Below are 125,502 nucleotides of genomic sequence, written 5' to 3'. Positions count from 1 at the left end.
AGGCAGTAATGCTATGTAGTAATTACTGTATTTACGAATTTAGCACCAAAATATCATGATGTATTGAAAACATTGACTAAAAAAATGCGTTGGATAATCCAGAACATTGGATAAGCGGATGTTGGATAAGTGAGACTCTACTGTATTAAGAAGACTATGTATTTAATCAAACTATGCTGAATACCATTGCTATTTATGAATCGGATTGAATCAAATTAAATCAGGCCCCTTGTGTCCCTTCAGTAGCATGCACACAGGAGATTCGTGGATACCAAGGGGGACCCAACGACTGTGGAGACCCTGGGCACCCACGGGGGAAGTTTGAACATACACTGAAAAGGGGGAAAATAAAGGTTCCGTGGATATCGGTGTTCCCACCAAGGGAACCGGGGCATCCAGGGAGGCTTAGTTTGGGGAAGGGGAGAGAAAGAGATCTGTTCCGGAGGCCATCGAGAGCCGGCTGCAGAGGGCCAAAGCAGGAGGAAAGGACTCACAGAGGCAAAAGGAGATGATACAAAAGAGCAAAGGTTAAGGATAACCATGTTTATTTAAGGGTTAGAAACAATATAATTATGAAAAGGGGCCCCTTGTGCCTCCTTTAGATTAAGGGGATTGGGGGGAGGGGGCAAAGCATCCCATAGAAGCGATACCTTCTGAACTTGGCTGCGATTGTACAAGGCCCATTCACCGCGATAGAGTTATCAGTAACTTCTTCCTCTACTATCTAATTTCCAAAGAAGCCTCTCTTATCTGGTGCATTGTTCTGCTGTGGCCAAGATGACCCACTCATGGCATTTTTCACACATGACTAAGCTGTTATAGGATAATACCCAAAGAAATCACACTCTTCTCCTTTCATGGCCTGCAACCAGACTACCTTGTACAATCTTATGAGTACATGGCTGGCAATTGCTTTCCAAGGCTGCTGTTAGCTATTTCATGTCTTCCCAACCAGGCGCCAAACTGCTTTCAGATCCGTTCATCTGGAAAACCAAGTCCAGCCCAAGAAAATTGGGCTGACTTCTGTTCTGGCTTGGCAGCTAACATTTCAACATTTGGTAGGTAAAGGTAAAGGAAAGGTTTTTCCCTGACATTAAGTCTAGACGTGTCCGACTCTGGGGGATTGGTGTTCATCTCCATTTCCAAGCCGAAGAGCCAGCCTTGTCTGTAGATGCCTCCAAGGTCATGTGGCCGGCATGACTGCATGGAGCACCGTTACCTTCCCGCCAGACCAGTACCTATTGATCTACTCACATTTGCTTGTTTTGGAACTGCTAGGTTGGCTAACAGCGGGAGCTCGTTCCGCTCACCGGATTCAAACCGCCGACCTTTTGGCCAGCAAGTTCAGCAATTCAGCACGGTTTAACCCTCTGTGCCACCGGGAGCTCCTCACATCTGGTACTGGGATATATTATTATTATTATTATTATTATTATTATTATTATTATTATTATTAATAATAATAATATTGATAATAATAATCACCCTCGCAGTGATGTTGACTGGCTATATATACCTAGACGATCAGGGGGCAGAGGACTCTTACAAGTAAAACAAGCAGTCAAAGAAGAAGAACATGCCCTGGCAGAATATGGAAAGCAAAGTGAAGAACCTGCTTTGATTGAAGTCAAAAATCAGAAACTCCTCAAAGCACAGCAGACAAAAAAACAGTACAAGAAAACCGCACTACAAACTAGTGCATGGAAACATTGCATGGAAAGTTCCTTGACAAAACTGAAGGAAAAGCTGATAAGGAGAAGACCTGGCTCTGGCTCACAAATGGGACCCTGAAGAAGGAGACAGAAGGCCTGATCCTTGCAGCCCAGGAGCAAGACATCAGGACAAAGGCAATCAAGGCTGAGATCGAAAAATCAGCTGATGACCCAAAAGGCAGACTGTGCAAGGAAACCGATGAAACCATTGATCATATCCTCAGCTGCTGTAAGAAAATCGCACAGACTGACTACAAACAGAGGCACAACTATGTGGCCCAAATGATTCATTGGAACTTATGCCTCAAGTACCACCTCCCAGCAGCAAAGAACTGGTGGGATCACAAACCTGCAAAAGTATTGGAAAATGAGCACGCAAAGATACTGTGGGACTTCCGAATCCAGACTGACAACGTTCTGGAACACAACACACCAGACATCACAGTTGTGGAAAAGAAAAAGGGTTGGATCATTGATGTTGCCATCCCAGGTGACAGTCCATTGATGAAAAACAACAGGAAAAACTCAACCGCTATCAGGAGCTCAAGACTGAACTTCAAAGACTCTGGCAGAAACCAGTGCAGGTGGTCCCGGTGGTGATGGGCACACGGGGCGCTGTGCCAAAAGATCTCAGCCGGCATTTGGAAACAATAGGCATTGACAAAATTACGATCTGCCAACTGCAAAAGGCCACCCTGCTGGGATCTGCGCGCATCATCTGAAAATACATCACACAGTCCTAGACACTTGGGAAGTGTTCGACTTGTGATTTTTTGAAACGAAATCCAGCATATCTATCTTGTTTGCTGTATCATACAATAATAATACGAGGGCTGTCCAGAAAGTAGGTTACGTTTTGGATTTTAAAAAGGACAAAGTATAGGAGAAATCATTTACCATATGCAGCTGAAAGACACATCCCAAAACTACAATCTCATGTAATCCCCATTGAAATTTAGCCACGTTTCATATAGATAAATGAGTTTGAAAAGTACTGCCCCAGTAAATTTGCCGGCTCTCTCCTCTGTTTCCAACAATGGGGGCGTGGCTGGCAGTGCAGCGTTTTGGCTACACTGCAGGAAGGGAGAAGGGGGAAGAGCTGAGGACACAAGCGGGGAATTTACTGGTGCAGTACTTTTCAAACTCATTTATCTATATGAAATGTGGCTAAATTTCAATCGGGATTACATGAGATTGTAGTTTTGGGATGTGTATTTCAGCTGCATATGGTAAATGATTTATCCTATACTTTGTCCTTTTTAAAATCCAAAATGTAACCTACTTTCTGGATAGCCCTCGTAGTAATAATAATAATAATAATAATAATAATAATAATAATAATAATAATAATAATGCCATTTCTATTCTGCCTCCCTCTCCCGGATTGGGACTTAAAGCAGTTTACCACAATTAAAAAGGTACTGTTAAAAATAAACAATATAGGAAAGTTAAAACCTGATGGAATGATCAACCAAATTAAATCAGTCATTAAGACGCACAGAGGTGCACACATGAGCACAATGGGCAATAACTAGTGCATTGGAAGTGGGCCTTAGATCGTCCGTTCCCTGTCAGAATAGAAACGTGTTTACTTGTCTGCAACAAGTACATCTGGAGGGTGGAAGACCTCCAACCATTTCTCCGATTTTTTTGTAACGTCTATTTTTGTTGGGAAAGATTTGATAGCCATGCTTTATAGAATAGATGTTGCAACCAAAGCTGATATGGTGGAGTCAGGGGCAGGAAGGAGAGGGTGCTGGAAAATGAGGAATTCTCTCCCCTATCCCTTTCTCTTTATCATGGCAAACAACAGACCATTCTTTGGGTTTCCACCTCATGCTTCAAGAAGGTGCTTGATTGTGAGCTGGCTCATAAAAAAGCACATTATCAGGCAGAAGCAAGTCTAGGGCATAATAGAAAATAGAGGAAATGAAACTAATCAGCTGAAAAACCCTTTATCAGTATGACTGATGGAGACTTGAGCTGAGATACAGAGAGATGGATGTAGAAAGTTTACACTCAAGCCATGCAATTGGTGGCTCTTCCTCTGGTTTGTCACCCATGTCATGCCATTCTTTGTCCCCTGCAGGGCCGTAGCCAGAAAAAAAATTCGGGAGGGGTTTTGAAAATTTCGGGGGGGTTGAACCCCTAGCACGCACCCCTCCTCGCTACAAACCTGACAATATCTGCTTGAGATAGTGCCTGGAGGGACTCTTAATGTTTTGCATCTCATAGACTTAGCATGGGGATTTGGTTAACCAGTTAAAATTCATGAGTAAACCAGATTTTTTTTATAACCTGAAAAATTTCGGGGGGGGGGGGGGTTGAACCCCTAAAACCACCCCCTCGCTCCAGGCCTGGTCCCCTGCATTTATCACTGCCTATGTAGACTCTGGTCATCATGGCATTGAGATACCTTTTCTCCAAATATATCTAGCCGTACTTTAAAATGGTATGAACGAATGGCTACATTATGTCGAGAAACCAAGATTCCTGACCCACTCCCTACCAAAAGAAGCAGAGGAAGAGATGGGTTACTTCTGAATCGGATATTGCATAGACCAGCGTTTCTCATCCTGGGGGTTGGGACCTCTGGGGGTTGCAGGGGGGTGTCAGAGGGGTTACCAAAGATAATCAGAAAACACATTTTTCTGGTGGTCTTAGGAACCCCTTTGGCAGAGAAGGCTGAAAATCTCTTCACCTGTCCTTCTCTTCCTCCCACCAAAAGCCCAATTTGCCCAATTCAGTCGTTGGTGGGATTCAAGGGGCTCTTTGATTGTAGGTGAACTATAAATCCCAGTAATTACAACTCCCAAATGTCAAGGTCTATTTCCCCCAAAACCCCACAGTGTTGACATTTGGGCATATTGAGTACTGGTGCCAAGTTTGGTCCAGATCTGTCGGGATGTGATCGCCCAGCATTCACACTAGCTGAATTATTCCCATCCTGCCAAAAGCAATTGGGGTGGAGATAGCCTAAAGCAAGGGTCCCCAAACTTTTTAAACAGGGGGCCAATTCACGATCCTTCGGACCCTTGGAGGGCCGGACTATAGTTGGCCACCGAGCAATAATAATAATAATAATAATAATAATAATAATAATAATAATAATAATAATAATAATAATAATAATAATAATTCCAGCATATCTATCTTGTTTGCTGTGTCATACAATAAAATAATAATAATAACAACAACAACAATAAAAAAGAGGGTTGGAAGAGACCCTTTGGGCCATTGAGTCCAATCCCCTTCTGCCTTTGTGCACCGAAAGCACAAGCAAAGCACCACTGACAGATGGCCACTCAGCCTCAATTATTATTATTATTATTATTATTATTATTATTATTATTATTATTATTATTATTAATAATAAAGAGGGTTGGAAGAGACCCCTTGGGCCATTAGGTCCAATCCCCTTCTGCCTTTGTGCACCGAAAGCACAAGCAAAGCACCACTGACAGATGGCCACCCAGCCTCAATTTTATTATTATTATTACATCACACAGTCCTAGACACTTGGGAAGTGTTCGACTTGTGATTTTGTGATATGAAATCCAGCATATCTATCTTGTTTGCTGTGTCATAATAATAATAATAATAATAATAATAATAATAATAATAATAATAATAATAAAGAGGGTTGGAAGAGACCCCTTGGGCCATTAAGTCCAACCCCCTTTTGCCTTTGTGCACCAAAAGCACAAGCAAGGCACCCCTGACAGATGGCCACCCAGCCTCAATGTTAATAATAATAATGATAATAATAATAATGTGATTTTGTGATACGAAATCCAGCATATCTATCTTGTTTGCTGTGTCATAAAATATAATAATAATAATAATAATAATAATAATAATAATAATAATAATAATGGTTGTAAGAAGAAGAGACCCCTTGGGTCATTTAGTCTAACCCCCTTCTGCTCTTGTGCCATGGGGGCCGGATAAATGGTTTCGATGGGCCGCATCCGGCCCCCAGGCCTTAGTTTGGGGACCCCTGGCCTAAAGGATAAGGAGCCATCTGGCTAGGATGATTGATTTATGGCCATGATCTGGTTTTCAAGCCTGGGAAAGGACTATTGACAGACAAGTGTGAATGTGGAAGGGGAGCTGGGGGAAGTAGTAGTTTGATATGCTAGTGTCCGGGCAGAAGTTGATTAGTAGCAGCTTTGTGCTTGTCTTGGCAAGAAGGATTTCAATAAAGCGTTTCCACGGAACTACCTGTGTGACCATTCATTGTGTCCTATAGCTTCCAAGGACTGACAAGATTGATCATTTTTTGAGTCCACAGTGCTCTCTGGATGTAGATGAACTACAACTCCAAAACTCAAGATCAATGCCCACCAAACTCTTCCAGTATTTTCTATTGGTCATGGGAGTTCTGTGTGCCAAGTTTGGTTCAATTTCATCATTGCTGGAGTTCATAATGCTCTTTAATTGTAAGTGAACTATAAATCCCAGCAAAATGACAGTGATGAAGTCGCAACAAAAATAATTTTATGGTTGGGGATCACAACAACATGAGGAACTGTATTAAGGTGTCATGGCATTAGGAAGGTTGAGAACCACTAGGCTAGATGCTGTCTGTTACCACTGCTGACAGTGTTGTGGTAATCTCTGAGCGGTTAGACTCAATTTAACCCTCTCTGGGGGAGATTCCACCAAAATCAGCAGAGTAGCAAAAGCAAAGCTTTCAAATGCAACAGTTACTTACACTGGTGAGCAAGAGAAGCCTTTAGGATTGCAATGGACTGCAGAGTCTCAATAAAAGTTCAAAAAATATTTATTCAGGTAAAAAGAACTCCATTGTAGATAGAAAGGCTTGAGAGCTGTCTAGACTACTCTAGACTGGTTTCTAAGGAAAAATAAGAAAGGAAAAATAACAAACTTCTACATAGTTACATCTTGCCAGGAGAGATGGCAGGATGCTTCTTGTTAGCTTGAAAAACAAAGGGAGAAGAGGGAACCAAAATGGTTCCAACCACATGGTCCAGTTTATTGGGGCCATAAAAGACATTCTGACCAATGGGAAGTTAGTGTCCCTAAAGATTCACATTTCTACTAACTTCAAAGTAAGGGATGTGACGTAAACAGGATAGAGTGAAACACAGTAAAGGCATGCTTTGGAAACAGGGAAAGGATTCCCTCAATCTAACTCTATCATCTATCTAACTACATTTGGACTTGAGTAGTCCAGGATGATTTCCCAACAGACAGTACTGTGGTGGTACAAGGGTGGCAAAAAAAGCCACTAGTTAACTTCAAGGTTAGGGTTAGGAGCCTCCAGATGGCGTAGTGGACTAAGTGACTTGAAGGTTGGGTTGCTGACCTGAAGGCTGCCAGGTTCGAATCCAACCTGGGGAGAGTGTGGATGAGCTCCCTCTATCAGCTCCAGCTCCATGCGGGGACATGAGAGAAGCCTCCCACAAGGATGGTAAAAACATCAAAACATCCGGGCGTCCCCTGGGCAACGTCCTTGCAGACGGCCAATTCTCTCACTCCAGAAGCAACTCCGGTTGCTCCTGACACGAAAAAAAACAAAAAACTTCAAGGTAAGCTAAAAGCATACATGTTGGCACCCCTCTGACATTTCACAGATGAAAACTAGAACATAGAATCATACAACTGAAAGGAATCCCATGGCCATCCATTCTATTCGCTACCAAGCAGGAATACATAACCAAAGTGTTCTCAACAGATGGCCATCTAGTCTCTGTTTAAAAATCTCCAACACACTCCAAGGCAGTATAGCCCATTGTCAACCAGCTCTTGCGATCAGGACCTTCCTCCCAATCGTTGGGGGAGGAAATCAGGTTAGAAGTACCTGCCAACCTCTGGAAAAGTCCCTAGCTGTGCGATGTTTGCAGTGCATTCAGGAATTTCCCTGATTTTTATTGTTCTTGCTGCCCTTTGCTCATTTATGTAGATAGAATGTCTTTTCCTATCGTTTGAATCCACTGCCTTGAGTCCTAGTCTCCGAAGCAGAACAGTTATTTATTTATTGACCTCATTTCTACCCCGCCTTTCTCTACCGTGAAGGGGACTCAAGGAAGCTTACATATGGCAATTATTCAATGCCTTAAAAACTCACATAAAACATAAGCTTAAAATATTTGCAAAACCAAAGATCTTCAGTATGGCAAGTTTTTAGACACGTGAACATGGCTGTCGTGTCATTTATTTATTTATTTGCAGTATTTATATTCCGCCCTTCTTTCTCACCCCGAAGGGGACTCAGGGCAGATCACATTATATACATATAGGGCAAACATTCAATGCCCATATACACATAGAACCGAGACAGAGACAGACGCAGAGGCAATTTAACTTTCTCCTGAGGGGATGTTCGATTCTGGCCACAGGGGGGAGCAACTATTTCATCATCCACTCTGACGGCACTTCCTCATTCCAACATCCTAAATTACAGTAGAGTCTCACTTATCCAACATAAACGGGCCGGCAGAACGTTGGATAAGCGAATATGTTGGATAATAAGGAGAGATTAAGGAGAAGCCTATTAAACATCAAATTAGGTTATGATTTTACAAATTAAGCACCAAAACATCATGTTATGCAACAAATCTGGCAGAAAAAGTAGTTCAATACGCAGTAATGCTACATAGTAATTACTGTATTTATGAATTTCGCACCAAAATATCATGATATATTGAAAACATTGACTACAAAAATGCGTTGGATAATCCAGAACGTTGGATAAGCGAGTGTTGGATAAGTGAGACTCTACTGTAGTTAAATTTGCCTCCCCACTTTATAAGTGGCACCTTATTTCCTATTTGATAGATGCAACTATCTTTCGGGTTGCTAGGTCAGCAACGAGCAGGGGCTATTTTTTTTTTTAATTGACGGGTGCTCACCCCGCCACGGGCTGGCCTCAAACTCATGATCTCATGGTCAGAGTGATTTATTGCAGCAGGCTGCTCACCAGCCTGCCCCACAGCCCGGCCCCTCTTTTCTTCACCTTCTCCAGACTGAACATACCAGATCTCTAAGCTGCTCTTCTCAGGACATGGTTTCCAGTGCCTTGATCCTTTTGCTTGCCCTTCCTTGGGCATATTCCAGGATGCACAGGACAAATGTGCGCGTAGTATATGCACATAGGCATGTGTAGCCCTGACCCTCAGACCAGGAGCATCTGAAACCCTTGATGTGAAGGTTTGGTAATTGATATCAGGTCCAGGCTACAGGTGATAAGAAGGATCTTTGATAAGATCTCTTCTATTGTATGAATGTTTTTTCCCCCTAAACAGTTCATGTTTACTAAGTTGATTATGACAACATTGTTCTGCTAGTGCTATTGAACCGTGTCCTTCAAGGGCTTGCCTTGCTCACTTGGGATCTCTAATGGCTTTTGAAAGTGATTCATTCCTACTTTCTCTTGAGTAGATGCAGTGATCATGTTAACGTCAAAACCAGTGGTTCTCAACCTTCCTAATTCCGAGAACCCTTAATACAGTTCCTCATGTTGTGGTGACACCGCCCCCCGACATAAAATTATTTTCGTTGCTACTTCATCACTGTCTTTTTGCTCCTGCTATGAATTGCAATGTAAATACAGTAGTCTCACTTATCCAACATTCTGGATTATCCAACGCATTTTTGTAGTCAATGTTTTCAATACATCGTGATATTTTGGTGCTAAATTCGTAAATACAGTAATTACAACATAACTACTGCGTATTGAACTACTATACTACAAATTTGTTGTATAACATGATGTTTTGGTGCTTAATTTGTATAATGATTACCTAATTTGATGTTTAATAGGCTTTTTCTTAATGCCTCCTTATTATCCAACATATTCGCTTATCCAACATTCTGCCAGCCTGTTTATGTTGGATAAGTGAGACTCTACTGTATTGATATTGTTATGGTTGAGCCTTCTGGCTCCGATATTAGGAGACGAGGTCGTAAGACTCCTCGAGAGTCAGGCTCTTTTGAGGAGCGTGAAAGGAAGCGGCTCCGGGACTTATTTGCAGAACCAACAGACGAAGACTCCTTTGAGGGTTTTACCGAGGGAATGGAGGAAGAGATTGTTAGCTCAGAGGAGGATGACATGGAGTGGACTCGTGTGAGGGAGGATTTGGGTGTTCCTGGTAATGATAGCATGGGAGGCGACTGGCGGGTTGCAGGATCGGACCCGTGGACGGGTTGGAGGGATGGAACGGGGTCCACAGCTGGGGATGCTGTGGGGCGTAGTCAAAGGTGTGTTAGTTCTGATGAGGATGATGATGAGGAGGCACCTGGAATTAGGATAGCAGCTGACAGCGATGAGGAGTTATGAACTGGCATAAAATGGGGTCTAGAATCAATGGTTAATTGCGTTGGGCAAGGTAATCTGGACGAACGCTTGGGATCTTGTTGGGGAACTTCCTGAAGACGGGTGTGATTCGTTTGCTGGATACGTAAGTTACCAAGGACACTGGGCATAGACGGCGGGAGGAACTGTGTGGGCTTTTTCTGTGCAACTTGTGTTTAATCTTAATAGCTTGGACCTCCGTCGTCTTTTTGACGGACATTATTGCCAACTCTGGATTGACGCTGGACTGACTGACTGACTACGACTCTGGACTAACCCTTCTGTGGCTATCGGTGGAACTTGAGGAACCTAGACGTCTGCATTTGGCTTTTCGACCTCGGACCGGATTGGGACCTTGCTGACCGTCGTTATCCTGATTGAAGTGCCTGGACCTGGTTTTCGCCCGTTGCACGGAGGAGCAACAGCCCGAGTTACTTCCGTAGCTCTTGAGTAGCAGAGGGGAATCTGCTGCGGGGTTTTGTGTTCATTTTGACCCTTTGTTAATCAGTTTTTGTTTGTTTAATTGCCAGGCTGAAGTAAGCACCTTTGTTTTAATCCGGATTAAACTTCTGTTTAATCCGGTTTATTCTTTTGAACTATCTAGACTCAAACGAAGTTATTTTTGTTACTTTTCACACTGAAGACAAGTGTTTGCCTCGTCTTTTGTTTCCTACGGGCAATTTTTAGTTCTGTAACCTCAATAAACTGTGTTGTATTCTACTTGGAGCGTTCTGTCTTTGACAGATATGCAGGATGTGTTTTCATTCTGGGGTGGGGTGGGGGGCTGATTTTGCCATTTGGGAGTTGTAGTTGCTGGGATTTACTAATACATCTACAATCAAAGAGCCCCTTGAACCCTACCAACGATATAATTGAACCACTCTTTTCCACTGACATTGCAGTTACAGCGAGCACCATGAACATGCAGCCCAACCCCTGCTAATGTCCTTCCCAAACACTACGGCTCACCACCCAAGGAATGTTTTCATTTGGGGACCATTTCATCCTAGATTTTGCATTGTCCTCCACCACAGGAAGGCATCCCAGAGTTCTCCATTGCTGTGGAATTTGCATGACCCCGCCCACTGCCCTTCCCTTTCAAATCTGTCTGCAGAACAAACACAACAGAACTACACTTCCTGGAGGAGTTTGGGGGATTGACTCCACATGGTGGAAGTTGTAGTTCACCCTGCATCAAGTCAGAGCACTGTGACTCCTACTTGGGAATGTAGAGGAGTTGTAGTTCACCTACACCCAGAATGCTATGAACCCAAACAATGATGGCTCTGGGCCAAACTCGCCATGTATACCCGATATGCCCAGATTTGAATACCGGTGGGTTTTGAGGGGGATTGGCCTGGACATTTGGGAGGAGTAGGTACTGGGATTTATAGTTCACCTGCAATAAATGAGCACTCCAACCCCCTCCTATGATGGACCAGGACCAAGCTTGGCACACAGTCCCCATAACCAAAAGAGCATATTGGACAAGTTTGGCGGAAAGGGAGTTATAGTTCAGCATCCAGAGAAACAGTGACCCCCACCGACAATGGACTGGGATCAAACTTTGCACAGAGAAGCCTCATGACCAACTGAACATACTGGGGTTTGTGGGAATGGGCCTTGATTTTGGGAGTTATAGTTCACCTGCATCCAAAGAGCACTGAACCCAGCCAACGAAGGATCTGGATCAAACTTGGCATACAGACTCAACATTGCCTGCTGTGGATACTGACAGATGTTTCGGGACAATTGCCACAGGAATCTGGGAGTTGTAGTACTTCACCTCCATCCAGAGAGCACTGCAGCCGGGCGATGACCAGCCAACAACAAATCTGGACCACACTTGGTACACAGACCCACAATGACCAACTTTTCATACTGGCAGGGTTTGGGGAGGATTGACCCACGATTCTGGGAATTGTAGCTCGCCCACTCCAAACTGAGAATACCTAGCAATCAAAGACAAATAATGCCTTTATTAAATAACCCAGGCATCGCAGGGTCCCCACGCTAGTTCCTAATAAAACAATCAAATAAGATACAGAATGGGGGACGATGCCTGGCTCGACAGCAGTACGAACGAAAAAGATATTGGAGTCCTCGTGGACAACAAATTAGACATAAGTCAACAATGTGATGCGGCTGCTAAAAAAGCCAACGGGATTTTGGCCTGCATCAATAGGGGAATAGCGTCTAGATCCAGGGAAGTCCTGCTCCCCTCTATTCTGCCTTGGGCAGACCACACCTGGAATCAGACTATGTCCAATTGTGGGCACCGCAGTTGAAGGGAGATATTGACAAGCTGGAAAGCCTCCAGAGGAGGGCGACTAAAATGATCAAAGGTCTGGAGAACAAGCCCTATGAGGAGCGGCTTAAAGAACTGGGCATGTTTAGCCTGGAGAAGAGGAGGCTGAGAGGAGACATGATAGTCATGTATACATATGTGAGGGAAAGTAATAGGGAGGAGGGAGCAAGCTTGGCAGCAAGGGCTGGGCTGTGGCGCAGCTGGCTAGTAACCAGCTGCAATAAATCACTACTGACGGAGAGGTCATGAGTTCGAAGCCTGGGTCGGGTTAAGCCCCCGACCATTAAATAGCCCGGCTTGCTGTTGACCTATGCAGCCCCGAAAGACAGTTGCATCTGTCAATTAGGGAAATTTAGGTACACTTTATGCGGGAGGCTAATTTAACTAATTTACAACATCACTAGCTGTGCCCGGCCACGCGTTGCTGTGGCAAAGTGGTGGTGGTATTGGTTAAAAATTGTTGTGTAATTTTTATTTGACTTTATTTGCATTTTTTATTAATTTTATTGTAAGTTATATTTTTATTTATTATATTTTATTATTTTCTTGTATTATTTTTAGTTATTTTCTGTTATTATAGTATTTTATTGTATTAATTTTTTAGTATTTTTAATTATTTTTTATTGGGTTGCTAGGAGACCAAGTTGGAAGAGCTTAGCCTTCTAACTGGCAGCAATTGGATAAAAGCAATTATTCCTCTCTCTCTAATTAGGACTTTATTTTTCTTTTCTTTTTGTTGTATCAACCTAGAGGCGTGGATGATGGGTTGTGTTGTCAAATTTCGAGGTTGGGGGGCCTGTAGTTTTGTTGTTTTGTGGGTCGCCGTGATGCCATCACTCTTTTATATATATAGATAAAACTGCCAGCAAAACATGAGGAATGGAATGAGGAAGTACAGCCACTACTGGACAGTGAAGCAACAGCTCCCCCTGTGGCCGGAATTGTGAAGCTGGAAAAAAATGTTAAATGCCTCTGTGTCTGTCTATATATGTTGTTTGTCTGTTGGCACTGAATGTTTGCCATATATGTGTTCATTGTAATCCGCCCTGAGTCCCCTTCGGGGTGAGAAAGAAGGGCGGAATATAAATACTGTAAATAAATAAATAAATAAATAAATTGGTTTCTGCTGCCTTGCAGACTAGGACACGGAACAATGGCTTCAAACTACAGGAAAGGAGATTCCACCTGAACATCAGGAAGAACTTCCTCACTGTGAGAAGGGCTGTTGGGCAGTGGAACTCTCTCCCTCGGACTGCGGTGGAGGCTCCTTCTTTGGAGGCTTTTAAGCAGAGGCTGGATGGCCATCTGTCGCGGGTGGTTTGAATGAGATTTTCCTGCTTCTTGGCAGAATGGGGTTGGACTGGATGGCCCATGAGGTCTCTTCCAACTCTGCGATTCTAGGGTTGTTGTATGTCTTTCGGGCTGTGTGGCCATGTTCCAGAAGCATTCTCTCCTGACGTTTCGCCCACATCTATGGCAGGCATCCTCAGAGGTTGCGAGGTATGGAGAAAACTAAGCAAAGAGGTTAATATATATCTGTGGAAAGTCTAGGGTGAGAGAGGTCAGTGTGAATGTTGTGTAGTTAATCACTTTAATTAGCATTGAAAAGCTTGTCTGCTGTCTTCTTCCTGCCTCTGGGGCATCCTTTGTTTAGAGTCGTTAACTGCCCTTGGTTGATTCATGTCTGGAAATCCTCTGTTTTCAGAGTATTGCTTTTTATTTACTGTTCTGATTTTTGAGTTTTTTAATACTGGTAGCCAGATTTTGTTCATTTTCATTGTTTCTTCCTTTCTGTTGAAGTTGTCCACATGCTTGTGGATTTCAATGGCTTCTCTGTGTAGTCTGACATGATAGTTGTTAGAATGGTCCAGCATTTTTGTGTTCTCAAATAGTATTCTGTGTCCAGGCTGGTTCATCAAATGCTCTGCTATGGCTGATTTCTCTGGTTGAATTAGTCTGCAGTGCCTTTCATGTTCTTTGACTCTTGTTTGGGCGCTGCGTTTGGTGGTCCCTATGTAGACTTGTCCACAGCTGCATGGTATCCGGTAGACTCCTGCAGAAGAGAGAGGATCCCTCTTGTCCTTCGCTGACCGTAGCATTTGTTGGATTTTCTTCGTGGGTCTGTAGATAGTTTGTAGGTTGTGATTCTGATTCTATGAAAACCTTGCCCACAACATGAGGAACTGTATTCAGGGGCATTGGGAAGTTTGAGAACAACTGGTGTAGGGCGTAGGCATTCTGCGAGAATGAGGCCTGTCTCACTAAGAGCCACATCCACTGTGAGATATATTCCAGGGTGGGCATGCATGTGTACCCTGCAGCAGAGTAGCCAAAAGCAAGCGCAGGTGCCTTCTTCCTCCCTGCGGTTTTGTGCCTGAAGCCAGGCTTGCGGGTGCCACTCCCCCAGGGATGCTGCACTCGGGGGCGGGAGAGGCGCTTGTGCGGGGCCTTGGCTCCCTTCGCTGGGGCTCTGCTCGCCATTGGCCGCCGCCTTGGGACTTATCTGTGGGAAGAGGGGCAGGCCACGGCAGGCGGAGCTGGCGGCGGAGGAGGCGGAGGCTGGGACTGAGTCATTGCGCTCCTGCTGCTAATCCGGGCGGAGAGCAAAACACCGCCGCCGCCGCCGAGGAAGCCTCCGGAGGCGAGTCGAGGCCCCATGCAGACGCCCAAGCCCTCCCAGCTCCTCCTGGGGCTCGCCTTCCTCGCCTCTCTCCTGCCCGGCGCCAAGAGTAAGTAGCACTCCCTTCCGAAAACTCAGGTCAATCCGGCGAAGCTTTGTCAAAGCCTCTCCAACGCTGCTGCATCCCATCGCCGGCTCCACCAAGGCGGACCACAAACTCTACGGCGCACACCTTTACTAACTGGAGGGGGGGGGGGGGAGAGAAACATGAGCAAGGGTCCTCAAACTTTTGAAGTGGAGGGCCGATTCACAATCCCTCAGACTGTTGGGGGGCCGGACTATGATATAGTCCAAAATTAGGATTGTTGTTGTTGTGTGCCTTCAAGTCATTTCAGAGTTAGGTCAACCCTAAGTCTAAAGTTTAGGCCATGGGCCTTAGTTTGGGGACCCCTGATCTAGACAAACTCATAAGGCCATAGGCAAACAAAGAGACCTTCAAAGACCATCTAGATCATGGGTCCCCAAACTAAGGCCCTCCAAAGATCATTTACCTGGCTCCCGACCTCAGTTTTATAATATATTTTATAGCATTTTTGATAATACAGTAGAGTCTCACATATCCAACGTTCTGGATTATCAAACGCATTTTTGTAGTCAATGTTTTCAATACATCATGATATTTTGGTGCTAAATTCATAAATAAAGTAATTACTACACAGCATTACTGCTTATTGAACTACTTTTTCTGTCAAATTTGTTGTATAACATGATGTTTTGGTGCATAATTTGTAAAATCATAACCTAATTTGATGTTTAATAGGCTTTTCCTTAATCTCTCCTTATTATCCAACATATTCGCTTATCCAACATTCTGCCGGCCCGTTTATGTTGGATAAGTGAGACTCTACTGTATAATATATTGTATATACAGTAGAGCCTCGCTTATCCAAGCTTCTGGATAATCCAAGCCGTTTTTGTAGTCAATGTTTTCAATATATCGTGATATTTTGGTGTTAAATTCGTAAATACAGTAATTGCAACATAACATTACTGTGTATTGAACTACCTTTTCTGTCAAATTTGTTGTATAACATGAAGTTTTGGTGCTTAATTTGTAAAATCATAACCTAATTTGATGTTTAATAGGCTTTTCCTTAATCACTCCTTATTATTCAAGATATTCATTTATCCAAGTTTCTGCTGTCCCATTTAGCTTGGATAAGTGAGACTCTACTGTACATATAATATTGATAATAATATTATAATGTTATACAATATAATACTAATAATAATACCATATAATAATATTAATTATACATTATATATTACATATAATATATTATATGTATGTACAGCTTCTCTGAGTCCCCTTTGGGGTGAGAAGGGTGGGATATAAATGTAATAAATAAATGTAGTAAATGAATAAATAAATAATTTTAGACTTAGGCTCACCCAAAGTCTGAAATGACTTGAAGGCACACAACAACAACAACCCTAATTAACTTGACTATTTCGTTGGCCAGAAGCAGGCCCACACTTCCCCTTGAAATCCTGATAGGTTTATGTTGGTTACAATTGTTTTCATTTTTAAACATTGTATTGTTCTTTTATTGTTGTTTTGCACTACAAATAAGACATGTGCAGTGTGCACAGGAATTTGTTCATTTTTTTTCCAAATGATAATTCAGCCCCTCCACAGTCTGAAGGATTGTGGACCGGCTCTCTGCTTTAAAAGTTTGAGGACCCCTGGTTTAGGCCATGGGCCTTAATTTGGGGACCCCTGATCTAGACAAACTCATAAGACCATAGGTAAACAAAGAGACCTTCAAAGACCATCTAGATGGTCTCATAAGACCATTGGTAAGGAAAGGGACACTCAAAGGCCACCTAGATGATCTCATCAGGCCATCAGAAGACCATAGATAAGGAAGGGGTCCCTCAAAGACCATCTAGATGCTTTCATAAGACCATAGGTAAGGAAAGGGGCCACCAAAGGACATTTAGACAATCTCATAAAACCATAGGTAAGGAAAGGGACCCTCAAAGGCTATCTAGACAGTCTTATAGGACCACAGGTAAGAAAAGTAACCTCCAAAAGCCATTTAGATGGTCTCATAAGGCTGTAGCTAAGCAAAGAGACCTTCAAAGACCATCTAGACTAGGGGTCCCCAAACTAAGGCCCAGGGGCCACATGCGGCCCATCAAAGCCATTTATCTGGCCCCCACAGTGGCGGCTCCCTCCTCTTCTGTTGAGGAAGGCGCGTGTGTACCTTCCAAAGCTTTGCTTGTTTATAATGGTACTTTAATTATTATTATTATTTATTTAATAATTAATTATTAAGGGCTGCTTTGCTAGTGCTTTTGGTGCACAAAGGCAGAAGGGGGCTGGACTAAATGGGCCAAGGGGTTGCTTCCAACCCTCTTTATTCTTATTCTTCTTCTTATTATTATTATTATTGACACAAAGACACAGTATAACACAGCAAACAAGATAGATATGCGGGATTTCATATCACAAAATCACAAGTCGAACACTTCCCAAGTGTTTAGGACTGTGTAATTTTATTATTATTATTAACAATATTGAAGCTGGGAGGCGATCTGTCAAGGGTGCTTTGCTTGTGCTTTTGGAGCACAAAGGCAGAAAGGGGTTGGATTAAATGGCCCAAGGGGTCTCTTCCAACCTTCTTTATTATTTTTATTATGATAATGGTGATGATATGATGATGATTATTATTATTAACATTGAGGCTGTATTTGTTCCCGTTTTGTTTGTTTACTTCAAAATAAGGTATGTGCAATGTGCATAGGAATGTGTTCACAGTTTTTGTAAAACTATTGTCTGGCCCTCCAACGGCCTGCGGGGCCGTGAACTGGCCCCTTATATAAAAAGTTTGGGGACCCCTGATCTAGACTACCTCATAGGACCATAGATAAGCAAAGAGACCGCCAAAGACCAGGTAGACTTAGATCAACCCTAAATCTAAAGTTTAGGATAGGGGCCAGGTAAATGACCTTGGAGGGCTGCATCCAGCCCACGGGCCTTAGTTTGGGGATCTCTGCTCCGGACGTTTGCAAGGGACGTCCCTTCCACTGGATGCCAGCCGACTTTTTGTTTTGTGTATTTTTTTAAATATGTATATATGCTTGGTGGAATGTTTTAAAACGACTGCGTGCTTGTTTATGTTTGAGTAATGCTCGAACCCGCCTCCAGTCTTGAGGAGAGGCAAGCAGGGCATAACATGATGATGATGATGATGATGATGATTGTGTTGTCGAAGGCTTTCATGGCTGGGATCACAGGGTTGTTGTGTGTTTTGCGGGCTGTCTATTCCAGAAGTATTCTCTCCTGACGTTTTGCCCACATCTATGGCAGGCATCCTCAGAGGTTGTGAGGTGCATTGGTTGTGAGGTGAGCTTCCAACAGACCTCACAACCTCTGAGGGTGCCTGCCATAGATGTGGGCGAAATGTCAGGAGAGAATGCTTCTGGAACATGGTCAGATAGTTTGGATAATGCACAGCAACCCAGTCATATAAAGTGCTTTCAGTGTGAAAACCAATGAGTCTACAATTTGATCCTTTTGGGCTCTATATCTATTGGAAAGCTTGGTTAAAGAGCCACGTTTTTAGGTTTTTAGGTTGGACGCAAAACATTGGAGGGTGGGGTCCAGCCTAATTTCCCTGTTGGTGATGAACTCAGAATACTTGGATGAATGTAGAAGCTCTTGGTTTTTTCCCAGTCCTTCTGGCTGTGGTTCTTTAGGGCTAAAAGCATTCTGCACATGCTCTGTTGACCTTCTAACCATTTCTTTGTGCTGCCAGTAATTCCTGCTCAAATGAAACTTGTAAGTTGGCTTATGGGTATAGCGGCCACATATTTACTACTTCAGTTATTCTGGATTTGTAGTTTCATGATCAGGAGAGTTCACGAGATAATACTACATCCCTCCCAAACCACATCCCAGCATCTTTTATTTAATGCAAGTGGAATTGGCATTTAGAATAAGCTTATGTCTGGTGTTTAGAATCAGCCTACGTCTCTGGGTTTTATTAGTGGGTGTGTTTTGGGCTGTGGAGGGGTTCTGTGTCGCTGAGATCTTCATCCACGGAAACGAAGTTTTAAAAGGAGAGAGACCTCCAAGTCGGATAAGGATGATCCTGGAACATCTGGGGAAGAGATTTTAGGGTTACAGAAAGCCTAGGCTTTCACTACAGTTCCCTAAGGGAGCCTTACAAGGAAATGGTAAAAAGTTGCTAACCAGCATGTTGAATAAAGCTAACCACATTTACGTTAGTCCTTTTTGTTTTGTGACTCTATAATGAGAACCACCTTTTGATTCCCAATGTGCAGCAGTGAATATAAGGCTGAAGTTTTTAAGCCTCATTTAACAAAAATGTTAGTTGTTGAATGACTTTTTATTCTGAATGGTGAGACAAACTATACAACCAGCCACCCCATTCCTTCGTAACCACATCTACTTCAGACCGGGGAGTGTGTAATTGTGCCTTCCCTCCGTTTGCTTATAAATGCATCTTCTATTTCACATCTGTTTATAGAGTATTTAGCTAGACTCTAAATATGGCAGTTTTAACATTTTATTTATGGCTGGTATAGGTAAAGGTAAAGGTTTCCCCTGACGTTAAGTCCAGTCATGTCTGACTCTGGTTTGGTGCTCATCTCCATTTCTAAGCCGAAGAGCCGGCATTGTCCATAGACACCTCCAAGGTCATGTGGCCGGCATGACTGCATGGAGCGCCATTACCTTCCCGCCGGAGTGGTACCTATTGATCTACTCACATTGGCATGTTTTCGAACTGCTAGGTTGGCAGAAGCTGGAGTTAACAGCGGGCGCTCACTCCACTCCTGGGGTTTGAACCTGGGACCTTTTGGTGTGCAAGTTCAGCAGCTCAGCGCTTTAACACACTTCGCCACCGGGGTGAATGGTATATATTTCCACATTCAGGCCAAAATGAAGTACTTGACCCAAAACTGCTCGTGGCACAATGGGGACTTGCCTTTTCTTCTGTACCCAATGCTGTAACAACTGTATCATAACTGAAGGTTTTGACCACCAGTAGCAGGTCTTTACATCTGGTTTTGTAGCAAAAAGGTTGAGCAATCCTTATCGGACTATGCAGCCCCGTTCTTTAACAGAGGGTTGCGAACTAAATCCAAGTGTTAATCCCAAATGGAGTAATAATCAGTGAGGACTTGGAAAGTCAATACTTTCATAAACATCCAGGACATAGTATTTCCAATTTCTGTGTGATTAAGCGAAGCTGATACTTTGGATGTCTTATGAGAAACCTTGACTTGGGAAAGATGATAGCTTGGTAAAGTGGATCTCATTGAGTGAAAAATGGGATATAGATTCAATAAGACTGGTTTAAGATCGGGAAAGGAGTACGGCAGGGCTGCATACTCTCACCCTCCCTATTCAACGTGTATGTAGAACACATCATGTGACATACGTGCGGGGCTTGAGTTAACATTGCTGGAAGAAACATTAACAACCTCATATATGGAGATGATACCACTTTGATGGCTGAAAGCGAGGAGGAGCTGAGAAGCCTTATCACCAAGGTGAACGAAGAAAGTGCAAAAGTTGGGTTGCAGTTCAGCATCAAGAAAACCAAGATGATGGCAGCCCACAGGAAGCTCTGGCCTGAGATGGTCTGGGAGGTCACCAAGAGTTGGAAGTGACTGAACGACTAAACAACAAACATATTCAATAAATCAGTAAACACAAATAAAAGGCACTCGACAAAGAAGTTAACCCATTTGTTAGAGATTTTATTCAATCATGGAAGCCATGCTTTTGAGTTTGCACAACTTGTGCAGGACAGTTGATGATTGATGGGGGTCTTGGTGGCCTCCCACTCGTTGGCTCATATAGGATGAAGTCAACTTGATAGCAAATAACACAGTGTGTTAAAGCACTGAGCTGCTGAACTTGCGGACCAAAAGGTCCCAGGTTCAAATCCTGGGAGCGGAATGAGCGCCCGCTGTTAGCCCCAGCTCCTGCCAACCTAGCAGTTCGAAAACATGCAAATGTGAGTAGATCAATAGGTACTGCTCCGGCGGGAAGATAACAGTGCTCCATGCAGTCATGCCGGCCACATGACCTTGGAGGTGTCTACGGACAACGCTGGCTCTTTGTCTTAGAAATGGAGATGAGCACCAACCCCAAGAGTCGGCCACAGCTGGACTTAACGTCAGGGGAAAACCTTTACCTTTACCTATATATTCAGTTTGGGCCACTGAAGTGAGGACTAACAGTTGGATTTAGATTTGAAGCAGTCCCCGTCCTCATCATTTCGCCAAATATTCAGCTGCCCTTATTTGTGCTTTGGGCAGCTGCTGAAGGAGAGCAGAGCAGGCATTTTCTTGTAACTGGGGAACGCAGAAAAGAAAGTTCTGGTTCTTTGTGATGTGCCCAGGCCTGAGCTCACGGATGAAACATTTATCTGCCTGCGTTCTTGGAACAACCCTGAGCAGAGTCAGCAGTATGGAGTTCGTCTTTAAGAGAAGCAAAGCTGGTTTACTTTGGGAGTCAAGAGAGGTAGCTGGCAGGGATTAGGCTGAATTTTGCATGAATGGAAATCCCATCAGATCTTACTGCCCACAAACCACTCTGGCAAACGAGAAGGGAAGAGAGAGAAAAACAGGGAAGGCAATCCATTCTAATTGACATTCAGCAACTGGCAGCAGGCGTTTAAAGCAGAGTTTTGCAAGAATGGGCTGGGGGAGTGCTGTATTGTTTCCAACTGAACTGTATACAATATCAATCAATCACATTTTATTGATTAGTCCATCGGCCGTATCAAAACATAGACATACATACAACATACAACCTGCGGTATAAAAGAAGTTAAAATAAACAAGCTGTTAACAAGATCCCGTTCAAGATTCTGGCCGGCCTTTTTTTTTTTTTTTTTGGCATAAAGATATAACGAAGTTTATTTGCCAAAAAAGAAGAAGAAAAGAAACCCAGAATTGAAGTAAAATACATGATTGATGAAAGAAAGAGGGGAGATCTAGCTAAACCTGATTTAAAACTATACTTTGAGGCGGCAGCACTATTGTGGGCCAAAGATTGGGCAAAACTTGAAAATAGCAAAATTTTGAATCTGAAGGGAATAGACCTGAGATTAGGGTAGCACTCTTATCTCTGGTATGAAAAAAAAGATAGAAAATAATTTCATTTTATAAGATCCTCAATTCTTAAGATATGGGAGAAATATATATATATATATATATATATATATATATATATATATATATATATATATATAAGTTATACGTAAAAACACCATTATGGATATCACCATTAGAGGCCTCCCAAAGAAGAATAACAGGGTGGGAAAATTGGCTTAAATATAAAGATCTATTAATAATAAAAAAGGGAATTGGGCACTAAAACACAACAGGAAATGAATAAATTAGATAAAAATATTTCCTGGTTTCAATATTATCGCATAAGGAGGGGAAGATCATAATCAGGCTCGGGAGGGAGAGTCTTATGGTGTCTATAAAGCAAAATTTGGGCCCATCTTAGCGTTAAAGTCTCCCAAAATGACAGAAGCATTTGAGTTCTGCATTATGATGTATACAATAGCTTTTCATCTTTTCAGTTGCCTTTTCTTCTTTTAATTGGAGATTTTTTTTAATACTGTTAATAGTTTAAAAAATTTTTTTGGTATGTTTTAATGGCGTTTTTCATTTAAATGGTAAGATGCTTTAAGTACCAGTTTTGGGAGAAAGGCAGGGGGAGGAGAGGAAGGAAATGTTGAATGCCAGAGCCATTCTGTTGCAGTGGTTTAAGCATTGGAATAGGGCTCTGGAGACCTGGGTTTGAATCGTTGCGCAGCCACGGAAATCCCACAGGGTGCTCTTGGGCAAGTCACACTCTCTCAGCCTCGGAGGAAGAAAAAGGCAATTCTCAAGATTTGAAAATGCGATAGGGATGCAAATGTAACCGTTGTTTCTTCTAACAAATTAGCAGGAGGCAGGAAGTGTTACTCAAAGGTCCTGCTGTTTCCAACAAATAGCAGAAATCACTTATGTGTTTTCTGAATGCTCAGAAACATTTGAAAATCTAGTCCTCATGATTTTTTTCCGGCCACTTCCTGATGTTGCAAATGGAATGGGTGTTCTCTGGGAGCGTAATGGTGTGGTTCATCCAGTTCCTTTGCTCTCCTGACTGTGATATAATTGACGGCTTGCTACTGACCCAGCAGTCCTGACACAGATACGCATTTTTGTTTTAATCCTCCATTCACTCGCTGAACAACAGTTTATATCCCTTGCTGTTTCGATCTGGCTCTTTTCTATTGTTTACTGCAGGGGTCCTCAAACTTTTAAAGCAGAGGGCCAGTCGACAATCCTTCAGACAGTTGAGGGGCCGAATTATCATTTGAAAAAACCCAAACAAATTCCTATGCACACTGCACATATCTTATTTGTAGTGCAAAACAACAACAATAGCAATGAAAAAACAATACAATATTTAAAAATGAAAACAATTGTAACCAACATAAACCTATCAGGCTTTCAATAGGAAGTGTGGGCCTGCTTCTGGCCAATGAGATAGTCAGGTTAATTAGGATTGTTGTTGTTGTCTGTCTTCAAGTCATTTCAGACTCTGGGTGAGCCTAAGTCTAAAATTATTTATTTATTCATTTACTACATTTATTTACTACATTTATATCCCACCCTTCTCACACCAAAGGGAACTCAGAGAAGCTGTACATACATACAATATATTATATTATTAGCATAGCACAATAGCATTATATATTACTATATTGAACTATACCGCTATACTGTAATATTATATGTAATATATAACATATAATTAATATTATTATATGGTATTATAATTAGTATTCTATTGTATAAAATGATAAAATTATTATCAATATCATAAGTATATACAATATATTATATTATTAAATCTGATATAAAATTTATATTATAAATGAGAGCAGGGGCCAGGTAAATGACCTTGGAGGGCCACATTTGGCCCCCGGGCCTTAGTTTGGGGACCCCTGGTTTACTGGTTGTTGATCTCAGAGAGGGGGAATGAGCATATGTTTTACATCTCTAAGGTGCTGCTGACTTTCATGGCCTGTTAAAAGAGTATGTTCCATGTATGGAACAAGTGGCACATTTTTTGTTCTAGACAAGAGCCATGTTAGACTTTTAAACCCATTAAGAACCCTGTGACACCTTGCAGATGAAATAATGTGTTGTAGTAGAAGAAGCTGCTCTACACAAGCTCCTTGTCAGGATGTGATCGCCCAGCATTCACACTAGCTGAACTGTTCACATCCTGCCAAAAGCAATTGGGGTAGAGATAGCCTAAATAAGGGGTCCCCAAACTAAGGCCCGGGGGCCGGATGCGGCCCTCCAAGGTCATTTACCTGGCCCCCGCCCTCAGTTGTATAATATAATATTTTACATCAGTTTTAATAATATAATATATTGTATATACATATAATATTGATAATAATCTTATGTTGTACAATATAATACTAATAGTAATACCATATAATAATATTAATTATATGTTATATATATTACATCTAAATATATAAAAGAGTGATGGCATCAGGGCAGCGGACAAAACAACAAAACTACAGGCCCCCCAAACTCGAAATTTGACAACACAACCCATCATTCACGGCTCTAGGTTGATATAACAAAAAGAAAAGAAAAATAAAGTCCTAATTACAGGGAGAGGAATAATAGTTTTTATCCAATTGCTGCCAGTTTGAAGGCTAAGCTCCGCCCACTTGGTCTCCTAGCAACCTCCTCAGCCCAGGGGACAGGCACAGTTCGGCCTCACTTAGGCCTCTTCCACAGATTATCAGATTTTAACTGGATTATATGGAAGTGTAGACTCAAGGCCCTTCCACACAGCTATATCACCCATTTTATATTATCTGCTTTGAACTGGATTATCTTGACTCCACACTGACATATAATCCACTTCAGTGTGCATACTAAACATAAAGACAACCATACAACAGACATTCAATACCACCACTACCTCAACAATTTCTCACCAACACCACCAGACAACACCACAGCAACGCGTGGCCGGGCACAGCTAGGATTATATAATAGTATAGTGGTATAGTTCAATATAGTAATATATAATGCTAATATTGTGTTATGCTAATAATATAATATATTGTATGTACATACAGCTGCTCTGAGTCCCCTTCGGGGTGAGAAGGGTGTGATATAAATGTAGTAAATAAATGCAGTAAATAATTAATTAATTTTAGACTTAGGCTCGGCCAAAGTCTGACATGACAATAACAATCCTAATTAACTTGGCTATCTCATTGGCCATTAGCAGGCCTACACTTTCTATTGAAATCCTAATAGGTTTATGTTGGTTAAAATTGTTTTCATTTTTAAATATTGTATTGTTCTTTCATTGTTGTTGTTGTTGCACTACAAATAAGACATGTGCAGTATGCATAGGAATTTGTTTGTATTTTTTTTCAAATGATAATTCAGCCCCTCAACAGTCTGAAGGATTGTGAACTGGCCCTCTGCTGAAAAAGTTTGGGGACCCCTGGCCTAAAGGATAAGGGCCATCTGGCTAGGAGGATTGATTTATGGTCTGCTCTTGTTTTCAAGCCTGGGAAAGGATTATCGACAGAGAGGTGTGAATGTGGAAGGGGGGCTGGGGGGAAGTAGTAGTTTGTTATGCTGGGGTCTTGGCGGGAACGGGTTAGTAGTAGCTTTGTGTTCATCTTGGCAAGAAGGATTTCAGTAAAGTGTTTCCACAGAACTGCCTGTGTGAGCTTGCATTGTGTCCTATAGCTTCCAAGGACTGACACTCTGGCTGCTTGCTCATTTGAACAAATGTCAGACGCCTCTTCGGGTCTTTGCCAAAAGTCCCCCACCAGCATTTGTTTCCTCATCTCATCTGAATGGCTGTGGATTGAATCGGGAACTTTAAAAAGTAGGAAAAGTTCAGTGTCCTCAATATGGTCTAGCATGCTCGCTGGGATTTTGGATAGAAGTTTTTCTCAGTCTACTTGGAGATGTTAGGGATTGAACTGAGGACCCTTTCCAACCAGGGTTGGATTCAGACCATGTTACAGGTTAGAATGCAGCCCATTTGGCTTCCTAATCTACTTCTCTGGGTATATCAGAGGCCTGTGCCTTTTATTTATTTATTATTTATTTATTTACAGCATTTATATTCCACCCTTCTCACCCCAAAGGGGACTCAGGGCGGATCACATTACACATATAGGCAAACATTCAATGCCTTCTAACATAGAACAAAGACAAGACAAACATAGGCTCCGAGCGGGCCTCGAACTCATGACCTCCTAGTCAGAGTGATTCATTGCAGCTGGTTGCAGCTGGCTTGCTCTCCAGCCTGCGCCACAGCCCGGGCGCATTTTAAATTGTTTCTACAAGCCTTGAAGATGCAAGACTTCCTCAAAATTGTGCCCAAAACAGAGTCACAAAGAAGTGATCCCCATTATTTTAAAATGCATTAACATTGCAACATAAAAATGCAAAAGCTGTAGTGCACAAAATAACACAGCATGGTTGCAAGACATAGTTGCACAACCCTTGCTCATTACATTTGTAGAACAAGGATGCAAATGTAGAAAAGGTGACCTTATTTCAATGCCTTTTAACATAGAACAAAGACAAGACAAACATAGGCTCCGAGCGGGCCTCGAACTCATGACCTCCTAGTCAGAGTGATTCATTGCAGCTGGTTGCAGCTGGCTTGCTCTCCCGCCTGCGCCACAGCCCGGGCCCTTTTTCCTACCAATAGAAGCATTCCCATTTATTTGGTACTAGCTGTGCCCGGCCAGGCGTTGCTGTGGGATCGTCCTAAGTGGGCTTTTCTTTGTGGCATTCAAGGTGGCTTAGAAAGGATTCCTCTAGGTATGAAGCAGCCAGGCCTTGAAGCTGCAAGGCTATTTAATGGTATTCAAGTTGGGTAACAATGGAATCCCTAGGTATGAAGTAGCCAGGCTTTGAAGCTGCAAGGTCACTCCTTGTAAAGTGAGGAGTATTGTGGCCAAATTTGGTGTGATTTGGCCTGATGGTTTTGTTATTAACTCGGTCCTAATTATGCACATTACATTTTTATATATATAGATGGGTTCAACCAAGGTTTTTCTTCAGGCTTAGTTACCTGCAGTAACTAAGGAGCCGTGGTAGTGCAATAGGTCAAACCCTTGTGCTGACCTGAAGGTTCGAACTGGTTGAAGGTTGCTGGTTTGAATCCATGAGACAGGGTGAGCTTCCATCTGTCAGTTCTAGCTTATGGGGACATGAGAGAAGCTTCTCAGTAACACATCTGGGCATGCTCGGGCAATGTCTCTATAGATGGCCAATTCTCTCACACCAGAAGCGACTTGTAGTATGTTCCCAAGTCGCTTCTGACATGGTAAAAAAAGTATGTTTGGAGCCACCCTTTTGCCTTTGGCTCCATCCAGCACTAGACTGTAATCTGGAAGAATCTGTCCAAAATTGCCTTTGACCATTGCATTGAAAGAGGCTCTTTGTCTGCCCTTGTGTCACAAGCAGAATTCACGAGTCTGCCAATGAACCCTCATTATCTTTAAACCCAAACACTGAAATTCGCCACAGATTTGGCTGATAGGATATCAGCACAGAGAGTATCAACAAATGAGCCTTTTCCTATCTTTTTTTTTTTAAAAAAATTATTAAAGAAAATATAGATTTTTTTTTACATAAAAGTGGGGGAGCAATCCAAGTAGAAAGGAAAGTAGGAAATATAGAAAAATATTGAAAAAAGAAGAGACAAAAAATGTAAAAAAGAAAATATCTATATATATATATATAAAGGGTAATGAAATTTCGGCCTAGGACAAAACAACAAAACTACACATCCCAGAAACACTAAACTTGGCAGCACAACCACTCATCCATGCCTCTATGTTCAGACAACAAAAAGAAAAGAAAAATAAAGTCCTAATTAGAGGGAGAGGAATAATTGTTTTTATCCAATTGCTGCCAGTTCAAAGGCTAAGCTCCGCCCACTTGGTCTCCTAGCAACCCACTCAGCCCAGGGGACAGGCAGAGTTAGGCCTCACTTAGGCCTCTTCCCCACTGCCTATAAAATACAGATTAGCAGATTTGAACTGGATTATATGGCAGTGTAGACTCAAGGTCCTTCCACACAGCTATATAACCCATTTATAATCTTATATTATCTGCTTTGAACTGCATTATCTTGAGTCCACACTGCCATATAATCCACTTCGGTGTGCAGTTGGACACAACTGGACCTAATGTCAGGGGAAAACCTTTACCCTTTACCTTAACTACCACCAATTTCTCAATACTTTATTTCCCATACCACCAGACTTCGCCACAGCAACGCGTGGCCGAGCACAGCTAGTATATATATGTATTTAAAAAGAGTAAAAGAATATATAAAAGGGGTGATAAGTCCTTCCAATCGTCTTTGTGGTGTAAAAATTATTTCTTTCTTCTTCTATTTATTCTTTAATAATCTAATTGTTTATGTCCAAAAGCGGTGATAATCTATTTGCATTGTCCATTTTAATTATTCAGTCCTCTTCTGTTTCTATATTGCCCATTTTACTTTGTTGATTTTTAGCCACTCGATGAAGGGGGACCAATCCGTTTCCTTTATAATCTTCCCTTGTGATCTTGAGAGAATCCCTGCCAATTTGTCCATATTCATGATATCTACTACTTTCCCTATCCATTCTTCTTTCTCCAGAATAGAACTTGTCCTCCATGACCTGGCATATACAATTCTTGCCGCAGTGGTAAGATATGCAAAAAGTTTATCTATGTTTAATGTCCATTCGAAATTAATCATTCCAAGCAGGAAATGGTCCGGGTTTAAGGGTATTTTGTGCTGCAATTTTTTTTTGATTTTTCGTGTATTTTTTTCCAAAATATTTTGGCTTTCTCGCAATTCCACCATAAATGGTAGAAGGTTCCTTCATTCTTCTCACATTTCCAGCATTTATAATTTGTATTTTTTTTGAAATTTTGGCTATTTTCCGTGGAGACATATACATGTCATCATGTGCATCATTTTAAACAATTTTATTTTAGCTCATAAGCGTATGTGTAGTTAATTTTCTTGGTCCACATTGTTTCCCATTCATTTACTCCTACTGTTCTTCCAATATTTTTTGACCATTTAATCATACATTCTTTTACCGTTTCTTCCTCTGAACTCCATTCTAGAAGTACTTTATAGGTTTTTGCTATGATCCGTTTCTTGCTATGAATTATTTTGTCCCATATTGAGTCTTTTTCCATGAAACCATTTTTTTTGTCTTCTTTAAAATAGTCTTGTATTTGTTTGTGTTGGAACCAAGAAATTATGTCAAATTTGGTTTTTAATTTCTCTATACTTTTTAATTCCCAGTTTGAATTATTTCTTTCTAGTAAGTCCTCGTATGTTGGCCATATATTCCACCTTAATTCTCTTCTTTGACATGCCTCAAACGGTGATATCCATAGTGGTGTTTTATTGTAGAAATTTGTTTTCCTATCTTAAGGAGAGAGGAGCCCCGGTGGCTCAGTGTGTTAAAGCACTGAGCTGCTGAACTTGCAGACCGAAAGGTCCCAGGTTCAAATCCCGGGAGAGGAGTGAGCACCCGCTGTTAGCTCCAGCTTCTGCCAACCTAGCAGTTCGAAAACATGCCAATGTAAGTAGATCAATAGGTAGATAAGATAATGGTGCTCCATGCAGTCATGCCAGTGGCCACATGACCTTGGAGGTGTCTATGGACAACGCCGGCTCTTCAGCTTAGAAATGGAGATGAGCACCAACCCCCAGAGTCGGTCACGGCTGGACTTAACGTCAGGGGAAACCTTTACCTTTACCTATCTTAAGGAGGGGAATTTTCTTTTCAAAAAAGGATTCTGTGGCCATCCAATATGACATTTATTTCGTTTGGTTTGTTTGTAATTGTGTGGAACTGTGTCGCACGCAGGCCTGCTGGCTTCCAGAGCACATTTATTGAAACGGACACTTCTGTGCCTTTCCTGGTTGGCCCAGCAAGGTGTTCCCACAACCTGGGTTGAAAGCAATCCCGATGCCTGAGCCTTTTTGCTCCTTCCCAGCCTTGGCTGCAGGCCCTGCAGAGGCACTTTGAACTCCCTCCCGCCTTGGGGCCTGATTTCAGCTTGGCTTGTTGCTCTGGAGTGGCAGCAAGAGAGAGAGGGAAGGAGGGAGATTAACCTTCTATAAAAAGACGCATGAGCAATCATGCTCAGAGGAGTAGGCTTAAGCTAATGGAAGTTACACAGCCCGGTCCAATGCCTTAATTCCTACTCAACCCTTCCCCAGACAATTGAGGTCAGGTGGGTAGTCATGGTGGGCGGGTACTGTATTCTTTGTTATTCTGCTACCAGATCAAAAGAGAAAAAGAAAAAAAAAGGTTTTCCCCTTGACATTAAGTCTAGTTGTGTCCGACTCTTACAGGTGGTGCTCATCTCCATTTCTAAGCTGAAGAGCCGGTGTTGTCCGTAGACACCTCCAAGGTCATGTGGCCACTGGCATGACTGCATGGAGCACCATTATCTTATCTACCTATTGATCTACTTACATTGGCATGTTTTCGAACTGCTAGGTTGGCAGAAGCTGGAGCTAACAGCGGGTGCTCACTCCTCTCCCGGGATTTGAACCTGGGACCTTTCGGTCTGCAAGTTCAGCAGCTCAGTGCTTTAACACACTGAGCCACCGGGGCTCCTCTCTCCTTAAGATAGGAAAACAAATTTCTACAATAAAACACCACTATGGATATCACCGTTTGAGGCATGTCAAAGAAGAGAATTAAGGTGGAATATATGGCCAACATACGAGGACTTACTAGAAAGAAATAATTCAAACTGGGAATTAAAAAGTATAGAGAAATTAAAAACCAAATTTGACATAATTTCTTGGTTCCAACACAAACAAATACAAGACTATTTTAAAGAAGACAAAAAAAATGGTTTCATGGAAAAAGACTCAATATGGGACAAAATAATTCATAGCAAGAAACGGATCATAGCAAAAACCTATAAAGTACTTCTAGAGTGGAGTTCAGAGGAAGAAACGGTAAAAGAATGTATGATTAAATGGTCAAAAAATATTGGAAGAACAGTAGGAGTAAATGAATGGGAAACAATGTGGACCAAGAAAATTAACTACACATACGCTTATGAGCTAAAATAAAATTGTTTAAAATGATGCACATGATGACATGTATATGTCTCCACGGAAAATGGCCAAAATTTCAAAAAAATACAAATTATAAATGCTGGAAATGTGAGAAGAATGAAGGAACCTTCTACCATTTATGGTGGAATTGCGATAAAGCCATAATATTTTGGAAAAAAATACACGAATCAATCCAAAAAAAATTTGCAGCACAAAATACCCTTAAACCCGGACCATTTCCTGCTTGGAATGATTAATTTCGAGTGGACATTAAACATAGATAAACTTTTTGCATATCTTACCACTGCGGCAAGAATTTGTATATGCCAGGTCATGGAGCACGGGTTCTATTCTGGAGAAAAAAGAATGGATAGGGAAAGTAGTAGTTATCATGAATATGGACAAATTGGCAGGGATTCTCTCAAGATCACAAGGGAAGATTATAAAGGAGACGGATTGGTCCCCCTTCATCGAGTGGCTAAAAATCAACAAAGTAAAATGGGCAATATAGAAACAGAAGAGGACTGAATAATTAAAATGGACAATGCAAATAGATTATCACCGCTTTTGGACATAAACAATTAGATTATTAAAGAATAAATAGAAGAAGAAAGAAATAATTTTTACACCACAAAGACGATTGGAAGGACTTATCACCCCTTTTATATATTCTTTTACTCTTTTTAAATACATATATATACTAGCTGTGCTCGGCCACGCGTTGCTGTGGCGAAGTATGGTGGTATGGGAAATAAAGTATTGAGAAATTGGTGGTAGTTAAGGTAAAGGGTAAAGGTTTTCCCCTGACATTAGGTCCAGTTGTGTCCAACTGCACACCGAAGTGGATTATATGGCAGTGTGGACTCAAGATAATGCAGTTCAAAGCAGATAATATAAGATTATAAATGGGTTATATAGCTGTGTAGAAGGACCTTGAGTCTACACTGCCATATAATCCAGTTCAAATCTGCTAATCTGTATTTTATAGGCAGTGGGGAAGAGGCCTAAGTGAGGCCTAACTCTGCCTGTCCCCTGGGCTGAGTGGGTTGCTAGGAGACCAAGTGGGCGGAGCTTAGCCTTTGAACTGGCAGCAATTGGATAAAAACAATTATGACTGCATAGAGCGCCATTACCTTCCCGCCGGAGCGGTACCTATTGATCTACTCACATTGGCATGTTTTCGAACTGCTATGTTGGCAGAAGCTGGGGCTAACAGCAGGAGCTCACCCCACTCCTCAAATTCGAACTGCTGACCTTTTGATCAGCAAATTCAGCAGCTCAGCAGTTTAGGGGCATTGCTAAATAGTGCATTGCTAAACTGTGGAATTCACTGCCACAGGATTTTTACTATTACAGTAGAGTCTCACTTATCCAAGCCTCGCTTATCCAAGCTTCTGGATTATCCAAGCCATTTTTGTCATCAATGTTTTCTATATATCGTGATATTTTGGTGCTAAATTTGTAAATACAGTACAGTAGAGTCTCACTTATCCAAGCCCCGCTTATCCAAGCCTCTGGATAATCCAAGCCATTTTTGTCATCAATGTTTTCAATATATTGTGATATTTTGGTGTGAAATTCATAAATATAGTAATTACAACATAACATTACTGCGTATCGAACTACTTTTTCTGTCAAATTTGATGTATAACATGATGTTTTGGTGCTTAATTTGTAAAATCATAACCTAATTTGATGTTTAATAGGCTTTTCCTTAATCCCTCCTTATTATCCAAGATATTAGCTTATCCAAGCTTCTGCCAGCCCGTTTAGCTTGGATAAGTGAGACTCTACTGTAATTACAACATAGCATTACTGCGTATTGAACTACTTTTTCTGTCAAATTTGTTGTATAACATGATGTTTTAGTGCTTAATTTGTAAAAGTATAACCTAATTTGATGTTTAATAGGCTTTTCCTTAATCCCTCCTTATTATCCAAGATATTCGCTTATCCAAGCTTCTGCTGGCCTGTTTAACTTGGATAAGTGAAACTCGACTGTATTATTATTACAAATTTTATTGTTAACACAAGAAGAGTAATGCAAATCTCAATAATGAAATTCCTCTTACATTTTCACTCAGTGTAATGTGTCTCCTTAACTTAACCTTACCACTTCCAATTCCACCCTTATCAACCTAGCAGTTTTTCTTCCTTCCCCATTGCCCCCCACCCACTGGGAAAAGTAAGATTGAAAGGTTGGCAGTTCAATCCCGGTTCGTGGTGAGCACCTGCCATCAGCCCCAGCTCACCTGCCCACCTAGCAGGTCAAAAGCACAAATGCGAGTAGATAAATAGGTACAGCTTTTAGCAGAGAGGTAATAAAAGGTGCCCTTAAGGGCATTGATTGGAGGAAAGCTCCTCGGCATGGAAGATGGAGTGACAGCAACCCCCTTGGCTGGAGTTGAGCACAGCCTCCAAGATGCCGGAAATAAGATGGGAAAAACTGCCTTTCCCTGTTTGTGTTGTCTGTCCTTGTTAATGGAATAATCAGCATATAATGTTTGCCATATGTGTGTGAGACGCTCTGAGTCCCTTTCGGGTGAGACGGGCGAGGTATAAATACTGTAAATAGATAAAATAAAGAGTAGTATCTTCAATTTGAGTATTATTTGACCTAATCGATCATGAAGGGAGTTTGATTCAGTCTTTTTCCTTTTCCTCTAGCTATCAGAGTTCCTCATTTCGAGATGCAGTATTTCACCCCCTTTCAAAAATATGCTGGAGCATACAGTCTGCTAAATACAGTAGAGTCTCACTTATCCAACACTCGCTTATCCAACATTCTGGATTATCCAACACATTTTTGTAGTCAATCTATATATATAAAAGGGTAATGGAATCATGGCACCGGACAAAACAACTAAACTAAATGCCCCACAACCTCGAAAATGGACAGCACAACCTCTCATCCACGCCTCTACGTTCATACAACAAAAAGAAAAGAAAAATTAAGTCCTAGCCAAAGCAACGCGTGGCCGGGCACAGCTAGTGTTTTCAATATATCGTGATATTTTGGTGCTAAATTCATAAATACAGTAATTACTTCATAGCATTACTGCGTATTGAACTACTTTTTCTGCCAAATTTGTTGTCTAACATGATGTTTTGGTGCTTCATTTGTAAAATCATAACCTAATTTGATGTTTAATAGGCTTTTCCTTAATGCCTCCTTATTATCCAACATATTTGCTTATCCAATGTTCTGCCGGCCCGTTTATAAGTGAGACTCTACTGTATTCAAAGTTGCTTGAGCTCCTTCAATCGTATATTTTATGATATTATCTACCCATTTGTTGGTGTTTCCCTTGCCGTCGATTTTCTGAATCAAATATTCCCTTTTATTCCGCTCTGCTTTTTGCCCTGTTCGTTCTTCCATCTCTTTCCTTACGTTATTATAACATTTTTGCATCTTATTCCAGTCCCACCACATGTGCATAAAAGAGCCAATTTCGCCACATTTGTGCCAACATAGTTTTGATGATGATTTAGTTCTACGGGCTCATCTAAGGATGTGGTGACAGCTACCAGCTTAGCTAGCTTTGGAAGGGGATTAGACTGGAGGATCAGGTTGTCCATGACTGTTCATCCTGATGGTTGTGTGCAAACTCTCCGATCAGAGATATCTTATGAGTACCGGCTGCTGGGGAAGAATGAGATAAGGATATGGTTCTTCCTGTGCTTTGGCTCTGGGCTCCTGAGATGCGTCTGATTGGCCGCCATGGCAAACATGACACCGGATAGAGAGGGGGGATTTTGTTCTTTCAAAGTCTTCACCAGTTTTGGTATCTTCTAGCTGTGTTGCACTATACATCCCATTATTTCTACCAAACATGTCAATTGAATGGAGAAATAGTGTAGTTAGCAGGGTGGACTGAGATTTCACAGCTATTGGACTGGGAATCCCATCAGGTGGACTACCCTTATCGGAAGGAATCTAAATCACCTAGTGCTCCTTGGTATAAAGCTGGAACACACACACACACACACACATACACACACACACACACACGAAAGTTGAATGAAAAGTAATGCCTCCACCTTCGTAACTCCTCAACAGATGGCAGTCCTGGTCTGCGGCAGGTCCTGGCTTGTTCAGTAGACTCTCCTCTACAGTTCCGTTTGGCGGGAAGCCTTTGCATTGAACGGTTGTGTTGTTAAAGTGCAAAGTATGGAACCCTGCGCAGACGGTCGGTCAATGCGACTTAAGCAACGAGCAGTCATTGAATTCTTGACTGCAGAAGGTGTCACCCCAAAGGAGATTAAAGAGAGAATGCAAGCTGTTCATGCTGATTGTGTTGATGTGAATACTGTGTGTCATTGAGCGAGTAAGTTTAAAGATGTTGAGGTGGGAACATCTGACTTGCATGACAAACAAAGAGTTTATTTATTTATTATTTATTTATTTACAGTATTTTATTCCGCCCTTCTCACCCTGAAGGGGACTCAGGGCGGATTACAATGAACACTTATATGGCAAACATTCAATGCCAACAGACAAACAACATATATAGACAGACACAGAGGCATTTACCTTTTTTTTCCAGCTTCACCATTCCGGCCACAGGGGGAGCTGTTGTTTCACTGTCCAGTGGTGGCTGTACTTCCTCATTCAATTCCTCGTGTTTTGCTGGCAGTTTTAATATGTTGTAAATTAGTTAAATTAGCCTCCCGCATAAAGCGTACCTAAATTTCCCTAATTGACAGATGCAACTGTCTTTCGGGGCTGCATAGGTCAACAGCAAGCCGGGCTATTTAATGGTTGGGGGCTTAACCCGACCCGGGCTTTGAACTCATGACCTTTCGGTCAGTAGTGATTTATTGCAGCTGGTTACTAGCCAGCTGCGCCACAGCCCAGCCTCCTGCTGTCACAGGAGTTGGACGTCCTGTGACAGCAACCATCGAGTTTCACAAGCAAAAGATTGATAGATTGATTCAGGATGATTGTCGTATCACTCAGAGAGAAATTTCAAGCATAATCGGCATTTCACAAGGACATGTGGGTTGCTTGGCTATCGGAAGATCTGTGCCCGATGGGTCCTGTGAGACGTTAGTTGCAAAAACAGAGTGTCGACTTCTTCTGTGACGGCTTCAGAAAACTTGTTCATCGTTGGCAGAAATGTATCCAATTGTCTGGTAATGGTGTGGAAAAGTGAATAGTGGTAATTAAAGAGCACATTCTAAGAATTATTTCGGCGTTTGATTTATTAAAATATTCCCATCCAGACCCAAGTAACGAAAGTGGAGGCATTACTTTTCATTCAACTCTCGTATATGGAATAGAGAATAGATCAGGTGGTGCAAGTTATGGTTTAACATGTCTGGAAGGTACTGGGTAGGAAAGGCTGTTCAGAACTCATAAGTGAAATGGAAAGCGGTGGATTCTCCTCCTTTGGAGATCATTCCACAGAGATTGGCTGGGCATCTTTTATTGTGTGCTTGGACTAAATGGCCTTGGTGGCCTCCTCTAGTTGTAGGATTCTGTGACTTGGTGATTCATGCATTCGACCAATCTTCCCTGATCCCGCAAGTGAGTTTTTATTGCAACTTTGCCTGTACGGGGTATGCATATACCCAGATGCTGGGCTAGATAACATTATTCTGAGTTACTCCTTTCTTCTATCTAAGAAAGAGAGGAGACAGGACGATTCCCTCTTTTGTGTAAGTGTTGGCCATGTTGACCTGTGCCCTTGGTTTTCCAGGTGATTCCTGTGAAGTGAATCAATGTCTGAATGGAGGGACCTGCCTCACCGGTATCGACGACTCTCCTTTCTTCTGCATTTGTGCCGAGGGATTCAGTGGGATCAATTGCAACGAGACCGAGAAAGGTTTGTTTCTATTACCCTCCTGTTTATTGCATTCTTCCCTTATCTTTCTCTCAGGGCAGGAGGGCCTGAGTTGGAGTGGTGGGATCGGAGTCAGTAGCATTTTTGGGTGGAGTCAGACGAACATGATTGCTTTATATTAGTCTAGTCTGGTTTTGTTTCAGTAGCAACGGCAGAAGCAGGAGCCTGGAAGAGGTGGCCAGGCTCCTGCTTCTACCACTGCTGCATATTTGTCGTTTGCCCTCCCTCTCTCACTCACTCACCTGCCCTCCCTCGCTCTCTCACTCACTCACCGTGCCGGATGTTAGGGATTCCTCTTCTTCAGAAGAGGAAAGGGAGCAGGAAAGTGTTCATGAATCTGAGGATGAGTTGGAATCTGAAGAGGAGATTTTGCAAGTACCCACATTTCAGGAGAGGCGAAAGAAAACAGAGCAGAGACATCGTTCAGCTAGGATAGCTGCCAGAAATGCAACTGAATAATTAGGAACTGCCCTAGCAGCTGTGAGGGGACTCAGGGCTATAAAGCAGAAGCAGGTGCAGCCAGATCTTGCTGGTAAGAAACTGACTAATGCTTTCGCTCCCCGTGTGCCTGCTCCGAGTCTGCATCTGGATTCATTGCTGTTTCTTTGTCTGAAGTAAGACTGCTATTTGATTTGTATCAGAGACTAAGAACTGCATTTGCCCTAAGACTTCCTTGCTTCCTTTTGCATTATTCCCCTGAGTGTTCTGTACTTTATGTTTTTGCTGCAGTAAAGCAGTTTTCATTTACTTACCACAGTGTCTTAAGGCTGTTCTTGAAAGACAAAACAGGACACTGGGTCCTGGTTCTGCCGCCGCTGCATCTTTGTCCCTCGCTTGCCCTCTCTCTCTCTCACTCACCTGCCCTCCCTCACTCTCACACTCACTCACCGGGGCCGGGTCTTAGCGGCAAAGGCAGCAATGGCAAAACCAGAACCCGTCTGGTGAGTGAACGGGTAAGTGAGGAAGGATGGCAAAGACGGTGCCATCAATTGGTAAAGTCTTTATTAACGCTGCCACCAATTGTAAAGGAGCTATTAACGATTGACACCACTGTGGAAAGATGCAGCCACTAAATACTCAGAGAGGAGACCTTTTAAATTTAGTTTTTCTTTCTTCTTCTTATTTACTTTAGATGGTAACACAACTCAGTTTATGCAACAGAGGCTTAGATGTTTGAGGAACAATAACAAGTTTATTCAGGCACAGAGCTTAGTGGCTACAAAATTATTTCTCACTCAGAGGCACTTTAGTTAACAGTTGCAATATTAGAATGAGGTGATTCAAACTTCCTAAAATGTCACTTCTTTCTCTACTGCTTTTAAACCGCAGTCACCCTGTGATATACAATCACAGATTCTCTGTTCCTTATCAGGACACAGACTACATTAAATAAGTCACCAAACTTATTTTAAACTGACTCAAAAATAAGCAATTGAGCTTCCCTGATCCCTTCAACCTAGGATCAGTCTTCCCTGTGCCTCATCAGAGCACAGACTAACTGCTTTTTAAAAAAAACTCTGCACTTGTTCAACAAACCAGCAGTTGGCTCCGTCTACTTCTCCATGGCAACCAGCCTCTGAGTGCAGAGATGCAGTAACTGAAATACTGACCCTTTTAAAAACACAAACACACAATTAAACATAACATCTGTAAACTAAAAATTCACACTTCATTACAGATACCAATACCATGAGCAACAGCTGCCAGTTGGCAGATTAATGTTGGATCAAGTTACATGCTTGAATGGGAACTCACATAATGTATGTATGTGTATGCCTTTATGTCTTCATGTTGGTGAATTTAATGTTGCCTTTTATACATTTTATATGGTGATAAATGTCTAATGTTCCTGCCTGACCTCTCCCCAGGGCCCTGCCACCCCAATCCTTGCCAGAACGGCGGGGTGTGTGAACTGGTTCCCAACCGAGGAGATGTCTTCACGGAATACATCTGCAGGTGCCCCGAAGGCTATGACGGCAAACTTTGCCAGAAGAGTGAGTGTTGGATGTTGCTGAGGGCAATGGCTGTGGGTATGGAAGAACAGCTCTTCCTGTTCTTGGACTGCCAAAGTATGGCAACCATTGGTCATGCCAACTGGGCATTCTGGGAGATGAACAGGATCCCATTTCTAACAGGCGGCAACTGGGAACCTTTAGGAAGCTTGCAAGACAAGGGCCCATTCACACGACTCACTTGTAGTGCAGTTATTCCATTTTAACTGCCATGGTTTCATCCTGTGGCATCCTGGGATTTGTAGTTTAGTGAGGCCCCTTATACACTGCCATATAAAATCCAGATTATTTAAAAGGGGCCGGGCTGTGGCGCAGGCTGGTTAGGAGCCAGCTGCAATAAATCACTCTGACCAAGAAGTCATGAGTTCAAAGCCAGCCCGTTTGGGTGAGCACATGACAATAAAAAAAATATATATATAGCCCCACCTCATTGTTGACCTAAGCAACCCGAAAGATATTTGCATCTATCAAGTAGGAAATTTATGAATAAATTCCCTTATTTTTTCTGTATGTGGGATTCAGCATTTTTAAGACTCAAATGTCAGTGCTGGTTTGTCTTGCTTTTGGCTGCAGATATGAATGAATGTGCATCGCAGCCCTGTAAGAATGGAGGCATCTGCTTGGATCTTAATGGCGACTATGCCTGCAAATGTAGTTCACCCTACATTGGGAAGACCTGCCATATCCGTAAGTTCCTGGTTGACCACAGCGATTGTTTCAGAGGAAGTCTTAAACAATACAATACAACAACATAAGATACAAATCAATTTCAACGAATTAATACATCAAGACTATAAAAACAACATCACACAATAAAGGTGTAGACAGTAGCCAAGGATAACATAATGGTCTTCAATCTTTGGGCAAAAGAATAAAATTATAGTTGTGCAATATACAGTAGAGTCTCACTTATCCAGCATTATCCAACGTTCTGGATTATCCAACACATTTTTGTAGTCAATGTTTTCAATACATCGTGAAATTTTGGTGCTAAATTCGTAAATACAGTAATTACTACATAGCATTACTGCGTATTGAACTACAGTAGTCTTACTTATCCAACACCCGCTTATCCAACATTCTGGATTATCCAACCCATTTTTGTAGTCAATGTTTTCAATACATCGTGATATTTTGGTGCTAAATTCGTAAATACAGTAATTACTACATAGCATTACTGCGTATTGAACTACAGTACTTATCCAACACTCGCTTATCCAACATTCTGGATTATCCAACCCATTTTTGTAGTCAATGTTTTCAATACATTGTGATATTTTGGTGCTAAATTCGTAAATACAGTAATTACTACATAGCATTACTGCGTATTGAACTACAGTAGAGTCTTACTTATCCAACACTCGCTTATCCAACGTTCTGGATTATCCAACGCATTTTTGTAGTCAATATTTTTTAATACATCGTGATATTTTGGTGCTAAATTCGTAAATATGGTAATTACTACATAGCATTACTGCGTATTGAACTACAGTAGAGTCTTACTTATCCAACACTCGCTTATCCAACATTCTGGATTATCCAACACATTTTTGTAGTCAATGTTTTCAATACATCGTGATATTTTGGTGCTAAATTTGTCAATACAGTAATTACTACATAGCATTACTGCGTATTGAACTACTGTTTCTGTCAAATTTGTTGTATAACATGATGTTTTGGTGCTTAATTTGTAAAATCATAACCTAATTTGATGTTTAATAGGTTTTTCCTTAATCCCTCCTTATTATCCAATATATTCGCTTATCCAACATTCTGCTGGCCCATTTATGTTGGATAAGTGAGACTCTACTGTACTTTTTCTGTCAAATTTGTTGTCTAACATGATGTTTTGGTGCTTCATTTGTAAAATCATATTTAACTTGATGTTTAATATGTCAGAGTAATTGCAGCGCAGCAGCAGTTGGATGGAGTCAGAGGAACGCAGAACGAAGAGACATCAGAGACGATGGCAAAACTATATACAAAGTTTTACTGACTTCAGTAATAATCAAGACAAACAGACTTGCAGACAATAGACACAGGACTCACTCTAGGCAGACAGAACAGAACTGAACTGATGTATAATCAGTAATGCATACACACTTGTGTCTGGACACTCCCCAGTTCCAGCCACACATCAAGGTCAACACAGCTTCTCAGCAATTAACTCTTTACAGACTATAGTACACTCTGGATGATGCAATCAGTATGCAATACTGGCAAGACACAAATTTCATTTAAACATTATCTATACACAAATCCCACATTAACGTAATAGGCTTTTCCTTAATCCCTCCTTATTATCCAACACATTCGCTTATCCAACATTCTGCGGGCCCATTTATGTTGGATAAGTGAGACTCTACTGTATTAGGAGTACTGATGACATAGGTCAGTGATAAAAATGCAGAAGCTAGGATAAAGGTAGGGGTAGGGACTTGGACAATTGCCCATCTTAATCGAAGGTGGCTTGAAAAAAACAGGTTTTCAAATATTTTCGGAATGAGGCAAGGGTGGGAGCTAATCTGATTTACAAGGATGCACGTGGTGGGTCTCGCTTCTCTAAGGATCCTGTCCGCATCCTCAGAGTGCACCAATTGAAAATAATCCATTAAAACTCGACAAACAGGCGCCTGAGTTACATCCGCAGGAAGGGATCAATAGAGATGTCTCAAGCGTCATCCAGCTCACGTCCATTCTGCTATGCAGGAATACACCATCAAAGCACTCTTGGCAGATGGCCACCCAACCTCTTTTTAAAAACCTCCAGAGACGGAATCTCCACTCCATATTGAATAGCTTTTACCATCAGGAAGTTCTTCTTTGTATTCAGGTGGAATGTCTTTTTGTGTGATTTGAATCCATTGATCCATATCCTAGTCCAGGCGTCCCCAAACTAAGGCCCGAGGGCCGGATGCGGCCCTCCAAGGTCCTTTACCTGGCCCCCACCTTCAGTTTTATAATATAATATTTTTATATCAGTTTTAATAATATAATATATAGTATATACATATAATATTGATAAAATATTATAATGTTATACAATATAATGCTAATAATAACAGTAAAGTAAAGGTTTTCCCCTGACGTTAAGTCCAGTCGTGACCGACTCTGTGGGTTGGTGCTCATCCCCATTTCTAAGCTGAAGAGCCGGCGTTGTCCGTAGACACCTCCAAGGTCATGTGGCTGGCATGACTGCATGGAGCGCCCTTACCTTCCTGTCGGAGTGGTACCTATTGATCTACTCACATTTGCATGTTTTCGAACTGCTAGGTTGGCAGGAGCTGGGGCTAACAGTGGGCGCTCATTCCGCTCCCAGGATTTGAACCTGGGACCTTTTGGTCCACAAGTTCAGCAGCTCAGCGCTTTAACACACTTCGCCACCAGGGACCCCTCAACTAATAATAATACCATATAATAATATTAATTATATGTTATATATTACATATAATATTACAGTATAGTGGTATAGTTCAATATAGTAATATATAATGCTAATATTGTGCTATGCTAATATAATATATTGTATGTACATACAGCTGCTCTGAGTCCCCTTCGGGGTGAGAAGGGTGGGATATAAATGTAGTAAATAAATGTAGTAAATAAATAAATAAATAATTTTAGACTTAGGCTTGCCCAAAGTCTGAAATGACTTGAAGGCACACAACAACAACAACAATCCTAATTAACTAGACTATATCATTGGCCAGAAGCAGGCCCACACTTTCCATTGAAATCCTGATAGGTTTATGCTGGTTACAATTGTTTTCATTTTTAAAGATTGTATTGTGCTTTCATTGCTGTTGTTGTTTTGCACTACAAATAAGACATGTGCAGTGTGCACAGGAATTTGTTCGTATTTTTTTCCAAATGATAATTCAGCCCCTCAACAGTCTAAAGGATTGTGGGACGGCCCTCTGCTTTAAAAGTTTGAGGACCCCTGTCCTAGTCTCTGGAACAGCAGAAAAATAGCTTGCCTTCTCCTCAATGGGACATCCTTCCAAATATTTAAACAGCAACCATGTCCCCTCTCAGCCTTCTTTTCTGCCATCCAAACATATCCCTAGGCTGCCTTTCATAGGGTTGGAATTCCAGACCTTTGATCATTTTGCTCTCTCTCCGCTGGACAAGTTCTAGCGATTCAGCATTTTTCACGGTTTGCCATGCAGGAATGGCAAAAGGCAGGCTTGTGGGATATCCGTGTTCCAGGCACTGAGTCCCTGTCGAGCAGTTTTGGTCCCGCATCCCAATGAGTGGGGCAAATCCAGCCCTGTAGCAAGAGAAGGCGTTTGTGTGTGCTTCTGTTTATTATTTGTAAACATGAAAGAGATCTCTTTCCTCAGATGACTGTTTAATGCAGAGAGGAACATACAAACAAGCAAAAACACAGAAGAGTGTTGTATTGTTTTGTGTATTTTGCACAACACTTTTTAGAATACAAAGCCCTTTATCGTTTCACCTCATTTGTCCCCAAATTGGAATGTTGTTATAGAACCTTCTCACGTTGGTGAGAGATGGATAGATAACAGCCCTCATAGCAGGGATGACAAGTCACAATACGAGCAGCTAAATTTTGCTACCAACCTGCCACATCTCTTTCTCTTTCTGCTGAAACAGCCTGCATATTGGTCATTTGCCCGGATGGTCTAAGTCAGGGGTCCCCAAACTAAGGCCCAGGGGCCAGATGCGGCCCATCGAAGCTATTTATCCGGCCCCCACGGCACAAGGGCAGAAGGGGGTTGGGCTAAATGACCCAAGGGGTCTCTTCTTCTCTTACAACCATTATTATTATTATTATTATTATTATTGACACAACGACGTTGTATGACACAGCAAACAAGATAGATATGCTGGATTTCGTTTCACAAAATCACAAGTCGAACACTTCCCAAGTGTCTAGGACTGTGTGATGTATTTTCGGATGATGCGTGCAGATCCCAGTAAGGTGGCCTTTTGCAGTTGGCAGATCGTAATTTTGTCAATGTCTATTGTTTCCAAATGCCGGCTGAGATCTTTTGGCATGGCACCCAGTGTGCCCATCACCACCGGGACCACCTGCACTGGTTTCTGCCAGAGTCTTTGAAGTTCAATCTTGAGGTCCTGATAGCGGCTGAGTTTTTCCTGTTGTTTTTCTTCAATGCGACTGTCACCTGGGATGGCAACATCAATGATCCAAACCTTGTTCTTTTCCACAACTGTGATGTCTGGTGTGTTGTGTTCCAGAACTTTGTCAGTCTGGATTCGGAAGTCCCACAGTATCTTTGCGTGTTCATTTTCCACAACCTTTGCAGGTTTGTGATCCCACCAGTTCTTAACTGCAGGGAGGTGATACTTGAGGCATAGGTTCCAATGAATCATTTGGGCCACATAGTTGTGCCTCTGTTTGTAGTCTGTCTGTGCAATTTTCTTACAGCAGCTGAGGATATGATCAATGGTTTCATCGGTTTCCTTGCACAGTCTGCACTTTGGGTCATCAGCTGATTTTTCAATCTTGGCCTGAATTGCCTTTGTTCTGATGTCTTGCTCCTGGGCTGCAAGGATCAGGCCTTCTGTCTCCTTCTTCAGGGTCCCATTCGTGAGCCAGAGCCAGGTCTTCTCTTTATCAGCTTTTCCTTCAATTTTGTCAAGGAACTTTCCATGCAATGTTTTGTTGTGCCAGCTGTCAGCTCTAGTTTGTAGTGCGGTTTTCTTGTACTGGTTTTTTGTCTGCTGTGCTTTGAGGAGTTTCTGATTTTTGACTTCAATCAAAGCAGGTTCTTCACTTTGCTTGACATATTCTGCCAGGGCATGTTCTTCTTCTTTGACTGCTTGTTTTACTTGTAAGAGTCCTCTGCCCCCTGATCTTCGAGGCAGATACAGCCGGTCAACATCACTACGAGGGTGCAGTGAATGATGAATGGTCATGAGTTTTCTTGTTTTTCTGTCCAAATTGTCCAGTTCCGCCTGTGTCCAATTTATAATGCCAGCAGTATATCTTATGACAGGTATGGCCCAGGTGTTTATGGCCTTGATGGTGTTGCCTCCATTGAGCTTGCTTTTGAGAATTTTTCTGACCCTTTGTGTGTATTCTTTACTGACCACAATCTTCACATGTTCATGCTTGATGTTGTCCAGCTGTAATATGCCCAGATATTTATAGGCCTCTGGCTGGTGACACTTTATTGTTTGGCCATTGGGCATATTGATGCCCTCACTTTCAATTATTTTTCCCTTTTTCAATGCCACTGTCGAACATTTGTCCAAACCAAACTCCATGTTTATATCAGTGCTAAAAATTCGGACAGTGTTGGTCAGAGATTGGATTTCAGTTTCCGTTTTCCCATATAGCTTCAGGTCATCCATGTACATCAAATGTGAAATTTTGTGAGAATTCTTAGATGTTTGGTAGCCGAGATTTGTTTTTTGTAAGATTGTTGACAGAGGGATCATGGCAATAATGAAAAGCAGAGGGGACAATGAGTCTCCCTGGAAAATTCCTCTCCTGATGTTGACAAGTCCATAGCTTTCATTTCCAACAAACAGTTCAGTTTTCCAGTGCTCCATCATGTTTTCAATGAAGGTGCCAACTGTTTTACAAATCCCGATGGCGTCCAGGCACTTGATGATCCAGCTGTGTGGGAGTGAGTCAAAGGCCTTTTTGTAGTCAATCCACGTCATGTGAAGATTAGCTTTTCGGCTCTTACAGTTCTCCAGAATCATTTTGTCAATCAATAACTGGTCTTTTGTGCCCCTGCTTTTCCGTTTGTTGCCTTTCTGTTCATCTGGCAAGATGTTTTTTTCTTCAAGATAGTCTTGAATTCTGTCAGCTATGATGCCAGTCAGTAGTTTAAACATAGTGGGCAGACACATTATTGGCCTGTAGTTTCCTGGTGCTGCTCCTTTTGCTGGGTCCTTTTGTATCAGGTATGTTCTTCCAGTTGTTAGCCATTCACTGATACTTCCTTTCTGCAGCATCTCATTGAATTGTTGGGCCATTTTTCCATGTAAACTAATCAGATGTTTGAGCCAAAATCCATGGAGTTGATCACTACCAGGCGATGTCCAGTTCTTGACTTTTTGCACTCGTTTGCTGATCATTTCAGTTGTTATTTCCATCAGTTCCATTTTGTTCTGTGAGAATTTTCCTTCAAACTCCTTTATCCACCCAGCGTTTTTGTTGTAGTTCTTATTGTTTTCCCAAAGCTCTTTCCAGAACTTTGTTGTTGCAGTTTTCTCTGGCTTTATGGTTACTGTGTCTGTTTTTTGGTTCAGGCTCTGATAGAACTGTCTTTGGTCTGATTGAAACAGTTGATTTTGTCTGTACTGGATGATTCTGGCTTCATACCTTTCAATTTTTCTGGCTGTTGCTGTAATTTGTTCTTTCACAATTTCCAAAGCTTCTTCAATTTTTCTGGTGTTCAGCCAGTACTTTCGGATCAGGTATTGCTTGATTTTGTCATTCTTCAGTTTCTTCTCTTTCATATTTTTCAGGTTACTTGCATCTGATCTAAGCTTTTTGATTTTCAACTCTAGCCTGACCTTCCACTTTGGTTTTCCAGTCGATTTTCTTTGGGGCTGCCTTGGTTGTAGGAGCCCAAGTTCTTCTGTTACTATCACTGCTGCACTGTAGGCATACTGATTTGTTTGTTCAATTGATGTTATTTGGACAGTGGAGAGTGCTGCATTCACATCTTTCATGAGAGGCGCCAGGTGTCTCTTGGGCACTGTTTTTAGAGTTGGGAGCCGCTTTCTTATTGCATTTGCTGCAGCATGAGCCATGATCTTATCCTTGAGCTCTTGTTGTCTTGCTGTCAAGGTTCCTGGTGGTTCAGCAGATGTTTCAAGTGCTGGTTCATGAAATTCTTGCAAAAGCTCCACACTTTCTTCTGGTTCAATCTGTTCCACCATTTCAAATGTTGCTGGAGTCTCTGCTGCTGTCTGTGCTGTGGTCTGATGGTAATTTACTTTGCAAATTTTCTGGATTTCTTCGAGTTCAACTTCACTGAACACTTTGTTTCTGATTATGAATCTTTGTTGGTCAGCCAGTCGGGGTTCTGTTATCTGTGAGTCAGCGTACTCTTGTTTCCATAGCTGATGCATCCTTTTTTGGTAGCCACGCCTTTGAGGTTCAGATTTGTAGTAGCATTTCATAATTGTGCGGTTTTCTGGCATTGTATATTTTTGCCGCTTCTGTGACTGTTCATTTGGGGTTTGATGATTCCGTAGCCCACTTGTCAATGGATGTACAGAATCAGCAGCATCCACCGCGGTCCTTTTTATCCTGGGCGACGACCGAGCCAGTATAGACTTCGTTTGGGTTTGATTCTCCATAATGCTAATGGGTTAGGTGCACTTGGTTGTGCTCCTCAGCTGAGGCCTCTCTGGCTTGGTTGGACCTACCGGTAGTTACACTACCGCCAGCACAGCCCTCAGTCATCATTGGAGCAGGTAAGCCCCCCCACCACGTCAAAGTGGCACCTGCGGAGGGGATTATTATTATTATTATTATTATTATTATTATTATTATTATTATTATTATAATACATTGAGGCTAGGTGGCCATCTGTCAGGGATGCTTTCCTTGTGCTGTTGGTGCACAAAGGCAGAAGGGGGTTGGACTGAATGGCCCAAGGGGTCTCTTCCAACCCTCTTTATTATTATTGTTATTATTATTATTATTATTATTAATATTATTAACATTGAGGCTGGGTGGCCATCTGTCAGAGATGCTTTGCTTGTGCTGTTGGTGGACAAAGGCAGAAGGAGTTGTATTAAATGGCCCAAAGGGTCTCTTCCAACCCTCTTTAATATTATTATTATTATTATTATTATTATTATTATTATTATTATTATTATTAACATTGAGGCTGGGTGGCCATCTGTCAGGGGTGCTTTGCTTGTGCTGTTGGTGCACAAAGGCAGAAGGAGTTGTATTAAATGGCCCAAGGGGTCTCTTCCAACCCTCTTTATTATTATTATTATTATTATTATTATTATTATTATTATTATTATTAACATTGAGGCTGGGTGGCCATCTGTCAGGGGTGCTTTGCTTGTGCTGTTGGTGGACAAAGGCAGAAGGAGTTGTATTAAATGGCCCAAGGGGTCTCTTCCAACCCTCTTTAATATTATTATCATCATCATCATTATTATTATTATTATTATTATTATTATTATTATTATTATTATATTATGACACAGCAAACAAGATAGATATGCTGGATTTCTTATCACAAAATCACAAGTTGAACACTTCCCAAGTGTCTAGGACTGTGTGATGTATTTTCGGATGATGCGCGCAGATCCCAGCAGGGTGGCCTTTTGCAGGTGGCAGATCGTAATTTTGTCAATGTCTATTGTTTCCAAATTCCAGCTGAGATCTTTTATTATTATTATTAACATTGAGGCTGGGTGGCCATCTGTCAGGGGTGCTGTGCTTGTGCTTTCGGTGCACAAGGGCAGAAGGGGATTGGACTCTATGGCCCAAAGGGTCTCTTCCAACCCTCTTAATTATTATTGTTGTTGTTGTTGTTGTTATTAATTATTATTACTCGGTGGCCAACTATAGTCTGGCCTTCCAACGGTCCGAAGGATCGTGAACCGGCCTCCTGTTTAAAAAGTTTGGGGACCCCAGGTCTAAGTCTTACTCCTGTCCCGATATTTCTTTCCCTCCCACTGTGGCCTTTTGCCTCCCTTCATCTTGACCAGGCATTCTTTTCTCTCCCTTTGCTCCTCATGACCCATTACAGGCTGCGGAGACGTACTGGGAATGGAGACGGGAGCCATCGCCAACTCCCAGCTCACGTCCTCGTCGGTGCATTTTGGCTTCCTTGGCCTGCAGCGCTGGGGTCCGGAGTTGGCTCGCCTCAACAACAAAGGGATCGTGAATGCCTGGACCTCCAGCAACTACGACCGCAGCCCTTGGATTCAGGTATCCATTCACTGAGGAGGAACAGTCCAAGACGGGTCTAAGAACTGTAATAAATCCAGCAAGGAGATGGTACGCTGGCCGCTTTCTCCATTTCGCTTTTAGAGAAGGTGCACAGTGGCAGCTCACCATCTCTCTGTGTTGTCCCTTGTCATGCAGAGAATGTGATGGGTCCTCCTGATCTTCATTACTTGCCCAAAAGACCTGGCCTTGATCAAAGGCAGCACGAGACACTTGTTCTGGTGGCAATAAATAATAATAATAATAATAATAATCATCATCATCATCATCATCATCATCAATATATATAAAAGAGTGATGGCATCACGGCGACCCACAAAACAACAAAACTACAGGCCCCCCAACCCCGAAATTTGACAACACAACCCATCATTCACGCCTCTAGGTTGATACAACAAAAAGAAAAGAAAAATAAAGTCCTAATTAGAGAGAGAGGAATAAATGCTTTTATCCAATTGCTGCCAGTTAGAAGGCTAAGCTCCTCCAATTTGGTCCCCTAGCAACCCAATAAAAAATAATAAAAAACACTAAAAAATTAATACAATAAAATACTATAATAACAGAAAATAACTAAAAATAATACAAGAAAATAATAAAATATAATAAATAAAAATATAACTTACAATAAAAAAATAAAAAAAATGCAAATCACGTCAAATAAAAATTACACAACAATTTTTAACCAATACCACCACCACTTTGCCACAGCAACGCGTGGCCGGGCACAGCTAGTAATAATAATCATCATCATCATCCGAAAATACATCACACAGTCCTAGACACTTGGGAAGTGTTCGACTTGTGGTTTTGTGAAACGAAATCCAGCATGTCTATCTTGTTTGCTTTGTCATACAACGTCGTTGTGTCAATAATAATAATAATAATAATAATAATAATGCATTTATTTCTCGCCTCTCCCTGTGGCTCAAAGTGGGAGACAACGCAATTGAAACGAGATAAAACACTATTAAAAGACGTACAACAAGATAGATAAAGGTAAAGGTTTCCCCTGATGTTGTCCAGTTGTGTCCGACTCTGGGAGTTGGTGCTCATCTCCATTTCTAAGCCGAAGAGCTGGCGTTGTCCCTAGACACCTCCAAGGTTATGTGGCTGGCATGACTGCATGGAGTGCCATTACCTTCCCCCTGGAATGGTACCTATTGATCTACTCACCTTGGCATGTTTTCGAACTGCTAGGTTGGCAAAAGCTGGAGTGGGCACTCACTCTGCTCCCCAGATTCGAACCTGCGACCTTTCGGTCCACAAGTTCAGCAGCTCAGCGCTTTAACATGCTGTGCCATTGGGGGCTCCATACAACGATAGTAAAGGTAAAGGTTTCACCTGACGTTAAGTCCAGTTGTGTCCGACTCTGGGGTTTGGTGCTCATCTCCATTTCTAAGCTGAAGAGCAGGCGTTGTTCCTAGACACCTCCAAGGTTATGTGGCCGGCATGACTGCATGGAGCGCCGTTACCCTCCCGCCGGATACACAGAGTTAAAAGGCAGTCCTCTACAATGAAGACTTTGTCCAATGCATAATGCAACATGGCACGGACACGTTACTTCACTTTGCAGCAAAGAAGACTGTGCTCACAAATCCTGAATTGAGATCAAAACAATTCAACAAATCCGACATTCAGGGTTATTTATTTATTTTTAACGAATTAAGATTCACAACAAGAGGTGTATGATGTATGGTCGATGGTAAATGGTGGCCAAGTGTTCAAGGCAGGGGTCCCCAAACTAAGGCCCGGGGGCCAGATGCGGCCCTCCAAGGCCATTGACCTGGCCCCCTCCCTCAGTTTTAGACTTAGGCTCGCTCAAAGTCTGAAATGACTTGAAGGCACAACAACAACAATCCTACTTGATTGGCCAGAAGCAGGCCTACACTTCCCACTGAAATCCTGATAAGTTTACAGTATGTTGGTTAAAATTATTTTTATTTTTAAATATTGTATTGTTCTTTCATTTACCAATATTCTAAATGAAATATTGTAAATGAATGATATGGTAATAATATAATATATTGTGTATACATATAATATTGATAATAATATTATAATGTAATGCAATATAATATTTATTTATTTATTTATTTATTACAGTATTTCGACTGCACCCTTCTCACCCAATAGGGGACTCAGGGTGGCTAATAATAATAATACAATATAGTAATATTGTATAATATAATAATATTAATTATATATTAAATGTAATATTACTAATAATATTACAGTATAATGGTATAGTACAATATCTATATATATAAAAGGGTAATGAAATTTCGGCCTAGGACAAAACAACAAAACTACACATTCCAGAAACACTAAACTTGGCAGCACAACCCCTCATCCATGCCTCTACGTTCATACAACAAAAAGAAAAGACAAATAAAGTTCTAATTAGAGGGAGAAGAATAATTGTCTTTATCCAATTGCTGCCAGTTAGGCTAAGCTCCGCCCACTTGGTGTCCTAGGAACCCACTCAGCCCAGGGGACAGGCAGAGTTAGGCCTCACTTAGGCTTCTTCCACACTGCCTATAAAATACAGATTATCTGATTTTAACTGGATTATATGGCAGTGCAGACTCAAGGCCCTTCCACACAGCTATATAATCCATTTATAATGGACTTAATGTCAGGGGAAAACCTTTACCCTTTACCTTAACTACCACCAATTCCTCAATACTTTATTTCCCAGACCACCAGACTTCGCCACAGCAACGCGTGGCCTGGCACAGCTAGTAGTAATATATAATGCTAATATTGTGCTCTGCTAATAATATAATGTATTGTATGTACATACAACTTGTAAGCCGCTCTGAGTCCCCTTCGGGGTGAGAGAGGGTGGGGGATAAATGTAGTAAATAAATAAATAAATAATTGTTGCTTGGGGGGGGGGGGTTGCACTACAAATAAGACATGTGCAGTGAGCATAGGAATTTGTTGGGGGTTTTTTTCAAATGATAATTCGGCCCCTCAACAATCTGAGGGACCATGAATCGGCCCTCCACTAAAAAAATTTGAGGACCCCTGGTTTAAGGATTCCCCTCACTTGTGCCGGAGGATTCTGTCCAGCCACCAAGAGTGAAATCAGATTTATTAGATCCCCCATTTGTGGTTTAGGAGTGATGGTGGTGACGGAATTGGGTGATAGAAAGGGAGGGGGAACTGATGGGAAAACCGCCTCTCCCATGATCCATCTTCTTTCCATGGATCCCGGTTATGCTGCGAGGAAGGCAGGCATCTTAATGTTGAATCCAAGGAGAGGGGAAAGTTGTTGGCCCTCTCGCCAGTTCGGCTGATTGTGTTTCTTCCTACCAGGCAAACCTGCTGAGAAAAATGAGGCTGTCTGGGGTTGCCACACAAGGGGCACGTCGTGCAGGCCGAGCAGAATATGTCCGGGCTTATAAAGTGGCCTACAGCCAGGATGGGCGCGAGTTCGTCTTCTGCAAGGATGAGGAGCTGGACCAGGAGAAGGTGAGTGGCGGTGCTTTGTAGGACAGCTGCAGGTGAGACGGACAGAAAGGTGACCTGTATACGAGGGGGAGAGAGGGAGGAAAGGGCCACAAAGAGAGCCTGCCCAATGTTTTCAGACAGTGGCCACGGAGGTAGGTCTTCTCAGAGCTGGAGAAGGGAGAAAGCAGGCAGGCAACAGTCCCAACGATACCACAGAATCATAGTTAGAAGGGAAAACATACCGTGTTTCCCCGAAAATAAGACAGTGTCTTATATTAATTTTTGCTTCCAAAGATGCGCTAGGTCTTATTTTCAAGACATGTCTTATTTTTCCATGAAGAAGAATTCACATTTATTGTTGAACAAAAAAATGAACATTTATTATATACTGTACAGTAGTTGTCATCACAAACCAGCATAACCAGACAAACTGTGAATCCTATCAGTAATTTCTTGTTACTACCACTATTTCCATGTACAACAATGTATGGTACATACATTTACCGATCCTGCATGCCCTAGTGTTCTGTTCGGCGGGCATGCTTCCAAACAAAAACTTTGCTAGGTCTTACTTTCAGGGGAGGTCTTATATTTAGCAATTCAGCAAAATCTCTACTAGGTCTTATTTTCTGGGGATGTCTTATTTTAGGGGAAACAGGGTAGTTGTGGGAAAAGCATGGGCCATCTAGTCCTACCCCCTGCCATGCAGGAAAAGCACCATCAAAGTACCCCTAACAGATGACCACCCAGCCTATTTTTAAAAGCCACCAAAGAAGGAGCTTCCACACAGGCAACATAGAATTATAGAATCATAGAATAGTAGAGTTGGAAGAGACCTCATGGGCCAACCCCCTGCCAAGAAGCAGGAAATCGCATTCAAAGCATCCCCAACAGATGGCCATCCAGCCTCTGTTTAAAAGCCTCCAAAGAAGGAGCCTCCACCACAGTCCGGGGGAGAGAGTTCCACTTCCGAATAGCCCTCACAGTCAGAAAGTTCTTCCTGATGTTCAGGCGGAATCTCCTTTCCTGTAGTTTGAAGCCATTGTTCTATTGCGTCCTAGTCTCCAGGGCAGCAGAAAACAAGCTTGCTCCCTCCTCCCTATGACTTCCCTTCATGTATTTGTACATGGCTATCATGTCTCCTCTTAGCCTTCTCTTTTGCAGGCTAAACATGCCCAGTTCTTTAAGCCACTCCTCATAGGGCTTGTTCTCCAGACCCTTAATCATTTTAGTTGCCCTCCTCTGGACGCTTTCCAGCTTGTCAACATCTCCCTTCAACTGTGGTGCCCAGAATTGGACACAGTGTGATTCCAGGTGTGGTCTGACCAAGGCAGAATAGAGGGGAGCAGGACTTCCCTGGATCTAGACGCTATTCCCCTATTGATGCAGGCCAGAATCCCATTGGCTTTTTTAGCAGCCGCATCACATTGTTGGCTCATGTTTAACTTGTTGTCCACGAAGACTCCAAGGTCTTTTTCGCACACACTGCTGTCAAGCCAGGCATCGTCCCCCATTCTGTATCTTTGATTTCCATTTTTTCTGCCGAAGTGAAGTCCCTTGCATTTGTCCCTGTTGAACTTCATTTTGTTAGTTTTGGCCCATCTCTCTAGTCTGTCAAGATCGTTTTGAATTCTGCTCCTTTCTTCTGGAGTGTTAGCTAGATATCCCTCCCAGTTTGGTGTCATCTACAAACTTGATGATCGTGCCTTCTAACCCTTCGTCTAAGTCGTTAATAAAGATGTTGAACAGAACCGGGCCCAGGACGGAGCCCTGCTTGTGGCACTCCACTCGTGACTTATTTCCAAGATGAAGAAGACACATTGGTGAGCACCCTTTGGGTTCGTTTGCTTAGCCAATTACAGATCCATCTAACCGTAGTTTTGTCTAGCCCACATTTTACTAGTTTGTTTGCCAGAAGGTCGTGGGGGACTTTGTCGAAGGCCTTACTGAAATCCAGGTACGCTACATCCACGGTATTCCCTGTATCGACCCAACTCGTAACTCAATCCAAAAAAAGAGATCAGATTAGTCTGGCATGACTTGTTTTTGGTAAATCCGTGTTGACTATTAGCAATGACCGCATTTGTTTCTAAGTGTTTGCAGACCACTTCCTTAATGATCTTTTCCAGAATTTTGCCTGGTATCGATGTGAGGCTGACCGGATGGTAATTGTTTGGGTCGTTCTTTTTTCCCTTCTTGAAGATAGGGACCACATTCGCCCTCCTCCAATCTGCTAGGACTGCTCCTGTTCTCCAAGAACTCTCAAATATTATTGTCAGTGGTTCCGAAATAACTTCAGCTAGTTCCTTCAGTACTCTTGGATGTAGTTGAGCTAGCGTACAGCAGGCGTATAGGCTAGTTTCACAACCATTTCTAGCCCTTTCTGAATGAAAATGCAGTCTCCTGAATGCTGATCTTGTTTTTCATCCACTTTGCTCTGGTAGGTAGGCCCCTACTTGTTGTTTTCCAGGTGTTCACGAGGCAACACTGACATATTTGGGAATCCAGGCATTCTTTGGCGTTTCCTTCCCCACTACAAGCCCTGACTAGTTGCATCGTAGGGCTATAACTGTGTTTTGGTGATAAGAAACACATTGCTCCCGGTGGCATAGTTGCCATTCTTTCCTCTCCCTTCTTCTCTTAACAAGCCTTCCTTCCAAATTACAATTGAGTTGAATTGGTTGCCACACAAAAGGTGAAGCATTCGGGGTCAGGTCACAAAACGCTGGACAGGCCGGCAGTAAATAGTTGGCCAAACGTACTTGGTTATTTAGTGAAAGTCCATTTATGATTAATCAAACGTGGAGAGGGATTTGCCTGAAAAAAAAAACCATTTGAAGTAATGTTCTGTATGTATAAAATTAATGTATATTGTAATCAGTGAATAGCGTGGGAAGCCTTTATGGACAAGCTGTGAAATGCTTTTGTTATGTTGATAGGTGTTTAAGGCTTTTGGTGTTTTTATGGTTACAATAGTTTCAATGTTCAATTCTGTTTTATTGTTTGCATATTGTATCATTTTTAGTGTTAGCCACTTTGTGGCTCTTTTTAGAGAGAGAAAGCAGGATACAAATAAATGCAACAAATATAGCAACAACAATGACAGTAACATGTGAAATGGAACAACTTGGTCCAGGTCGGTCAACAGTCATCTCCTGGATCTTCTGGAGCAGGGGTCCCCAAACTTTTTAAACAGGGGGCCAGTTCACGATCCTTCGGACCGTTGGAGGGCTGGACTATAGTTGGCCACCAAGCAATATAATAATAATAATAATAATAATAATAATAATAATAATAATACATCACACGGTCCTAGACACTTGGGAAGTGTTCGACTTGTGATTTTGTGATACGAAATCCAGCATATCTATCTTGTTTGCTGTGTCATATAATAAACTAATAATAATAATAATAATAATAATAATAATAATAATAATAAATAACAACAATAATAATAAAAAAGAGGGTTGGAAGAGAGCCTTTGGGCCATTTAGTCCAACCCCCTTCTGCTTTTGTGCACTGAAAGCACAAGCAAAGCACCCCTGACAGATGGCCACCCAGCCTCAATGTTAATAATAATCATAATAATAAATACATCACACAGTCCTAGACACTTGGGAAGTGTTCGACTTGTGATTTTGTTATACGAAATCCAGCATATCTATCTTGTTTGCTGTTTCATACAATAAAATAAAATTTTATAATGATGATAATAATAATAATAATGAATAATAAAAACAACAACAACAACAATAATAATAAAGAGGGTTGGAAGAGACCCCTTGGGCCATTGAGTCCAATCCCCTTCTGCCTTTGTGCACCAAAAGCACAAGCCAAGCACCCCTGACAGATGGCCACCCAGCCTCAATGTCAATAGTAATAATAATAATAATAATAATAATAATAATAATAATAATAATAATAATAATAATAAAGAGGATTGGAAGAGACCCTTTGGGCCATTGAGTCCAATCCCCTTCTGCCTTTGTGCACCAAAAGCACAAGCAAAGCACCCCCGACAGACGGCCACCCAGCCTCAATGTTAATAATAATAATAATAATAATAATAATAATAATAATAATGTGATTTTGTGATACGAAATCCAGCATATCTATCTTGTTTGCTGTGTCATACAATATAATAATAATAATAATAATAATAATAATAATAATAATAATAATAAGGGTTGTAAGAGAAGAAGAGACCCCTTGGGTCATTTAGCCCAACCCCCTTCTGCCTTTGTGCCGTGGGGGCCGGATAAATAGCTTCGATGGGCCGCATCCGGCCCTTGGGCCTTAGTTTGGGGACCCCTGTTCTGGAGACTCCTTGAAGGCTTCTTCCCAAATGCATCCAGTAATGATTTCCTCCCTTTCATCCACCTCTGCTCGTCTTATATTTTCAATTTTGGTGGCCAGATTTACACATATGTCCTTTTATAATGTGCAGGGAGACCCATGCATGTTCCATAAAGCTTAGGCTGGCTAGACTGCCTCCCAACAGTCTGAGGGACCGTGAACTGGCCCTTGGCTTAAAAAGCTTGAGGATCCCTGATCAAACCACGATGCCATGACGCTCTTGGAGATGCCATGAGGAGAAGACATCCCGCATTCGCACCTGTTTCCAAGCAGCCTTCCACCTCTCCTTTCCCCTTTCTTTCTCTTGTAGGTTTTCTCAGGCAATATAGACAACGACGGTACTGTGACCAATATGTTTAATCCTCCCATCACCGCTCAGTATATCCGCATCTACCCTGTGGTCTGTCGGAGAGCCTGCACCGTGCGCTTGGAGCTCATTGGCTGTGAAATGAATGGTAAATGCTTCTCAGCTGGGCTGGGTGAAGGGTCTCTGTTGGGTTGGTTTATTTGTCCTGCTTCTGTATAAAACAAAACTGTTAGCAAATGCCACTGCAGATTCAAGAAAACACCATAGTCAAAATGGTCCGATCCAGTAGTCAAACACCGAGAGGTCAATGATAAAAATCCAAGGATCAAGAGTCTATACTGTAGTCAAGGGCCAGTCCAGAGATTCAAGGTTCCAAGTGTTTGGGAGACAGGTCAGGATACCAAAAATCCACAAACCTGGGGAAAAACCAGCAGCATCCACAACCAGATAGGACAAATACTTTCCACCTGAAGATCAGTCTCCAGGCTAGTTCCTTATATCCAGTAAAACTGAGCTACATCTTATCTCTTGCATGCCTCCACCCTTAAATGCTTTCACCTGGAACTCTTACTTACAGATTACTCAGCCCTTTAGAACTAATATTTACCTTAACCCCTTCCCTCATCAACTGCTAGACCTGAAACCACCAACCACCAACTGTAGAACATGATACATGACACATATGAACCCATACTTTTAATGTGTTGTCGAAGGCTCCCACCCTGAGCTTCCACATTGCTTAGTTTTCCAATATACTTCACAACCTTTGAGGATGCCTGCTGCGGTGATGTTGTTTTATTTAATTAAATATATTATATTATATTATTATATAACCACTGCCACCAGTGTAAAGATGTTTTTATTTAAACGCTGCCACCAAATGTAAAGATGTTTATAATGCTGCCACCAGATGTAAAGGAGATTATTAATGTTTGGTACCGCTATGGGAAGATGTTGGTGGCTACCAACTGTCTCAGAGAGGAGATCCTTTAAAGTTTGTTTTTCTTCCTTCTTTTTGTTTACTCTTGATGGTAATATATGTGACAGAAGCTGAGATGTTTGAAAAACAATAACACGTTTATTCAGGCACAAAGCTTAATGGTTACAATAACTTTCTATTTAGAGGCACTTTGATTAACCGTTGCAAAGCTAGAATGAGGTGTTTCAAATTCCTTAAAATGTCACTTCCTTCTCTACTGCTTCAAACTGCAGTCACCCTGTGAATTACAACCACAAATTATCTGTTCCTTATCAGGAGACTACCTTAAAATAAGTCACCAAACTTATTTTAAACTGACTCAAAAATAAGCAATTGAATCTCCCTGATCCCTTCAACTTTGGGCCAGTCTTCACTGTACCTCATCAGGGCACAGACTAACTGCTTCTTTTTCAAACCTGCACTTCTCCACCAAAATGGCAGTTGGCTCTGCCTACTTCTCCGTGGCAACTAACTCATGAGTGCAGAGTAACTGAAATATTGACCCTTTTAAAACACAATACATAATTAAACATGACATCTGTAAACAAAAAAAAAATCACACTTCATTACACCTGCCTGCCATAGATGAGGGTGAAAGGTTAGGAGAGATGCTTTTGGAACATGGCCATACAGTTCAGAAAATGCACAACAACCCATATTTTTTACATGCAGTACTGAATATAATTAAGGCATCGTGTGGCATCACCCACTGCATATCTTTTCTCTCTCTCCTCCTTTTTATGCTGCAAGAGATTCACATGGCCAATTCTCTGAAAACTGCCTGGTCTGAAATGATTGCTTCTTTTATGCTAACTGCTGTTTTCCAAAAACCTATTGGTGTTTCCTGCAAAAATTCAAACTCTTGACCTGATGCGTTGGGACTTGGGCCTTGGGCTCTCACAATTACATAAGGACAATCTGAATTCTTCCCCAAGAAAACTTAATTTCCCTGAACAGGATAATCAAAGTTGACTGGCATAATCTGAATACTTCTGACATGTTTTTGATTTGGTTTAATTGGGCCAGGGAGAGGGGGACATGGCCTTGCTCCACATCACTGGGAAGCTAAGACAAAGCGGGAATAATGCTTTTGTTTGCGTAGATAAAGGTGGCTGCTTCACCTTCCTTTCTCTGGATGGGAAAAGCCTGGCCAGTTAAAATGCACATGTTCCGTTTTATCACGGGTAGGTTACCAGGATTGTATCTTGGGATCCTGTGATGGATCCTGGTGTGACCAGTCTGTGTCCATTCACTTTCCCAATGGCGTCGGAGCCTTCTTTGGTGTCTATGGCTGATGGGGCATTTTATAAGCCATACTTGCCTTACTCTTTGCTCCCAAATTACTCTTCTTTTTCTGCATCAGCCATTGCAATAGGAGCCCCCAGTGGCGCAGTGGGTTAAACTCTTGGGCAGACAGGATTGATGTCTTCAAGGTTGGGTTGCTGACCTGAAGGTTGCCATTTCGAAACCACCCCCATGAGCTCCCTCTGTCAGCTCCAGCTCCCCTGTAGGGACATGAGAGATGCCTCACAAGGATGGTAAACATCATAACATCTGGGCAATGTCTTTGCAGACGGCCAATTCTCTCACACCAGAAGCAACTTGCAGTTTCTCAAGTTGCTCCTGACACAAAAAAATAAAAGCCATTGCAATGACACCTGCTGGTGTTACCAGGAGTTGCAAAGCTGGATACTATTCCCTTCCACCCGTACTTTTCAACTCCTCTGTCATCACCACCACCATCATCATCACTATGTACAACATTTTGTGGAGCAGTATCAAAAAACCAGATTCATTGTCCCAAGGAGCCTGCAATTATAGTTTGGACAGAACACCACAGAGACATATTTCTAGGCACCTTCGCTGCTTTCCGAGCCCCCAGTGGCACTGCAGGTTAAACTGCTGAGATGCTGAACTTGCTGACAGAAAGGTTGGACATTCGAATCCGGGGAGTGGGGTGAGCTCCCGCTGTTAGCCCCAGCTTCTGACAACCTAGCACTTTGAAAACATGCAAATGTGAGTAGATCAATAGGTACCGCTCTAGCGGGAAGGTCATGCTGGCCACATAACCTTGGAGGTGTCTACGGACAACACTGGCTCTTCAGCTTAGAAACTGAGATGAGCACCAACCCCCAGAGTTGGACACAACTGGACTTAATGTCAGCAGAAAACCTTTACCACCTACCTCGCTGCTTCCCTGACTCACCTCAAGAGTACGAGACGTTGTTTTCTAAACCAAATATTAGCATGACTTTTGCAAGATGCCATTCATTCTCTTTACTAGGTAAAGTATAGTGTCTTGTCTCACCTGCTGGGAGTATGTTCATTTTAAATTGTTTCTACAAGCCTTGAAGATGCAAGACTTCCTCAAAATTGTGCCCAAAACAGAGTCACAAAGAAGTGATCCCCATTATTTTAAAACCCATTAACATTGCAACATAAAAATGCAAAAGCTGCAATGCACAAAATAACACAGCATAGTTGCAAGACATAGTTGCACAACTCTTGCTCATTACATTTGTAGAACAAGGATGCAAATGTAGAAAAGGCGACCACATTTCCAGATGAGTTATAGACCCAGAAATGCATCTAGTAGGTGAACTTTCTGCCTCCATGTTTGACCATGACATATAAAGATGAAGAAAACCTTTTACTAACCAGCCAATCGTAGTCTGGTTTCAGACCTGGCTACAGTACCGAGACGGCTTTGGTCGCCTTGGTGGATGACCTCCGCAGGGAGCTGGACAGGTGGAGTGTGACCCTGCTGGTTCTCTTGGACATCTCAGCGGCTTTCGATACCATCGACCATGGTATCCTTCTGGGACGGCTCTCTGGGATGGGCCTTGGGGGCACTGCATTGCAGTGGCTCCAGTCCTTCCTGGAGGGCCGTTCCCAGTTGGTGAAGCTGGGGGACACCTGCTCGGACCCCTGGCCATTGACCTGTGGGGTCCCGCAAGGTTCCATTTTGTCCCCCATGCTTTTTAATATCTACATGAAACCGCTGGGAGAGGTCATCCGGAGTTTTGGAGTGCGGTGCCATCTCTACGCGGATGACACCCAACTCTACTACTCCTTTCCACCTAATTCCAAGGAAGCCCCTCGGATACTGGACCAGTGTCTGGCCACTGTGTTGGCCTGGATGAGGGTGAACAAGCTGAGACTTAATCCTGATAAGACAGAGGTCCTCCAGGTCAGTCGTACGTCTGATCGGGGTATTGGGTGGCAACCTGTGCTCGACGGGGTCGCACTCCCCCTGAAATCACAGGTCCGCAGCTTGGGGGTCCTCCTGGACTCTGTGCTGACACTTGAGGCCCAAGTGTCGGCCGTGGCCGGGAGGGCCTTTGCACAACTAAAACTTGTGCGCCAGCTGCGACCATACCTCGAGAAGTCAGATCTGACCATGGTGGTCCATGCCTTAGTTACCTCTAGACTGGATTACTGCAATGCGCTCTACGTGGGGCTGCCTTTGAAGACGGCTCGGAAACTACAACTAGTACAATGATCGGCAGCCAGGTTTCTAACTGGGGCAGATTACAGGGCGCGCTCAACGCCGCTGTTTAAAGAGCTCCACTGGCTGCCATTTATTTTCCGAGCCCAATTCAAGGTGCAGGTTATCACCTACAAAGCCCTAAACGCTTTGGGACCCACCTACCTTCGAGACCGCATTTCCCCCTATGAACCCGCACGACCTCTTCGCTCGTCGGGGGAGGCCCTCCTCTCGCTTCCATCAACTTCGCAGTTGCGGTTGGTGGGGACGAGGGAGAGGGCCTTCTCCGCCGTGGCCCCCCGGCTGTGGAACTCACTCCCCAGGGAGATTAGACAGACCCCTACCCTACTTTCTTTCAGGAAGAGCCTGAAAACTTGGCTATTCCAGAAGGCCTTCGTTGACTGATCCTTGTGGGATCATGTTATTTACCTATTAAGCAGTAGACCCTCTGGATTGTTTTTAGGATTCATTCAGCACTTTAAGTATTACACCTGCTGTATAATTATCCCTCCCTGATAACTTGATATTGCTTTGCACCTTGGCCTGGATCTTTTGACCCAAATCGGGATTTTAATATTATTGTGTATATTGACTTTTATGACTGTTTTTAATCATGTTGAAGTTTTACTGCTCGGTTTAATGTTTTATCTGATTTGTGCTGTCGTGTCTGGGCATGGCCCCATGTAAGCTGCCCCGAGTCCCTCGGGGGAGATGGGGCGGGATATAAGAATAAAATTATTATTATAATTATTATTACTATTTTGTCTGCAGCTAAAGTAAGTTTTCCTTAGTTGAAAATAGTTTTGGAAGTTCAGTGGTAGCTGAAGAAATTCCCAACTCATAGAAAACACTATTTAGTGGCAGAAGCCACATCCAACCGCGATGAGCATCCACTTCAGCAGAGCCTTAGAACTTTTCACATAATCCTATGAGATTTGGAAGGGTCGCAGGCCCGTGGCACAGCAGGTCCGGACTCCAGACATTGCTGAAAAGAAACGCTGAAGTTTGGGTTGCCAGCAGGCATCAGGAGCTGCGTGGGGCCATTTTTGTGACTGGTGCCACTTACGTTTGCTGGCCATAAAGTTGAAAGAAGCATATTGCTACCATTTCCTGCCATGACCAGAAGGAAGTAAAAAGGTTTCCCTTGACGTTAAGTCCAGTTGTGACCGACTCTGGGGGTTGGTGCTCATCTCCATTTCTAAGCCGAAGAGCCGGCGTTGTCCGTAGACATCTCCAAGGTCATGTGGCCGGCATGACTGCATGGAGCGCCCTTACCTTCCTGCCGAAGCGGTACCTATTGATCTACTCACATTTGCATGTTTCTGAACTGCTAGGTTGGCAGGAGCTGGGGCTAACAGCGGGTGCTCATTCCGCTCCTGGGATTTGAACCTGGGACCTTTTGGTCTGCAAGTTCAGCAGCTCAGCGTTTTAACACACTGAGCCATCAGGGGCCCAGAAGTGCCTGGATGTAAAATGGGTCCTTCTCTTTGGAAAGGTTTTGTGAGAGAGCACTCTGGTCCCCTGTGTTGGGAATCTAGGAGCTGTTAAGCTCAAATCACCCTCTTTATGAGGTAAATTCCCAGGAAAAACAGCAGAGTGTGTGTAAGAATTCCAATGCAGCAAAGAAACTTATGTGTTGTGAGTTTAGGAAAGCCTTTGTCTCTTCAGGATGGCAAAGGATCGCAAAGCCAGCTTAAAAGTTTAAAAGCATTTATTGAGGTAAAAAGAAATCCATTGATAGATAGAAAAGATTTGGAGCTAACTACCCTGTTTCCCCAAAAATAAGACATCCCCAGAAAATAAGACCTACCGTGTTTCCCCGAAAATAAGACAGTGTCTTATATTATTTTTTGCTCCCAAAGATGTGCTAGGTCTTATTTTCAGGGGATGTCTTATTTTTCCATGAAGAAGAATTCACATTTATTGTCGAACAAAAAAAAAAAAAGAACATTTATTATATACTGTACAGTAGTTGTCATTACAAACCAGCATAACCAGACAAACTGTGAATCCTATCAAGAATTTCTTGTTACTACCATTATTTCCATGTACAACTGGTATGTACATTTACCAATCCTGCATGCTCTGGTGTTCTGTTTGGCAGGCACTGGGCATGCTTCCAAACAAAAACTTTGCTAGGTCTTACTTTCGGGGGAGGCCTTATATTTAGCAATTCAGCAAAATCTCTACTAGGTCTTATTTTCTGGGGATGTCTTATTTTAGGGGAAACAGGGTAGTAGAGGTTTTGCTGAATTGCTAAATATAAGGCCTCCCCTGAAAGTAAGACCTAGCAAAGTTTTTGTTTGGAAGCATGCCCACCAAACAACACCAGAGCTTAAAGGATCAGTAAATGTACGTACCATAGATTGTTGTACATGGAAATAATGGTAGTAACAAGAAATTCTTGATAAGATTATGCTGATTATGCTGGTTTGTGATGACAACTACTGTACAGTATATAATAAATGTTCATTTTTTTGTTCAACAATAAATGTGAATTCTTCTTCATGGAAAAATAAGACAACCCGTGAAAAAAAGACCTAGCACATCTTTGGGAGCAAAAATTAATATAAGACACTGTCTTATTTTCGGAGAAACACGGTAGCTTATCTAATCTGATCTAATACACATAGACGGATCAAAATAACAAAGAATCTAGATAGCTACATCTTGACTACAAGAGGGGACAAATGCGTCCTCTCTGTGAAACAAAGCAGGAAAAATGAATGGCGATCACCTCGTGGTGAGTCCCTTTCTTCTCTAGGGCCATAAAAATTCCAAAAGGCCAAATTGAGGAAGTTACTTCAACCCCTAGGAGAGATCACATTTCTAAAATCAACAAAAGGATGGGGTGGATCTAAACAGGACAGGAAGAAGGAAACAAGAGTAAAGCCTATCAAGCATGCATAGGACTGTGGGAAGGTGTCCCTAACTCTGCTCTAGGCTTGCTATCTAATGATAGAGACAGGCAGTGCAGGATGACATTTTCTAACACCCGGCACCCTAACAAATCCTGTGGCTGCAATCCTGCCAAATTTAGCACCAGATACAACAGCACAACCATCCTTGGCATGCACTTGCTTCCATTGCAGTCACTCTGTGTTGCCCATGCTATAGACTTGATATCGTACTGCCTCCCATGATTATGTCTGGATTTTTCTTGCTTCTTGATAGATGAATCAACACAGAGTTCTCTGAATCTGGAAGATTTAAAAGTCACTGCTTTGGGGACGTTTGGGACGTGTCTTTTTGTTGTTTTGTGTCGCTGAAGTTCTGTTTCTTTCGGGCTCTTCCCTTTCACTGTGCCTATCAACTGTTGTGTTACAGTGTATTTCAACATGGCAGGTTGCTCGGAGCCACTGGGCATGAAATCCCGCCTCATCTCTGACCAGCAGATCTCCGCTTCCAGTGTGTACAAGACGTGGGGCATTGATGCGTTCACTTGGTATCCGCACTATGCACGCCTCGACAAGACGGGAAAGAGCAACGCCTGGGCGGCCCTCCACAACAAGCAGGGCGAATGGCTACAGGTGTGTCCTCGCCGGAGCTGCTTACAGGAGACGGGGACATGGGAAGGCAATGTGGGAAGGGGAACTTCACTTCACTTCACTTCACTTTATTTCTTAATTAGTCGCTCTCCACCAGAGTGCTCCGAGCGACTTACAATTTAAAACATCATTCCACAATATAAAAACATTCAACATAAAAACATTCAACAGTGACTATTTGGCAAATTAGATCTGATTTACTTAAATGCACAACCAAACAGCCAAGTCTTGAGTGCTTTTCCAAAAGGTCACAATTCTGACATTGCTCTCATATATGGAGGCAATGAGTTCCACAGAATTGGAGCATCGGTCGAAAAGGCTCTGTGCCTTGTAGCTTCCAGGCCTACCTCCCTAGGGCCCGGTACATATAGGAGATTTTCCTGAGAGGATCGAGGTGACCACTAATGGAAGAAAGGAATGAGGCGGTCCCTAAGATATAATGGTCCTTGGCCATTTCGAGCTCTAAATGTCAGGACCAGTATCTTTTAAGAGATCCGATGTTCTATTGGTAGCTAATGCAGTTGTTTCAGAATCAGTGTAATATGGGATCTTATAGATGATCCCGCTAGCAGCTTGGCTGAACTTGTGGTTACATGGTACTGTTATTGTGGAATTTGGCCTTGTCTGGTTGAGGTTGATAGGTGAGGATGATGAAAGCACCTCCAGCCTTCCTTCAGGCTTCCCTGTTCCCTCTGATGTCCTGTCCGGACAGTCCTTTTATCCCAGGAGCGCCTGCAGCAACCAGGAGGGTGGCCAGACGCCGTTCTCTATAAACCCCGAAGCAATTGCTACAAAAGGCAAAAAATACGAGATTTCCCGGTGCAGAAATATCACAGTTTTTAGCCGAATATCTGGATCTTTGCATGTCTGTGTGCCCCTGTAATCGGACATACAGGGAAGTCATGCTCCCCCTCTATTCTGCCTTGGTCAGACCACACCTGGAATCACACTGTGTCCAATTCTGGGCACCACAGTTGAAGGGAGATGTTGACTCTAAGCTGGAAAGCGTCCAGAGGAGGGCGACTAAAATAATCAAAGGTCTGGAGAACAAGCCCTATGAGGAGAGGCTTAAAGAACTGGGCATGTTTAGCCGGCAGAAGAGAAGGCTGAGAGGAGACATGATAGCCATGTACAAATGCGTGAGGGGAAGTCATAGGGAGGAGGGAGCAAGATTGTTTTCTGCTGCCCTGCAGACTAGGACATGGAACAATGGCTTCAAACTACAGGAAAGGAGATTCCACCTGAACATCAGGAAGAACTTCCTCACTGTGAGAAGGGCTGTTCAGCAGTGGAACTCTCTGCCCCGGACTGTGGTGGAGGCTCCTTCTTTGGAGGCTTCTAAGCAGAGGCTGGATGGCCATCTGTCGGGGGTGCTTTGAATGCGATTTCCTGCTTCTTGGCAGGGGGTTGGACTGGATGGCCCATGAGGTCTCTTCCAACTCTACTATTCTATGATTCTATGAAATCACAGAATTTTGTGTCTCAATATGTTCCCAGGTTTTAGATGCTTGTTCCTGATTGGTCGGTTCCTAAAAAGAAGGTGACACTTGAGTAGAAAGGCTCTTTCAAAAGGCCTTTGATACTTAATTTGGTGTCGGACTGATCTATCTGCCCATTTTAGAATAGCCCCATTCTCGAGGTGTTGCCAATGCTATATTGCACTTTGTCCATTTCAACTGTGAAATTACCTTCCCCATTTCAGCCCATTTCGGCACATGTTGCACTTTGCCTGGTTTCTATGAATTAGTCTCCAGTGTTAATATTGTATGTTTTATGTTGATTTTAACAATTGTTTTTGCTATAATTGATGTTTTTATTGGATAACTGTTTTATTGCTGTGTTTTGATATTTGATTGTTTTATCGGGCATGGCCCCATGTAAGCCGCCCTGAGTCCCTTCGGGGAGATGGGGCGGGGTATAAAAATAAAGTTGTTATTATTATTATTATTATTATTATTATTATTATTATTATTATTATTATTATTATAGAAGGCAAAAACCTTGTCCTGGGAAGAGGCACTTTGTCCTTCGCATGTTTCATGAAGTTTATGGCAGAAAAATGAAGTTCCTGGGGTGCCACAAGTACTTTCACATTAAGTAGTAAACAACGGAACAGAAACAGACATTTTCAAGCCAGGAACAGAATGCCATCATTACTGTAATTAGTCAGACCTTGTTGTATGGTCATCTGTGCAGACCTGTTTTGTGGTGTGCTTCTGCCAAGGAACAACAGGATGATGATGCTGGGTTATACATGTTAGTTCCTCGTTGGTGTATGCTGACAACATGGGTAAGTTTAGTAAATGGCAAAGACTTACTACTGGCTGTTGGGATATGGATGTGCTGGTGAGGAATGTAAATACTGAGAGCCAAGGACATGCAGGTGGCTAATAGGAACAGACATGTATAACCCAGGAACAGCACCCTGTTATTCGAAGCCACAAGTACACAACCAAATCTGCCTGGATAGATGGCCAGGCGGCCAGGCTCTAAAAAGTATCAATAATGAGAAAGTTCTGTTCCTGTCTTGAAAGTATGTGTTCCTGTTTCACTGTGTAGTGCTGATTTGGGCAGAAGTGGTCCTATCCCATGAGGTGTGTTTGTGTGGCAGATACTTCATGAAACGTCTGGAGGGAGGGCACAGGTTTTCTAGCCAGGACAAAGAATAGAACTTTTGTGTGTTGTCGAAGGCTTTCATGGCCGGGATCACAGGGTTGTTGTATGTCTTTCGGGCTGTGTGGCCATGTTCCAGAAGTATTCTCTCCTGACGTTTCGCCCACATCTATGGCAGGCATCCTCAGAGGTTGTGAGGTATGGATAAACTAGGTAAAGAAAGGAAAGAATATATATCTGTGGAGGGACCACCAAACGCCAAAGAGCCGGCGTTGTCCGTAGACATCTCTAAGGTCATGTGGCCAGCATGACTGCATAGAGCACCCTTACCTTCCCGCCGGAGCGGTACCTATTGATCTACTCACATTGGCATGTTTTCGAACTGCTAGGTTGGCAGTTCGAAAATAGACAAATGTGAGTGAATGAATAGGTACTGCTTCAGTGGAAAGGTAACAGCACTCCATGCCAGGGGTCCTCAAACTTTTTAAGTGGAGGACCGGTTCACAGTCTTTCAGACTGTTGGGGGGCCAGACTATGAAATGGTCCAAAATGAGGATTGTTGTTGTGTGCCTTCAAGTCATTTCAGAGTTAGGTCAACCTTGATGAGTCTAAAGTTTAGGACAGAGGCCAGGTCAATCACCTTGGAGGGCCTTAGTTTGGGGACCTCTGATCTAGACGATCTCATAAGACCATAGGAAAGCAAAGAGACCTCCAAAAACCATCTAGATGGTCTCATAAGACCATAGGTAAGGAAAGGGACCCTCAAAGGTCATCTAGACAGTCTCATAGGACCATAGGTAAGGAAAGGGACCTCCAAAAGCCGTCTAGATGGTCTCATAAGGCCGTAGCTAAGCAAAGAGACCTTCAAAAACCATCTAGATGGTCTCATAAGACCATAGTTAAGGAAAGGGACCCTCAATGGCCATCTAGATGATCTCATACAGCCATCAGAAGACCATAGGTAAGGAAAGAGACCCTCAAAGGTCATCTAGACGGTCTCATAGGACCATAGGTAAGGAAAGTGACCTCCAAAAGCCATCTAGATGGTCGCATAAGGCTGTAGCTAAGCAAAGAGACCTTCAAAGACCATCTAGACGATCTTATAAGACTATAGGTAAGCACAAAGACCTCCAAAGACCAGGTAGACTTAGGTCAACCCTAAGTCTAAAGTTTAGGACAGGGGCCAGGTCAATGACCGTGGAGGCTCCTTCCTTGGAGGCTTTTAAGCAGAGGCTGGATGGCCATCTGTTGGGGGTGCTTTGAATGCGATTTCCTGCTTCTTAGCAGGGGGTTGGACTGGATGGCCCATGTGGTCTCTTCCAACTCTACTATTCTATGATTCTATGATTCTAGGGCCGCATCCGGCCCCTGGGCCTTAGTTTGGGGACCCCTGCTCCATGCAGTCATGCCAGTGGCCACATGACCTTGGAGGTGTCTGCGGACAAAGCCGGCTCTTTGGCTTAGAAATGGAGATGAGCACCAACCCCCAGAGTTGGACTCGACTGGACTTTATGTCAAGGGGAAACCTTTACCTTTATGAGTCCAACAGCATTGAATGAATTAACCCACCTGTTGAACTATCATCACCATCAGCCCCAGCAGCATGGACATGTTGTTTGGGGCTGATGGGATTTGGAGGCAGACGGGGGTGCCGGACTAGGAAAGGTTTCGCTAACCATACCAAATATGGAATCTTGCCATTTTTTTACTCTTAGCGTGAATTTCCCTGTCTTTGCTTTCTGCAGATTGATCTTGAGACTCAGAAAAAGGTGGCTGGGATTGTCACGCAAGGGGCTCGTGATTTTGGCCACATTCAGTATGTCGCTGCCTACAAAGTCGCTTACAGCGATGACGGGAAGTACTGGATGCTTTACAAGGACAGCAAGACAAACGGCACCAAGGTATGTAGATTGGAGGAAAATCTCTGCGGCATGGCAACAAGTGGGCTTCATTTCTATTCTTGTGCTATGTTGGGTTTTCTACATCCATTTAGAAATTCTGTGCATTTTTTGTGCCTTGGATGCATTATTTTGTTAGTTAAAACAAATAGCTTCTTCTTGTACGGCTTGACACAATTATGTAGTTACATTACTGTGAATTTAAACATACTATATACAGTCTCACTTATCCAACACTCGCTTATCCAACGTTCTGGATTATCCAACGCATTTTTGTAGTCAATATTTTCAATATATCATGATATTTTGGTGCTAAATTCGTAAATACAGTAATTACTACATAGCATTACTGCGTATTGAACTACTTTTTCTGCCAAATTTGTTGTCTAACATGATGTTTTGGTGCTTCATTTGTAAAATCATAACTTAATTTGATGTTCAATAGGCTTTTCCTTAATGCCTCCTTATTATCCAACATATTCGCTTATCCAACATTCTGCTGGCCCGTTTATGTTGGATAAGTGAGACTCTACTGTATTCGAATAATATAGTTTTTCAGCCCTTTTTTAGGACTAAAAAAAAACTTTATCGGCTTATACTCGGGTGAGGGTCCTGGTGGGCTTATATTCAGGTTGGCTTATACTCAAGTATATATGGTATATTTATTGTTTTTCTCTATTATTATTAGTATTGTTACATTTATTATTGTACTCTATTAATTATTATTACAGTAGAGTCTCACTTATCCAACATAAACGGGCCGGCAGGACGTTGGATAAGCAAATATGTTGAATAATAAGGAGAGATTAAGGAAAAGCCTATTAAACATCAAATTAGGTTATGATTTTACAAATTAAGCACCAAAACATCATGTTATACAACAAATTTGACAGAAAAAGTAGTTCAATATGAAGTAATGTTATGTTGTAATTACTGTATTTACGAATTTAGCACCAAAATATCATGATGTATTGAAAACATTGACTACAAAAATGCGTTGGATAATCCAGAATGTTGGATAAGCGAGTGTTGGATAAGTGAGACTCTACTGTATTACATGTATTATTTTACTCTATTGTTACTTTTACATTTATTTTACTCTATTTTTATTATTAATACATTTATTATTATTACATTTATTTTACTACATTTATTATTATGATTACATTTATAATTTCACTCTATTATTATTAAAAGGATACATAAGCACATTTACATTGAAGAAGATGAAAATAATGATTTAATCAGAGTTGAACAGTCATATTTTAAATTACAGTTTGATGTAAAGATTCAAAAATATTTAAACGACTGATGCCTCAATTAATGTAATTTTACTGGTATCTCGGCTTATACTGGAGTCAACGTTTCCCCAGTTTTTTTGTGGTAAAATTAGGCTTGTAGTCGAGTATATACAGTATGTACAGTGTGCTCAGTTGCACCAACTCACATAATGTCCTTTCATGAGAGATCTAAAATACCGTATATACTCGACTACAAGCCGACCCGAATATAAGCCGAGGCACCTAATTTTACCACAAAAAAACTGAGAAAACGTATTGACTCGGGTATAAGCCGAGGGTGGGAAATGCAGCAGCTACTGGTAAATTTCAAAAATAAAAATAGACAACAATAAAATTACATTAATTCAGGCATCAGTAGGTTAAATTTTTTTGAATATTTACATGAAACTGTAATTTAAAATGAGACTGTCCAACTCTGATTAAATCATTATTTTAACTTTCTTCAGTGTAAATGTGCTTACGTATCCATCCAATAATAATTAATACACTAAAATAATAAATGTAATAATAGCAATAATAGAATAAAATAATAAATGTAATAATAATAATAGAGTAAAATAATGGTGGCTCAGTGTGTTAAAGCACTGAGCTTCTGAATTTGCAGACCAAAAGGTCCCAAGTTCAAATCCCGGGAGCGGAATGAGCACGCGCTGTTAGCTCCAGCTCCTGCCAACCTAGCAGTTTGAAAACATGCAAATGTGAGTAGATCAATAGGTACCGCTCCGGCGGGAAGGTAACGGCACTCCATGCAGTCATGCTGGCCACATGACCTTGGAGGTGTCTATGGACAACGCCGGCTCTTTGGCTTAGAAATGGAGATGAGCACCAACCCCCAGAGTCAGATATGACTGGACTTAATGTCAGGGGAAACCTTTACCTTACTATATATATTCATATCTTTCTAGACATGTCTATATATATTTGTGTGTTCATTCCCCCCTGTAATATTTCCAAGCCCTATATATAGGTAGGTAAGAATATATTCATATCTTTCCAGACATCTCTCTTTATATAGATATTTGCAGAGACTTGCAAACATATGAGGGTAAATTCATATATAAAAATAATGTATATGTATGGCTACAGATACACAGGTACATAGATCTATAAGTATAAAAGATTTGCAAAGACCTGCAAACATATGAGGGTAAATTCATATATAAAAATAATGTATATGTATGGCTACAGATACACAGGTACATAGATCTATAAGTATAAAGGATTTGCAAAGACCTGCAAACATATGAGGGTAAATTCATATATAAAAATAATGTATATGTATGGCTACAGATACACAGGTACATAGATCTATAAGTATAAAAGATTTGCAAAGACCTGCAAACATATGAGGGTAAATTCATATATAAAAATAATGTATATGTATGGCTACAGATACACAGGTACATAGATCTATAAGTATAAAGGATTTGCAAAGACCTGCAAACATATGAGGGTAAATTCATATATAAAAATAATGTATATGTATGGCTACAGATACACAGGTACATAGATCTATAAGTATAAAAGATTTGCAAAGACCTGCAAACATATGAGGGGAAATTCATATATAAAATTAATGTTTATAGATAGATACACATATAAAGATACATAGAGATTGCAAAAGTTTGCAAGGGGTTAATGCCTATATATCTGTAGGAGAGTTTAACAAATATTTCAGGGAAAAATGCTTTCATAAGATTAATGAATATATATATTTCTTCTTCCTGACTTGCAAGGGTGTCTTTTCAAAACATTCCCTTGATTAAGAGCATGGGAGGCTTTGCAAAAGAAAACACACTGATAAGGGAGGAGAAGAGAGAAATAGATCACATATTGCAAATAATAGCCTGCAGGCTCTGTTGCCAGCCTTGACCTTGACCCGATTATAAGCCGGGGAGGCTTTTTATGACTTGCTTTTATTGTCTGATTATTGGTTTTATTGGTTTTCTTGTCTTGTTTTTATTGTTCTGTTCGGGCTTGGCCCCATGTAAGCCGCCCCGAGTCCCTTCAGGGAGATGGGACGGGGTATAAGAATAAAATAATAATAATAATAATAATAATAATAATAATAATAATAATAATAATTATTATTATTATTATTATTATTATTATTCAGCTCATAAATAAGGGCTGAAAAACTCGGCTTATCTTCGAGTATATACGGTAAACTATTTTTTTTAATGGTCAGCAAAAATGTCAGAAAGGAGAGTAAAGCGTGCAGTTCCTCAGGTTGGCCTCCCTTTGACGTGCCTTTTACTAACCGGGCTGTTTCTCTTCTCCTCCCTTCTTTCCCGACACAGATATTCGAAGGGAATTCCGACAATTATTCTCACAAGAAGAATGTTTTTGACGTGCCCTTCTATGCCCGGTTTGTGCGCATCTTGCCCGAGTCCTGGCACAACCGCATCACCTTGCGCGTGGAGCTTCTGGGCTGCGACGAGTAGCAGTCCCCTTGCCAAAGGGACTCGAGAGGTGGACTAGTTGTTCCCTTGCCCGTTTTGACCATTTTCCTGCCCCGGAGTCACGGCGCTTGCAGCCCCAACATCCCTCCTCCCTGTTTTAGCCCAAGAATCGTGATCGTAAGGATCGGGAGGGGAGGCAACGTCGTAGATGGAGCCGGCCTCTATGTGAACGGGGTGCTTCTTTCCTCGTCTCCCTCCTTCTCTCCCTTGTTGTTATCTCTCCCCTTTGCTTTCAGAGAACTGCATGACCACACACCCTTGCATTTCTCATGGGTCCTTAGCACTGCACTTTAAGAGCCTATGACCGTGACAGAGCCCTTGCTTTTGCAGGCCCCATTCCATCTACCAAGATACAGTCTCCCTTAATGCAATAACACACTGCAAACTTGAGCTAGCTTCACCATCATTCTTTTTCTCCGGGGTCCAGAGGGACCTCGGGTTGGGAATAGGAGGGTCTCAAACTCCTTTCAGGATTTCCTGGAGGAAGCCATGGCAGTTGAACTGGCCCAAGACCCGGTTCTGCAATCCAGACACAATATTAGTCATCGACAGAACTGTGCCTGTTCTAAAAAAAAATCCAGACTTTTTATACCAAGAAAGGCTGGACTTCACAATCTATATATATATATAACGGTAATGAAATTTCGGCCTAGGACAAAACAACAAAACTACGCATCCCAGAAACACTAAACTTGGCAGCACAACCCCTCATCCATGCCTCTACGTTCATACAACAAAAAGAAAAGAAAAATAAAGTCCTAATTAGAGGGAAATGAATAATTGTTTTCATCCAATTGCTGCCAGTTAAAAGGCTAAGCTCTGTCCACTTGGTCTCCTAGCAACCCACTCAGCCCAGAGGACAGGCAGAGTTAGGCCTCACTTAGGCCTATTCCCCACTGCCTAAAAAATACAGATTATCAGATTTAAACTGGATCATAACCCATTTATAATCTTATATTATCTGCTTTGAACTGGATTATCTTGACTCCACACTGCCATATAATCCACTTCAGTGTGCAGTCGGACACAAAGGTGGAGGCATTACTTTTCATTCAACCTGCATACATACATACATGCTAACAAGTTTGCTTTCCCAGCCACAAGAGCCAGGAAACTGGGCCTTCTCCAAGCAGTGAATGCTAGACTTGTTTTGCCTCCATTCTACCATCGTTTGCACTCTGATCCTGTCGTCTCCAAATTCGTTCCCCAATAGCATTTCTCAGGATGCCAAACATTGGAGAAAGAGTCCCTTAAAGGGTGAGCTCTCAGATCTGCAAAACCATACCCAGACTGTGGGGAGGGGGTGGGAGAAGCCCACCTCTCTCCCTTTTGCAAATGGATTTTGCCCATCTTGATTTTTGCCACCAATTTCCTCAAGTGCTCTACATTCTCAGGTTGGCACAGAGTTTGTGCGTAAAAGAGGCCATATGAAAAAAATAGGGTTTTGTGAAGCCACAGAGGGACGGAAAAGGACAGATTTTGACATTACAACCAGAGTTTGGAAACAATATGTTTTTGGACTGCAACTCCCAGAAATCCCCAGCTGGTCCACAAATATACACAAAAAGGGTTCCCAAGCTTTGATTAAAACCATTGTGGATTTCCCCTTGAAAGGTGTTTGTTTGCGGGTCGGGATAAACACGCATGGCTTCCAATAAGACAGGCCTTGGTTGGGAGGGCTGATGCCTGAGATCTGGAAGAAATTATCCCCAAGCACAGAAATACAGCGCTGTAGGATGTCCTGATGGTGGTGACTGTGGCTTCCCAGCAAGGCGCAGTACTCAGCAAAGATTTACAGTATTAAAACAACTCTTTAAAATTATTTTCACGACTCTTTCTTTGCACTGATATCTTCTTTTTTTTTTTTTGGACCATAATGTGAATCCATGGGTTAGGGCAGGGGTCCCCAAACTAAGGCCCAGGGGCCACATGCGGCCCATCGAAACCATTTATCTGGCCCCCATGGCACAAAAGAAGGGGGTTGGGCTAAATGACCCAAGGGTTCTCTTCTCTTCCAATAATAATAATAATAATAATAATAATTATTATTATTATTATTATTATTATTATTATTATTATTATTATTATTATTATTATTTTATGACACAGCAAACAAGATAGATATGCTGGTTTTCATATCACAAAATCACAAGTCGAACACTTCCCAAGTGTCTAGGACTGTGTGATGTATTTTCGGATGGTGCGCGCAGATCCCAGGCGGGGTGGCCTTTTGCAGTTGGCAGATCGTAATTTTGTCAATGTCTATTGTTTCCAAATGCCAGCTGAGATCTTTTGGCACGGCACCCAATGTTCCCATCACCACCGGGACCACCTGCACTGGTTTCTGCCAGAGTCTTTGAAGTTCGATCTTGAGGTCCTGATAGCGGCTGAGTTTTTCTTGTTGTTTTTCATCAATGCGACTGTCACCTGGGATGGCGACATCAATGATCTAAACCTTTTTCTTTTCCACAACTGTGATGTCTGGTGTGTTGTGTTCCAGAACATTGTCAGTCTGGATTCGGAAGTCCCACAGTATCTTTGCATGTTCATTTTCCAATACTTTTGCAGGTTTGTGATCCCACCAGTTCTTTGCTGCTGGTAGGTGGTACTTGAGGCATAAGTTCCAATGAATCATTTGGGTCACATAGTTGTGCCTCTGTTTGTAGTCTGTCTGTGCGATTTTCTTACAGTAGCTGAGGATATGATCAATGGTTTCGTCGGTTTCCTTGCACAGTCTGCATTTTGGGTCATCAGCTGATTTTTCGATCTTGGCCTTAATTGCATTTGTTCTGATGGCTTGCTCCTGGGCTGCAAGGATCAGGCCTTCTGTCTCCTTCTTCAGGGTCCCATTCATATTATTGTATGACACAGCAAGCAAGATAAACATGCTGGATTTCGTATCACAAAATCACAAGTTGAACACTTCCCAAGTGTCTAGGACTATGTGATGTATTTTCGGATGATGCACGCAGATCCCAGTAGGGTGGCCTTTATTATTATTATTATTATTATTATTATTATTATTATTATTATTATTATTATTATTTATTAACTTTGAGGCTCGGATGCCATCTGTCAGGGGTGCTTTACTTGTGCTTTTGGTGCCCAAAGGCAGAAGGGGATTGGACTCAATGGCCCAAAGGGTCTCTTCCAACCCTCTTTATTGTTGTTGTTGTTGTTATTGCTTGGTGGCCAACTATAGTCTGGCCCTCCAATGGCCTGAAGGATTGTGAACTGGCCCCCTGTTTAAAAAATTTGGGGACCCCTGGGTTAGGGTCTATTTTTCTGGACAAGAGGAAACAACTCTCCAGCTTCTCCATAATTCCTTAAAGGTAAAGGTTTCCCCTGACGTTAAATCCAGTCGTGACCGACTGGGGTTTGGTGCTCATCTACATTTCTAAGCTGAAGAGTCAGCGTTGTCCATAGACATCTCCAGGTTATGTGGCCAGCATGACTGCATGGAGTACCATTACCTTCCCGCCGGAGCGGTACCTATTGATCTACTCACATTGGCATGTTTTCGAACTGCTAGGTTGGCAGGAGCTGGGGCTAACAGCGGGCTCTCATTCCGCTCCCGGGATTTGAACCTGGGACCTTTTGGTCCACAAGTTCAGCAGCTCAGCGCTTCAACACACTGTGCTTAAAAACTTAAAAACATCTATCATGTCACTTGCCTGTCTTCCCTTCTCTGAGCTAAACATATCCAGCTCCTGAAGTTACTCCTCATTAGAATTGATTTCCAGAGCGTTAGCTGTCTCAGGTGCCCTTCCTTGGACATGTTGATTTATTTATTTCATGTCAAAAGCATTGTATAAATACCGTATATACTTGAATATAAGCTGAGGCACCTAATTTTATCACAAAAAACTGGGATAACTTATTGACTCGAGTATAAGCCGAGGGTGGGAAATGCAGCAGTTACGGGTAAATTTCAAAATAAGAATAGATACCAATAAAATTTCATTAATTGAGGCATCAGTAGGTTAAATGTTTTTGAATATTTACCGTATTTCAAAGAAAAGCAATAAACTAGCTCTATAAGTGGAAAAGTAGGGGCAACAAAAACATGGTATCAACAATAACCTAATAATAATAACAATAATAATAATAATAATAATAATAATAATAATAATAGTCCTCTGTCAACAATCTTACAAAAAACAAATCTCGGCTATCAAACATCTAAGAATTCTCACAAAATTTCACATCTGATGTACATGGATGACCTGAAGCTGTATGGAAAAACGGAAACTGAAATCCAGTCTCTGACTAACACTGTCTGAATTTTTAGCACTGATATCAGCATGCAGTTTGGCTTGGACAAATGTTCGACAGTGGCATTGAAGAAGGGAAAAATCATGGAAAGTGAGGGCATAAATATGCTTAATGGCCAAACAATAAAGTGTCACCAGCCAGAGGCCTATAAATATCTGGGTATATTACAGCTGGACAACATCAAGCATGAACATGTGAAGACTGTGGTCAGTAAAGAATACACACAAAGGGTCAGAAAAATTCTCAAAAGCAAGCTCAATGGAGGCAACACCATCAAGGCCATAAACACCTGGGCCATACCTGTCATAAGATATACTGCTGGCATTAAAAACTGGACACAGATGGAACTGGACAATTTGGACAGAAAAACAAGAAAACTCCTGACCATTCATCATTCACTGCACCCTCGCAGTGATGTTGACCGGCTATATCTGCCTAGAAGATCAGGGGGCAGAGGACTCTTACAAGTAAAACAAGCAGTCAAAGAAGAAGAACATGCCCTGGCAGAATATGGAAAGCAAAGTGAAGAACCTGCTTTGATTGAAGTCAAAAATCAGAAACTCCTCAAAGCACAGCAGACAAAAAACCAGTACAAAAAAGCCACACTACAAACTAGAGCTGATTTTGTGATATGAAATCCAGCATATCTAATTTGTTTGCTGTGTCATAATAAACTAATAATAGTAAAAACTTCATTTGGATCCCACCCTATCTCCCCATGGGGACCCAGGCCGGCTTCCAACATAGTAACAGGCAAACATTCAATGCTTATATAAACAATGCAGAGCTAGATATAGATCTATAAGTATAGATAACACTTGGCTGGAGATGAGCTAATCTTGATCCATCCCAATGGTAGGAACCCCCTCTGCCCATCCCAGGGCTTTCCCAATATAACTTCTGCCCAGTTGTGATGAAACAGCAAAAGCAATCAGAATGCCAGCTGCAGGGCAGCAAAGAGATGATCACAAAGGGAAAAAGGAAAGGGAAAAACAAAACAGAACACACAAGATCAGTCCAAATTTGAGTCAGGCTATTCTATTTTCTCTGCCATCGGGTAAATAATTGGCCTATTGAAGGGAACATGCAGGCAAGGGTATTTGGCAAGTCTGTTTATATTATCCCTTCTGCTTCCTCCTCCTTTGACACCTCCCTGAAAGGTCTGTTTTCCATCCTAAATTCCCCTCTCTCGCTCTCTCGTTCCTCCTGGTCTCTGAGTGTGATGGCATACCCGAGTATTCGGGAAAACTATAGTGTCTTGTCAAAGGCTTTTATGGCCAGAATCACAGGGTTGTTGTGTGTTTTCCGGGCTGTATGTGTCTGGCTTTACTCGGGTGCTATCTGTATACCTTCTGTTAAGATCAAGATCCTTAACACACAGGCACTTGAGGCAAGGTGAAAAGATAATCAAAATGAGTTTACTGAAAACAAGATGAATAAAGAGTTAACTCCACCTGGGACTATTACAAAATAGTTTAAAACAATACATTAGAAAAGGAGATTTTGCTGGCTGCAGTCATCTCTCTGGAGTCCTTAAAAGTTTTCTGCCTCTGATGCAAAGCGATGGTTTACAACAGGGGTCCCCAAACTAAGGCCCGGGGGTCGGATGCGGCCCATCGAAGCTATTTATCCGGTCCCCACAGCACAAGGGCAGAAGGGGGTTAGACTAAATGACCCAAGGGGTCTCTTCTTCTCTTACAACCCTTATTATTATTATTATTATTATTATTATTATTATTATTATTATTATTATTATTATTATTATTATGATGATGATGATGACACAGCAAACAAGATAGATATGCTGGATTTCGTTACACAAAACCACAAGTCGAACACTTCCCAAGTGTCTAGGACTGTGTGATGTATTTTCGGATGATGCGGGCAGATCCCAGCAGGGTGGCCTTTTGCAGTTGGCAGATCGTAATTTTGTCGATGTTTATTGTTTCCAAATGCCGGCTGAGATCTTTTGGCACGGCACCCAGTGTGCCCATCACCACCGGGACCACCTGCACTGGTTTCTGCCAGAGTCTTTGAAGTTCAATCTTGATGTCCTGATAGCGGCTGAGTTTTTCCTGTTGTTTTTCATCAATGCGACTTTCACCTGGGATGACATTATTATTATTATTATTATTATTATTATTATTATTATTATTATTATTATCATTGACGCTGGGTGGCCATCTGTCAGGGGTGCTTTGCTTGTGCTTTTGATGCACAAAGGCAGAAGGGGATTGCACTCAATGGCCCAAAGGGTCTCTTCCAACTCTCTTTTTTATTATTGTTATTATTATTATTGCTTGGTGGCCAACTATAGTCCGGCCCTCCAACGGTCTGAAGAATCATGAACTGGCCCCCTGTTTTAAAAGTTTGGGGACCCCTGGTTTACAAGCTGGTGTTTATAAGCTGTCTCAGTCTTTTACTTTGTGAAGCTCACCAAAAGCTTCTGTTGTCTCTGGGACTGGTGATATAGGAATACTGCTGAATGCAGATTTGGTGCTAAGGATGCCTATTTTGGATTGCTTGGGCCTAGGATTACCAGACAATGCCTGAGCCTCTAAACACTGTAGCTTTGCTGCAGAAAGAAGAGAACTCTGAGCAGGCAAATGGAATAGACCAAGTAGGGAGTTTTTTATGCTCCACCCAAAGATAATACAAATGGGGGTATCTACACTATTGGGAAAACCTATAAACAGGGGGAACTAAAGCAAAGCAAAGGAAAGGGCAGAGCCAAGACTTCACACTGGGATTGCGAGTTGAATTCTCATATCGGTTACAGCCATTATTTGTTGATGATGATGATCATCATCATCATCTTTCTCTCTGTTAAGAAATCTTGTACTATTTCAGTGTCATCCTCTCCATTCAGCGTAAATGTCCAGCTATTGTTGTGCCAGCACGATGCCATCTCCATGAAACACTGCACAACATATGTGACTGATTGGGTGCCATTGCGCAATGTCTGGCTGCAATGCACAACACACAACTTTCCTATATGCACAATTCTGCTTCTGCCACTGTCATGAGGATCTCAGGGTTGTTGTATGTCTTTCGGGCTGTGTGGCCATGTTTCAGAAGTATTCTCTCCTGACGTTTCACCCACATCTATGGCAGGCATCCTCAGAGGTTGTGAGGTATGGAGAAACTAAGTAAGGAAAGGAAAGAATATATATATCTGTGTAGAGTCCAGGGTGTGGCAAGAGTCCTTTGTCACTGGGAAGCCAGCATTAATGTTTCAGTTAATCACCCTAATTAGCATTGGAAAGGTTTTGTCTCTTGCCTGGGGGCATCCTTTGTTCAGTCATTAGCTGTCCTCTACCCTCAGAGTGTTGGTTCCCATCTACTGTTTTGATTTTAGAGTTTTTTAATACTGGTAGCCAGTTTTTGTTCATTTTCATGGTTTCTTCCTTTCTGTTGAAGTTGTCCACATGCTTGTGGATTTCAATGGCTTCTCTGTGTAGTCTGACATTGTTGTCGACCGCGTTTTAGGGGATCGGGCCCTTAAGGAGAGACCCGACCCGGTCCTGAGGGAACGGACCTTGGTGAAGCCAAAAGGAGAATATAAGCCGAGATACCACCTGAAGCCGAAATGAAGAAGGTCCGCCAAAGATGAAGGAAAATCCGCCAAGGAGTCTTTATTGAGCAATTCAGCTGAAAAGGACGCTAATAGCGATCATTCAATCTACTAGCGTAACATATGTTTCAAATAAAGCCATATTTATACAATGTTTCGGTCTGACAGCCCTTTGAATTTCCCGCCCCGCTCCCCCGCCCATCTGATCGCGGATAGGCTGAGAGGTTGAACGAGGCGGGCTTTCGTTTCCCGCCTTGCTCTGCTGGCCCAATGGGGGGCCGCTTTTTGTCCCCACTCGGGCCAATCAGAGAGGAGGAGGCGGGAGCTATTGAAACAATGAGGTGACAGGACAGGAAATATCAGATTAATTCTGGCCCAGCCGATTTCTAAAGGAATTAATGGCACCCATCAAGGATGTCCGGGGTCCTGTCACGTTCACAGATATGCCTTGGGGTGTCAGGGGGAAGTAAAGAAGGGTGGTGATGAGCCGTCATTGACGGGCTCCACAGGGGTGCCTTCCTGAGGCGTCCTGGCCTGGGATATGACAATGTTTGCCTTGGGGGCGAGTCACCTTTAGGAATTTGGTGACTCAAGCCCTATATTGTCCATGCGATCGGAATGAGATTGGATTAAACTGTGGCAGATTATCCTTTTGTTTTTGGGAAGGGAGGTCTAGATCATGGGGACTAGGGTTCACGTTGGGGTCATAATATTTCCCATTTGATTTCATGATTTGACAATTATATGGGATAGAATGAAAATTAAAATAAAGTTGGAACATAAACCCAGCTGGGAAAAACACATATTTTCCGGGGATCCCAAAGAGTATAAATACATATAGGCAGATAGGTAGATTTCAAGGAGGAAAGGGAGAATCCATAGAGGGGGGGGGTTACATTGCACAAAAGGGAACCATGGATGATATAAACAATTGAAAACATTTGATAAGAATGAGGTTTACAACATCTGGGGAACTCAATATGGAAAGTCATAGGAGTGGAGTTCAAGCAGCATGATTTCACAATTCATGAAGTTAGCCCAATCGATTAGGAATTCATACAACAGTGGGTCATGAGGGTGTCCAGGTACATAGAATATGCAAATTCATGGATACATGAGGAAAAAGAGTTCATCTGTGATGGGAGGAATTCGTAGAGATGGCATGGGGAAGAGGCACATGTGGGTTGCAGTCTTTGGAAGTATAGGATTTCATAAGTCCAGGGGTAGGTCTGGGGAAGAGTGTTCTTCTCCTTCATAAAATCATGAAAATATGAATGAAACGTGGAGGGCACCCGTCCGGGCACCCCCTGGCAGCTGTAGAGAGGGTGAGGGTACTTGGAGATCCATGTCTCCCCTGCGAGAGAGCGATCCCCCCATCCCCAGTTCACAGAAAGGGGCTAGGGATCTCTTAAAACCATTCCGCGAGTCGCGGGGAGAGGAAAGTCCGGGATAAGGCTGGAAGAGAGCAGTCGGTCCCGTTTGACAATCAGCTGTTGAGGTGCCGAAAACTGGACCGATTCCGGTTCCGCTGGTTGTCTTCGAGTCAGGAGCCTTAGAAAGGGTTAGGACTAAAAGAGGAGCGTTCTAAGGGAAATTTTGATAGAGATATGAGCCGATTTGTATCGTCCGCCATATTAATCTATGGCGGAGAAACCTCAGCCGGAGTTAAAGGGACGGGAGAGAGAGAGAAATTGCATGCAAAGGAAGGAGTCAGAGAAAGATACAAAATAACCAGATAGAGAGTGTTATTGTTAAAATAAATGCTACTTTTATTGGGGGATTTTGTTACATAGTTCAGGGAAGGGGAAAGTGAAATAAAAAGATCTCTTAATAATAGTCTGCTGCGGTCCCGTTCCGTTCCTTTGGTGAGCGATCCGCGGAACTCTCCGCTGCGTTTTCAAATCAACTTGAAAGCCGGGGTGACGGTCATCAACATGATAGTTGTTGGAGTGGTCCAGCATTTCTGTGTTCTCAAATAATATCCTGTGTCCAGGCTGGTTCATCAAATGCTCCGCTATGGCTGATTTCTCTGGTTGAGTTAGTCTGCAGTTCCTTTCATGTTCTTTGACTCTTGTTTGGGCAATGCTGCTGCGTTTGGTGGTCCCTCTGTAGACTTGTCCACAGCTGCATGGTATCCGGTAGACTCCTGCAGAGGAGAGAGGATCTCTCTTGTCAGCTGACCGTAGCATTTGTTGGATTTTCTTTGTGGGCCTGTAGATAGTTTGTAGGTTGTGCTTCTTCATCAGTTTGCCTACGCGGCCAGTGGTTCCCTTGATGTATGATACCGTGTTTCCCCAAAAATAAGACAGTGTCTTATATTAATTTTTGCTCCCAAAGATGCACTATGTCTTATTTTCAGGAGATGTCTTATTTTTCAATGTAGAAGAATTCACATTTATTGTTGAACAAAAAAAATGAACATTTATTATATACTGTGCAGTAGTTGTCATCACAAATCAGCATAGCCAGGCAAACTGTGAATCCTATCAAGAATTTCTTGTTATTGACATTATTTCCATGTACAACAATCTATGGTCCGTACATTTACCAATCCTGCATGCTCTGGTGCTCTGTTTGGCGGGCATGCTTCCAAACAAAAACTTTGCTAGGTCTTACTTTCAGGGGAGGCCTTACATTTAGCAATTCAGCAAAACCTCTACTAGGTCTTACTTTCAGGAGATGTCCTATTTTTGGGGAAACAGGGTAAGAACACCTTTCCTCTGGGTGGATCTTTGTCTTGACTCTCATGGCTTGTTCTTGGTCTTGCAGCTCTTCTCATGTCTGTGGTGGAGTCTCCATTGGCCTGTAGAGCCCAGTTTAGGTGGTCTTGTTCACCTTGGAGGAACACATTGTCATGAGGATCCTTCCCTTGTGCTGTGGTGAATAATTCATCCTGCATACATAGGAAAACAGGAGCCCCGGTGGCGCAGTGTGTTAAAGCACTGAGCTGCTGAACTTGCAGACCGAAAGGTCCCAGGTTCAAATCCCGGGAGCAGAGTGAGCGCCCGCTGTTAGCTCCAGCTTCTGCCAACCTAGCAGTTCGAAAACATGCCAATGTGAGTAGATCAATAGGTACCGCTCCGGCGGGAAGGTAACAGTGCTCCATGCGGTCATGCCTATGGCCACATGACCTTGGAGGTGTCTATGGACAACGCCGGCTCTTTGACTTAGAAATGGAGATGAGCACCAACCCCCAGAGTGTGAGTAGATCAATAGGTACCGCTCCGGCGGGAAGGTAACGGCACTCCATGCAGCCATGCCAGTGGCCACATGACCTTGGAGGTGTCTATGGTCAACACCTGCTCTTTGGCTTAGAAATGGAGTTGAGCACCAACCCCCAGAGTGTGTGTAGATCAATAGATACCGCTCCGGCGGGAAGGTAATGGCGCTCCATGCAGTCATGCCAGTGGCTACATGACCTTGGAGGTGTCTATGGTCAACGCCAGCTCTTTGGCTTAGAAATGGAGATGAGCACCAACCCCCAGAGTGAGAGTAGATCAATAGGTACTGCTCTGGCAGGAAGGTAATGGCACTCCATGCAGTCATGCCAGTGGCCACATGACCTTGGAGGTGTCTACGGACAACGCCGGTTCTTTGGCTTAGAAATGGAGATGAGCACCAACCCCCAGAGTCAGACATGAGTGGACTTAACGTCAGGGGAAAACCTTTAACTTACTACATAGGAAAACTCATGTGTGTGCTGCTAACAGAACTCACCTGCCGAATCCAGTGGTAGAGCCAATTCTGATCTCCAAACGTAGTTTGATTCTGACATAATTTTGCTGTGATGTTTTCCCATGGGTGACTGTGTTGCACCATCTGGGGAGGGAGGGCTGGAGCGGTTAACAAATGCACCTTGTTCTCAGGATCTGTGAGCCATTCCAAGAGAGAAAGAAGCCTTCTCTTTTTTGAAAAAAGCATTGGAAGGTTTTGCAGATGAGGGAGGGAGGGATGGATGGATGGGGGCCATCATGAAGCAGCCCCGTTTGTTCTGCTTTGGCCATGCCTGACTAACCGTTCTCATTGGGCCGTGGCTCATGCGGCTCATCTGAGAGCCAGTGGCTTCTCTTCCTTGCGCCTGGGAAAATGTGAGGCCTCCCCCAGCCCACCACTCCACGGCAGCTGTTTAACAATCAAAGGTTTTTAGGTGCCAGTCCCAAAGGGAGGATGGATCCCTGGCTTAATTGCTCGGCAGCTTCTGGCAAATTCCTCGGCCCTGGCGGCTCTCCGAGACAGGCACGGATATAATAAAAGTCTATGCCAAGGCAGGGGAATAGTTCCCATTGCCAAAGCCCCACCCTGGGATGTCACTCAAACCCCCTTCCCCCAGGGAGGAGTACGACCACCCGCTCATTAGGGATTAAAGGGAGGAAAACGTCTCAACCATCTGTCTTTCATCAGTTCAATTAATTGATGATTTTCACACTTCCATACCCTGTTTCACTCTGTTTCTCTCCCACCAGAGGATTATTTATTTATTTATTTATTTGCAGTATTTATATTCCGCCCTTCTTTCTCACCCCGAAGGGGACTCAGGGCGGATCACATTATACACACATAGGGCAAACATTCAATGCCCATAAACACATCAAACAGAGACCGAGACAGACAGACGCAGAGGCAATTTAACCTTCTCCGGAGGGGATGTTCGATTCTGGCCACAGGGGGGGCAGCTGCTTCATCATCCACTGTGACGGCACTTCCTCATTCCATGTCAGAGACAGAACGCCAGCAAGTAAAACAAAACTCAGTTTATTGAGGTTACAGAACTAAAAACGCCCGTAGGAAACAAAGAACAGGGCAAACACTTGACTTCAGTGTGATAAGTAACAAAAAACAGCTCAGTTTGAGCTTAAATGGTTCAAAGGGATAAACCGGGTTAAACAGAAGTATAATCCGGATTAAATCAAAAGTGCTTACTTCAGCCTGGCAAACAATGCAAACAAAAGAGGATCAGCAGGAGTGAGAATGTAAACAACAGACTGATGGCAGATTCCTCTCTGCTATTCAGAAACAGCAGGGGAATAAACCAGGCTTGTTTATTCCTTCCTGCAGCGAACGAAAAGCGTGGTCGTAGTCAGGATTCAGCTTAAGATTCAGCGGCCAACGATATCCAGGTCCAGGCACAGCAGTCAGGGTAACGGCAGTCAGCAGGGTCCCAATCCGGTCCAGAGGTCTTTAGCCAAGCGTAGTTGTCAAGGAATCCAAAGGTCTCACCGATAGCCAGCAGAAGGGATAATCCAGAATCGAAGTCAGTCAGTCCAGCGTCAATCCAGTGTGAGTAGGTATTGCCCGTCAAAAAGACGACGGAGGTCCAAGCTATCGAGATTAAACACAAGTTGCACAGAGAAAAACCCCGCACAGTTCCTCCCGCCGTCGATGCCCAGTGTCCTTGGTAAACTTACGTATCCAGTAACGAATCACACCCGTCTTCAGGAAGTTCCCCAACAAAAGCCCAAGCGTCCGTCCAGATTACCTTGCCCAACGCAATTAGACATTGATCCCAAACCCCATTTTATCCCAGTTCAAGCTCATCATCGCTGTCAGCTGCCATCCCAATTCCAGGCGCCCCAACATCATCATCCTCATCAGAGCTTAAGCACCTTTGACTACGCCCCACAGCATCCCCAGCTGTGGATCCCGCTCCATCCCTCCAGCCAGTCCATGGGTCTGATCCTGCAACCCGCCAATCACCTCCCATGCTTTCATTGCCTGTTTCCCCAACACCCAAATCCTCCCTCACACGAGTCCATTCCATGTCGTCCTCCTCCGAGCTGGCCATCTCTTCCTCCAAACCCTCAGAAAAACCCTCAAATGAGTCCTCATCTGTCGGGTCTGTAAACAAATCCCGGAGCCGCTTTCTTTCATGCTCCTCGAAGGAGTCTGACTCTCGAGGAGTCTTATGACCCCTTCTTCTATTACCGGAGCCCGAAGGCTCAACCATAACATTCCAGGTTGTGAATTAAACTTGCCTCCCCACTTTTTATAAGTGGTACCTTATTTCCTACTTGATAGTTGCAACTATCTTTCGGGTTGCTAGGTCAGCAACGAGCAGGGGCTATTTTTTATTTTTAATTGACGGGTGCTCACCCCGCCACGGGCTGGCCTTGAACTCATGACATCATGGTGAGAGTGATTTATTGCAGCTTCTCAACAGCCTGCGTCACAGCCCGGTCAGGCAGGATTCTGCCTGAAAATCTTTTACATTGTAAGGTTACCATATGTATACATAATATCTACTGTATGTACAGATACTGTATGTATATATGTATATGTATACGTATTACGTGTGTATATGGGAGACCCCAGTGGTGCAGCAGATTAAACTGCTGAGCTCTTGAACTTGCTGACAGAAAGGTTGGCCATTCGAATCCGGGGAGCAGGGTGAGCTCCCGCTGTTAGCCCCAGCTTCTGCCAACTTAGCAGTTAGAAAACATGGAAATGTGAATAGATTAATAGATACCGCTCTGGCGGGAAGTTAACGGTACTCTATGCAGTCATGCCAGTGGCCACATGACTTTGGAGGTGTCTACGGACAACGCCGGCTCTTCGGCTTAGAAATGGAGATGAGCACCAACCCCCAGAGTCAGACTGGACTTAACGTCAGGGGAAACCTTTACCTTTACCTTTACCTTGAGTGTTTTTTAATACGCAAAAAGCAGGATATGAATAAACAAACATACTACAGTCTCCCTCATAAGGTTGTTGTTAAATATTTCAATACAATGTATGTGGTAGATTTACTTGGGCAAAATTCTCTGTGCGCGTCCTGCTTCTGGGTTTGGGTGTTTAGCAAAACCATGGAAGATGTGACCTGGATTGTTCAAATGCTTGAATTACTTTGAGCACATGAGTTTTGTATTGGTCACGTCAAGGGAAGTACTGTATGTGTCTTGAACAGTACCTTGAAACGTTGATGTTGTCCAGGCTTTGGGCACAGAAGCTGATAAAAGTCTTCGGGATGCCGAGACAGGAAACAAGGAGTTCCCTGTCTCTGCCGGTTGCTGCTTATCAGCCTGCCAGGTCTGCTGGGTGCCTGAGAGACAGCAGTGGAGAAAACATTGGAATATGGGGATCCCTCTCCCTAAAACCACGAAATTCCTAGCCAGACACACACGACTGAGTGCAGACAATCACGATCCATGATGCTCACTGCTTCCTTTTCCTTATGGCACCATTACAAGCTCCCTAGTCATGAAAGCCACCCTTTAAAAGCAATGTCAATAGTAGTTGTTAGAGCATTGATCATACCCTAGTCCTATGTAACTCAGGATAGTATATACCAGGGGTCCTCAAACTTTTAAAGCAGAGGGCAGATCCACAATCCTTCAGACTGTGGAGGGGCCGAATTATCATTTGGAAAAAAAAAAAAAACGAACAAATTCCTGTGCACACTGCACATATCTTATTTGTAGTGGGAAAAAAACCCAACAAAAATGAAAGAACAATATAATATTTTAAAATGAAAACATTTGTAACCAACATAAACCTATCAGGATTTCAATGGGAAGTGTGGGCCTGCTTCTGGCCAATGAGATAGTCAAATTACTTAGGATTGTTGTTGTTGTTGTGTGTCTTCAAGTCATTTCAGATTTGGGCGAGCCTAAGTCTAAAATTATTTATTTATTTATTCATTTACTACATTTATTTATTACATTTATATCCCGTACTTTTCACCCCGAAGGGGACTCAGAGCAGCTGTATGTCCATCTATATATATAAAAGAGTGATGGCATCACGGCAATTCACAAAACAACAAAAGTACAGGCCCCCCAACCTCAAAAGTTGACAACACAACCCATCATCCACGCCTCAAGGTTGATACAACAAAAAGAAAAGAAAAATAAAGTCCTAATTAGAGGGAGAGCAATAATTTTTTTTATCCAATTGCTGCCAGTTTAGAGGGCTAATCTCTGCCCACTTGGTTGCCTAGCAACCAAGGGACAGCCAGGTTTCAGTTAGGGGACAGGCACAGTTAGGCCTCACTTAGATTTCTTCCACAGATTATCTAATTTGCACTGGATTATATGGCAGTGTAGACTCAAGGCCCTTCCACACAGCTATATAACCCATTTATAATCTTATATTATCTGCTTTGCACTGGATTATCTTGACTCCACACTGCCATATAATCCACTTCAGTGTGCATTTTATACAGCTGTGAAGAAGGAGCCTCATATAATCCAGTTCTGAGCAGATAATATAAGATTAGAAATATACAGTAGAGTCTCACTTATCCAACGTAAACAGGCCGGCAGGATAAGTGAATATGTTGGATAATAAGAAGGGATTCAGGAAAAGCCAATTAAACATCAAATTAGGTAATTGTTATACAAATTAAGCACCAAAACATCATATTATACAACAAATTTGACAGAAAAAGTAGTTCCATGCGCAGTAATGCTATGTAGTATTTACAGTAGTCTCACTTATCCAACACTTGCTTATCCAACGTTCTAGATTATCCAACGCATTTTTGTAGTCAATGCTTTCAATATATCGTGATATTTTGGTGCTAAATTCAGAAATACAGTAATTACTATATAGTATTACTGTGTACTGAACTACTTTTTCTGACAAATTTGTTGTCTAACATGATGTTTTGGTGCTTAATTTGTAAAATCCTAACTTAATTTGATGTTTAATAGGGTTATCCTTAATTCCTCATTATCCAACATATTCGCTTATCCAACGTTCTGCCGGCCCGTTTATGTGGGATAAGTGAGACTCTACTGTACTGTATTTACAAATTTACCATTAAAATATCACAATGAATTTAAAACACTGACTACAAAAACATTGATTATGAAAAGGCAGACTGCGTTGGATAATCCAGAACATTGTATAAGCGAATGTTGGATAAGTGAGATTCTTTTTTAATATGAAATAATTACTGGGATAGAATAATGCAGAACAATATAATCTCTAAAACCAGGACAGTAAATAAACAGGGGAATTCCACACAGGAAACAATCGGGGCCAGCTAACACCTCCCAACAAAGTATTCCCATCATCAAAGTCTGGCAAATCCTGTTTTCTCAGGGCCACAGACAGTAGAAGCACATAAAATATTGCAAACAACACCACTCTGAAAACAAGGGAATTCCAGACAGGAAACAATCAGGGTCAGCTAACACCTCCCAACAAAAAATTCACTCAGGGAGGAAACAGCCAGGCTTTAAAGCTGCAAGGCCATTACATCCTAATCATTTTTCCTAATTGCAGCATTCATACTTGCCTCAAACAAACAAAAAAAAACCAATCAGAAATATTGTATATTCACAACTTTTAGGAAATAATATCCCCTGATGGTGCAGCGTGTTAAAGCGCTGAGCTGCTGAACTTCTGGACCGAAAGGCCACAGGTTTGAATTGGGGGAGCGGAGAGAGCCCCCACTGTTAGCCCCAGCTTCTGCCAACCCAGAAGTTCAAAAACATGCAAATGTGAGTGCATCAATAGGTACTGCTCCGGCGGGAAGGTAACGCCCCTCCATGTAGTCATCCCACATGACCTTGGAGGAGTCTATGGACAACGCCGGCTCTTCGGCTTAGAAATGGAGATGAGCACCAACCTCCAGAGTAAGACACGATTGGACTTAATGTCTGGGGAAAACCTTTACCCTTGACCTTAACTACCACCAATTCCTCAATACTTTATTTCCCAGACCACCAGACTTCGCCACAGCAATGCGTGGCCGGGCACAGCTAGTAACAATATATAATCTATATATATAAAAGGGTAATGGAATCACGGCACCGGACAAAACAATTAAACTAAATGCCCCACAACCTCGAAAATTGACAGCACAACCTCTCTACGTTCATACAACAAAAAGAAAAGAAAAATTAAGTCCTAGCTACAGCAACGCGTGGCCGGGCACAGCTAGTACAATATATTATTAGCATAGCACAATATTAGCACTATATATTACTATATTCAACTATACCACTATACTGTAATATTATATGAAATATATAACATATAATGGGGGCCCCTGATGGCACAGTGTGTTAAAGCACTGAGCTGCTGAACTTGTGGACCAAAAGGTCCCAGGTTCAAATCCCGCGAGTGGAATGAGCACCCGCTGTTAGCCCCAGCTCCTGCCAACCTAGCAGTTCGAAAACATGCAAATGTGAGTAGATCAATAGGTACCGCTCCGGCGGCCACATGACCTTGGAGGTGTCTACGGACAACGCTGGCTCTTTGGCTTAGAAATGGAGATGAGCACCAACCTCCAGAGTCAGACATGACTGGACTTAATGTCAGGGGAAACCTTTTTATAACATATAATTAATATTATTATATGGTATTATTATTAGTATTATATTGTATAACATTATAATATTGTTATCAATATTATATGTATATACAATATATTATATTATTTAAAATAATATAAAAATATTATATTATAAAAGTGACGGTGGGGGCCAGGTAAATGACCTTGGAGGGCCGCATCCGGCCCCCGGGCCTTAGTTTGGGGACCCCTGGTATATAGGGTAGAGATAGGGAAACTCATGTAGCCACAGTTGACAAAGATTTTTGGAAGTGCAGCAGGGCTTAGCACTGAAGATCAAGAATGTTTCAAAGTGAACATTTGACATTTTTCGGCAAGCCACCATATATAACCTGAAGTCTAAGAATTCCTGTAAGCGAAAATCACACAAGTTCTGTATTGCTTCTTAGCAAATATTGTTTCAGTTTGATCCAATCGGTCCATTGTCTTGGCGAAATACTCTGTGATACTTTTTGTGTTAATAAATCCATGTTCTTGATATCAATTAGCTTCAGTATCCATTTTTCTGTTGTGGGAATTTCTTGTGTTTTCCATACTTTGGCAATACATATCCTGGCCGCTGTTACCATGTATGTAAAGAGTTTTTCCGTATTGGAGTCCATTTGAAAGTCAACCATACCTAATAAGAAGTACAGTAGAGTCTCACTTATCCAAGCCTCGCTTATCCAAGCCTCTGGATAATCCAAGGCATTTTTGTAGTCAATGTTTTCAATATATCGTGATGTTTTGGTGCTAAATTTGTAAATACAGTAATTGCAACATAACATTACTGCGTATTGAACTACTTTGTTGTATAACATGATGTTTTGGTGCTTAATTTTTAAAACCATAACCTAATTTGATGTTTAATAGGCTTTTCCTTAATCCCTCCTTATTATTCAAGCTATTCGCTTATCCAAGCTTCTGCCGGCCCGTTTAGCTTGGATAAGTGAGACTCTACTGTATTCTGGTTTGGTATTAAATTTGATTTGCAATATTTTCTCCATTTCTCTCTTTATTTCCTGCCAAAAATGTTCAAAGGTTGATTTATAAAGCAATGCAGAAGAGCTGGAAGTGGCTTCAGGGTTTTTGTTTGGTTTTTTTGTTTTTGTTTTGTTTTGGTTTTTTTTCTTTCCTTTTGTTTTTTTTCTTTGTTTTTCTTTTTCATTATACTTTTCCAAAATGTGTTCTTTCTTTATTTTTATGTACATGTCAAAATCATAAATAAAATAATTTTTTAAAAAAAGAATGTTTCAAAGTGTGTGTGAAGGTTAGATACGAGGGTTGAATGAAAAGTAATGCCTCCATCTTCGTTACTTCGGTTTGGATGGGAGTGTTTTAATACATCAAACACAGAAATAATCCTTGGAATTATCTTTAACTACCACTTTTCACTTTTCCACATAATCACCAGACAATTTGATACATTTCTGCCATTACCATCAATCATATTTGAGAGTTCTTGGAGAAGATTGGAGGAGGGCGAATGTGGTCCCTATCTTCAAGAAGGGAAAAAAGAACGACCCAAACAATTACCGTCCGGTCAGCCTCACGTCGATACCAGGCAAAATTCTGGAAAAGATCATCAAGGAAGTGGTCTGCGAACACTTAGAAACAAATGCGGTCATTGCTAATAGTCAACACGGATTTACCAAAAACAAGTCATGCCAGACTAATCTGATCTCCTTTTTCGACAGAGTTACGAGTTGGGTCGATACAGGGAATGCTGTGGATGTAGCGTACCTGGATTTCAGTAAGGCCTTCGACAAAGTCCCCCACGACCTTCTGGCAAACAAACTAGTAAAATGTGGGCTAGACAAAACTACGGTTAGGTGGATCTGCAATTGGCTAAGCGAACGAACCCAAAGGGTGCTCACCAATGCGTCGTCTTCATCTTGGAAAGAAGTCACAAGTGGAGTGACACAAGCAGGGCTCCGTCCTGGGCCCGGTTCTGTTCAACATCTTTATTAACGACTTAGACGAAGGGTCAGAAGGCACGATCATCAAGTTTGCAGACGACACCAAACTGGGAGGGAGAGCCAACACTCCAGAAGACAGGAGCAGAATTCAAAACGATCTTGACAGACTAGAGAGATGGGCCGAAACTAACAAAATGAAGTTCAACAGGGACAAATGCAAGATACTTCACTTCGGCAGAAAAAATGGAAATCAAAGATACAGAATGGGGGACGATGCCTGGCTTGACAGCAGTACATGTGAAAAAGATCTTGGAGTCGTCGTGGACAACAAGTTAAACATGAGCCAACAATGTGATGCAGCAGCTAAAAAAGCCAATGGGATTCTGTCCTGCATCAATAGGGGAATAGCGTCTAGATCCAGGGAAGTCCTGCTCCCCCTTATTCTATTCTGCCTTGGTCAGACCACACCTGGAATCACACTGTGTCCAATTTTGGGCACCGCAGTTGAAGGGAGATGTTGACAAGCTGGAAAGCGTCCAGAGGAGGGCGACTAAAATGATTAAGGGTCTGGAGAACAAGCCCTATGAGGAGCGGCTTAAAGAGCTGGGCATGTTTAGCCTGCAGAAGAGAAGGCTGAGAGGAGACATGATAGCCATGTACAAATACGTGAAGGGAAGTCATAGGGAGGAGGGAGCAAGCTTGTTTTCTGCTGCCCTGGAGACTAGGACACGGAACAATGGCTTCAAACTACAGGAAAGGAGATGCCACCTGAACATCAGGAAGAACTTCCTCACTGTGAGAAGGGCTGTTCGGCAGTGGAACTCTCTGCCCCGGACTGTGGTGGAGGCTCCTTCTTTGGAGGCTTTTAAACAGAGGCTGGATGGCCATCTGTCGGGGGTGCTTTGAATGCGATTTCCTCCTTCTTGGCAGGGGGTTGGACTGGATGGCCCATGAGGTCTCTTCCAACTCTACTATTCTATGGTTCTATGATTCTACCAGGGACCATCTCTAACTGAACGAAGAAGAAAGGCTTTCTCTGGCCCAATAAAGGCAAGGGAAGATGTGCTGACAATTACAGTTCCAACCCCAAAGTCCGTACCGTGCCAGTCCAAAGGACACAAAGCTGGTCGGTCACTCAGCACATTTCTCCGGCCTCCTGGGAGCCATCGCTGCCCCGTCACAAACATGCAGCTTCGTACCAGGCAGCTTTTTCCTTTGACCTGAAACAATGGAGCAGGTGACTCAGTGTCTCTGGCTCTGGAAATATTGCACCCGTGATAGCAGAACAGCCAGGGACAGACAGTGGCATTTCCGAAAAACAGCCGGGGGATTGGAAGGGGAACAAAACAAAAACAGAGTGGCGGGAGATAGAGAAACCGGTCAACAACTCACTTCGGTTTTCCAGGAAAAGGTCAGTAAGGCTAAACAAGCTCAGGCTTATGAGGTCGGGCTTATAATGGTTGTAAACTTTGGAAAAGTACTAACGATGGGGTTCTCTATAGCTGTGTCTTCAAGGTAAGTGCAAAAATTCAGGCAGTTGTGTCAATCCACATCTGCAAAATGGGAACATGTTACTTAAAAAAAATGGATTGCAACTCCTGGTATGTCCTGTAAAGAGAGAAAAGGAGAACCACGTCAGGTCAGATGAAAACCAAACCAAGCTGCATGTACATGTATTCTGAATACTGGTCAGTAAGTAAATGGTACCAATATATGGTGGAGCAAATGGAATTTGAAATTATGAATGTGAAACTAAATGTTGTAAAAACTAATGAAAATAGAACAAGAGAAATGGAAGAAAGATGGACAAGGGTAAAGAACTATATCATGAATCAATCTGGAGATCAAGCCATAAGAAATAAGATACAAATGTTATTTAGTACAGTAGAGACTCACTTATCCAACACTCACTTATCCAATGCTCTGGATTATCCAACACATTTTTGTAGTCAATGTTTTCAATATATCATGATATTTTGGTGCTAAATTCGTAAATACAGTAATTACTAGGCTTGTCCGATCGATGGAAAAAATGTTTCAATTCTCGTTTCTAAAGTAGGGGGTGCCGGCTCTTTGGTATAGAAATGTCGATATCTTAATGTTTCACCCAAAATTTTCAGATATTTTCGAAAATTCGTAATGTTTCTAAAATGTTTCTAAAATGGCGGACGCACATGCGCAATCGCCAAAAAACAGGAAAACGGGGGGAGGGGGACTTTTCTGGGGGTCTCCCGCCCTCATTTCTTGAGCAATTCTCATCAAATTTGGTACAGTGGGAGAACATATTCCACACTCTTTGCTCAACAAATTGCAGAATGTTTCCTGCTCCTATGATTTTTGGCGAATTTTCATAACTTTTTATAATACACTATTTTTCAATATTTGAAGAAACCTGTTCCTGGTTTGAAAGTCTTATTTCCTGTTCAATTGGGTTCTTATCACTGTAAAAGTCCCTCTTCTACATGTGTAGACTTTGGATTAGAAATGCAGCACATGCCAAGCAATGCCTTGACAGGATTGGCAACGTCCTTTGGAAACTATAAATTGCTGTGGACCCTCTATTGAATCAAATCAATGTCTGACTTTGTCATTGCAGAAATAAAACTCAGCCCAAGGCTTGGGAATAGAAATGGAGCATGAGGGAAGCAATGCCTTGGCGGGTGCCCCACGTCCTTTGGAAACTATTTCTTCCAATGTACCCTTTAGGTTTGAAAACAATGTGTGTCTTTGTGATTGCTGCAATAACACTCAGCCCGGGGGCTTGGGATTACAAACGGAGCGGGAGGGAAGCAATGCACTTGCAGGAACGCAGACGTCCTTTGGAAACTATTATTTTCAAGTCCCCCCCCCCCTTTCAGGATTGCAAAGAAAGGCTGATGTGGTGATTGCTAAATTCCAAAAAAGAAAACTGAAAGGCAAAAGGTATCCCTCAGGAGTAGATGGAAAGCACCCCAAGCTCAGCACTAGCAGGGACGCAGATGTCCTTTGGGAAAAAAAAGTTCCCTAAAGCCAGCCACAGCAAGGACTCTGCCCCAAGCCCCCAGCCAATTTCCCCCCAAAAAAACACAATATCGAACCAGCAACAACATAAACACTCTACCCCCAGTCACTTAGCCCTCTCTCCCCCAAGCAAGCAAGCAGCTTCCCAGCGCGCGCGAAACACCCTCTCTCCTCGGTATCCCAACCCAGAATGGCTTGGCTCGGATGGGGAGGGGATTTTTATAGAGATCCTCCATGTGGACACAGAGGACGCTAGCCCCCACCTTTTTCAGCCATCGTGGAAGTCTCTGATTGGCCAGGGAGCGGTAGCCATGTTAGGCTGCGCTAGGCTCCCATTCATGTTAGGTTGCAGAAACAAAAAAAAAATTAAAAATTTTTTAAAAAAAATATTAAAAAAAAATTTTGGAAGGAAAAAATTTAACGAAAATTTTAAGAAACAATTCGAGAATGGGCCAACGATGGTTCGAATTACATTGCCAGTTGCGCCCAGGGAAAACGTTTCAATACTCGTTTCAAAAAACGAGAACAATCCGAAATAATTACGAAACGAGAAACATAACGAATATTTGGACAACCCTAGTAATTACTACATAGCATTACTGCGTATTGAACTACTTTTTCTGTAAAATTTGTTGTGTAACATGATGTATTGGTGCTTAATTTGTAAAATCATAACCTAATTTGATGTTTAATAGGCTTTTCCTTAATCTCTCCTTATTATCCAACATATTTGCTTATCCAACTTTCTGTCGGCCTGTTTACGTTGGATAAGTGAGACTCTACTGTATATAGGATGGAAATGGATAAAGATATAAAGATTGTCTCACAAAGAAACGAATATGTAAAAAAGAAAACAATTCTCGTGTTGGTGGTGGGAATTGTAAATGTATTAAATTTTATTTAAAAAAAATGTATTCTGAATACACCATGACCTCAAAATTTTGACAGATGAAAGACAAGAACCCGATGGCATGCACAATCTTTACTTTTGTATTCAGTGTTACTCAAGCAAATCTTATTAGTTGTGTTTGAAGTCGCTTTATATTTTTGAACGATGACATCTTCACAGTCAATTAAGTCCTGGTCTGTGAATAAAGGAAAAATTTCCTTTGCTTCAGAAGGTAAAGGTAAAGGTTTCCTCTGACATTAAGCCTAGTCATGTCCGACTCTGGGGGTTGGTGCTCATCTTCATTTCTAAACCGAAGAGCTGGCGTTGTCCGTAGACCTCTCCAAGGTCATGTGGCCAGCATGACTGCATGGAGTGCCGTTACCTTCCCGTCGGAGCGGTACCTATTGATCTACTCACATTTGCATGTTTTCGAACTGTTTGGTTGGCAGAAGCTGGGGCTAACTGCGGGAGCTTACCCATCTCCCCGGATTCAAACCACTGACCTTTCAGTCAGCAAGTTTAGCATATCAGCATTTTAACACGCTGTGTCACCGAGTACTCCCTTTTGCTTCAGAAATTGGGACACAAAACAATGGATTCAAATGATCATTAGAAAGAACTTTCAGGTTTTCACTGTCTACCTTTAATAGAAGTGACATGGCCACCTCTCAGAATTGCTTTGCCTGTGTATATTTACAAGACAGGAGGCTGGAGTAGGTGGCCTTCGGGATCCTTTCCAAATCGATGATACGAGGGTTGAATGAAAAGTAATGCCTCCACCTTCGTTACTTGGGTTTGGATGAGAATATTTTAATAAATCAAATGCAGAAATAATCCTTAGAATGTGCTCTTTAACTACCACTATTCACTTTTCCACACAATCACCAGACAATTGGATGCATTTCTGCCAACGATGAACAAGTTTTCTGAAGCTGTCATGGAAGAAGTTGACACTCTGTTTCCACAACCAGCGTCTCACAGTCCCCATCGTGCACAGATCTTCCAATAGCCAAGCAAAGCAATAATGTGACCCACACATTCCGGCGAAATGCCGATTATGCTTGAAATTTCTCTCTGAGTGATACGACGATCGTCCTGAATCAATCTGTCAACCTTTTGCTTGTGAAACTCGGTGGTTGCAGTCACAGGACGTCCAACTCTTTGTTTGTCACGCAAGTCAGATGTTCCCACCTCAACATCTTTAAATGAAGCACAGTACTCACATCAACACAATCCCCATAAACAGCTTGCATTCTCTGATGAATCTCCTTTGGGGTGACACCTTCTGCTGTCAAGAATTCAGTGACTGCACAATGCTTAAGTCGCATTGACATAACGTCTGCTCAGGGTTACATACTTCGCACTTTAACAACACAACCGTTCAATGCTAAGGCTTCTCACCAAATGGAACTGTAGAGGAGAGTCTAGTGAACAAGCAGTACCTGCCGCATACCAGGACTGCCATCTGTTGAGGAGTTACGAAGGTGGAGGCATTACTTTTCATTCAACCCTAACGTTTGGCCCTCTTGTACAGAACTTTGCAAGTCACCTCAAGAAGAACACAACCTGGACCAGAGTTATTTCCATGGATTTATCACCACAAGGTTGTTATTATTATTATTATTATTATTATTATTATTATTATTATTATTATTATTATTATTACATTGCATGCCACCAGTATCCCCATGAGTTATCTGTCACGGCAGCACCTGGAAGCCAAGGCATTCCACGAAGGAGCCACCATAGCAACCTGGTGATGCCCATGTCGTGCCAAGGAGAGCTTAATCACAGCAGGCTTGTTAACAAACCAATTAGCTGGTTTCTTTTTTGTGATAGTAAACCCTCCCTACACAACTCTACATTTAGCTCAATGAGTAATGAGCAGCCATTGCGTCCCAGGAAGCCAAAAATAGTGATAGTGGAGAGTGATTCCAAATGATTCCAAGCCTGCTGAATATAGCAACAAGGGAGGACAACTCTTCCTTTGAAACGGCTCAGGTTTGCCTCCATCAACTTGCCAAAAAACCTGCCTGAATTTGTCATGATTCACAACAGCAAGATGAATGCTGGCAGTGGAGCTTGTAAATGTCAAAGAGAAAACATTGCTATCTTACAAAAAGTGTTTTCCCAAAGTACCACATTTTTCAACAGCTACTAATTTGTCTTCCAGGATCTACCCTGTTTCCCCGAAAATAAGACAGGGTCTTATATTAATTTTTGCTCCCAAAGATGCGCTAGGTCTTATTTTCAGGGGATGTCTTATTTTTCCATGAAGAAGAGCTCACATTTATAACAACAAAATGAACATTTATTATATACTGTAAAGTAGTTGTCATCACAAACCAGCATAACCAGACAAACTATGAATCCTATCAAGAATTTCTTGTTACTACCATTATTTACATCAGGGGTCCTCAAATTTTTTTAGTGGAGGGCCGATTCATGGTCCCTCAGATTGTTGAGGGGCCGAATTATCATTTGAAAAAAACCCCCAACAAATTCCTATGCTCACTGCACATGTCTTATTTGTAGTGCAACCCCCCCCCCCCCAAGCAACAATTATTTATTTATTTATTTACTACATTTATCCCCCACCCTCTCTCACCCCGAAGGGGACTCAGAGCGGCTTACAAGTTGTATGTACATACAATACATTATATTATTAGCAGAGCACAATATTAGCATTATATATTACTACTAGCTGTGCCAGGCCACGTGTTGCTGTGGCGAAGTCTGGTGGTATGGGAAATAAAGTATTGAGGAATTGGTGGTAGTTAAGGTAAAGGGTAAAGGTTTTCCCCTGACATTAAGTCCATTATAAATGGATTATATAGCTGTGTGGAAGGGCCTTGAGTCTGCACTGCCATATAATCCAGTTAAAATCAGATAATCTGTATTTTATAGGCAGTGTGGAAGAAGCCTAAGTGAGGCCTAACTTTGCCTGTCCCCTGGGCTGAGTGGGTTCCTAGGACACCAAGTGGGCGGAGCTTAGCCTAACTGGCAGCAATTGGATAAAGACAATTATTCTTCTCCCTCTAATTAGAACTTTATTTGTCTTTTCTTTTTGTTGTATGAACATAGAGGCATGAATGAGGGGTTGTGCTGCCAAGTTTAGTGTTTCTGGAATGTGTAGTTTTGTTGTTTTGTCCTAGGCCGAAATTTCATTACCCTTTTATATATATAGATATTGTACTATACCATTATACTGTAATATTATTAGTAGTATATAATTAATATTATTATATTATACAATATTACTATATTGTATTATTATTATTAGCCACCCTGAGTCCCCTATTGGGTGAGAAGGGTGCAGTCGAAATACTGTAATAAATAAATAAATAAATATTATATTGCATTACATTATAATATTATTATCAATATTATATGTATATATTATATTATTACCATATCATTCATTTACAATATTTCATTTAGAATATTGGTAAATGAAAGAACAATACAATATTTAAAAATAAAAATAATTTTAACCAACATACTGTAAACTTATCAGGATTTCAGTGGGAAGTGTAGGCCTGCTTCTGGCCAATCAAGTAGGATTGTTGTTGTTGTGCCTTCAAGCCATTCCAGACTTTGAGCGAGCCTAAGTCTAAAACTGAGGGCGGGGGCCAGGTCAATGGCCTTGGAGGGCCGCATCTGGCCCCCGGGCCTTAGTTTGGGGACCCCTGATTTACATGTACAACAATCTATGGTACCTCTTGCAATTTAGGTTTCACAAGGTTTCCACGCTGATTTCTCTCTATTCTAGTTTCAATGTAGTCATGAATGATGAATAATATAATATACTATAATAATAATATGATAATATAATAATAATATAATTATATACAATATATTAATGAGATAATATAATATAGGATATAATAATAACAGAAAATGATAATAATATGGTATTAATAGGATAATATAATAATGGGATATAATAACAGAATAGCATAATAATATAATAATAATACGATAATATAATAGAATAATAGAATGGAATAGAATGATATAAAATATATTAATAGGATAATATAAAATGGAATATAATAATAAAACAGAATATGCTAATAATAAAATAATAATAATATGATAATATAATAGAATAATAGTATAGAATATAATGATATAAAATATATTAATAGGATAATATAAAATGGAATATAATAACAATAGAATAATAATATAATGATATAATAATAATAATAGAAAATATAATATAATGATATAAAATATATTAATAGGATAATATAATAATGGGATATAATAATAGTAACAGATATGATGATAATAATATGGTAATAGAATAATAGTATAAAATAATAAGTTTCATGGCATAGGATAGGAATGAGAATTCCTATGCGTCCTGTACCTTTAAGAAGCAGAAAGAGAACTCTGCTGCAGCCTTAGTTGCTAGGTCTTACTTTCAGGGGAGGCCTTATATTTGGCAATCCCCCCCAAACCCCTGCTAGGTCTTATTCTTTGGGGAGGTCTTATTTTCGGGGAAACACGGTATGTAGAAGGATCAGAAAGCAACTAACTTTTGCATTGCATGCCTCATCAGATGTTATGATGCCATTTCTTTTTAATTGAAAGTGGATTCAAAAATATCCACTGTGTGAGAATCCATATTGAATAAGATGTTTTAAGATGGTACCTCACCCCTGCCAAACTAGCACATTTTAACAAACACAATATGAACAAATGCTGGAAATGTAACAAGGAAATAGGAACTTCTTACATCAGTGGTGGAAATGTAAGAAAATCAAAGAATACTGGAAAAATGTCCACAAGGCGTCACAATCAATATTAGGACTCAAGTTTCCTCTATCACCAGAGACATATTTATTAGGCATATCAAATGTAAAAACAAACAAGAATCAAGACAAATTACTATTTTTTATTGGAACCGCGGCAAGACTAATTGTAGCCAGAATATGGAATCAAAAGGAAGTACCTTCCATCAACGATTGGATTTTAAAACTGTTCGATATAATACAAATGGACACTTTAACTCAAAGACTAAGAGAAGTCAAAGAAAAAACAGATTGGCTGGGCTTCAAAGACTTTACTCAGAAAGAAGGATATAATTTAACAATAGATTTATTTGATATGTGATATACATCAAAACTACACGACTGTTAATACCAGAGATGAAAATAGACTATAAGATTTTAAAACCCTCAATAGGTCAATGGGAAGTCATTCAAATTTTTCTTTCTTTTTTCCCTTTTTTTTCTTTATTATCCTTATTTTTTATTTTTATTTTCTCACTTATCCATTTTCAAGTTTATTATTTATTTTTCTTTTCTCTCCTGGTTTTATCTTCCTTTTCTTCTTGGTCTCTGGTCTCTACTTTCACCCCACTTTCTATACACAACTGTTTTCCTCGCTCTCACTGTAATTATAGATAAAAGCACAATAAAAACTATTTAAAAAAAGAAAGAAAAAGAAATGCATATTTTAGAACAGCAGTGCTCAATCTATGGTTCTCCGGGTGTTTAGGATATCTGCTCCCTGGCCAACAGTCAGGGATGCTGGAATAAGAAGTCCAAAACATCTGGATGATCAATAATAATAATAATAATAATAATAATAATTTTCATCCAAAAATACATCACACAGTCCTAGACACTTGGGAAGTGTTCGACTTGTGATTTTGTGATACGAAATCCAGCATATCTATCTTGTTTGCTGTGTCATACAATGTTGTTGTGTCAATGATAATAAAACTTTATTTATACCCCGCTCCATCTCCCGAAGGACTCAGGGCGGCTTGCACAGGGACAAGCCCAAAACAGTATTACATCAATAAAAACACAATAAAATCACAATATAATAACACTTCTCACAAAAGTTAAAATAACTTAAAACATAGACAGTAATCCCAATCCGTAGTCAAGCACCATAGGCCATGGGCCATTTTAAGGGGAATGGAAATCTGAAAATGCATATTCTTCGGTGACTTGGGATGGGAATGACTAAAGTGCATGCGATGGGTTCGCGGCAAACCAAACGTGCTCTGTTTCAGTTCTGGTTGAATCACTGCCCTTTCCCCAACCTTGTGTATACGCTTTCTTACTGGCGCCTAGTTAGAAAGCCCCTTAATCCAAAATCAACAGAGCTCTGTAACAGATGAAACCTCCAATCTCCTTTCTCTTTCTGGTTTCCAGCTTTTCCCAGATCGGGTTTTAGTGTCTATTAACTGTCTTAAAGGCTACTGTACTTATCTCTTGCCAAGCAATTTTATTCAGTCCCATGGGAGCAGGAAAGAAATGAAGGATTGACAGGACAGACTTGTATGAACAATCCATGGAACAGGCCTGCTGTATGTTTCAGCATCGCTTTGCACCCAGAAAGCTTGCGCTGGAAAACTTAGAGCTTTCGAGTTTTTCCAAAGTCCCGGAACCCTTTACGGGTTTATAGATGTCAAGCATTTTTCAAAAGGAAATTGCCTTCACTCATTTCTCCTATATCGAGGATGCAGAGTCCCAAAGCTGGTTCAGAATATCATCGTGATAGGTTCCGAATGTGTTGGAATCACAGACGCCTTAAACGGCCAGACTTAAAAGTGACTTCAAAACAGAGTTTATTAAAACAAAAGAAAAGGGATGCAGAGATACTAAAATGCAATTCCACCGGTCAAAACTCAAAAAAACCCAAAACAGACCTGGTCCAAAAGGTTAACAGAAATATAATCCAGATGAACTGGATGTAAAGAACAACAAGTCAAACAAAGCGCTCTGAGGCAAAACAAAAAGGCACAGTACACCAATGGTTATCAAAAGGAGTCGCAGGAAGCGCAGCGTCGTCAGGGTCGAGGCGGGAGGAATCCAAAACAGCGTTGCTCCAGTGTTTGCAGAAGCAGCGTCTTTAGCCAAACCGGTCCAGGTCCAAACTGCAGATCCGAATCCAATGCCGAACACGAAGCAGGCAACAGCAAGTCTACAAGAATCTTTCCCAATACACAGCACCCAGCACACGAATGCACATCAACACCTTGCCTTCTGCAAAGACCCCTCACCCCTGAACCCACTTTTATCTACAAACCATCATCAGGTGAACTGACCACCGCCCCATCACTATCCCCCGCAGCTGCTCCCAGCTCTTCACGTGAATTCCCTTGACTTTCCCTCCAATTCCTCCATCTCCTGTCAAGACTTAGATCCCCCCAAGACTCAGTTGGATCCTGTGATGCCTCAGGGCAGCGTGAGCACTGGGAACCAGACACAGAGGCCAATAAACAATCTAATATCTTTATTAAAGAAATAAAGGAGACAAACAAAAATAAGCAGAGTATATAGTCCAGCAATAGTCCTTTCAGAAAAGGTCAAATATAGTCCAGTAATGTGAAAGTAGATGTCCAGTATTAGAGTTCAAAGTTTTAAATCCGATAACCGAAACACACTCAAACTTCTAGGCTGTTTGAGTGGGGATTATAGCAAGGTTTGTCAAAGAGTTCCAGGTTTCAATTCCGAGGCTAGGATACAAGGCAAGGCAGGGTTAGTCGTGGTAGAGCTGAATTGCTGTCCAGGCTTGGCAGGGAGACGAGATGCAACGCCCGGTCTACTCAAGAGTAGCGCGCTGCAGAAACTAGAGTCAATGTGAATTCCTCAACTGACACGTTGACACCGCAAAGGTCAGTCTGTGCCCCGAACTTTTATGGGACTACAATCTCCCCTCAAGCCAGGTGTCTGAACACTCTTTCCCAAGGGAAAGTGGACTAAAGTCAACAACTTGCCAGATGCAACCCTCCCGGGAAACTCTCAAGGGAACTGGCTTAATTAGCGCTTGCTCTCTCCGCTAATCTAGCGCTTTTTCTCTTATTCTGCTTCTCCGAGCGAGATGTTTCCCAAAACAATCTTCCGTCAAAAGGAGCGCTCTCTGGAGAACCGGGCTCTGGCTCAAGGGCCTTTGTAATTAACTGTGGGCTAAAACTGTCAACAGGGGACATCTGGAAGGGAGCAGAATCTTGCGGAAACGGCACAAACCCCATATCTTCTTCGGTCTGATCCATAATGGCGACGGGGTCATGACTCAAGGGTCTCTGAAACACTACAGATCCCCTGATTGCCCGTCTTCATTCCCAGATAACCCCATAAAGGTATCACTAGTTGTTGGCGCCTCACAAATAGCTTGCACTTCTCTTATCTTAGTCCAATCCATGGTGTCTCCTTCTCCTTCACTCATTGACCCATCGTCCCCAGAGAATCCCTCAAACAACTCCTCATCTGTAGGTGCTGTAATATGTCCCGGATCCTCTTTCTCTGCTGCTCATCATCAGATTCTTGCTCCCGAGTAAACCTTTTCCCCCTTCTGGCACCCATACTACTGTTTGTAACATTACTCACAGGCTCTACTGCAGGGGTCCCCAAACTAAGGCCCGGAGGCCACATGCGGCCCATCGAAGCCATTTATCCGGCCACCTCCACCAAGGAAGGCATGCGCCTTTCCCGCCTCCGCCCTCGCCTTCCAGAGCTTTGCTTGTTTATAATTGTATCTTAATTATTATTTAATTAATAATTAATTATCAAGGTGGGGCTTTGCTAGTGCTTTTGGTGCACAAAGGCAGGAGGGGGTTGGACTAAATGGCCCGAGGGGTCTCTTCCAACTCTCTTTATTATTATTATTATTATTATTATTATTATTATTATTGACACAAAGACACAGTATAACAGAATAAATGAAATATATATGCTGGATTTCGTATCACAAAATCACAAGTCGAACGCTTCCCAAGTGTTTAGGACTGTGTGATATTATTATTATTATTATTATTATTATTATTATTATTATTATTATTATTATTTCTATTATTGTATGACACAGCAAACAAGATAGACATGCTGGATTTTGTTTCACAAAATCACAAGTCGACCCCTTCCCAAGTGTCTAGGACTGTGTGATGTATTTTCGGATGATGCGCGCAGATCCCAGCAGGGTGGCCTTTTGCAGTTGGCAGATCATGATTTTGTCAATGTATTATTATTATTAATTATTATTATTATCAACATTGAGGCTAGGTGGCCATCTGTCAGGGGTGCTTTTTTGTGCTTTTGGTGCGCAAAGGCAGAAGGGAGTTGGAGTAAATGGCCCAAAGGGTCTCTCCCAACTCTCTTTGTTATTTCTATTATGATTATTATTAACGTTGAGGCTGTATTTGTTCCCGTTTGTTTGTTTTTTTTACTTCAAAATGAGGTACAGTAGAATCTCACTTATCCAATAATAATAATAATAATAATAATAATAATAATAATACTTTATTTATACCCCGCCACCATCTCCCCAACGGGGACTCGGGGCGGCTAACATGGGGCCATGCCCAGAGCAATACAATATAACAAAAAATAAAACAACATAACATAGCACCATTAAAAATACAATAAATAATAATAGGCATTTCATCAAGAGATCAAAAAACAGTAAAACAAGGGCAGGCCACATGAACACAAAGATAAAACCTGGAGTGAGAGGGACAGAGGGGTACTCCACTGTGGGCAGGGACATATGGAAGTGGGGTAATCTAGAGGATAGATGTTCGGGGTAGGAGTAACACAGAAATAACAGAAATTACTCACCAAAGGCACAGCGGAAGAGCCATGTTTTCAAGTCTTTCCTAAAAGCTAACAGCGTGGGAGCTTGCCTAATTTCAGTAGGTAGTGAGTTCCACAATCGGGGGGCCACAGCAGAAAAGGCCCTCTCCCTTGTACTCACAAGGCGGGCCTGGGATAAAGACAATGGTAATAAAAGGGCCTCCCCAGATGATCGTAAAGATCGGGCAGGTTTATGGAAGGAAATACGGTCACGGAGGTAGGTGGGTCCCAAACCGTTTAGGGCTTTATAGATGATAGTCTGCACCTTGAATTGGGACCGGAAAATGAACGGCAGCCAGTGGAGCTCCTTAAACAGGGGAATGGATCTCTCCCTGTAACTCGCCCCCGTAATTAACCTGGCAGCCGAGCGTTGGACCAATTGTAATTTCCGGGCCGTCTTCAAGGGAAGCCCCACGTAGAGCGCATTACAGTAGTCCAGTCTAGAGGCAACTAAGGCATGCACCACTGTGGTCAAGTCAGACTTCACGAGGTATGGTCGCAGTTGGCGCACAAGCTTGAGTTGTGCGAAGGCCCTCCCGGCCACCGCCGACACCTGCGCCTCAAGCGTCAGCGCTGAATCCAGGAGGACCCCCAAACTGCGGACCTGTGGTTTCAGGGGGAGTGCGACCCCGTCCAGCACAGGTTGCCACCCAATACCCCGATCCGACGCGCGACTGACCAGGAGGGCCTCTGTCTTGTCAGGATTGATCCTCAGCTTGTTCCTCCTCATCCAGTCCGCCACAGCGGCCAGGCACTGGTTCAGCATCCGAGGGGCTTCCTTGGAGTCAGATGGGAACGAGTAGTGGATTTGCGTGTCATCTGTGTAGAGATGGCAACACCCTCCAAAACTCCGGATGACCTCTCCCAGCGGTTTCATGTAGATGTTGAAAAGCATGGGGGATAAAATAGACCCTTGCGGGACCCCACAGGTCAATGGCCAGGGGTCCGAGCAGGTGTCCCCCAGCTTCACCATCTGGGAACGACCCTCCAGGAAGGACTGGAGCCACAGCAGAACCGTGCCACCGAGCCCCATCCCGGAGAGCCTCCCCAGAAGGATATCATGGTTGATGGTATCGAAAGCCGCTGAGATATCCAAGAGAACCAGCAGGGTCACACTCCCCCTGTCCAGCTCCCTGCGGAGGTCATCCACCAAGGCGACCAAAGCCGTCTCAGTACTGTGCCCAGGCCTGAAGCCCGACTGCGAGCGGTCCAGAAAATCCAACTCGCTTATCCAACGTTCTGGATTATCCAACGCATTTTGTAGTCAATGTTTTCAATACATCGTGATATTTTGGTGCTAAATTCGTAAATACAGTAATTACTACATAGCATTACTGTGTATTGAACTACTTTTTCTGCCAAATTTGTTGTATAACATGATGTTTTGGTGCTTAATTGATAAAATCATAACCTAATTTGATGTTTAATAGGCTTTTCCTTAATCCCTCCTTATTATCCAACATATTCGCTTATCCAACATTCTGCCGGCCCGTTTATGTTGGATAAGTGAGACTCTACTGTAATATAATATATTGTATGTACATACAGCTGCTCTGAGTCCCCTTCGGGGTAAGAAGAGTGGGATATAAATGTAGTAAATAAATGTAGTAAGTAAATAAATAATTAATTTTAGACTTAGGCTTACCCAAATTCTGAAATGACTTGAAGGCACACAACAACAACAACAACAACAACAACAACAACAATCCTAATTAACTTGACTATTTCATTGGCCAGTAGCAGGCACACACTTTCCATTGAAATCCTGATAGGTTTATGTTGGTTAAGATTGCTTTCATTTTTAAATATTGCATTGTTCTTTCATTGTTGTCGTTGTTTTGCACTACAAATAAGACATGTGCAGTGTGCATAGGAATTTGTTCGTATTTTTTTCAAATGATAATTCTGCCCCTCAACAGTCTGAAGGATTGTGGACCGGCCCTTTGCTTTAAAAGTTTGGGGACCCCTGCTCTACTGCAACAGAATGTTTCCCTTGATGCAAAACAAGAGTATGTCCATTCTTTCTGGACAAGATCTCCTTGCTTGTGAGCAGGAGGCAGGCAGATAAAGGCACTTGTAGATAGCAGAGGGGTGTGGGGGAGGATAGTGTTGTCAGTTGTCTCTCTGAGTGGCTTGTGCTTCAGAGATCAAAGCGGAGCAGAATGGACAACTGGGACGCCATGGTCACTGGGACAAGGTGGCCTCCCGTCATCTGCAGAGCCTGGGCTCTCTCACTGCAGAACAAACAAACAGATCCATGACAGCATGGGACACTGGCTTGTCCCAAGAGACCCTTTGATACCATCTCATTGATTAAATCAGCAAGGCCTGGTTCCCCAGAAGCTGTCAACACTGGCAATGTAGGCTCTTTGCACAGGATTTTGCAATCCAGAAGCATCCAGAAGGACATATCTCTTCCAGATTTCACCTTGAAGTAAGCAAACAAAAGCTCCCGTCTGCCCCAAATATGCCATTATGTAATAGTAGAGCAGAAGCCCCGGTGGCGAAGTGTGTTAAAGCACTGAGCTGCTGAACTTGCAGACCAAAAGGTCGCAGGTTCAAATCCCGGGAGCGGAGTGAGCGCCCGCTGTTAGCTCCAGCTTCTGCCAACCTAGCTGTTCGAAAACATGCCAATGTGAGTAGATCAATAGGTACCGCTCCGGTGGGAAGGTAAGGGCACTCCATGCAGTCATGCCTATGGCTACATGGCCTTGGAGGTGTCTACGGACAATGCCGGCTCTTTGGCTTAGAAATGGAGATAAGCACCAACCCCCAGAGTCAGCCGTGACTGGACTTAACATCAGAGGAAACCTTTACCTTTAATAGTAGAGCATATTATGTGGTGGCGCAGTGGGTTAAACCACTGAGCTACCGAACATGCTGACTGAAAGGTCGGTGGTTCGAATCCAGGGAGTGGGGTGAGCTCCAGCTGTTACCCTGTTTCCCCGAAAATAAGACAGTGTCTTATATTAATTTTTGCTCCCAAAGATGCGCTATTATTTATTTTATTTTATTTACAACATTTATATTCCTCTCTTCTCAACCTGAAGGGGACTCAGGGCGGATCACATTACACATATAGGCAAACATTCAATGCCTTTTAACATAGAACAAAGACAAACAAACATAGGCTCCGAGTGGGCCTCGAACTCATGACCTCCTGGTCAGAGTGATTCATTGCAATTAATTGCAGCTGGCTTGCTCTCCCGCCTGCGCCACAGCCTGGGCGCTAGGTGTTATTTTTAGGGGATGTCTTATTTTTCCACGAAGAAAAATTCACATTTATGGTTGAATTTTTAAAAAATGACAATTTATTATCTACTGTACAGTAGTTGTCATCACAAACGAGCATAACCAAACTGTGAATCCTTTCAAGAATTTCTATATTATATTTTATTGCTATACTGTTTTTAAATTACTGTTTTAAATTTCTGTTTGTATGTAAATTTATGTTGTTGTTGGGCTTGTCCCTGTGTAAGCTGCCCTGAGTCCCTTCTGGGAGATGGAGGTGGGATACAAGAATAAAGTTATTATTATATTATTATTATTTCTTGTTACTACCTTTATTTCCATGTACAACCATCTATGGTGTACCAGGGGTCCCCAAACTAAGGCCCGGGGGCTGGATGTGGCCCTCCAAGGTCATTGACCTGGCCCCTGCCCTCAGTTTTAGACTTAGGCTCAACCAAAGTCCGAAATGACTTGAAGGCACAACAACAACAATCCTACTGAACTTGACCCTCATTGGCCAGAAGCAGGCCCACACTTCCCATTGAAATCCTGATAGGTTTACACAATATGTTGGTTAAAATTGTTTTTATTTTAATATTTTAAAATATTGTATTGTTCTTTAATTTACTAATACTGTGCAATCCTAATAATATAATATACACAATATACACAATATATTGTGTATACATATAATATTGATAATACATACATATAATATTGATAATTTATTTATTACAGTATTTCTGCTCCACCCTTCTCACCCAATAGGGGACTCAGGGTGGTTAATAATAATAATACAATATAATAATATTGTATAATATAATATTAATTATATATTATATATCAAATGTAATATTGCTAATAATATTACGGTATAGTGGTATAGTACAATATAGTAATATATAATGTTAATATTGTGCTATGCTAATAATACAATATATTGTATGTACATACAACTTGTAAGCTGCTCTGAGTCCCCTTCGGGGTGAGAGAGGTTGGGGGATAAATGTAGTAAATAAATAAATGTTGTTGGGATTTAAGAATGTGCATAGGAATTTGTTTGTATTTTTTTAATGATAATTCGGCCCCTCAACAATCTGAGGGGCCATGAACTGGCCCTCCACTTAAAAAGTTTGAGGACCCCTGGTATGTACATTTACTGATCCTGCATGCTTCCAAACAAAACTTTACTAGGGCTTACTTTCAGGGGAGGCCTTATATTTAGCAATCCAGCAAAACCTCTACTAGGTCTTATTTTCTGGGGATGTCTTATTTTCAGGGAAACAGGGTAGCCCCAGCTCCTGCCAACCTAGCACTTCGAAAACATGCAAATGTGAGTAGATCAATAGGTACTTCTCTGGCGGGAAGGTAATGGCACTCCATGTAGTCATGACCTTGGAGGTGTCTACGGACAATGCCAGCTCTTTAGCATAGACATGGAGATGAGCACCAACCCCCAGAGTCCAACGAGACTAGACTTAATGTCAAGGGAATACCTTTTAATTAAAAAAAACTTTTAATGTCTGTATGTAGAAGGGCTCTGTTTCTTGGACTGGGAATTCGGGTGCAAAGAATTCAGAGGATTGAGGACCAGAAGAGGACAGGAAAACTCGCAGATTTTGGATACAACCCACCTCCTTGCTCAGAATGGCGGTGGTTTTACTTTCATCCTGGAAGTGGTTGTGAAATGCAGTTGTGGTGGACAGAGTCTGCTTTGTATGGCCTTGCTTTGTATGGCCATGCCAACCCTTTCTCCTGCAGCTTCCCCCTCCTCTCTTTAAATCAAAGGCTGTTTTCTTTGTACACCTTCTGCTTCCAGGGCGACGGTTGCATCCAAGCCTCATTTCCTCATCCTAAAATAACAAAACCAGCAATGCTGGGCTATAGCCTCGAGGGCCAGGGGGCCAGCGGGTCATGGCGCACACAATTTTCCAATTCCTTTTCTCATCCAAACCCCTTCCCCCAGTCCCGCAGCCGGTAATAACAGCCAAGAGAGAAGAATGTGTGCCTCAATATGCTTCTCACTGAGGCCCTTCTACACCGCCACATAATCCAGATTAGCAATTCAGATCATCCACATTGTTGTTGTATGTTTTCCGGGCTGTATGGCCATGTTCCAGAAGTATTCTCTCCTGACGTTTCGCCCACATCTATGGCAGGCATCCTCAGAGGTTGTGAGGTATGGATAATAGACATGTCCGATCAATGAAAAAAAATGTTTCAATTCTCGTTTCTAAAGTGGGGGCGCTGGCGCTTCGATATAGAAAGTATTTTCGATTTTTTCACCCAAAAATTTCGGATATTTCCGAAAATTCGTAATGATTCTAAATGTTTCTAAAATGGCGGACGCGCATGCGCAATCGCTACACACCGGGCTTGTATGGCAATCTTCCATGTGGATGCAGAGGACGTTAGCCCCCACCTTTGCGTCCATCGTGGAAGCTTCTGATTGGCCGGGGAGCGGCAGCCATGTTAGGCTGCGCTAAGCTCCCATTCAAGGTAGGTTGCAGAAACAAAAAAAATTTTAAAAAAATATTTTTAAAAATATATTTAATTTTTTTTGGGGGGAATTAACGAAACATTAAGAGACAATTAGAGAATGGGCCAACAATGGTTCAAATTACATTGCTGGCTGCGCTGTGAGACAATGTCTCGGAATGCGTATCAAAAAGCGAGAACAATCCGAAATAATTCCGATATACGATTCAAAACGATTTTTTGGAAATGTCTAATGGATAAACTAAGTAAGGAAAGGAAAGAATATATATCTGTGTAGAGTCCAGGGTGTGGCAAGAGTCCTTTGTCACTGGGAAGCCAGCATTAATGTTTCAGTTAATCACCCTAATTAGCATTGGAAAGGTTTTGTCTCTTGCCTGGGGGCATCCTTTGTTCAGTCATTAGCTGTCCTCTGCCCTCAGAGTGTTGCTTCTCATCTGTTTTGATTTTGGAGTTTTTTAATACTGGTAGCCAAATTTTGTTCATTTTCATGGTTTCCTCCTTTCTGTTGAAGTTGTCCACATGCTTGTGGATTTCAATGGCTTCTCTGTGTCGTCTGACATGATAGTTGTTGGAATGGTCCAGCATTTCCGTGTTCTCAAATAATATCCTGTGTCCAGGTTGGTTCCTCAAGTGCTCTGCTATGGCTGATTTCTCTGGTTGAATTAGTCTGCAGTGCCTTTCATGTTCTTTGACTCGTGTTTGGGCAATGCTGCGTTTGGTGGTCCCTATGTAGACTTGTCCACAGCTGCATGGTATCCGGTAGACTCCTGCAGAGGAGAGAGGATCCCTCTTGTCCTTCGCTGACAGTAGCATTTGTTCTTTGTTCTTTGTGGGCCTGTAGATAGTTTGTAGGTTGTGCTTCTTCATCAGTTTGCCTATGCGGTGAGTGGTTCCCTTGATACAGGGGTCCCCAAACTTTTTCAGCAGAGGGCCGGTCCACAATCCTTCAGACTGTTGAGGGGCCAAATTATCATTTGAAAAAAAATACAAACAAATTCCTATGCACACTGCACATGTCTTATTTGTAGTGCAACAACAACAACAACGAAAGAACAGTACAATATTTAAAAATGAAAACAATTTTAACTAACATAAACCTATTAGGATTTCAATGGAAAGTGTGGGCCTGCTACTGGCCAATGAGATAGTCAAGTTAATTAGGATTGTTGTTGTTGTTGTTGTGTGCCTTCAAGTCATGTCAGACTTTGGCCGAGCCTAAGTCTAAAATTAATTGCTTATTTACTGCATTTATTTACTACATTTATATCCCACCCTTCTCACCCCAAAGGGGACTCAGAGCAGCTGTATGTACATACAATATATTATATTATTAGCATAGCACAATATTAGCATTATATAATTCTATATTGAACTATACCACTATACTATTATATATTACTAGCTGTGCCTGGCCACGCGTTGCTGTGGCAAAGTGGTGGTGGTATTGGTTAAAAATTGTGTAATTTTTATTTGACATTATTTGTATTTTTTAAATAAATTTTATTGTAAGTTATCTTTTTATTATATTTTATTATTTCCTTGTATTATTTTTAGTTATGTTCTGTTATAGTATTTTATTGTATAAATTTTTTAGTGTTTTTAATTATTTTTTAGTGTTTTTTTATTATTTTTTATTGGGTTGCTAGGAGACCAAGTTGGAGGAGCTTAGCCTTCTAACTGGCAGCAATTGGATAAAAGCAATTATTCCTCGCTCTCTAATTAGTTGTATAACATGATGTTTTGGTGCTTAATTTGTAAACTCATAACCTAATTTGATGTTTAATAGGCTTTTCCTTAATCCCTCCTTATTATCCAAGACATTCGCTTATCCAAGCTTCTGCCGGCCTGTTTAGCTTGGATAAGTGAGACTCTACTGTATTATTATATTACTAGCTGTGCCCGGCCATGCGTTGCTGTGGCAAAGTGGTGGCGGTATTGGTTAAAAGTTGTTGTGGAATTTTTATTTGATGTTATTTGTATTTTTTTAAAATTAATTTTATTGTAACTTATCTTTTTATGTATTATATTTTATTATTTTGTTGTATTGTTTTTAGTTATTTTGTTATAGTATTTTATTGTATTAATTTTTTAGTGTTTTTATTATTTTTTATTATATTATTTGTATTTATTTTATTTTTTATTCTTTTATTAACACTGGGCTGAGTGGGTTGCTAGGAGACCAAGTGGGCAGAGCTTAGCCTTCTAAGTGGCAGCAATTGGATAAAAACAATTCTTCCTCTCCCTCTAATTAGGACTTTATTTTTCTTTTCTTTTTGTTGTATCAACCTAGAGGCGTGGATGATGGGTTGTGTTGTCAAATTTCGAGGTTGGGGGGCCTGTAGTTTTGTTGTTTGTTGGGTCGCCGTGATGCCATCACTCTTTTATATATATAGATGTAATATATAATTAATATTATGATATGGTATTACTATTAGTATTATATTGTATAACATAAGATTATTATCAATATTATATGGATATACAATATATTATATTATTAAAACGGATATAAAAATATTATATTATAAAACCGAGGGCGGGGGCCAGGTAAATGACCTTGGAGGGCCGCATCTGGCCCCCAGGCCTTAGTTTGGGGACCCCTGCCTTGATGTCTGGTAAGAACACCTTTCCCAACAACCCTGTTATTAAAGTACATTTTCTTATTTAAAAACACGCAACAGAAATGGGGATGTGGGGGGGGGGGGGGTCGGGACAGGGAGCAATTCCTGGGATGCCGGGATCTCTGTCCTCAGGGCTGGACGGATGGTTTGGGACCAGAACTCCCTCCCTCTTTAAAGAGCCAGGCGCCCCTCCCGGGTTGGGTCCGGCTTCCCAGTTTGGGGAAGAGGCTGCGTCTTTAAGAGGGGGCCGGCCCTCCCTCCTTCCTGAGCCCGTCCCTGCTTTCCTTCGGGTCCCTCCCCGCCCACCCCCTCCCCGGCCTTTGCATGAAACTTCCCCGCTTCGTCCGGAGTGAAGCACAGACCCCGACGCCCGCCCGCCGCCCGCCCGCGCTCTTGGAGGGAAGACCCCGGGGCTCAAAGGAAGGGTAGGCGGAAAGGCTGAGAGGGGGGGGGGGGGGCTGTGCCCGAAAAGGAGGGCGGGCGGGCGGATGGGTGGGCAGGGGAGCCACGGGGCACAAGCCGAGCCCGGCAAGTTGAGAGCATCACTTGGCACAACCTGGGCAGGTTTGGCTGGGAGGGAGGAAAGGGAAGGAAGGAAGGAAAGGAAGGATGAAATGAAGGAAGAAATGAAGGAAGGAAAGAAGGAAGGAAGGAAGGAAGGTAGGGAGGAAGGGAGGATGAAATGAAGGAAGGAAGAATGAAATGAAGGAAGAAATGAAGGAAGGAAAGAAGGAAGGAAGGAAGGAAGGAAGGAAGGAAGGAAGGAAGGAAGGAAGGAAGGGAGGATGAAATGAAGGAAGGAAGAATGAAATGAAGGAAGAAATGAAGGAAGGAAAGAAGGAAGGAAGGAAGGAAGGAAGGAAGGAAGGAAGGAAGGAAGGAAGGAAGGAAGGGAGGATGAAATGAAGGAAGGAAGAATGAAATGAAGGAAGAAATGAAGGAAGGAAAGAAGGAAGGAAGGAAGGAAGGAAGGAAGGAAGGAAGGAAGGAAGGAAGGAAGGGAGGATGAAATGAAGGAAGGAAGAATGAAATGAAGGAAGGAAGGAAGGAAGAATGAAATGAAGGAAGGAAGAATGAAATGAAGGAAGGAAGGAAGGAAGGGAGGAAGGGAGGATGAAATGAAGGAAGGAAGAATAAAATGAAGGAAGGAAGGAAGGAAGGAAGGAAGGAAGGGAGGATGAAATGAAGGAAGGAAGAATGAAATGAAGGAAGGAAGGAAGGAAGGGAGGGAGGGAGGGAGGGAGGGAGGATGAAATGAAGGAAGGAAGAATGAAATGAAGGAAGAAATGAAGGAAGGAAAGAAGGAAGGAAGGAAGGAAGGAAGGAAGGAAGGAAGGAAGGAAGGAAGGAAGGAAGGGAGGATGAAATGAAGGAAGGAAGAATGAAATGAAGGAAGAAATGAAGGAAGGAAAGAAGGAAGGAAGGAAGGAAGGAAGGAAGGAAGGAAGGAAGGAAGGAAGGGAGGATGAAATGAAGGAAGGAAGAATGAAATGAAGGAAGGAAAGAAGGAAGGAAGGAAGGAAGGAAGGAAGGAAGGAAGGAAGGGAGGATGAAATGAAGGAAGGAAGAATGAAATGAAGGAAGAAATGAAGGAAGGAAAGAAGGAAGGAAGGAAGGAAGGAAGGAAGGAAGGAAGGAAGGAAGGAAGGAAGGAAGGGAGGATGAAATGAAGGAAGGAAGAATGAAATGAAGGAAGGAAGGAAGGAAGAATGAAATGAAGGAAGGAAGAATGAAATGAAGGAAGGAAGGAAGGAAGGGAGGAAGGGAGGATGAAATGAAGGAAGGAAGAATAAAATGAAGGAAGGAAGGAAGGAAGGAAGGAAGGAAGGGAGGATGAAATGAAGGAAGGAAGAATGAAATGAAGGAAGGAAGGAAGGGAGGGAGGGAGGGAGGGAGGGAGGGAGGATGAAATGAAGGAAGGAAGAATGAAATGAAGGAAGGAAGGAAGGAAGGAAGGAAGGGAGGATGAAATGAAGGAAGGAAGAATGAAATGAAGGAAGGATGAAATGAAGTAAGTAAGGAAGGAAAGAAGAATGAAATGAAGGAAGAAAGAATGAAATGAAATGAAGGAAGGAAGGAAGGATGAAATGAAGGAAAGAAGGAAGGAAGAATGAAATGAAGGAAGGAAGGAAAGAAGGAAAGAAGGCAGGCAGGATGGAAGGATGGAAGGATGGAAGGAAAGAAGAATGAAATGAAGGAAGAAAGAATGAAATGAAATGAAGGAAGGAAGGAAGGATGAAATGAAGGAAGGAAGGAAGGAAGGAAGGAAGGATGAAATGAAGGAAGAATGAAATGAAAGAAGGGAGGAAGAATGAAATGAAGGAAGGAAGGAAGGAAGGAAGGAAGGAAAGAAGAATGAAATGAAGGAAAGAAGGAAGGAAGGAAAGAAGAATGAAATGAAGGAAGGAAGAATGACTGACAAAGTTCTGGAACACAACACACCAGACATCACAGTTGTGGAAAAGAAAAAGGTTTGGATCATTGATGTTGCCATCCCAGGTGACAGTCGCATTGACGAAAAACAACAGGAAAAACTCAGCCGCTATCAGGACCTCAAGATCGAACTTCAAAGACTCTGGCAGAAACCAGTGGAGATGGTCCTGGTGGTGGTCGGCACATTGGGTGCCATGCCAAAAAATCTCAGCCGGCATTTGGAAACAATAGACATTGACAAAATTACGACCTGCCAACTGCAAAAGGCCACCCTACTGGGATCTGCGCGCATCATCTGAAAATACATCACACAGTCCTAGGCACTTGGGAAGTGCTGGACTTGTGATTTTGTGATACGAAATCCAGCACATCTATCTTGTTTGCTGTGTCATAATAAAATAATAATAACAATACTTTATTTTTCTATCCTGCCACCATCTCCCCGAAGGGACTCAGGACGGCTGTCTTCTCCAAAGTTCATCCATCTCAGTTTAGACACCTGGGCTTCTAGGGAGAGTTCAGGTTTGGTTTGGTTTCGTTACCAATGAAATTCTTTGTACTGTACAACTCACTGGAGGAACTAATGTGTTCTGAGAACCAGATTTCAAGCACTGGCATGCTTTGACTAGGTAGAGAGGATTCTCCCCTCCTGCATCCTGTGGAATCTGTAAATCCTTGTTCTTTGTAGGGAAATTAACGGAATCCATGCATTGATAGCTGGAACGTTTTGTAGGCTGATTACACAACCACTCCCTCCAAATAGACCCTGAATGGGGTTTTCCTTGGTCACAGAACACATCTCTGCATCTTCTCCCCTTTTTATAGTAAAGGTAAAACGTTAAATTCAGTTGTGTCTGACTCTGGGGGTTGTTGCTGTCTCCATTTATAAGCCAACTAGCTGTGCCCGGCCACGCGTTGCTGTGGCGAAGTATGGTGGTATGGGAAATAAAGTATTGAGGAATTGGTGGTAGTTAAGGTAAAGGGTCCCCTGGGCTGAGTGGGTTACTAGGAGACCAAGTGAGCAGAGCTTAGCCTTCTAACTGGCAGCAATTGGATAAAAACAATTATTCCTCTCCCTCTAATTAGGACTTTATTTTTCTTGTCTTTTTGTTGTATCAACCTAGAGGCATGGATGAGGGGTTGTGCTGTCAATTTTCGAGGTTGTGGGGTGTTTACTTTTGTTGTTTTGTCCACTGCCGTGATGCCATCACTCTTTTATATATATAGATAGAAGAGCCGGCGTTGTCCATAGACACCTCTAAGGCCATGTGCCCGGCATGACTGTGTTAATGTGGGATTTGTGTACTGGTAGTGTTTAAATGAAATTTGTGTCTTGCCTGTATTGCATACTGATTGCATCATCCAGAGTGTAACATAGTCTGGAAAGAGTTAATTACTAAGAAGCTGTGATGTCCTTGATGTGTGGCTGGAACCAGGGAGTGTCCAGACACAAGTGTGTGTGCATTGCTGATTGCATCAGATCAGATCTGATCTGTTCTGTTCTGAGTTGAGTCGAGTGCTGTCTGCTGAGAGTCAAGTCCTGTGTCCATCGTCTGCAAGTCTGTTTGTCTTTATTACTGCTTTCAGTAAAACTTGTATATAGTTTTACCATTGTCTCTGATGTCTCTTCGTTCAGCGTTCCACTGATTCCATCCAACTGCTGCTACGCTGCTTAAAATTACTCTGACAGACTGCATGGAGCACCGTTACCTTCCCGCAGGAGTGGTACCTATTGATCTACTCACACTTGCATGTTTTCAAACTGCTAGGTTGGCAGAAGCTGGAGCTAACAGTGGGCGCTCACTCCGCCACCTAGATTCGAACCTGTGACCTTTTGGTCTGCAAGTTCAGCAGCTCAGCACTTTAACACACAGTGCCATCCGAGGCTTTAACCAGCTCATATCAACAATTGAGCTGTAAAATGAAAGGCATCAGTTAACAATGAGACTTTTGTGGCAGATGGTTCCTCGGAAAGGGAAGGTGTTATGGCCAACCCTGTTGCGACTGAGATTTATGCAAGCCCATTGAATGGAGCAAGTGTTTTTGAGGAGTCGGTGGTTTTGTTTAGATAGCAAGAGAGATTGCAAAGGAAACTTCAGCTTGTTTAGATAGGAGAGAGCGAACGAAAGAATAAGCACTGCTTCATGCCTGGAGAGGCTGCAAGGGCATCACTGTAAGTTTGGTGAATGAGAAAGAGAAAGATGTTTTTATTTAAAAGCTGCCACCAAATTATAGAGGTTTTATAATGCTGCCACCAAATTACAAAGGGGATCATCAATTGTTGCCACCACTATAGGAATACGTAGCCACTAGCTACTTAGAGAGGAGACTTTTATTTTTCTTCTTTTTTATTCTTGATGTGTGTATGTATGACAGAGACTGAGATGTTTGAGAGAACAACAACAAGTTTATTCAGGCACAAGCTTAATGGATACAATTCTCACTTAGAGGCACTTTCCTTAACAATTGCAACAACAGAATGAGGTGATTTAAGCTTCCTAAAATATCACTCCTTTCTCCACTTCTTTCTATACTGCTTTCACCCTGTGAATTACAAACACAGACCATCTGTCCCTTATCTGGAAACAGACTACCTTAAAATAAGTCACCAAACTTATTTTAAAATTGACTCAAAATGACCAAATTCTTTACTTCTTTACAGTGCTTATCTCCATTTCTAAGCCAAAGAGCCGGCATTGTCCGTAGACACCTCCAAGGTCATGTGGCCACTAGCATGGAGCACCGTTACCTTCCTGCCGGAGCGGTACCTATTGATCTACTCACATTTGCATGTTTTTGAACTGCCAGATTGGCAGAAGCTGGGGCTAATAATGGGAGCTCACCCCGCTCCAGATTCGAACCTGTGACCTTTTGGTCCGCAAGTTCAGCAGCTCAGCGCTTTAACACACTGCGCCACCGGAGACCCCTGGTCCAAGGTATACCGTTCCTCGTTTGCCATTTAATTATTTTTAGATGCAAGATGCTGGGCAAGCTTCAACTTCATCTTTAAAAATATCTCACATAATCTGGAAATGCTTCCCTCAAATATCTGTTCATTGCCTGGTATCTGCCAACTCTGAATGCAAAGTGCCTTTGTTTAGGACAGATGCAAACCACAGAAGGGCAAGTTCAAAGCCTCCGAAACTCACTCGGGCCAGTTGCTCTCTCAGGACAGTCTACCTTGCAGGGCTCCCATAAGGGGAAACATTGGGTGAATGGAAGAATTGGAGAGACTGCCTTGGAAAGAAAAGGTTTTTTTTAATATAAGAGAGGCATTCATTTCAGGCAATCTTCCTGCTGAGAGGCTGGCAGGACAAGGGCAAGAACATCAACAAGTCCCAGGTAGCTCTGGCAGCGAGCCAGAGGAGTCTTCCTTAGATAAGGAGACAAGGTCAAGGTTAAGAGTTCATCATCCCAGACGTTCCCTTAGGATAGCTGGTAAATGTGTGGGAGCTCAAGGACAAAGAAATGCTTTCTTAGCCTGTAAGCATCTAGTTTTTTTTTACCTCTCCGTTTTAATGCGGTTCCTATTTATCTACTCACATTTGTTTTCAAACTTCTAGGTAGACAGAAGCTGGGCTAAAGGTCAGGAGCTCACCCTGACCCAGGCTTCAAATTCTCAACCTTCCGTTTGGCAAGATTGATTGCCACTTACTGTGCTAAATCCCGGCCCAAATGCATACACTTCATCAATGGATTTTTACTTGTATTTTAACTCTGTTTATTTTGTTGTATGTCCTTTAATAGCGTTTTGTTTTAATGATTTTGTATCCCACCTCAGGGGAGCCTCAGGGAGAGGCGGGTAATAAATTCATTATTATCCAAGATGGACATCTTTTTTGCATCCTTTGGATGTGTTGGCTTGGATGTGTGCTAGCCGAGGAGTTGTTGTCCATGTCCATCACATCTGGAGGGCAGCATGGGATGGGAGTGGCTGAAAGAGTAACCTCGAGAGCCCGGAAAGTGTGGAGTTGAGTGCCTGAATTTCTGGAATGTGTAGTAATGATTGGATGTTTTTCACTGGAAGAAGGGAAGGAAAAAATATTGTGTCTTAGGCGAGCTCTTAATCCTTTTAAACACACACAAGGGTAATGACACCTTCAAAGAGAGGTTGTAAACTTTGTCTAGCCAACTAGGCCAATCCGTCAGATTCCTTGGGCAAAAAGAGCTTGCAAGAGGTTTAAGGCGCTCTCTGCTGGTTAGTCAGGGGTTTGCAAAGAATTTTTTTAGTTTTAGTCTCATCCCAAATACTGTACAATAAAAGCATCTTTACCTTTACCTTTAAGAAATTCATGGGTTTGCCATAAGTTAACAGATGACTTGAAGGCACATAGACACACATACACACACTAGATCAGGGGTCCCCAAACTAAGGCCCGGGGGCCAGATGAGGCCCTCCAAGGTCATTTACCTGGCCCCTGCCCTCAGTTTTATAATATAATATATTGCATATACATATAATATTGATAATAATATTATAATGTAGTACAATATAACACTAATAATAATACCATATAATAATAGTAATTATATATTCTATATTACATATAATATTACTAATAATATTACAGTATAGTGGTATAGTTCAATATAGTAATATATAATGCTAATATTGTGCTATGCTAATAATATAACATATTGTATGTACATATAATTTGTAATCCACTCTGAGTCCCCTTTGGGGTGAGAAGGGTGTGATACAAATGTAGTAAATAAATACAGTAAATAAATAAATAATAAATAAATAAATTTTAGACTTAGGCTCGCCCAAAGTCTGAAATGACTTGAAGGCACACAACAACAACAACAACAACAACCCTAATTAACTTGACTATCTCATTGGCCAGAAGCAGGACTATACTTCCCATTGAAATCCTGATAAATGTATGTTGGTTAAAATTTTTATTTTTAAATATTGTATTGTTCTTTCATTGTTCTTGTTGTTGTTGTTTTTGCACTACAAATAAGACATGTGCAGTGTGCATCGGAATTTGTTTGTATTTTTTTTTCAAATGATAATCCGGCCCCTCAACAGTCTGAAGGATTGTGGACCGGCCCTCAGCTTAAAAAGTTTGAGGACCCCTGCACTAGATGCTGACTATGAATGAGCAACTTTCAGAGCTGCACTCTCCTGTCTTAGGTTTCCTGGGTCAGTAGTATGTCTAATATTCCTTAACTTTTAAATGTGTTCATCCAATGAGGGTTGACATGGGGCCCCGGTGGGCTGAGATGTCAAAGAGAGAGGCCTTCAAGACATAACCCATTTCTTTTTCCTTTCACCGACAGAGTCTCCTCCTGGCATCTCCTGCAAGTGATGCTCATCCCTCTGGTTGTGATGCTGCTGCAGACTGGCAGCAGCTACTGCGGCCTCCCTTTCTACAATGGTTTCTATTATGACCGAGTGATGAATGACAAAGGCGATGGCAACGGAGAAGGTAAGCGGTGTGTAGGGGTTCTGTGCTAGACTATCTGTTTGATTATATGAGTAATGCCTCCACCTTCGTGACTCCTCAACAGATGGCAGTCCTGGTCTGCGGCAGGTATGGCTTGTTCACTAGACTCTCCTCTACACTTCCATTTGGCGGGAAGCCTTAGCATTGAACGGTTGTATTGTTAAAGTGCGAAGTATGGAACCCTGCGCAGATGGTCGCTCAATGCGACTTAAGCAACGTGCAGTCATTGAATTCTTGACAGCAGAATGTGTCACAATATCGATAGGGCACATATATCTATATCAAATGCTATAAGAATGGTATATACAGTAGAGTCTCACTTATCCAACAATTAGATTATCTAATTTGCACTGGATTATATGGCAGTGTAGACTCAAGGCCCTTCAACACAGCTATATAACCCATTTATAATCTTATATTATCTGCTTTGCACTGGATTATCTTGACTCCACACTGCCATATAATCCACTTCAGTGTGCATTTTATACACCTGTGAAGAAGGAGCCTCATATAATCCAGTTCTGAGCAGATAATATAAGATTAGAAATATACAGTAGAGTCTCACTTATCCAACGTAAACAGGCCGGCAGGATAAGTGAATATGTTGGATAATAAGAAGGGATTCAGGAAAAGTCAATTAAACATCAAATTAGGTAATCGTTATACAAATTAAGCACCAAAACATCATATTATACAACAAATTTGACAGAAAAAGTAGTTCCATGCGCAGTAATGCTATGTAGTATTTACAGTAGAGTCTCACTTATCCAACACTCGCTTATCCAACGTTCTGGATTATCCAACGCATTTTTGTAGTCAATGCTTTCAATATATCGTGATATTTTGGTGCTAAATTCATAAATACAGTAATTACTATATAGCATTACTGTGTACTGAACTACTTTTTCTGACAAATTTGTTGTCTAACATGATGTTTTGGTGCTTAATTTGTAAAATCATAACTTAATTTGATGTTTAATAGGGTTATCCTTAATTCCTCATTATCCAACATATTCGCTTATCCAACGTTCTGCCGGCCCATTTATGTTGGATAAGTGAGACTCTACTGTACTGTATTTACAAATTTACCACTAAAATATCACAATGAATTTAAAACACTGACTACAAAAACATTGATTATGAAAAGGCAGACTGAGTTGGATAATCCAGAACATTATATAAGTGAATGTTGGATAAGTGAGATTCTTCTTTAATATGAAATAATTACTGGGATAGAATAATGCAGAACAATATAATCTCTAAAACCAGGACAGTAAATAAACAGGGGAATTCCACACAGGAAACAATCAGGGCCAGCTAACACCTCCCAACAAAGTATTCCCATCATCAAAGTCTGGCGAATCCTGTTTTCTCAGGGCCACAGACAGTAGAAGCACATAAAATATCGCAAACAATACCACTCTGAAAACAAGGGAATTCCAGACAGGAAACAATCAGGGCCAGCTAACACCTCCCAACAAAGTATTCCCATCATCAAAGTCTGGAAAATCCTCTGTTTTCTCAGGGCCACAGACAGTAGAAGCACATAAAATATCGCAAACAACACCACTCTGAAAACAAGGGAATTCCAGACAGGAAACAATCAGGGCCAGCTAACACCTCCCAACAAAAAATTCATTCAGGGAGGAAGCAGCCAGGCTTTAAAGCTGCAAGGCCATTACATCCTAATCATTTTTCCTAATTGCAGCATTCATACTTGCCTCCAACAAACAAAAAAACCCAATCAGAAATATTGTATATTCACTACCTTTAGGAAATAATATCCCCTGATGGCACAGCGTGTTAAAGCGCTGAGCTGCTGAACTTCTGGACCGAAAGGCCACAGGTTTGAATTGGGGGAGCGGAGAGAGCCCCCACTGTTAGCCCCAGCTTCTGCCAACCCAGAAGTTCGAAAACATGCAAATGTGAGTGCATCAATAGGTACTGCTCCGGCGGGAAGGTAACGCCGCTCCATGTAGTCATCCCACATGACCTTGGAGGAGTCTACGGACAACGCCGGCTCTTCGGCTTAGAAATGGAGATGAGCACCAACCTCCAGAGTCAGACACGACTGGACTTAATGTCTGGGGAAAACCTTTACCCTTGACCTTAACTACCACCAATTCCTCAATACTTTATTTCCCAGACCACCAGACTTCGCCACAGCAACGCGTGGCCGGGCACAGCTAGTAGTAATATATAATGCTAATATTGTGCTATGCTAATAATATAATATATTGTATGTACATACAGCTGCTCAGAGTCCCCTTCGGGATGAGAAGGGCGGGATATAAATGTAGTCAATAAATGTAGTAAATGAATAAATAAATATTTTTAGACTTAAGCTCACCCAAAGTCTGAAAT

General features: G+C 42.1%; 2 protein-coding genes across 4 annotated transcripts in view; both read left to right on the top strand.

Moving 5' to 3' along the window:
- Positions 1-14,863: 14,863 nt before the first annotated feature.
- On the top strand, positions 14,864-75,191 carry mfge8 (milk fat globule EGF and factor V/VIII domain containing). Of its 3 annotated transcripts, none has more exons than XM_062962999.1 (10): positions 14,865-15,069; positions 36,879-37,004; positions 38,891-39,016; positions 39,608-39,721; positions 48,763-48,944; positions 52,284-52,439; positions 57,085-57,229; positions 64,875-65,077; positions 69,454-69,609; positions 73,208-75,191. In XM_062962999.1, the coding sequence occupies exons 1-10, from the start codon at positions 14,997-14,999 to the stop codon at positions 73,349-73,351; spliced, it is 1,425 nt and encodes a 474-aa protein (XP_062819069.1). In that variant the 5' UTR covers positions 14,865-14,996; the 3' UTR covers positions 73,352-75,191. The 3 variants fall into 3 exon arrangements, with proteins under 3 accessions (XP_062819071.1, XP_062819069.1, XP_062819070.1); XM_062963000.1 differs by having other exon boundaries at positions 14,867-15,069; positions 64,893-65,077; XM_062963001.1 differs by lacking the exon at positions 39,608-39,721 and having other exon boundaries at positions 14,864-15,069.
- Positions 75,192-115,536: 40,345 nt separating this feature from the next.
- hapln3 (hyaluronan and proteoglycan link protein 3) overlaps positions 115,537-125,502 on the top strand; it is a 30,647-nt gene continuing 20,681 nt past the window's right edge. Inside the window, exons 1-2 of the mRNA XM_062963034.1 lie at positions 115,537-115,677; positions 122,972-123,120. Of these exons, the coding sequence (XP_062819104.1) occupies positions 115,577-115,677; positions 122,972-123,120 (250 nt within the window). The 5' untranslated portion in view covers positions 115,537-115,576. The remainder of the gene's footprint in view (positions 115,678-122,971; positions 123,121-125,502) is intronic.

This window comes from Anolis carolinensis, unplaced genomic scaffold, assembly GCF_035594765.1.
Source record: "Anolis carolinensis isolate JA03-04 unplaced genomic scaffold, rAnoCar3.1.pri scaffold_11, whole genome shotgun sequence".
NCBI lineage: Eukaryota > Metazoa > Chordata > Lepidosauria > Squamata > Dactyloidae > Anolis > Anolis carolinensis.
The sequence above is the reverse complement of the archived record's forward strand: the minus strand, read 5'-3'. Positions and strand labels throughout refer to the sequence as shown.

What these genes read in the sequence shown, in the direction of transcription:
- mfge8 (XM_062962999.1), top strand. Translation starts at nt 14,997, where the DNA reads ATGCAGACGCCCAAGCCCTCCCAGCTCCTCCTGGGGCTCGCCTTCCTC. An exon ending in TTGCAACGAGACCGAGAAAG is followed by an intron (nt 37,005 to 38,890) that starts GTTTGTTTCTAT and finishes ACCTCTCCCCAG; the next exon opens with GGCCCTGCCACCCCAATCCT. An exon ending in GCAAGACAAACGGCACCAAG is followed by an intron (nt 69,610 to 73,207) that starts GTATGTAGATTG and finishes TTCCCGACACAG; the next exon opens with ATATTCGAAGGGAATTCCGA.